We start from the raw sequence: 144,179 nt of genomic DNA on the forward strand, positions 1-144,179 counted from the left end.
ATTCCTCCTCCTTGGCGCGCCCCAAGGGGCCGGCCGGCCTCCCCCTTGCTCCTTTATATACGGGGGCGGGGGGCACCCCATAGACACACAAGTTGATCTTCGTGATCGTTCCTTAGCCGTGTGCGGTGCCCCCCTCCACGATATTACACCTCGGTCATATTGTAGCGGTGCTTAGGCGAAGCCTTGCGATGGTTGAACATCAAGATCGTCACCACACCGTCGTGCTGACGGAACTCCTCCCCGAAGCTTTGGTGGATCGGAGCTCGGGGTGCGTCATCGAGCTGTACGTGTGTCAAGAACTCGGAGGTGCCGGAGTAACGGTGCTTGGATCGGTTGGACCGGGAAGACGTACGACTACTTCCTCTATGTTGCGTCAATGCTTCCGCTTCGGTCTACGAGGGTACGTAGACAACACTCTCCCCTCTCGTTGCTATGCATCACCATGATCTTGCGTGTGCGTAGGAAATTTTTTGAAATTACTACGTTCCCCGACAGGGGGCACCCCAATACACACAAGTTGATCAGTTGATCTTTTAGCCGTGTGCGGTTCCCCCCTCCATCATAATCCACCTCGGTCATATCGTAGCGGTGCTTAGGCGAAGCCCTGCATCGGTAGCATCATCAACACCATCATCATGCCGTCGTTTTGACGGAACTCTCCCTGAAAGCTCTGCTGGATCGTGAGTTCGTGGGACGTCACCGAGCTGAACGTGTGCTGAACTCGGAGGTGCCGTGTGTTCGGTACTTGGATCGGTCGGATTGTGAAGACATACGACTACATCAACCGCGTTGTCATAACACTTCCGCTTACTTTCTACGAGGGTACGTGGACAACACTCTCCCCTCTCGTTGCTATGCATCACCATGATCTTGCGTGTACGTAGGATTTTTTTTTGAAATTACTACGTTCCCCAACAGTGGTATCAGAGCCAGGTTATGCGTAGATATTATATACACGAGTAGAACACAAGTGAGTTGTGGGCGATACTAGTCATACTGATGAAAGCACGACGTTGGACGTGCCGCTGATTTGGCCCGATCTTTTACCATGCAGTAACCTCCAAGATCCACCGATAAAAATTACTCCAAATTACACGAGCAATACGCGTAACCTGAAGTAGGGGTAACGACGGCCAACGGACAATCCCTTGACACACGAGCAACCTCCCGCCGAAGTAGACGTGACCAGCACGCAACCCGTCAAGAACGACGGACCTCGAGCCAAGTGCAACTTTCACGCAGAAAAATCACATAAAATAAATAACAACGACACTCAAAAAGGGCCGCTTAATATTCGATACACATGTTGTCTAACCTGTTGAAAATAGTCTCCTAAAACTCATCAAAAGTCGCGATAGCAGAAAATATATATAGCATGTGTACAACCGACTCGAGTACGGCCATAGACACGGCACGTAGGCCGGCGTGCGTGTATTTCTTTCCTCCTTGCTCGTAGGATTTTTTCCTAGTCGTTTTAACCACCTTTGATTTTCCTTCTCCAAACGTACACACCTGGCCTAGGGAATATATGTTCATGTACGTGCATGCTTCTTCTCTTCCTATTTTCTAGCCCAGGAAAATCGGGTCTTTCTATATTCCACGAAGCATGACTAACAAATTTGTGTGTAGGCTCTTTCCTTTTTATTCTCCAAGTCTTGTTATTTCTCCAAGTACATGCGTAATATTCTCTTGCAAATGGATTAGGAAACAAACCATCCCTCTTCGTGCGTGCATGCACTTGCATGGGCTCCTTCAATCTAGCAACGCTCCTGCACTTGACCCCTTCTTTACACACAAATGAAATGAAGGCGGGGCCACATAGTACACGTATGTGTCCATCTTTACCTTTGCTAAGTTGCATCATCTTTTGCATATTTGTTTCTTCCTTTTTCTGGTTAATTATATTTTCGACCAATGTTTCGTCAACTTGCACTGTTATCACCTCATCCACGATACCCTCCGTTTGCAAACCTTTGTTGACGACTGTTGCAGACGCCTGCGACCCCTTGTCAATGATCAGTGTATTCATCATTACCTGTGTACTAGACAAGTTTGTGGTTGGGTATGACGCATCACATACTGCTTACCAGCATGTCATACTTTGATTCGGCGATATTGTTGGATGAAGCGGCCCGGACCGACATTACGCGTACGCTTACGCGAGACTGGTTCTACGGACGTGCTTCGCACAGAGGTGGCTGGCGGGTGTCAGTTTCTCTAACTTTAGTTGAATCGAGTGTGGCTATGCCCGGTCCTTGTGAAGATTAAAACAACACTAACTTGATGAAATATCGTTGTGGTTTTGATGCGTAGGTAAGAACGGTTCTTGCTCAGCCCGTAACAGCCACGTAAAACTTGCAACAACAAAGTAGAGGACGTCTAACTTATTTTTGCAGGGCATGTTGTGATGTGATATGGTCAAGACATGATGCTAAATTTTATTATATGAGATGATCATGTTTTGTAACGGAGTTATCGGCAACTGGCAGGAGTCATATGGTTGTCGCTTTATTGTATGAAATGCAATCGCCATATAATTGCTTTACTTTATCACTAAGCGGTAGCGATAGTCGTAGAAGCAATAGTTGGCGAGACGGCAACAATGCTATGATGGAGATCAAGGTGTCGCGTCGATGACGATGATAATCATAACGGTGCTTTGGAGATGAAGATCAAATGCACAAGATGATGATGTCCATATCATATCACTTATATTGATTGCATGTGATGTTTATATTTTATGCATCTTATTTTGCTTAGTTCGACGGTAGCATTATAAGATGATCTCTTACTAAATTTCAAGGTACAAGTGTTCTCCCTGAGTATGCACCGTTGTGAAAGTTCGTCGTGCCGAGACACCATATGATGATCACGTGTGATAAGCTATACGTTCACATACAACGGGTGCAAGCTAGTTTTGCACACGCAGAATATTCGGGTTAAACTTGACGAGCCTAGCATATGCAGATATGGCCTCGGAACACTGGAGACCGAAAGATCGAGCGTGAATCATATAGTAGATATGATCAACATAGTGATGTTCACCATTGAAAACTACTCCATCTCACGTGATGATCGGACATGGTTTAGTTGATTTGGATCATGTGATCACTTAGATGATTAGAGGGATGTCTATCTAAGTGGGAGTTCTTAAGTAATATGATTAATTGAACTTTAATTTATCATGAACTTAGTCCTATTAGTATTAGCATATCTATGTTGTAGATCAATAGCTCGCGTTTAGCTCCCCTAATTTATTTTTCATATGTTCCTAGAGAAAACTAAGTTGAAAGATGTTAGTATCAATGATGCGGATTGGATCCGTGATCTGAGGATTATCCTCATTGCTGCACTGAAGAATTATGTCCTTGATGCGCCGCTAGGTGACAGACCGATTGCAGGAGCAAATGCGTACGTTATGAATGTTTGGCAAGCTCGATATGATGACTACTTGATAGTTTAGTGCACCATGCTTTATGGCTTAGAATCGGGGCTTCAAAGACGTTTTCAAATGCCACGGAGCATATGAGATGTTCCAAGAGTTGAAATTAGTATTTCAGACTCATGCCCATGTCGAAAGGTATGAGACCTTTTGACAAGTACTTTGCCTACAAAATGGAGGAGAATAGCTCAGCTAGTGAGCATGTGCTCAGAATGTCTGAGTACTACAATCACTTGAATCAAGTGGGAGTTAATCTTCCAGATAAGATAGTGATTGACAGAGTTCTCTAGTCACTATCACCAAGTTACTAGAACTTCGTGATGAACTATAATATGCAAGGGATAACGGAAACGATTCCCAAGCTCTTTGTGATGCTGAAATCGACGAAGGTAGAAATCAATAAAAGCATCAAGTGTTGATGGTTGAAAAGACCACTAGTTTTAAGAAAATGGCAAAGGGAAGAAGGGGAACTTCAAAAAGAATGGCAAGCAAATTGCTGCTCAAGTGAAGAAGCCCAAGTCTGTACCCAAGCCCGAGACTAAGTGCTTCTACTGCAAAGGGACTGGTCACTGGAAGCGGAACTGCCCCAAGTATTTGGCGGATAAGAAGGATGGCAAAGTGAACAAAGGTATATTTGATATACTTCTTATTGATGTGTACTTTACTAGTGTTTATAGCAACCCCTCAGTATTTGATACTAGTTCATTTGCTAAGATTAGTATCTCGAAACGGGAGTTGCAGAATGAACATAGACTAGTTAAGGGTAAAGTAACGATGTGTGTTGGAAGTGGTTCCAAGATTGATATGATCATCATCGCACACTCGCTGTACTTTCGGTATTAGTGTTGACCTAAATAAATGTTATTTGGTGTTTGCGTTGAGCATGAATATGATTTGATCATGTTTATTGCAATACGGTTATTCATTTAAGTCAAAGAATAATTGTTATTCTGTTTACGTGAATAAAACCTTCTGTGGTCACACACCCAAGGTGCATGGTTTATTTAATCTCAATCGTAGTGATACACATATTCATAATATTAATGCCAAAAGATGCAAAGTTGATAATGATAGTGTAACTTATTTGTGGCACTGCCATTTAGGTCATATTGGTGTAAAAAGCATAAAGAAACTCCATTCTGATGGACTTTTGGAATCACTTGATTATGAATCACTTGGTACTTGCGAACCATGCCTCATGGGCAAGATGACTAAAACGCCGTTCTCCGAAACAATGGAGTGAGCAACAGATTTGTTGGAAATCATACATACTGATGTATGTGATCCGTTGAATGTTGAGGCTCGCGGCGGGTATCGTTATTTTCTCACCTTCACAGATGATTTGAGCAGATATGGGTATATCTACTTAATGAAACATAAGTCTGAATCATTTGAAAAGTTCAAAGAAGTTCAGAGTGAAGTGGAAAATCATCATAACAAGAAAATAAAGTTTCTACGACCTGATCATGGAGGAGAATATTTGAGTTACGAGTTTGGTCTTCTTTTGAAACAATGCGGAATAGTTTCGCAACTCACGCCACCTGGAACACCACAGCGTAATGGTCTGTCTGAACGTCATAACCATACTTTATTAGATATGGTGCGATCTATGATGTCTCCTACCGATTTACCACTATCGTTTTGGGGTTATGCATTAGAGACAACTGCATTCACGTTAAATAGGGCACCATCTAAATCCGTTGAGACAACACCATATGAACTGTGGTTTGGCAAGAAACCTAAGTTGTCGTTTCTTAAACTTTGGGGCTGCGATCTTATGTGAAAAAGCTTCAACCTGGTAAGCTCGAACCCAAATCGGAGAAATGTGTCTTCATAGGATACCCAAAGGAGACTGTTGGGTACACCTTCTATCACATATCCGAAGGCAAGATATTCGTTGCTAAGAATGGATCCTTTCTAGAGAAGGAGTTTCTATCGAAAGAAGTGAGTGGGAGGAAAGTAAAACTTGATGAGGTAATTGTACCTTCTCCCAAATTGGAAAGTAGTTAATCACATAAATCAGTTCTAGTGATTCCTACACCAATTAGTGAGGAAGCTAATGATGATGATCATGAAACTTCTGATCAAGTTACTACCGAACCTCATAGGTCAACCAGAGTAAGATCTGCACCAGAGTAGTACGGTAATCCTGTCCTGGAGGTCATGTTACTTGACCATGACGAACCTACGAACTATGAGGAAGCGATGATGAGCCCAGATTCCACGAAATGGCTTAAGGCCATGGAATTTGAGATGGGATCCATGTATGAGAACAAAGTATGGACTTTGATTGACTTGCCCGATGATCGGCAAGCCATTGAGAATAAATGGATCTTCAAGAGGAAGACGGACGCTGATAGTAGTGTTTGTTGGGGAACATAGTAATTTCAAAAAAAATCCTACGCACACGCAAGATCATGGTGATGCATAGCAACGAGAGGGGAGAGTGTAATCTACGTACCCTCGTAGACCGAAAGCGGAAGCGTTAGAACAATGCGGTTGATGTAGTTGTACGTCTTCACAGCCCGACCGATCAAGCACCGAAACTACGACACCTCCGAGTTCTAGCACACGTTCAGCTCGATGACGTCCCTCGAACTCCAATCCAGCCGAGTGTCGAGGGAGAGTTCCGTCAGCACGACGGCGTCGTGATGATCTTAATGTTCTACCGTCGCAGGGCTTCGTCTAAGCACCGCTACAATATTATCGAGGAGGACTATGGTGGAGGGGGGCACCGCACACGGCTAAGAGATCAATCATCAATTGTTGTTGTCTCTAGAGGTGCCCCCCTACCCCCGTATATAAAGGAGCAAGGGGGAGGGGGCGGCAAGCCAGGAGGAGGCACGCCAAGGGGGGGAGTCCTACTCCCATCGGGAGTAGGACTCCTCCTTCCCTTGTTGGAGTAGGAGAGAAGGAAAGAGGAGGAGAGGGAGAAGGAAAAGGGGGCTGCACCCCTTGTCCAATTCGGACCAGAGGTGGGGCGCAGGCCTCCTTCCTTTTGGCCTCTCTCCTTTATTCCCGTATGGCCCAATAAGGCCCATATACTCCCCGACGAATTCCCGTAACTCTTTGGTACTCCAAAAAATACCCGAATCACTCGAAACCTTTCCGAAGTCCGAATATAGTCGTCCAATATATCGATCTTTACGTCTCGACCATTTCGAGACTCCTCGTCATGTCCCCGATCTCATCCGGGACTCCGAACTCCTTCGGTACATCAAAACTCATAAACTCATAATATAACTGTCATCGAAACCTTAAGCATGCGGACCCTATGGGTTCGAGAATTATGTAGACATGACCGAGATACGTCTCCGGTCAATAACCAATAGCGGAACCTGGATGTTCATATTGGCTCCTACATATTCTACGGAGATCTTTATCGGTCAAACCGCATAACAACATACGTTGTTCCCTTTGTCATCGGTATGTTACTTGCCGGAGATTCGATCGTCGGTATCCAATACCTAGTTCAATCTCGTTACCGGCAAGTCTCTTTACTCGTTACGTAATGCATCATTCCGTAACTAACTCATTAGCTACATTGCTTGCAAGGCTTATAGTGATGTGCATTATCGAGAGGGTCCGGAGATACCTCTCCGACTATCAGAGTGACAAATCCTAATCTTAAAATACGCCAACTCAACATGTACCTTCGGAGACACCTGCAGAGCTCCTTTATAATCACGCAGTTACATTGTGACGTTTGGTAGCACACAAAGTGTTCCTTCGGTAAACGGGAGTTGCATAATCTCATAGTTCTAGGAACATGTATAAGTCATGAAGAAAACAATAGCAACATACTAAACAATCAAGTGCTAAGCTAACGAAATGGGTCAAGTCAATCACATCATTCTCCTAATGATGTGATCCCGTTAATCAAATGACAACTAATGTCTATGGTTAGGAAACTTAACCATCTTTGGTTAACGAGCTAGTCAAGTAGAGGCATACTAGTGACACTATGTTTGTCTATGTATTCACACATGTATTATGTTTCCGGTTAATACAATTCTAGCATGAATAGTAAACATTTATCATGAAATAAGGAAATAAATAATAACTTTATTATTGCCTCTAGGGCATATTTCTTTCAGTCTCCCACTTGCACTAAAGTCAATAATCTAGTTCACATCGCCATGTGATTTAACACCAATATTCATATCTGTATATGATTAACACCCATAGTTCACATCGTCATGTGACCAACACCCAAAGGGTTTACTAGATTCAATAATCTAGTTCACATAGCTATGTGATTAACACCCAAAGAGTACTGAGGTGTGATCATGTTTTGCTCGTGAGAGAAGCTTAGTCAACGGGTCTATCACATTCAAAGCCGTATGTATTTTGCAAATATTCTATGTCTACAATGCTCTGCACGGAGCTACTCTAGCTAATTGCTCCCACATTCAATGTGTATCCAGATTGAGACTTAGAGTCATCTGGATTGGTGTAAAAGCTTGCATCATTGTAACTTTTTACGACGAGCTCTTTTATCACTTCCATTATTGAGAAATATTTCCTTAGTCCTCACTAAGGATATTATTGACCGCTGTCCAGTGATCTACTCTTAGATCAAAATTGTACTCCCTTGCCAAACTCAGAGCAAGGTATACAATAGGTCTGGTACACAACATAGCATACTTTATAGAACCTATGACTGAGGCATAGGGAATGACTTTTCATTCTCTTTCTATTTTCTGCCATAGTCGGGTTTTGAGTCTTACTCAACTTCACACCTTTGCAATACAGGCAAGAACTCTTTCTTTGACTGTTCCATTTTGAACTACTTCAAAAACTTGACAAGGTATGTACTTATTGAAAAACTTATCAAGCATCTTGATCTATCTCAATAGATCTTGATGCTCAATATGTAAGTAGCTTTACCGAGGTCTTTCATCGAAAAACTTCTATTCAAGTATCCCTTTATGCTATCCAGAAATTCTATATCATTTCCAATTAATAATATGCCATCTACATATAATATCAGAAATGCTACAGAGCTCCCACTCACTTTCTTGTAAATACAGGCTTCTCCAAAAGTCTGTATAAAACCATATGCTTTGATCACACTATCAAAGCGTTTATTCCAACTCTGAGATGCTTACAACAGTCCATAAATGGATCGCTGGAGCTTGCACACTTTGTTAGCACTTTTTGGATCGACAAAACCTTCCGGCTGCATCATATACAACTCTTCTTCCAGAAATCCATTCAGGAATGCAGTTTTGACATCCATTTGCCAAATTTCATAATCATAAAATGCGGCAATTGCTAACATGATTCGGACAGACTTAAGCATCGCTATGGGTGAGAAAGTCTCATTGTAGTCAACCCCTTGAACTTGTCAAAAACCTTTTGCAACAAGTCGAGCATTGTAGACAGTTACATTACCATCAGCGTCAGTCTTCTTCTTGAAAATCCATTTATTCTCGATGGCTTGCCGATCATCGGGAAGGTCAACCAAAGTTCATACTTTGTTCTCATACATGGATCCCATCTCAGATTTCATGGACTCAAGCCATTTTGCGGAATCTGGGCTCATCATCGCTTCCTCATAGTTCGTAGGTTCACCATGGTCAAGTAACATGACTTCCAGAATAGGATTACCGTACCACTCTGGTGCAGATCTTACTCTGGTTGACCTACGAGGTTCGGTAGTAACTTGATCTGAAGTTTCATGATCAATATCATTAGCTTCCTCACTAATTGGTGTAGGAATCACTGGAACTGATTTCTGTGATAAACTACTTTCCAATTCGGGAGAAGGTACAATTACCTTATCAAGCTCTACTTTCCTCCCACTCACTTCTTTCAAGAGAAACTCCTTCTCTAGAAAGGATCCATTTTAGCAACAAATATTTTGCCTTCGGATCTATGATAGAAGGTGTACCCAACAGTTTCCTTTGGGTATTCTATAAAGACGCACTTCTCCGATTTGGGTTCGAGCTTATCAGGTTGAAGCTTTTTCACATAAGCATCATAGCCCCAAACTTTAAGAAACAACAGCTTAGGTTTATTGCTAAACCATATTTCATACGGTGTCGTCTCAACGGATTTAGATGGTGCCCTATTTTAATGTGAATGCAGCTATCTCTAATGCATAACCCCAAAATGATATTGGTAAATCGGTAAGAGACATCATTGATCGCACCATATCAAATAAAGTGTGGTTATGACGTTCGGACACACCGTTACGCTGTGGTGTTCCAGGTGGCATGAGTTTGTGAAACTATTCCACATTATTTTAAATGAAGGCCAAACTCGTAACTCAAATATTCTCCTCCACGATCAGATCATAGAAACTTTATTTTCTTGTTACTATGATTCTCCACTTCACTCTGAAATTCTTTGAACTTTTCAAATGTTTCAGACTTGTGTTTCATTAAGTAGATATATGCATATCTGCTCAAATCATCTGTGAAGGTCAGGAAATAACGATACTTGCCACGAGCATCAACACTCATTGGATCGCATACATCGGTATGTATTATTTCCAACAAGTCAGTAGCTCGTTCCATTGTTCCGAAGAATGGAGTTTTAGTTAGCTTGCCCAAAAGGCACGGTTCACAAGCATCAAACGATTCATAACCAAGTGATTCCAAAAGTCCATCTTTATGGAGTTTCTTCATGCGCTTTACACCGATATGACCCAAACAACAGTGCCACAAATAAGTTGCACTATCATTATCAACTTTTCATCTTTTGGCATCAATATTATGAATATGTGTATTACTACGATCGAGATCCAACAAACTATTTTCATTGGGTGTATGACCATCGACGGTTTTATTCATATAAACAGAACAACAATTATTCTTTGACTTTAAATGAATAATCGTATCGCAATAAACATGATCAAATCCTATTCATGCTCAACGCAAACGCCAAATAACATTTATTTAGGTTTAACACTAATCCCGAAAGTATAGGGAGTGTGCGATGATGACCATATCAATCTTGGAACCACTTCCAATACACATCGTCACTTCACCCTCAACTAGTCTCTGTTTATTCTGTAACTCCTGTTTCGAGTCACTAATTTTTAGCAACCGAACAAGTATCAAATACTCAGGGGCTACTATAAACACTAGTAAGGTACACATCAATAACCTGTATATCAAATATACCCTTGTTCAGTCTGCCATCCTTCTTATCCACCAAATATTCAAGGTATTTCCGTTTCCAGTGACCATTTCCTTTGCAGTGTAAGCACTCAGTTTCAGGCTTTGGTTCAGCTTTGGGCTTCTTCGTGGGAGTGACAACTTGCTTGTCATTCTACTTGAAGTTCCCTTTCTTTCCCTTTGCCCTTTTCTTGAAACTAGTGATCTTGTCAACCATCGACACTTGATGCTCTTTCTTGATTTCTACCTTCGTCGATTTCAACATCACGAAGAGCTCGGGAATCGTTTTCGTCATCAATTGCATACTATAGTTCATCACAAAGTTCTACTAACTTGGTGATGGTGACTAGAGAACTCTGTCAATCACTATCTTATCTGGAAGATTAACTCCTACTTGTTTCAAGCGATTGTAGTACCCAGACAATCTGAGCACATGCTCACTAGTTGAGCGATTCTCCTCCATCTTTTAGCCATAGAACTTGTTGGAGACTTCATATCTCTCAACTCGGGTATTTGCTTGAAATATTAACTTCAACTCCTGGAACATCTCATATGGTCCATGATGTTCAAAACGTCTTTGAAGTCCCGATTCTAAGCCGTTAAGCATGGTGCACTAAACTATCAAGTAGTCATCATATTGAGCTAGCCAAACGTTCATAACGTCTGCATCTGCTCCTGCAATAGGTCTGTCACCTAGCGGTGTATTAAGGACATAATTCTTCTGTGCAGCAATGAGGATAATCCTCAGATCACGGATCCAATCCGCATCATTGCTACTAACATCTTTCAACATAATTTTCTCTAGGAACATATCAAAATAAACATATGAAAGCAACAACGCAAGCTATTGATCTACAACATAATTTGCAAAATACTACCAGGACTAAGTTCATGATAAATTTAAGTTCAATTAATCATATTACTTAAGAACTCCCACTTAGACAGACATCTCTCTAGTCATCTAAGTGATCACATGATCCAAATCAACTAAACCATGTCCGATCATCACGTGAGATGGAGTAGTTTTCAATGGTGAACATCACTATGTTGATCATATCTACTATATGATTCACGCTCGACCTTTCGGTCTCCGTGTTCCGAGGCCATATCTGTATATGCTAGGCTCGTCAAGTTTAACCTGAGTATTCCACGTGTGCAACTGTTTTGCACCCGTTGTATTTGAACGTAGAGCCTATCACACCCGATCATCACGTGGTGTCTCAGCACGAAGAATTTTTGCAACGGTGCATACTCAGGGAGAACACTTCTTGATAATTAGTGAGAGATCAGCTTAAAATGCTACCGTCAATCAAAGCAAGATAAGATGCATAAAGGATAAACATCACATGCAATCAATATAAGTGATATGATATGGCCATCATCATCTTGTGCTTGTGATCTCCATCTCCGAAGCACCGTGGTGATCACCATCATCACCGGCATGCTGATAGTAGTGTTTGTTGGGGAACGTAGTAATTTCAAAAAAAATCCTACATACATGCAAGATCATGGTGATGCATAGCAACGAGAGGGGAGAGTGTAATCTACGTACCCTCGTAGACCGAAAGCGGAAGCATTAGAACAACGCGGTTGATGTAGTCGTACGTCTTCACGGCCCGACCGATCAAGCACCGAAACTACGGCACCTCCGAGTTCTAGCACACGTTCAGCTCGATGACGTCGCTCGAACTCTGATCCAGCCGAGTGTCGAGGGAGAGTTCCGTCAGCACGACGGCGTGGTGACGATCTTGATGTTCTACCGTCGCAGGGCTTCGCCTAAGTACCGCTACAATATTATCGAGGAGGACTATGGTGGAGGGGGCACCGCACACGGCTAAGAGAATAATCGTCAATTGTTGTTGTCTCTAGAGGTGCCCCCTGCCCCGGTATATAAAGGAGCAAGGGGGAGGGGGCGGCAAGCCAGGAGGAGGCGCGCCAAGGGGGGGAGTCCTACTCCCATCGGGAGTAGGACTCCTCCTTCCCTTGTTGGAGTAGGAGAGAAGGAAAGAGGAGGAGAGGGAGAAGGAAAAGGGGGCTGCACCCCTTGTCCAATTCGGACCAGAGGTGGGGCGTAGGCCTCCTTCCTTTTTGACTCTCTCCTCTATTCCCGTATGGCCCAATAAGGCCCATATACTCCCCAGCGAATTCCCGTAACTCTCTGGTACTCTGAAAAATACCCGAATCACTCGGAACCTTTCCGAAGTACGAATATAGTCATCCAATATATCGATCTTTACGTCTCGACCATTTCGAGACTCCTCGTCATGTCCCCGATCTCATCCGGGACTCCGAACTCCTTCGGTACATCAAAACTCATAAACTCATAATATAACTGTCATCGAAACCTTAAGCATGCGGACCCTACGGGTTCGAGAACTATGTAGACATGACCGAGACACATCTTCGGTCAATAACCAATAGTGGAACCTGGATGCTCATATTGGCTCCTACATATTCTACGAAGATCTTTATCGGTCAAACCGCATAACAACATACATTGTTCCCTTTGTCATCTATGTTACTTGCCCGAGATTCGATCGTCGGTATCCAATACCTAGTTCAATCTCGTTACCGGCAAGTCTCTTTACTCATTACGTAATGCATCATTCCGTAACTAACTCATTAGCTACATTGCTTGCAAGGCTTATAGTGATGTGCATTACCGAGAGGGCCCGGAGATACCTCTCCGACTATCAGAGTGACAAATCCTAATCCCGAAATACGCCAACTCAACATGTACCTTCGGAGACACCTGTAGAGCTCCTTTATAATCACCCAGTTACGTTGTGACGTTTGGTAGCACACAAAGTGTTGCTTCGGTAAACGGGAGTTGCATAATCTCATAGTTCTAGGAACATGTATAAGTCATGAAGAAAACAATAGCAACATACTAAACGACCAAGTGCTAAGCTAACGGAATGGTTCAAGTCAATCACATAATTCTCCTAATGATGTGATCCCGTTAATCAAATGACAACTCATGTCTATGGTTAGGAAACTTAATCATATTTGATTAACGAGCCAGTCAAGTAGAGGCATACTAGTGACACTATGTTTGTCTATGTATTCACACATGTATTATGTTTCCGGTTAATACAATTCTAGCATGAATAATAAACATTTATCATGAAATAAGGAAATAAATAATGACTTTATTATTGCCTCTAGGGCATATTTCCTTTAGTGTTACTATCTACAAAGCTTGAATTGTCGAAAAAAGTTTTCGACAAGTTCAAGGTGTTGACTACGATAAGATTTTCTCACTCGTAGCGATGCTTAAGTATGTCCGAATAATGTTAGAAATTGCCACATGTTATGAAATCTGGCAAATGGATGTGAAAACTACATTCCTTAATGGATATCTTAAAGAAGAATTGTATATGATACAACAAGAAGGTTTTGTCGATCCAAAAGGTGCTAACAAAGTGTGCAAGCTCCAGTAATCCATTTATGGATTGGTGCAAGCCTCTCGAAGTTGGAACATACGCTTTGTTAGTGTGATCAAAGCATATGGTTTTATACCGACTTTTGGAGAAGTCTATATTTATAAGAAAGTGAGTGGGAGCACTACAGCCTTTCTGATAAGTATATGTAAATGACATATTGTCAATCGAAAATGATGTAGAATTTTCTGGAAAGCATAAATGAGTGTTTGAAAGGAGTTTTTCAAAGAAAGACCTCAGTGAAGCTGCTTACATATTGAGCATCAAGATCTATAGAGATAGATCAAGACATTTGATAAGTTTTTTCAATGAGTACATACCTTGACAAGATTTTGAAGTAGTTCAAAATGGAACAGTCAAAGAAAGAGTTCTTGCCTGTGTTAGAAGGTGTGAAATTGAGTAAGACTCAAAGTCCGACCACGACAGAAGATAGAAAGAGAATGAAATCATTCCCTATGCCTCAGCCATAGGTTCTATGAAGTATGCCATGCTGTGTACCAGATTTATTATATACCCTACACTGAGTTTGGCAAGGGAGTACAATAGTGATCTAGGAGTAGATCACTGAACAACGGTCAAAATTTTCCTTAGTGGAATAAGGATATGTTTCTCGATTATGGAGGTGACAAAAGGTTCATTGTAAAGGGTTACGTCGATGCAAGTTTTGACACTGATCCAGATGACTCTAAGTCTCAATCTGGATACACATTGAAAGTGGTAGCAATTAGCTAAAGTAGCTCCGTGCAGATCATTGTAGACATATAAATTTTTAAAATACATACGGATCTGAATTTGGCAGACCCGTTGACTAAACTTCTCTCACAAGTAAATATGATCACACCTTGGTACTCTTTGGGTGTTAATCACATGGCGATGTGAAATAGATTACTGGCTCTAGTAAACCCTTTGAGTGTTGGCCGCTGATGTCTACTACACAACCTTCTTCTTGTAGACATTATTGGGCCTGCAAGTGCACAGGTTTGTAGGACAGTAGCAAATTTCCCTCAAGTGGATGACCTACGGTTTATCAATCCGTAGGAGGCGTAGCATGAAGATGGTCTCTCTCAAACAACCCTGCAACCAAATAACAAAGAGTCTCTTGTGTCCCCAACACACCCAATACAATGGTAAATTGTATAGGTGCACTAGTTCGGCAAAGAGATGAAGATACAAGTGCAAAATAGATAGTAGATAAAGGTTTTTGTAATCTGAAATAATAAAAACAGCAAGGTAACAAGTGGTAAAAGTGAGCGTAAACGGTATTGCAATGATAGGAAACAAGGCCTAGGGTTCATACTTTCACTAGTGCAAGTTCTCTCAGCAATAATAACATAGATAGATCATATAGCAATCCCTCAACATGCAACAAAGAGTCACTCCGAAGCCACTAATAGCGGAGAACAAACATAGAGATTATGGTAGGGTACGAAACCACCTCAAAGTTATTCTTTCGGATCAATCTATAAAAGAGTTCGTACTAGAGTAACACCTTAAGACACAAATCAACCAAAACCCTAATGTCACCTAGATACTCCATTGTCACCTCAATTATCCGTGGGCATGATTATACGATATGCATGACACAATCTCATATTCATCCAACCAACATAAAAGTACTTCAAAGAGTGCCCCAAAGTTTCTACCGAAGAGTCAAAAACGTGTGCCAACCCCTATGCATAGGTTCCCAATGTCACGAAACCCGCAAGTTGATCACCAAAACATACATCAAGTGGAACATGATTTCCCATTGTCACCACAGATAATCACGGCAAGACATACATCAAGTGTTCTCATCAAAGACTCAATCCGATAAGATAACTTCAAAGGGGAAACCCAATTCATCACAAGAGAGTAGAGGGGGAGAAACATCATAAGATCCAACTACAATAGCAAAGCTCGGGATACATCAAGATCGTGCCATAGAGGAACACGAGAGAGAACACGAGAGAGAGAGAGATCAAACACATAGGTACTGGTACATACCCTCAGCCCCGAGGGTGAACTACTCCCTCCTCGTCATGGATAGCGCCGGGATGATGAAGATGGCCACCGGTGATGGGATCCCCCTCCGGCAGGGCGCCGGAATGGGCTCCCGAGAGGTTTTTGGTGGCTACAGAGGCTTGCGGTGGCGAAACTCCTGATCTATCTTCCGTTCTAGAAGTTTTAGGGTACAAGAGTATATATGGGTGCAGGGGGTACGTCCAAGGAGCTACGGGGCCCCACGAGGCAGGGGGCGCGCCGGGGGGGGGGGGGGGGCGCCCCCACCCTCGTGGGCAGCCCGTATCTCCCCTGACGTGCACTCCAAGTTCCCTAGGTTGCTTTCCTTCCAAAAATAACTTCTCCAGTTGATTTCGTTCCGTTTTGACTCCGTCTGATATTCCTTTTCCTCGAAACACTGAAATAGGCATAAAACAGCAAATCTGGGCTGGGCCTCCGGTTAATAGGTTAGTCCCAAAAATAATATAAAAGTGGATAATAAAGCCCAAAATTGCCTAAAATAGTAGATAAAGTAGCATGGAGCAATAAAAAATTAAAGATACGTTGGAGACGTATCAAGCATCCCCAAGCTTAATTCCTGCTCGTCCTCGAGTAGGTAAATGATAAAAAAGAAATTTTGATGCGGAGTGATACTTTGGCATAATTTCAATGTAATTCTTCTTAATTGTGACATGAATATTCAGATCCGAAAGATTCAAGACAAAAGTTCATATTGACACAAAAATAATAATACTTCAAGCATACTAATCAAAGCAATCATGTCTTCTCAAAATAACATGGCAAAAGAAGGTTCATCCCTACAAAATCATATAGTTAGGCTATGCTTCATTTTCGTCACACAAAGATGTTCCCAACTTCTATACCCTCGATGACAAGCCAAGCAATTGTTTCATACTTTAATAATCTCAAACTTTTTCAACTTCCACGCAATACATGAGCATGAGCCATGGACATCGCACTATAGGTGGAATAGAATATGATGGTGGGGGTTATATGGAGAAGACAAAAAAGGAGAAAGTCTCACATCAACTAGGCGTATCAACGGGCTATGGAGATGCCCATCAATAGATATCAATGTGAGTGAGTAGGGATTGCCATACAACGGATGCACTAGAGCTATAAGTGTATGAAAGCTCAAACTAAAACTAAGTGGGTGTGCATCCAACTTGCTTGCTCATGAAGACCTCGGGCATTTGAGGAAGCCCATCATCGGAATATACAAGCCAAGTTCTATAATGAAAATTCCCACCAGTATATGAAAGTGATAGCATAGGAGGCCCTCTCTATGAAGAACATGGTGCTACTTTGAAGCACAAGCGTGGCAAAAGGGTAGTAACATTGCCCCTTCTCTCTTTTTCTCTCATTTTTTTGGTGGGCTTCTTTGGCCTTTTTTTTATTTGGGCTTCTTTGGCCTCTTTTATTTTTCATGAAGTCTGGAGTCTCATCCCGACTTGTGGGGGAATCATAGTCTCCATCATCCTTTCCTCACTGGGGCAATGCTCTAATAATGATGATCATCACACTTCTATTTACTTACAACTCAATATCTAGAACAAAGATATGACTCTATATGAATGCCTCCGGCGGTGTACCGGGATGTGCAATGATCTAGCATAGCAATGACATCAAAAAACGGACAAGCCATGAAAACATCATGCTAGCTATCTTATGATCATGCAAAGCAATATGACAATGAATGCTCAAGTCATGTATATGATGATGATGATGAAAGTTGCATGGCAATGTATCTCGGAATGGCTATGGAAATGCCATGATAGGTAGGTATGGTGGCTGTTTTGAGGAAGATATAAGGAGGTTTATGGGTGATAGAGCGTATCGTATCACGGGGTTTGGATGCACCGGCGAAGTTTGCACCAACTCTCAAGGTGAGAAAGGGCAATGCACGGTACCGAAGAGGCTAGCAAAAGGCGGAAAGGTGAGAGTGCGTATAATCCATGGACTCAACATTAGTCAAAAGAACTCATATACTTATTGCAAATATTTAGAAGTCATCAAAAATCAAGCACTACGCGCATGCTCCTAGGGGGATAGATTGGTAGGAAAAGACCATCGCTCATCCCCGACCGCCACTCATAAGGATGCACAAGCCAGGTACACTTCATGTTTCAAATTTGTTACACAACTTTAACCATACGTGCATGCTACGGGACTTGCAAACTTCAACACAAGCATTTCTCAAATTCACAATTACCCAACTTGTCGGGGAAACTGATCCACGAACACCTATGGGACCGGCAGACCGAGCCCCTTTCGGTTCGGTGGGGGGCGGAGGTCACACAGAGAGCAGACCGAGGCGATGCACACGAGCAGTTTACCCAGCTTCGGAGCTCTCCGGAGAGATAATACTCCTACTGCTGCATGTATGTGCATATTCAGTTCTAGCTCAGGAGCGATGAGAGCTACCAGACCGAGCGAGGGAGTGTTTCTGGTGTTTCGAATGAGCTGAACCCCTTCTACATTGCGCATGGGCCTCTTTTTATATGCTCAAGGGGTCACCGACAGGTGGCAACGCAGATCAAAGGGCAAAAACGGAAAAAGAATGCGGTAGGTACAACTACCTATACTGTAGATACAGTGTATCACACCTAACTCTGACGGCAGGGGACAAAGGCACTAAATGCCCGTCTGTGTCGCCCAAACAGTGCAGAAAGAGACCGTCAGGGACGCCACCGATCGCCATGATGGCCTTCTTGTCAGCGCCGCTTGCCACCGTGCACCCCTGGCTGCACAGCCTCTCGCCACGCGCGCCTGGAAGGGCCCCAGGGCGACACGTGGGTGGATGTGCTGGAGCGTGGGTGCGGAGTGGCCGCTTGCCGCGACAAGTGTCTTGCCGCGGTTGTTGTCTTGTCGGGCCTGGGAGCTTGTCATTCACCGAGCCTTGCCGGGACACATGGCGCGTCGCGGCAAGATTTCTTGAGACGCCTTGGCTGGCCTTCTCGGCAAGCTCCTCTTGCCTGAGCCTTGTCTTCTTGGCTTGAATACTTTGTTCTTGAATGGCTTCCCGGCAAGCTCCTCTTGCCGGGCTCTTGTCTCCTAAGGGGCCACGGAGGATCTTGGCGGTCGCCTGGCAAGCCTTGCCGCGGGGTGCTACGACTGCCCGTGCACGAGTTCGGGATATTAGGGTATCCCTACTCTAGCACACCGACAGGAGCCCCCGGGCCTGGGCCACACACGGTGCCGAGCGCTGTTGGGCCAGGCCCAAAACAGGGCACGGGCACTCGCGGCCTGGGTCGTGCCGTTTCCTACTCCGTATCCACCGCGCCCTCCCGAACGACAATCGTCGAATGCGGCATCATGGGAGAGATCGTGGGTGGTTTCTTTATTCGGAAAAGCATAACATTCGCCCCCTCCCTCTTTATAAGCAGAGGAAAACAGAGGCAGTCGCCCATCTCGCCGGTTACTACTCCAAAATCTCCGCCGCTCCCCCCTCTGAGAGAGAGCAGCGCTCCGCCCCTCACCTCCGTCGTTGCCACCAACGCTGTCGATCTCCTCCACCACCTTCGCCATGGCTCCGAAGACCGGGAAGGTCGCGAAGTCGGCCGAGGCGCTGCGGCTCGAGGCGCTGCGAAAGGAGCGGGCCACTTTCCCCTCCGAGCTCGACGCGGCGGGGCTGAGGGAGTGGTTCTACCTCTTCTGGTCGACGGAGACGCGAGCGCATCCGCGCATGAAGGTACTCTCCGCCGCCGCTTCGAAACGGGCCCCATACGGGTAGCCCTTCTTCCCACTATTCTTCTACTGCGGGCTCTACCCGCCCTTCTCGTAGTTTTTCTGTGATATCATGAACACCTACGGGTTTCACCTCCTTGACTTCACCCCCAACGCCGTCCTGACCATGGCAGTTTTCGCACACCTTTGCGAAAACTTTGTCGGAGTCCACCCAAATGTAGCCCTTTTCCGCCACTACGTCATGCCCCGGGTCGAGAGAGGAGATCCCCTATCCGGCGGGATCGCCTGGATCTCGAGGGCCGGCAAGAAGGAGGCGTATCTGGAGGGGGAGCTCCGCAGCAAATGGGAGGAGTGGAGAGCTGATTGGTGTTGGATCATGGAGGAGAACCCGCAGCCATTCACCACCCTGCGCCAAGTCCCAGTAGTGTGCGGCAACGATTGGAGCAGCTTGGCCCTGGAGGACGCTAGGCTGAAGATTGCCGTCACCAGAATCCTGCGTCTCAGGCTTGCCGGGCTGACTGTGGGCGCCGTAGGCGCAGACTTTCTCCGCCGCCGCATCGCCCCCCTGCAAGAGAGGAGGAGGCCCGCTTGGGAGTTCGGCGGTCAGGCGGATATCATGAGGCTGCGCCCGGGCCTCAATTTTAACTTCACCGTGCTGGAATTGGATGCGATGCTCAAGGAGCTGTTCAAGCACGACTCCAAACATCCAGAGTGGTTCAGGCTGCCGGCGGGGGTCGTCCCGCTATGCAACAATTCCTCGCTCGACCGCATCCGCGCGATGATGCCGCTGTGCGACTCGCATGGTGTTGTCCCAACGTGGCAAGAGCCAGCGGACGACGTCGTGCAGCAGTTCTTCGACAGCCTGGTGGAGGTGGCGATCCGCGCCGACGAGCAGAGGAGCCTCACCCGCGACACCACTGAGGAGGAGATGCAGCGCATCGCTACCAGGGCGGAAGAGGCGGCGGCAGCCGCTGCCGCGGGCGAGTTCGGGTTCACCGTGGAGGAGGCAGAGGCAGAAGCGGCGGCAAGCCTTGCCGAGCAAGAGTGGCTTGACGGCGAGGAAGAGCTTGCCGCGCCTGACGCCGAGTCCAGCGAGCCCGCCGAGGGTGCGAGTGGCCCGCCATCTCCAGGTCGCTTGCCGCAGGCGGAGCCCCTAGCGCAGCCCCCAGCTCCACCAAGAAGAAGTCTTCGCAAGGCTGGGGACGCAGCGGGGCGGCAAAGGGGCCAGCAGCCATCACGCCGTGCGACACGCTCCACCGCGACAAGCGACGTTGCCGCGGGAGCGCCTCGCACCGCTGCGGCAACTGGAGCAGGGTCTTCCCGGGCCACCGCCACTGCGCCCGCCAAGCGGTCGAGGGATCCTACTCCTCCGGCTCGTCGCGCCGAGGGTGGGCCGGACTTCGACCTCTCCGCGCTCAGCTCCGACGAGGAGGAAGAAGAGTAAGACTTCTCTGCTGTACTTGTAGTTCTTTAATTTTTTTGCTTTGTCTTGTATCTGACTTGCTTCGATCTGAACCTATTCCTCTTTAGGACGTTGGCTCAAAGAGCGGTGAAGAGATCCAAGGTGCCGGTGTTTATCATCGAGGACGAGCCCGCCACGACGGCAGGGGGTGCGCCCGAGACCACCTTGCCGGACCCGGCAACTACTCCGCGAAGCAGCTCCCAACGCAGCCCCCAGCGTAAGTATACAGCTTATTTCCCGCTGTTGGGCACGCATGGGTGTTCTTTTCTTTGCTGACATCCGATTGTTGGTTTGTTTGTGTAGGAGCAGGACAGCTTCACCAGGAGGGCTCGGAAACCGCCTCCGACGTGCCATCTGCTTCCTCTACACCACCAAGGGAGGATTCCCTGGCAAGGGAGCGTTCTCCGGCAAGGGAGAAATCTCCGGCAAGGGAGAAGTCTCCGGTAAGGGGCAGCACCAGCGACCCCTCGGTGGTGGAGACCATGACCATGGATCCTAGTACAGGTAATCCCTTGCCTGAAACTTCCCTTGTGCTCTTCTTCTGATTTTTCTTTTTGGATACTTGCCTGACCTCTCTTCCTTCTCCGGTCGTCAGATCCACCTTCCACGGAGCCGATGGAGACCAAGGCGGGCGGCAAGGAGAACGCGCGCGGCGACACTAATGATGCCGCGGCCACCAAAGAAGGAGCCGGCGCTGGCGAGCCCGCCGGCGAAGAGGCCGCCAAGGCTGCCGCCGCAGAAGCTGGCGAGGGATCCGGCGATCGCACTGACGGCCCTGAGGCCGCAGGAGCGCCAGGCGCTACACCGACCGCCGACCCCTCTGCCGCTGCCGCAGCGCTAGGCTCTGAGGAGCCCCAGCCCGGCGCCTACCTGAAGGCTGGCGACGGTGTCTTCATCAAGCTCCCCTGGGCTTCAAGCTCCAGGGCGCCGGTTGAAGGAGAAGCTTTTGACGGGGAGGTGCTCGCCTCCGCTGGGCTGACACTGGTTGACGCGCCAAGCAGCAGCAGCGGCGAGTCTGAGGAGGAGCAGCTGCTCCGAAAGCTGGTGTCGCTCTACTGCGCCCGACAATCCAAGGTGGAGTCCCGGGAAGCGCTTGTCGCGTAGGCGGGAGCAGACATTGAGAAGCGCGCGGAGGAGCCCCAGGAGCGCAATCGGGAAGCTCTCCGGTCCATTGCAGAGGAGCGGGCACAGCTCGTCGAGGCGCGGAAGGCATTCGTTCTTGAGAAAGCCGAAGCCGAAGAGCAGCAGCGGCTTGCCGGCGAGAAGCTATTTGCGCAAGAAGGCGAGCTGGCGCAGCGGAAAGTTAACCTCGACAGCTATGAGGAAGATCTTGCCGCGCACGAGCAAGCACTTGGCGGGGCCCTCAAGGAAGCAAAGGACACTGCCGCGGCTGCTGAGGCCGCCAAGAAGGAGCTGGAGACGAAGGTGGCGCAGCTGGAGGCTGATCTGAAGGCGAGCGGCGAGGAGCTTGCCGCGCTCAAGCTTGAGCGCGAGAAGGACGCCGCCGCTCACGGCGAGCTGCAGGGTCTCCTTGCCGAGAGGAGCAAGGAGCTAAGCGCCGCCAAGGACTCCAATGCTGACCTTGAGCTGAAGCTGGCCACTTTGATTCAGACGCTAGACGGTGCCAAGGAGCGGGAGGTGGCCTTGAAGGAGGAGATCAAGGGCAACAAAGCGCTGTTGACGAGGGCCGCCGAAACCCAGAACACCTTCAAGGAGACGGTGGAGCTCTGGACGGAGGGCCTCGTGAACATCGTTGCAGTCATTGACGGGGAGCTGGCGCAACTGGGAGTGGAGGACTTTGGGTACTCCTCCGATGAGAACCTCCAACCCAGCGCCAAGCTCACCCTGTTCTTTAAAGGCGTGGCGACAGCCCTCCAGCAGCTCCGAGAGAAGATCCCAAAGCAGCTGGCCAACGAGTCGCGCACGATCTGCGCCAGAGTTCTGGAGAAGGTGTTGGTGAAAGTGGCCTTCCGCAATCCAGGCCTCAACTTCACAAATGTCCTCAAGAAGCTGCCGGCAGATGCTGATCTGGAAGCGCTCAAGGCCCTTGTCGCACCCATTGTGGACAAGGTGAATGAGGTCAAGAGGGTCAACTGTGGCCGCGTAGATTAGGCCGCCCATTTTCTTCTTTTCTTGCCGCTGCTAGTCATGTTATGATAACAATCCATTAGTGCTGCGACAAGCTATCTTGTAATATAACTTTATTTTGGGCATTGACTGCTATGTTATTTCCTTTACTTGATTCCTTCCTTTGTATGTTTTTGCCCTACGCTTTTAGGGAACTTGCCGGCGCAGGCACCCTTGCCGCGAGCGCTGAGTGCGGAATGTCAGCAGCCTGCTGGCGGTGCTGCTACCGACAAGAAACCTTGTCGCAGCTAGTCGTAGCTCACTTAAGTTGTTGAGCGGACTCGAAACAAAGTAAGGGCGCAACTAGATACAAGTTGGTTCCTCCGCGCACAGGTTTTCCATACAAAGCACAGTCGTTCAAGGAATATAACTTAAAAATTTAAAAACTGATTGCTCAAACTTTGGCAACTTAGCTTTTTTGTCGTTTGCCTCCCGGCAAGGCGAAACTTTTCTTGAACGACGCCTGGTCCACACCATTATCTTTTCCTTTCCCCCCGGCAAACTTGGTTGCGAGGGAACCTTTCCTTCTTTTAAGAAAGAGAAAGAAGAGAACATAAAGATATGGAGCCTTACGGCTCGTTATTGCTTACCGGAGGCAGGTGCTGCACAAAGTGTCAGAAAATACATGCGAAAAGAAAGAAAGCATGAAATTGACAGGATGTGCGGAGCATATGAGCTTTATTCATGCACGGGGTCTGCGCCCGGCTTTGTACAAAGGATTACATGCAACAACGGCAAGACTTGTACAAAAGGTGGTTGCCGGAACAGGTTCCGGCAACCACGCCCTATGGGTAAAACTTACAAAGATGTTCAATGTTCCAGGAGTTGCTCACCGGAACTCCATCTTCGGTCTCAAGGCGGACAACGCCAGGCCTAGTGACTCGTTTCACCCGATAAGGGCCTTCCCACTTTGGCGTCAACTTGTTGGAATTCTTGGCGGACTGAACGCGCCGAAGAACAAGGTCGCCTTCCTCGAAACTTCTGGCACAAACTTTGCGGCTATGGTAGCGGCGCAAAGCTTGCTGATATCGAGCAGCTCGTACAGCGGCCTGAAGACGGTCTTCCTCAAGGAGCAGCGCGTCATCTTGTCGCAGCTGCTCTTGCTCAAGCTCATCATAAGCGAGCACTCGAGGTGACCCGTATACGAGTTCCGTGGGGAGAACTGCCTCTGCTCCATAGACTAGAGCGAAAGGTGTCTGGCCAGTGGCTCGATTTGGCGTCGTCCTGATCGACCAAAGAACCACCGGCAGCTCCTCGATCCAGTTCTTCCGCACTTGCGCAGCCTGTCGAAAGTTCTGGTCTTGAGCCTCGCAGCACTTCAGCATTTGCCCTCTCCGCTTGACCGTTGCTTCTCGGATGAGCAACAGAAGCGAAGCAGACCTTGGCGCCAAGATCTTGGACGTACTGCATGAAGGTGCGGCTCGTGAATTGCGTGCCGTTGTCGGTGATGATCCTGTTAGGGATCCCGAAACGGCAAACAATCGACCTGAAGAACTTGACTGCTGACTGTGCTGTCACCTTCCTCACTGGTTCCACTTCCGGCCACTTTGTGAACTTGTCGATTGCAACGTACAAGTACTCAAAGCCCCCGACAGCTCGGGGGAAGGGGCCGAGGATGTCGAGCCCCCAGACCAAAAATGGCCAGGATAAAGGGATCGTTTGGAGAGCTTGAGCTGGCTGGTGTATCCGTTTGGAATGGAACTGGCACGCTTCACACTTGGTTACTTGTGCAGTTGCATCCTGGAGGGCTGTCGGCCAAAAGAAACCTTGCCGGAACGCTTTGCCGGCAAGTGCTCTTGCGCCAATGTGGTGACCACATATGCCTCGATGTATCTCTGCCAACAGCTTCTGTCCGTCTTCCCGGCAAATACACTTCAATTTCACACCGTTGAGTCTTATTCTGTACAGTGTGTTGTCAACAAACTTGTACATACTTGACTGCCGGGCTACTCTTTCCGCTTCTTCTTGCTCTTCGGGAAGTTCTCCTGTCTGAAGAAAACGGACAATCTGCTGTGCCCATGCTGGAGCTTGCGGCTCGACAACAAGGACTAAAGGCAAATCTGCTGATGCGGGAACATCCGCTTCTACAGCAAGGGCCTGCGGCTCAGCCGGAGCTTGACGTTCCCTGGCAAGCTTGCCGGAGCAAAACTTGTCGGGAGCGTCTGCTTCAATGGAACAAACCCTAGGGTTCGCCGGAGCAGACTGCTCCTCAGCACTCTCGGCGTTGATCTTGGGGACCTTCTTGGCGACGGCTTCGGGAAGCTCGGCTGGAAAGTAGTCACCAGAAATCAACTTCCTCTTCTTGCTCTGTCCAGTTGATGGTGTCAGGGATGGTTGGGTCAGTTTGAGCATAAAGATCCCTGGTTCCACAGGTAACTTTAGTGCGGCTCACTTTGACAGGCCATCAGCAATGTTGTTCTGAGCTCTTGGAACATGTTCCATCTGTAGGCCGTCAAAGTGCTCTTCTAGCTTTCTCACTTCCTCAACGTAAGCTTCCATCAACGTACTCTGATAGTTCTTGTTCATTTGGAGGACGACAAGCTGTGAGTCACCTCTGACAATGAGCTTCTTGATCCCAAGGTCTACTGCGATCCTGAGACCGGCAAGCAAACCTTCATACTCTGCAGTATTGTTTGTTGCTTGCTCCTTGGGAAAGTGCATCTGGACTACGTACTTGAGGTGCTCTCCGGTGGGTGCGACAAGTAGCACGCCTGCACCGGCGCCTTGCAGCGAGAAGGCACCATCAAAGTACATTAGCCACCCTTTGCTTTTCTCCTTGACGGGGATGCTCGTTTCTGGAATTTCTTCATCTGGTGTAGGCGTCCATTCTGCTATGAACTCTGCCAATGCCCTGCTTTGGATAGTTGTTGTGCTCTCAAACTTGAGGCCAAAGCTTGACAGTTCCAGTGCCCACTCAACAATCCTGCCTGTTGCTTCTGGATTCTGCAGTATCCTCTTCAGCGGAAAACGAGTTACAACTGTGATCTCATGTGCTTGGAAGTAATGGCGCAGCTTTCTCGAGGCCATGAGAAGGCCGAAAAGCAGCTTCTGCACACCAGAGTACCTTGACCTAGCCCCCTGCAGAAGGGAGCTGACAAAGTAAACTGGGCGCTGCACCATTTTCTTCTGCACCTCCTCGTGCACCTGCGCAGATCCATCCTTGTCAGGACCAGAGCTTGTTGGCGAAGCCCCCTGCTTGTCACTGGACGCACTTGCCGTGGTTGCTGGCTCATCATCCGCCTCCCTCTCCGCCACTAACGCAGCACTAACCACTTGATTGGTTGCCGCTAGATACAACAACAACTTCTCTTGTGGCTTAGGTGCGACAAGTATTGGGGTGGAGGACAGGTACCTCTTCAAGTCCTGCAACGCAGCCTCCGCTTCCGGAGTCCATTTCATTGGACCTGCCTTTTTCAATATTTTGAAAAATGGCAGGGCGCGCTCAGCAGAGCGAGAGATAAACCTGCTGAGAGCAGCCACGCAACCGGCAAGCCTTCGTACATCCTTGACGCGCTTCGGTGCTTCAATCTGCTCGATGGCCTTGATCTTGTCGGGATTGGCTTCAATTCCCCGCTGAGACACAAAGAACCCGAGAAGCTTGCCGGAAGGGACTCCAAACACGCATTTCTCGGGGTTAAGCTTGAGATTGATCTTGCACAGATTTGCAAAGGTTTCATCTAAATCTTGAATCAGGGTCGCCTTGTCCTTGCTCTTGACCACTATATCATCCATGTAGGCTTCTACATTTCTGTGTATCTGTGGCTCAAAAGCGACATGGACTACTCTTGCAAATGTGGAACCAGCATTCTTTAAACCAAAAGGCATCCGCACAAAGCAGTATGTGCCACATGGGGTGATAAATGCGGTTTTCTCCTCATCCTCTTCTGCCATGAAGATCTGATGGTATCCTGAGTATGCATCAAGAAATGAAAGCAAATCACATCCGGCTGTGGAGTCAACAATCTGGTCTATGCGCGGCAAGGGACTAGCTTTATTGACATCGGTGAAATTGATACAAAGCCTCCATTTTCCGTTAGCCTTGCGCACGACTACAGGATTGGCCAACCACGTGGGATGGAGCACTCCTCTGACAAGGCCTGCTGCTTCCAACTTCTTGATTTCTTCTGCAATGAACTCTTGGTGCTCCACTGCCTGTTTCCTGGCTTTCTGCTTGACGGGCCGCGTGTGAGGACAAACGGCAAGGTGGTGCTCAATTACTTTCCTAGGAACACCGGGGATGTCAGACGGTTGCCACGCAAATACGTCGACATTCGCCCGCAGGAAAGCAACAAGCGCGCTTTCCTATTTAGGGTCGAGAGTGGCACTGATGGTGAAGGTACCACCAGTGCCGTCCTCCTTGGCGGACACCTTCTTGGTCTTTGGTGGAGCTACCATCATCTTCCTACACTTGCCGGTGGAGCTTGATGGTGCGTCCTCGACGGTAGCACAGCACTCCGAGGAGGTGCGCTTGCTGGAGTGGGCATCAGAGCTTTTGCCGGACTTGGTCTTCTTCTTCCCCCCGGGAGCTTCAGCGGCAAGTGACTTGTGATCTGCTGCGGCTGCTGCTTCCCGGTAGATCTTGTCGGTGCAGATAAGAGCATCCTTCTTGTCGCCAGGGACAGAGATGACACTTATCGGGTCTGGCATCTTGAGCATGTTGTATGCATAGTGAGAGGCTGCCATGAACTTGGCGAGCGCAGGACGGTCGAGTATCCCATTGTAGGGCAATGGAAAGTCAGCAACGTCAAAAGTGACCCTCTCAGTTCTGAAGTTCAGCTCGCTGCCAAATGTCACCGGCAACGTGATTTTTCCCTTCGGCTTGCTCCTTCCCGGGTTGATTCCTTGGAATGTGCCGGTCTCTTCGAGCTCGCTGTCAGGGATCTAGAGTTTCTGGAGCACCGCGGAGGAGATCAAGTTTAAGCCGGCCCCGCCGTCAACTAGCATCTTTGTGACTTTGAGGTTGCGGATAGTTGGCGAAACCAACATCGGCAAGCACCCGACCGCAGTTATGCGATCAGGGTGATCCTCAATATCAAAGATGATAGGCGTGCTGGACCATTTTAGAGGCCTGCCTGACTCCATGGATGGTTCCGCCGCATTGACTTCCCGCATCCACTGCTTGAGCTGGCGGTGTGAAGTATGCAGAGAAGCACCGCCGTCAACGCACATGACCTCTGTGGCTTTCTGGAACTCCTGCTCATCAGTCTCATCATCATCCATATCTTCGTCGTCATCGTCATCTTCGTCCTTGTCGCGGCCGCGGGGAGGTCTGTCTCCTTGCCGCTGCTTGGCCTTGCCGCCGCGTCCTCCCCTGCCGGGGCGTTTCTTGCCGGCTCCTCCAGCACCTTCCTGGGCCTTCTCCTTGTCGCGTCGCTCGTGCTTAGCTTTCTGCTGCTCGACAAGCTGTTCAACCTTCTTGCAGCTCTGGAGATCATGGCCCTTGGTGTGGTGGATCTTGCAGTACTGCTTGCCGGAGCTGTCCTGCTTGTCGGCGGCCGCCACAGTCTGGCTCTCCTTGCCGGAGCTATCAGCTTTAGCTTTCTTGGTGCCACCTCCATTGTCGGACTGCTCGACAACTAGCACTTCTTTGCCCTTCTTCTTTCTGTTGTTCCACCGCTGGCCTTTCTTTGCCGGGGCAGCATCCTCACTGTCAGATCCTTCTGCTCCTGTATTCTCTCCGGGGAGCCTCCTCCCCTCTTCAGCATGTGCGCACTTGTCGGCCAGGGCATATAGCTCGCTGACATCTCTGATCTTGCACATCGCCATCTCCTCTCGCATCCTGCGGTTTCGCACGTTCTGATGAAACGCGCTGATGACCGCGGCAGGGTGGACGTCTGGGATGTTGTGCTGTACACGGCTGAATCTCTGAATATACTTGCGCAAGGACTCTCCTTCCTTCTGGGCGAGCAGATGAAGATCACTCTCTTGGCCATGAGGCTTGTGGCCGCCTGTAAAGGCGCCGACAAACTGATGGCATAGATCTGCCCAAGAGGAAATAGAGTTGTCCGGCAAGTGCATGAGCCAGGATCTGACGTTAGGCTTGAGCACCAGCGGGAAGTAGTTGGCAAGGATCTTGTCGTCTCGTCCCCCGGCAGCTTGCACCGCAATGGTGTAGATGCTGAGGAACTCCGACGGATGCGACTTGCCGTCGTACTTCTCTGGTACGTCTGGTTTGAAATTCTTCTTGCTGGGCCACTGGACTTGCCGCAGCTCACGAGTGAACACAGGGCAACCTACCGTGTACGGCAAGTCGCCTGGTTCCCCTGGCGCATGCACGTCAATAGAGGGCCCAGCGCGCTGGTCTGATTGACACCGCGCTTCTCTTTGGCGCTCGATGCGAGTACGAGTGTCCTCTTGCTGTCGTTCATGAAGAACTTGGCGCTGATCGCGACGAGCTCGTGGATCCGATGACGCGGTGGAGTCGCTGTCGAGGTGGATCCGGCGAGTCGGCGATCTTGGCCTTCGGGGGGGAGAGTGCATGGTGGTTGCACCTCCATCGGTCTTGTCGCCATCGGTTCGCGTCCGGCAATCTTGCCGCGGCAGCGAGGTGCTTGGTTGCCGCGCAGTGTCGCCGTTGGCGAAGCCAATGAGACTCTGAATGGTGGCCCTCCATTCGTCGATCTTGTCCACCGTCGGAGGGTAATCCAGGAGTAGTTGAGCTCGCGCCAAGGCTTCTGCTGGAGTGGTGGGCGGCAGTGGTGAACGGTGCGAGGAGCGGGATATGCTTGGACTTCTAACTATGTTAGAAGGAGCAGTACCCCGTCCAGGCGACCGTGCTTCGCTCGGGCCAGCACGTTGGCGTGCATGCTGGTCTTGAGCAACCCGAGATCCACCAGCTCGGTCTTGTTCCAATGAGCGCATGGTACTGCGAATACCATGACGCTGTTGGTCTCGCGTTTCCTGAGATGGGCGCGGTGCGCGTACGGACGCCGAGGTCTGTGCGGCCTTGTCCTTGGACTTGGCGGCACTATGAGCACCCTCGTCGACGCCCGTTCTTCCGCCGGCGTCTACCCCACCGCCCGCTTGCTCCGGTGGTGGTGGGATCGATGCGGACGGAACTGCTGCCTCCGAAGCCTTCTTCTTCGGTGGCATGTCGGTGAAGATGATGAAGATCTAGCTCGTGTGAACGCCGGATCATGTCCACACGATCTCGACACCCCCTACCTGGCGTGCCAAAGATGTCGGGGAAACTGATCCACGAACACCTATGGGACCGGCGGACCGAGCCCCTTTCGGTTCGGTGGGGGGCGGAGGTCGCACAGAGAGCAAATCGAGGCGATGCACACGAGCAGTTTACCCAGCTTCGGAGCTCTCCGGAGAGATAATACTCCTACTGCTGCATGTATGTGTATATTCAGTTCTAGCTCAGGAGCGATGAGAGCTACCAGACCGAGCGGGGGAGTGTTTCTGGTGTTTCAAATGAGCCGAACCCCTTCTACGTTGCGGATGGGCCTCTTTTTATATGCTCAAGGGGTCACCAACAGGTGGCAACGCAGATGAAAGGGCAAAAACAGAAAAAGAATGCGGTAGGTACAACTACCTATACTGTAGATACAGTGTATCACACCTAACTCTGACGGCAGGGGACAAAGTCACTAAATGCCCGTCTGTGTCGCCCAAACAGTGCAGAAAGAGACCGTTAGGGACACCACCGATCGCCACGATGGCCTTCTTGTCAGCGCCGCTTGCCACCGTGCACCCCTGGCTGCACAGCCTCTCGCCACGCGCGCCTGGAAGGGCCCCAGGGCGACACGTGGGTGGATGTGCTGGAGCGTGGGTGCGGAGTGGCCGCTTGCCGCGGCAAGTGTCTTGCCGCGGTTGTTGTCTTGTCGGGCCCGGGAACTTGTCGTTCACCGAGCCTTGCCGGGACGCATGGCGCGTCGCGGCAAGCTTTCTTGAGACGCCTTGGGTCTTGTCGGGGTCTTGTCTCCTAAGGGGCCACGGAGGATCTTGGCGGTCGCCTGGCAAGCCTTGCCGCGGGGTGCTACGACTGCCCGTGCATGAGTTCGGGATACTAGGGTACCCCTACTCTAGCACACCGACACAACTAGCACGACTTTGATATTATCACCTCCATATCTCAAAACAATCATCAAGCATCAAACTTATCTTAGTATTCAATTCACTCAAAAGAAAGTTTCACATATCTTGAACACCAAGTATATTAACATTAAGCAAATTACCATGCTATTTAAGACTCTCAAAATAATCTAAGTGAAGTATGAGAGTTCATCTATTTCTTCAAAATAAAACTACCACCATGCTCTAAAAGGTATAAGTGAAGCACTAGAGCAAAAATTATAACGCTCAAAAGATATAAGTGAAGCACATAGAGTATTCTAGCAAATTCCAATTTGTGTAAGGCTCTCTCTCATTAAAGAATTCAGATCTTGATACTTCATTCAAACAGCAAGCAAAGCTAAATAAAACTACATTGCAAGGATATCACAACTCATGTGAAGAAGCAAAAACTTAGGCTCAACCGATACTAACCGATAGTTGTTGAAGAAGAAAGGTGGGATGCCTACCGGGGCATCCCCAAGCTTAGATGCTTGAGAATTCTTGAAATATTATCTTGGGGTGCCTTGGGCATCCCCAAGCTTGTACTTTTGTGTCTCCTTAATTCATCTCATATCATGGTTTCTCTTTTTATCAAAAGCTTCATTCACAACCAACTCAACAAGAACTCGTGAGATAGGTTAGTATAAACAAATGCAAAACCTTATCATTTTCTACTATAACAAATCACTAAAATTATTATTCAACATTGCATACTAAATGCCTCTGCATATTTAATACTCCTATCCTCAAATAGAATCATTAATCAAGCAGACATATGCAAACAATGCAACCATAACAGCAATCTGCCAAAATAGTATAGTCTATAAAGAATGCAAGAGTATCAATACTTCCCTGACTCGAAAAATTACGAACTAAAATTCCCACTGTAATAAATTTATCAGAGCTCAATATTCAAAAATATTCAACATTATACCACTCTCTGACTTTTCTAGGGAATTTTTGCAACAGCGGTAAACTTTCTGTTTTTCAAACAGCAACATGTATACTAGCAAAATAAGCATGGCAAAGGCTATCCTTGACTTCTTTATTGAAACTAAAGATGCAAAACACTATTCTAAATAACAGCAAGCAAATACTAACAAAATAAAATGACGCTCCAATCAAAACACATTCATGTGGCGAATAAAAATATAGCTCCAAGTAAAGTTTACCGATGAACGACGAAAGAGGGGATGCCTTCCGGGGCATCCCCAAGCTTAGGCTTTTGGCTATTCTTGAATATTAACTTGGGGTGCCTTGGGCATCCCCAAGCTTAGGCTCTTGCCACTCCTTGTTCCATAGTCCATTGAATCCTTACCCAAAACTTGAAAACTTCACAACGCAAAACTCAACAGAAAACTCGTAAGCTCCGTTAGTATAAGAAAATAAAACAACCACTTAGGTACTGTAATGAACTCATTCTAAATTCATATTGGTGTAATATATGTTGGAAATATGAGCAATTTTCCGAATGATTTTATTAACAGAAATACTAGATAAAGCATGACTAGTATAGCAAATATAAAGCAAGTCATGCAATCTGACAGAGAGAAGGTAAACATCGTTCGCATATATGAACTTGAGGTAAACACATCTAGAACAGACACTAGATGAAGTTGCTTGTACGACATAGAACCTAACATACGTAGGGAAGAAACTAGAGCCAAGAACTATAGCAGGACTTCTAATAGAAAGGATAAGAACACGTACGGCACAGCAGCAGCAGAAGCGCTGGACTTGGGGTCAATGTCCTCGCCTGCCATGTCGTCGAGGAGGTCGTGGACGTTGGGGAAGAAGTCGTCGTCGGGGAAGTAGTCGTCGGCGACCGGATCATCCCTGATGAAGCAGCCAGTAGTCACGCTGAGCGCTCCCCAAAAACCTTATCACCCTTCTCCCGTATAGGACTCAAAAGGTGCGGTCTCAAAGGCCTACTATCCCGACGTGCGGTGCACGCCGCAAGCCGGGATGAGGAAGACAGCAGCAGCTCAGAGATGGAACCGATGGCGAGGGAAGGAGTAGTTGTGGTGCATCTTGCTGAGAGGAGCGACCTCCCTTTTATAGGCGCAAGAGAAGGAGGCGAGAGGGCAGCGCCGGGAGCTGAAGGGAACGAGGGAGACGAAACGACCAGACAGCAGCCGAAGGGTGCAGTGTTCGTATTCAATGTCCACTACAGCAAAAACTTTACAGCTCCCGAGTGACCTTTCGTATACCCGTAGTGCGTGGCAAAAATTTAGACATCAGCTCGGCTCATTCCCGCAAGCCGCGGCGCGTCGCGACGAGGCGTGGCGTGGCGTGGCGAGGCGGGCGGCGGAGGAGGAGTGCGCATGGATGTCCCTCTTGTTCTCATGCTCATACAAGTGGGGAAGGAGCCTCCCTTATAAAGAGGTCCAACCCCCTCTAAACTAGCAATGTGGGACTAAACTTTAGTAGTATCCCTTGCCTTGCACAAATGGGCTAAGTGGGCCTCTAGGATTTATTAGGAATTTCTGAAATAGCTATTGGGCTGTCCAAATAGACTAAATTCCAGCAATCCCCCACCAGATCCTAGAGGCACACAGAAATTTGCCTTTGGTTCCAAAACACTGTTTTATATACCGGTACTGTAGTGGAGACTATTAAGTTGAACTTCCACCTAGAACTCTATGCTACACTAGTAAGCAACTTGAACAGTGGACTGGGCCTTGAACTGCAAGTTTTCTGCGAATCTAGCTTCACATAAAGCCTTGACCGATACGTGGCTACCGTGGGTCTTCCCCGCGGGTGGAGCTTATGCATCATACTCCATGATCTTTCATGAGTTTACTAGAGAGAACCCTACTCTCACAGATTGCGATGTTTGACAATCGGACTCATATATGTGTGTTCTTCAAAAGATGTTCTGCAGGATAACATCTCTGCTTAAATTAGCCACTTAGAACACATTAAGATATACATCAACCTGCCATGCAGATTAGGAGAGTATTGCATCTTCATGGAGTGGTATTGTGAATAGTAAGAATACTCTCCTCTCAGTTGACCAATAGCTTGTCTTCCACATCTAATTCACGGGATCTCCGATCACAAAGAATAGGTTACCATTGTGAACAACTCATATTGTGGGTCTCATTCCCATCTCCCTCGATGCATTATCTATCACATTACATGATAGACCCTTAGTAAAAGGATCTACCAGATTTTTAGACGTTTGGATATAATCCAATGCAATAACTCCGGAGTTTTTCATTTTCCTGACAGACTTTAACCTTCTCTGAACGTGTCTTGATGACTTCATGTTATCCTTTGAGCTGCTCACTTTAGTGATCACAGTTTGATTGTCACAGTTTATAAGGATACCCGGTACAGGTTTCTCAACTACCGGCAAGTCATTCAAGAGCTGACGAAGCCAATCTGCTTCGACCTAGCTGTATCTAGTGCTGTGAGTTCTGCTTCCATTGTTGACCTCGTTAAGATGGTCTGCTTGCAAGACTTCCAAGAAACAGCGCCACCTCCATGAGTGAATACATATCCGCTCGTGGCCTTTATCTCATCAGCATCTGAGATCCAGTTTGAGTCACTATACCCTTCAAGCACCTTTGGGTGCCCGGTGTAGTGAATTCCATAATTTGCAGTGCCTTTCAAATAACACAAAACTCTCTCTAGAGCTTTCCAATGCACATCTCCTGGTTTTCAGACAAACCGGCTCAGTTTGCTAACAGCAAAAGAGATGTCAGGTCTTGTAGCACTGGCTAAGTACATAAGCGAGCCAATGATCTGTGAATATTTCAATTGGTATCTAGCAATTCTTCGATTCTTTCGAAGCAGCACGCTAGCATCATATGGTGTTGGAGAGGGCTTGCAGTCACTATAGCCAAAGCGACTCAAGATCTTTTCCACATAGTGAGATCGAAGCAATGTAATCCCACCATCATCATCTCTCAACAACTTGATGTTCAGAATGACATGAGCCACTCCTAAATCCTTCATCTCAAAACAGCGAGATAGGAAATCCTTGACCTCCTTAATAACATTCAGATTTGTTCCGAAAATTAGTATGTCATCAACATACAAGCAAAGCATAACTCCCTCGCCCCCACCATGGCGATAGTACACACATTTGTCAGCTTCGTTCACAACAAAGCCTGCAGCTGTTAAAGTTCTTTCGAACTTCTCATGCCACAGTTTGGGTGCTTGCTTGAGTCCATACAAAGACTTCAGCAACTTGCACACTTTCCCTTCCTGACCATCTATTACAAACCCATATGGTTGTTCCATATAAATTTCCTCATCCAACTCTCCATTTAGGAAAGCAGTCTTAACATCCATTTGATGAACGAGAAGACCATGTGAGGCAGCTAGTGAAAGTAGAACTCGAATAGTGGTCAGTCGAGCCACAGGTGAGTAAGTATCAAAGAAGTCTTCACCTTCCTTTTGGGTATAACCCTTAGCCACGAGCCGAGCCTTGTACTTTTCGATAGTACCATCAGGCCTAAGCTTCTTCTTGAATACCCATTTGCATCCTATAGGTTTGCACCCATAAGGACGATCAGTTATCTCCCAGGTTTCATTCGCCAAGATGGAATCCATCTCGCTACGAACGCTTCCTTCCAGTAGTCAGCATCTTCAGATGCATAGGCCTCTGAAATAGAACTGGGAGTGTCATCTATGAGATACACAAGAAAATCATCACCAAAGGACTTTGTAGTCCTTTGTCTCTTGCTCCTAATAGGAACTTCATTGTTCTCCTCCACAGGACTTTCAAAGTGTTCCATCGAAATGGCAGGTTCGGTAATTGTAACTGGTTCCTGATTCGATGAACCAGGCATCTCCTGATTAGATGAGGTAGCCATATCCTTCATGGGAAAGATATCTTCAAAGAAAGTCGCATCATTCGACTCCATGATCGTACCGACATGCATGTCAGGTACCTCAGATTTTACAACCAAGAATCTATAGCCAATGCTATGAAAAGCATATCCCAGGAAAACACAATCCACAGTCTTTGGTCCAAGCTTCCGCTTCTTTGGAATTGGAACATTGACTTTCGCCAAACAACCCCATGTTCGCAGATAAGAGAGTTTTAACCTTTTCTTCTCCCATTCCTCGAATGGAGTTATCTCTTTGTTCTTTGTGGGGACTCGATTTAGGACATGACATGCTGTCAATATCGCCTCCCCCCACCATGCCTTGGAGAGACCCGATGTGTCTAACATGGCGTTAACCAAATCAGTTAGAGTACGGTTCTTTCTTTCGGCCACCCCATTTGACTGAGGTGAGTAGGGAGGCGTCCTCTCATGGATTATACCATGTTCCGCACAAAAAGCATCAAATTCATTGGAAAAATACTCTCCACCACGGTCGGACCTAAGCCTCTTGATTTTTCGATCAAGTTGGTTTTCCACTTCAGCTTTATAGATCTTGAAAAAGTTCAAAGCCTCATCCTTAGATTTCAGAAGATACACACGGCAGTATCTAGTGGAGTCGTCAATTAACGTCATGAAATATTTCTTTCCACCTTTTGTCAAAACACCATTCATTTCACATAGATCTGAATGTATAAGTTCTAGTGGTGCAAGATTTCTCTTCTCCGCAGTCACGTGAGACTTACGAGGTTGCTTAGCTTGCACACACACTTGACACTTAGATCCCTTGACAGTGGTGAAACTAGGGATTAAGTTCAACTTCGCTAGTCGCGACATGCAACCAAAGTTAACATGACAAAGACGTGAATGCCACACATTTGATTCACTATTGTTGCAAATATGATTAATAACTTTATTGCAAACGTCTGATAAGGATAAACGAAACAGGCCTCCTCACTCATAGACTTTACCAACAAAGGTTCCATACTTGGATATTACAAATGTATTCGACTCAAAGACAAGCTTATAGCCATCTCTACACAGAAGAGATCCACTAGCAAGATTTTTAATGACAAAGGGGACATAATGCACGTTCTTCAGCCACATGATCTTCCCCGAAGTAAACTTCAGATCGACCGTGCCAACACCACGAACAGAAGCACTTGAACCATTGCCCATCAGCACGGTTGAAGTGCCTGCGGTCTGATAAGACGAAAACATGGAAATATCACCGCATACATGCACATTAGCACCCGTGTCAATCAACCAATCAGGAGAATGACATACTGAAAGAATAGTGAGAAATATACCATACCCAGCATCCTTCATGTCAATGTCTCCGATGACAACATTAGCGGTCTTGCCGCCTTTCCCAGGATGACGCTTGTCATGGCGATTAGGATAACTAGGAGCCCAATGATCAGGATCTCCACACACATGACAAGCACCTTTCTTCTTGTCGCTCTTCTTCTTGAAGTTTGTGTGTTGTACAGCCTTGTTCTTCCCATCAAACTTTGCTTTACCATCAAGCTTGCCCTTGTTCTTGAACTTGTGGGACTGGTAGTTTTTCTTCTGTACCAGATTGGCACTAGATCCTCCCTCAATACCTCGAGCATGTGTGTCCTTTGCTCTCGCCTTTCTTCCACATCAAGAGTACCAATGAGATCCGGGACGGAAAACTCCTGTCTCTTATGCTTTAGTAAGGTAGCAAAGTTCCTCCACGAAGAAGGAAGCTTAGTGATGATACCCCCGGCAACAAACTTGTCTGGTAGGATACAATTGAAGTTCTCAAGTTCTCTAGCAAATGACTGTATCTCATGAGCCTGCTCAACCACGGAGCGCTCTTCAGTCATCCTGTAATCATAGAATTGCTCCATGATGTACAGCTCAGTGCCGGCATCCGAGACCCCAAACTTGGCCTCGAGCGCGTCCCACATATCTTTTCCATTGTCAATTGACTCATAAGCATCAACTATGTTCTCACCAAGAACACTCAAGAGAGCAGCCTTAAACAAGGTATCCATTTTCTAAAAAGCTTGTGCCTGTTGGGCATCTTGCTCTCCTTCAGGTTTGCCAAGAGTGGCGTCATAGCAACTCATGGGTTGAAACCATAAGACTGCTCTCACGCGCCACCTCTTATAGTGGATACCCTCAAACATAGGAGGTCTCATGGAAGCAGCAAAACCATTCGAGGTAAATTGCCTATAATAAGGTTTTTGGATTGTTGGAAATATGAGCAATTTTCTGAATGATTTTATTAACAGAAATACTAGATAAAGCATGACTAGTATAGCAAATATAAAGCAAGCCATGCAATCTGACAGACAGAAGGTAAACATCGTCTGCATATATGAACTTGAGGTAAACACATCTAGAACAGACACTAGATGAAGTTGCTTATACGGCATAGAACCTAACATACGTAGGGCAGAAACTAGAGCCAAGAACTGTAGCAAGACTTCTAACAGAAAGGATAAGAACACGTACGACACAACAGCAGCAGAAGCGCTGGACTTGGGGTCAGTGTCCTCGCCTGCCATGTCGTCGAGGAGGTCGTGGACGTCGGGGAAGAAGTCATTGTCGGGGAAGTAGTCGTCGGTGACCGGATCGTCCGTGATGAAGCAGCCAGTAGTCGCGCTGAGCGCTCCCCAAAAACCTTATCACCCTTCTCCCGTACAGGACTCAAAAGGTGCGGTCTCGAAGGCCTACTGTCCCGACGTGCGGTGCACGCCGCAAGCCGGGATGAGGAAGACAGCAGCAGCTCAGAGATGGAACTGATGGCGAGGGAAGGAGTAGTTTTGGTGCATCTTGCTGAGAGGAGCGACCTCCCTTTTATAGGCGCAAGAGAAGGAGGCGAGAGGGCAGCGCCGGGAGCTAAAGGGAACGAGGGAGACGAAATGAACAGACAGCAACCGAAGGGTGCAGCGTTCGTATTCAATGTCCACTACAACAAAAACTTTACAGCTCCCGAGTGACCTTTCGCATACCCGTAGTGCGTGGCAAAAATTTAGACATCGGCTCATTCCCGCAACCCGCGGCGCGTCGTGACGAGGCGATGCGAGGCGAGGCGAGGCGTGGCGTGGCGTGGCGTGGCGTGGCGAGGCGGGCGGCGGAGGAGGAGCACGCGTGGATGTCCCTCTTGTTCTCATGCTCATACAAGTGGGGAAGGAGCCTCCCTTATAAAGAGGTCCAACCCCCTCTAAACTAGCAATGTGGGACTAAACTTTTAGTAGTATCCCTTGCCTTGCACAAATGGGCTAAGTGGGCCTCTAGGATTTATTAGGAATTTCTGAAATAGCTATTGGGCTGTCCAAATAGACTAAATTCCAGCAATATCTACTATACTCCAACTTATCTATGGCTCATACCCTCCGATACTACTCATAGATTCATCAAAATAAGCAAACAACACAAAGAAAACAGAATTTGTCAAAAACAGAACAGTCTGTAGTAATCTGTATCAAACGTATACTTCTGGAACTCCAAAAATTCTACCAAATTAGGAAGTCCTAAGCAATTTGTGTACCAATCCAGAGCAAAAAGAATCAGATCATAAGCACGTTTCTGTGAATTAACAAAACTAATTTACTCTATGCAAAAGTTTCTGATTTTCAGCAGGATCAACACAACTATCACCGTAAGCTATCCTAAAGGTCTTACTTGGCACTTTATTGAAACAAAAGCTATAAAACATGATTAATACAGTAGCATAATCACGTGAACACACAAAAACAGTAAGTATAAATATTGGGTTGTCTCCCAACAAGCGCTTTTCTTTAATGCCTTTTAGCTAGGCATGATGATGACAATGATGCTCACATAAAAGATAAGAATTGAAACATAACGGGAGCATCATGAAGCATATGACTAGCACATTTAAGTCTAACCCACTTCCTATGCATAGGGATTTTGTGAGCAAACAACTTATGGGAACAAGAATCAACTTGCATAGGAAGGTAACACAAGCATAGCTTCAAGAATTTAAGAACATAGGGAGGAAACTTGACATTATTGCAATTCCTACAAGCATATATTCCTCCCTCATAATAAATTTCAGTAGCATCATGAATGAATTCAACAATATAACCAGCACCTAAAACATTCTTTTCATGATCTACAAGCATAGAATTTTTAATACTCTCCACATAAGCAAAATTGTTCTCATTCGGAATAGTAGGAGTATCATAAGAGACTTGAACACTAAAAATTGTTTCCACATCAAAATAGTAATGTTCAGAAAAAGGATAATCATAATCATGACAAGATTTGTAAATATAATCATCGCTACTTTTTATAGCATAAGTTTCATCACAATAATCATCATAAGTAGCAACTTTGTTCTCATCATAATTTATTGAAACCTCTCCCAAGATAGTGGAATCACTAGATAAAGTTGACACTCTTCCAAATCCACTTTCATGTGAATCACAATAAGATTCAACATTCTCCAAAATAGTGGGATCACTACTTCCTAAAGTTGACACTCTTCCGAACCCACTTTCATCAATATAATCATCATAGGTAGGAGGCATGCTATCATCATAACAACTTTGCATATCAAAACTTGGGATGCTAAAAATATCATCTTCATTAAACATAGCATCCCCAATCTTGGTACAAACAATAATTCCAGCAAATATATTCTCAAATATTTCTTCCTCATCAAACATAGCTTCCCCAAGCTTGGGCCCTTTCATATGATAAGCATAATCACTCCCATCATTAAAAATATTGATAGCACCAATAGTATAGCAATTATCATCATCACAATGAGTGGTAGGAGCAACATCATTTGGGAGGGATACCTTTCTACCTTTGTTGCTCCTTCTTTTCTTTTTCTTCTTCACATTATGTGTGGGTTCAACCTTCCTCTTTGAGCTCCTTATTGACGAGATTGGTTGAATAGAAAGCTCCTCCTCGTTACCTGATTCATCATAAGAAATAATAGGAGGATATTGGGAAGTCTCTTCCCTTTCATTAGTATTCTCATCATCTTCTATTTGCTTTCTTTTCTTTAGGTAATTGGCAATATAAGGATTTTCAATGCAATTCTCCGCACAATACATATAATTTTTCTCTAGATCAAAATCAAGAATTTTATCAAGATCAAAATTTTGGAATACCCTCAGCTATACGTTTCATTTCTTCATAACCCAAAAGAAGGCTAAGCTCTTTATGATGCTCATGGTAAGCAAATTATCACAATATTTGGACACGACTTGATCATGAAACAAATAGCATTGGAGCTTTAAATGACCATGTTCATTGCAAAGTTCACAAGGAGCGCAAAAAATATTGAATCTTTCAGCACATTCATCTAGCTCTTCTTGCAACAATTTGGTTTCTAAGTAGCCTCTTGCAATAAATATCTTCTCTATTTGGTGTGTTCATGCAAACATGCACTCCACAAAAGTTGACATGCTCATAAGAGATATTTTTATCATAACTAGTGCAATCATCATTAGCATCATGGATATTCAAAGAATTCGTACTAACAACATTGCAATCATGCTCATCATTCAAAGATTTAGTGCCAAACAATTTAGAGATTTCTTCTTCTAGCACTTGAGCACAATTATCCTTTCCATCATACTCACGAAAGCTATTAAAAAGGTGAAGCGTATGAGACAAACTTAATTCCATTTTTTTGTAATTTTCTTTTATAAAATAAACTAGTGCTAAAACAAGAAACAAAAAGATTCGATTGCAAGATCTAAAGATATACCTTCAAGCACTCACCCCCCCCGGCAACGGCGCCAGAAAAGAGCTTAGTTGACGGGGTGTGAGTGAGTGTCCTTTTACCTAGCCTCCCCGGCAACGGCGCCAGAAAAGAGCTTGATGTCTACTACACAACCTTCTTCTTCTAGACGTTGTTGGGCCTGCAAGTGCACAGGTTTGTAGGACAGTAGCAAATTTCCCTCAAGTGGATGACCTAAGGTTTATCAATCCGTAGGAGGCGTAGGATGAAGATGGTCTCTCTCAAACAACCCTGCAACCAAATAACAAAGAGTCTCTTGTGTCCCCAACACACCCAATACAATGGTAAATTGTATAGGTGCACTAGTTCGGCGAAGAGATGAAGATACAAGTGCAAAATAGATAGTAGATAAAGGTTTTTGTAATCTGAAATAATAAAAACAGCAAGGTAACAAGTGGTAAAAGTGAGCGTAAACGGTATTGCAATGATAGGAAACAAGGCCTAGGGTTTATACTTTCACTAGTATCCGTGGGCATGATTATACGATATACATCACGCAATCTCATTGTCACCTCAAGTATCAATTAACCAAAACCCTAAACCCTAATGTCACCTAATGTCACCTAGATACTCCATTGTCACACAAGGCCTAGGATTTCAGAAATTAACCAAAACCCTAATGTCACCTAGATACTCCATTGTCACCTCAAGTATCCGTGGGCATGATTATACGATATACATCACACAATCTCAGATTCATCCAACCAACATAAAAGTACTTCAAAGAGTGCCCCAAAGTTTCTACCGAAGAGTCAAGAACGTGTGCCAACCCCTATGCATAGGTTCCCAATGTCACGAAACCCGCAAGTTGATCACCAAAACATACATCAAGTGGCACATGGTATCCCATTGTCACCACAGATAATCACGGCAAGACATACATCAAGTGTTCTCATAAAAGACTCAATCCGATAAGATAACTTCAAAGGGGAAACTCAATTCATCACAAGAGAGTAGAGGGGGAGAAACATCATAAGATCCAACTACAATAGCAAAGCTCGGGATACATCAAGATCGTGCCATAGAGGAACACGAGAGAGAACATGAGAGAGAGAGAGAGAGATCAAACACATAACTACTGGTACATACCCTCAGCCCCGAGGGTGAACTACTCCCTCCTCATCATGGATAGTGCCGGGATGATGAAGATGGCCACCGGTGATGGGATCCCCCTCCGGCAGGGCGCTGGAACAGGCTCCCGAGAGGTTTTTGGTGGCTACAGAGGCTTGCGGCGGCGGAACTCCCGATCTATCTTTTGTTCTGGAAGTTTTAGGGTACAAGAGTATATATGGGTGCAGGGGGTACATCGAAGGAGCTACGGGAGCCCCACGAGGCAGGGGGCCCGCCCCCACCCTCGTGGGCAGCCCGTATCTCCCCCGACGTGCACTCCAAGTTCCCTGGGTTGCTTTCCTTCCAAAAATAACTTCTCTAGTTGATTTCGTTCCGTTTTGACTCCGTCTGATATTCCTTTTCCTCGAAACACTGAAATAGGCATAAAACAGCAAATCTGGGCTGGGCCTCCGGTTAATAGGTTAGTCCCAAAAATAATATAAAAGTGGATAATAAAGCCCAAAATTGCCTAAAACAGTAGATAAAGTAGCATGGAGCAATCAAAAATTATAGATACGTTGGAGACGTATCAGCCACATGGCGATGTGAACTATGGATATTAATCACATGGTGATGTCAACTACTGGTGTTAAATCACATGGCGATGTGAACTAGATTATTGACTCTAGTGCAAGTGGGAGACTGAAGGAAATATGCCCTAGAGGCAATAATAAAGTTGTTATTTATATTTCTTTATATCATAATAAATGTTTATTATTCATGCTAGAATTGTATTAACCGGAAACTTAGTACATGTGTGAATACATAGACAAACAGAGTGTCACTAGTATGCCTCTACTTGACTAGCTCGTTGAATCAAAGATGGTTAAGTTTCCTAGCCATAGACATGAGTTGTCATTTGATTAATGGGATCACATCATTAGAGAATGATGTGATTGACTTGACCCAGTCCGTTAGCTTAGCACTTGATCGTTTAGTATGTTGCTATTGCTTTCTTCATGACTTATACATTTTCCTATGACTATGAGATTATGCAACTCCCGAATACCGGAGGAACACCTTGTGTGCTATCAAACATCACAATGTAACTGGGTGATTATAAAGATTCTCTACAGGTGTCTCCGAAGGTGTTTGTTGGGTTGGCATAGATCGAGATTAGGATTTGTCACTCAGAGTATCAGAGAGGTATCTCTGGGCCCACTTGGTAATGCACATCACTATAAGCCTTGCAAGCGATGTAACTAATGAGTTAGTTGCGGGATGATGCATTACGGAACGAGTAAAGAGACTTGCCGGTAACGAGATTGAACTAGGTATTGAGATACCGGCGATCGAATCTCGGGCAAGTAACATACCGATGACAAAGGGAACAATGTATGTTGTTATGCGGTTTGACCGATAAAGATCTTCGTAGAATATGTGGGAGTCAATATGAGCATCCAGGTTCCACTATTGGTTATTGACCGGAAACGTGTCTCGGTCATGTCTACATAGTTCTCGAACCCGTAGGGTCCGCACACTTAATGTTCAGTGACGATCGATATTATGAGTTTATGTGTTTTGATGTACCGAAGGTAGTTCGGAGTACCGGATGAGATCTTGGACATGACGAGGAGTCTCTAAATGGTCAAGACGTAAAGATCGATATATTGAACGACTATATTCAGACATCGGAAAGGTTCCGAGTGATCGGGGTATTTTTCGGAGTACCGGGGTAGTTACGGGAATACGGGACTACATATGGGCCTTAGCGAGCATTAGGGGAAAAGAGGAGAAGCCACGAGGGCTGGCTGCGTGCCCCCATGGGCCTAGTCCGAATTGGACTAGGGGAGGGGCTGCACCCCCTCTTTCCTTCTCCTCCCCCTCTCCTTCCTTCCCCCTCCTAGTAGGACTAGGAAAGGAGGAATCCTACTCCTACTAGGAGGAGGATTCCTCCTCCCCTTGGCGTGCCTAGAGAGGCCGGCCGGCCTCCCCTCCCTCCTTTATATACGGGGGCAGGGGGACACCCCAATACACACAAGTTGATTAGTTGATCTTTTAGCCGTGTGCGGTGCCCCCCTCCACCATAATCCACCTCAGTCATATCGTAGCGGTGCTTAGGCGAAGCCCTGTGACGGTGTCCTAGACTAGGGGGTACTCACCATGTCGTCTCCCGACCAGTTGGATTGGGCCGAGGATCCCCATGGCCGTATACTCATGGGTTAGTCCAGACAGTTGCTGCATACAAGGAAGATTCCACAAGACTTGGCGATCAAGACAAGGACTCCTCCCCCACTGGCATATTCGGCTAGGACTCTTGTTATCCTAGGCCTCTGGTGCATTATATAAACCGAGGCCAGGCTAGTCGATAGATATACAACAACAATCATACCATAGGCAAGCTTCTAGGGTTTAGCCTCCTTGATCTCGTGGTAGATCCACTCTTGTAACACACATCATCAATATTAATCAAGCAGGACGTAGGGTTTTACCTCCATCAAGAGGGCCCGAACCTGGGTAAAACATCGTGTCCCTTATCTCCTGTTACCATTGATCCTAAGACGCACTGCTTGGGACCCCCTACCCGAGATCCGCCAGTTTTGACACCGACATTGGTGCTTTCATTGAGAGTTCCGCTATGTGATCGGTGAAAGGATCAATGGCTCGACTGCAGGTCAACTGCGACGTCGGCTTCTTCGTCACCAGCTCAACTGGTCACCTTGGCTTGACCGAGGACTGCGTCCTACCTCCGATCGTCATGTTCGGATGAAGGCCTTCATCAACACCAACTCCGATCTCTATCAAGATCATGGAGGAGTCATCCATGGAGCTCGGGGGCTCAACGTCAACATTGCCCTCAGGCGACCGTGCTGTTTTTCTGGACAGCAAACTTGTATCCTCCGCCACCACCTCCGCGAGTGTCGCTTAAACGATTACTTCGGTGGAATTATGCGGAATTAAGTCTACAAAAACACTACAAAATTTTTGTCGAGTTCCGATGGAGGAATCTCCGGCAATCTCTGATATACCGGAGCCCTGTTGAATCTGGACGAGAATCCGGACGAGTTTAGGGCGTGGTATCCAGCGTCTAGCTCGGATGTCCTTTGGAGGATCCAACCGTTTATTTGATGATTAATTCCCTTATCTACCACCTGCCAAAAATTCAGCTCGATCCGACAGTCCAAACTCCGGGAAACTTCCGATTAGTGCATCACTTTTTGGATCCGTTTTCTGCGCGAAAACGAATCCGACCCGAGTTCGTCTTTTTTATGAACGGGATTTCGGACATCCTTTTTGAAGGAAGTTTTGTATGGAGTATTGTGTTTTGTTTCCGAACACATCCCACTAACTTTAAGATCTTTTGAACATGATCTTCAACATCATGCTGGTGTCAAACTAGTCCAGCAATATTGCTCCACGGCTGCCGACCTGCGCTAGACACGTCGTCACTTTGTTGAGCCAAGCTCAACTTTTTCGGATCATCATCTTGGCAAGCCGAACAAGAGTCCGGCATCGTGAAGGATAAATCATCACCAACATCTCCGCCCCATGGATTACACGGAGCAGGCATACCGGCATCACCGCACGGTCGCTTCATCAAGCCGGCATCGACCACGTCACGACCTGCATCGGCAGGGCCGCACCATTGCTTCTTCAAGTTGGTGTCCATCACGCCGACCTACTTCGACATCTCGGCTGGACCGGGGGCTTCGCCATCTCTTCATCAACCTACTCCGGACACTTCGGCGTCACTAGACGACCAGGCATGGGTGCGCGGATGGAGTCCCAATTTTGGGAATCACCTTCCTTTGGATTGCTACAACAAATAAACCAGGTGCTATTAATCCTAGTATTTCTTTTTGCTCGTTTGGGTTAAATTTTTCCCAAGGAATTATTACTCTGGTTAGTCCTGCATATGTACACAGGTCTATCAAATGGTGGCCGCATTATCGACGGTCGCATGATGGTTCGGTCAGTTTCCATACACAGTTCGGCGAACGCCGCATCCGGAACTCGGACCGACCTGTGAATCCAGGCTTTGCCACGCCTTTATTGCATTACGCCGACGACCTGCATCGACATCGACTTCCGGCGCCAGGCCATATTTCTTTTACTACTCACTTTGCATAAATTATTTATTATGCAACATTTTTTTAATTCCTATTATTACTATTATCCCGGTCTGCACTATTTTTTGTGCACAGGAAAATGATCCAGCCGGACTATATCCTTTGACGTCACCTCGGCTGGACGGGGGGCTTCGTCAACACTTCATTACCCCATGCCAGGGACTTCGGCATCACTCTGCCGTCCTGCATTGACCATGCTATGTCACCACTTCACAGTGCCGAGCTCTTTGCTACGCCACCTCGGGACCGGCTTGGGGGATGGAACCTTGTCCCGCATCAAGCTCGGACCGCATCGTCAATACCGAACACATTAACCAGCTAAGTTGCCTTCATGCTCAAAGTTTTAAAATTTCTAACTTGTGTTCGGTTCGACCAAGCATTATACTTTCTCGGAAAAAAGTTGCTTGTAAAATCTTCCTTGTCGAAACTTTGTTCGCACACACTTGACGCGCTACCCGCGCTCATTATACCTGGGGGCTTCTTTAACAGAAGCTTATTAATTCGGGCTTTATGCCCAACACATGTGTCACACTTCCGCATGTACCTTTTATTCACCATTATATGCATCGATATGACTTAAGTTTTGGCCAAGCTGGGTTGCCTGGCTCCTGTGCTTACCCCTACGTTCCCGATTGTTCGGCTAGGTGGTAAAGGGAGCACCTCTGCGATTGTTACTGCCGGGTCAGCCGGATGTGTACCTCAGACTGGGTGAAGCCGAAAGCTAGCGTTCTTAAGGGAATACTCGGTCGGTGAACTAAAAGATGATTTCTTACCTATTTATTTACCTGCCCCCAGATGTTTTTCTGCTCTTTTCGCAGTCCGGACATGCACTTTAGGGCATGCCTCCCAGGGAAAGGAACCCCTAACGGAACTATTCTCCCTGGAAGATGTTTCTTACTAACCATGTAATATAACATAACTAGTTGGGCACTTGTCTGATAAAGCACTAATGACCCCTACGCCTGGTCTCCACGCATGCCCCGGTTTTTATAACCGCGAGGGTATTCGGACACACTCCGGACTATTGGGTCCAGAGGTTGAAGCGAAAAGGTCCGCTACGACAAACGATCTACAATCCGGCTAGAAGGCATTCTACATGTCACCTTACATTATATAGTCAACTTTTACCCAAGTCACTTGGGGGCTCTTATGTTTATTTGAGCCGTTTCATACTAAGTGTTTCTCTTCCTAGCCGTTGCAAAGTTTTTATTATTATTTATCACTCCTTTTTTCGACACAAGTGTGCGGTCACTAGCCGGGGAGCCTAATTTCTCTCTCAAAGCCGCTAGAGTTTAGTTTGCTAAACTGGCCTAGTAAGAAGTACTCCGCCTTCGGGATAGGAGGTTGAAGCCGTAGGCTGACCTGCTTGAAGTTTTGAGATAGGATGTGTCATGTTAAAGCACGGCAGAAGCACCTTTTTTTCTAAAGTCCAATTTTCGGATTGGCACCGAACACTTGATCTAGTTCGGACATTAATCTTTTGAATAAGTTTTTTGGCTTTTCGAGCCCATGGCACTTTTAAACTATTTGTGTGTTTTCAGCACAAGTCTCGCAGTGCAACGCCGGACACCTTTTGAGATTCGGCAAAAACATTCTCGGATATTGCTATATATGCATCAGTTTCGAATTGTGTCTTCGGTCAATAGTTGGGTTGCCCGGCTCCCGCGCTTGCCTCCTACGTTCCGCTTTGTTCGGCTAGGTGTGCAAAGGGAGAACCACTGCGATTGTGCTTCCAGCTCGCATGGTCAAGCACCTCAGTGGAGAAAGCCGAAAACTGACTGTCACAATAGGTGTAAACTGGTCAGCGATCCGATGACTATATTAAATGACGGGCCATTCATTGGCCGAAGTGTTTCCGGCTTGACCTCGACTGTCGCCGAACACTATCGGGGGCTATTAACTGGCCTCCCAAACTAAATCCTCGATATTTTGCTCTTACATTGGAGCAGAGGTTTCATGATCATGCTTAGCATGACAACCCAAAGAAAGGAACCGATAGCGGGACTATTTTCTCTGGAAGACATTTCTTCTGTTAAACAGTAATATAACATGTCTCTCCGCGTACCTTTGTTTATAAAACCGTATGGCCAGATTGCCTTGTTTGTTGTAAATCTTTGCCCTCATAAAGGCTTTATAAAGTAGGACAAACACTCCTCAGCTATTGGCCGAGGAGGTGGAAGCCGATGGTCAGTCAACAAAGTTTTGTACAATGCGGATCCAAGCATTAATGACGTAAAGTACTTGGATACATAGAGTCATTACACATAATTTGTGATTTTACTATGGATATCGATCCTTAATTCGGCCTCCCGTGCCCGCATTAAGGCTCGGGGGCTACTGGGCTTCAGGCTTATTATTTACAAATATTAAAGGGGCACATCAATCCCCTGATCTGGTGTTGCCACCCGACCAGTGTCTCGGGGGCTACTGCATTGCCTGTTCTATGCAGAAAATTTTAAGTGCAATACAGTTTCCGAGGAGATTTTGATCCTCAGGTTGGTCGGCCGCACCCAACCCGAGTCTCGAGGACTGAGCACGCCGCTTTTTGTGTCCCGAAGTATTCTGCCGAGCTAGGACTTGATCCTCAGACCGATTTTGCAAATCAACCTGAGTCTCAACGACTACGGGGATAAGCGGTCTTATGTCATCCTTCATGTGCATCTTGGGTTTTAGACCGATACCCACCTTGAGGGCTACTGGCTATATTTCTCGTCAGAGAATAAATTGCATCAATAAAAAAACATTGACAAAAAATCAGCCCATGACCAAGGTGCTTAACCACCTCGGAAGCAGTCCGGCATAAAGCTCGGGCGCTAGTGGCTGGCTCCATAGAGGGCATTTCCGGCATTAAGCTCGGCTAAACTCCTTCAAACTTCTTTGAACCAAGGTGATCTACGACACCTCGGATACAGTCCGGCGCTGGAGCTCGGATACATAGTCCGGCGTTAGAGCTGGGAAGTAGTCCGACATTGGTGCTCGGCTGCAAAAGATACCTCGAATGCAGTCCGGCGTTGGAGCTCGGACGCAAGAGGACGTTGCCGCCCGGGAACAACTTCAAACCCGAGGTGTGGCATAAAAATAACAAGGCATTGATAAAGGCCGGAAACTTAAAGGGGCTCCTCGGATACCCGACGTATAAACTCGTCGAATGCATTTCGGCGATCCTCAAGATCGAAGATGAGAAGATTTGTTAAACCAATTTTCAAGACCGACGACCGAAGATGAAGAACACTTCGGAAGAATCGAGGAGTGTCCCCAAGTTGAAGACCGGTTCAGGGGGCTACTGACGGTGTCCTGGACTAGGGGGTACTCACCACGTCGTCTCCCGATCAGTTGGATTGGGCCGAGGATCCCCATGGCCGTATACTCATGGGCCAGTCCGGACAGTTGCCGCATACAAGGAAGATTCCACAAGACTTGGCGATCAAGACAAGGACTCCTCCCCCACCGGCGTATTCGGCTAGGACTCTTGTTATCCTAGGCCTCTGGTGCATTATATAAACCGAGGCCAGGCTAGTCGATAGATATACAACAACAATCATACCATAGGCTAGCTTCTAGGGTTTAACCTCCTTGATCTCGTGGTAGATCCACTCTTGTAACACCACATCATCAATATTAATCAAGCAGGACATAGGGTTTACCTCCATCAAGAGGGCCCGAACCTGGGGAAAACATCGTGTCCCTTGTCTCCTGTTACCATTGATCCTAAGACGCACTGCTTGGGACCCCCAACCCGAGATCCACCGGTTTTGACACCGACACCCTGCGTCGGTAGCATCATCAACACCGTCATCACGCTGTCGTGCTGATGGAACTCTCCCTCGAAGCTCTGCTAGATCGTGAGTTCGTGGGACGTCACCGAGCTGAATGTGTGCTGAACTCGGAGGTGCCGTGTGTTCGGTACTTGGATTGGTCGGATCGTGAAGACGTACGACTACAACCGCGTTGTCATAACGCTTCCGCTTACGGTCTACGAGGGTACGTGGACGACACTCTCCCCTCTCGTTGCTATGCATCACCATGATCTTGCGTGTGCGTAGGATTTTTTTTGAAATTACTACGTTCCCCAACAATCATGTTCCTCACTTGTAGGCAATCCGCACTAGCGAATTCCTAACTCCTCAGTCAGAACAAATTTCTCAGAGACCAGAAGAACTTCATCTCTATCACTGAAGAAATTGACTGAGTTGTATGAGATTTTCATCGGCTTCACTCGAAGGGATTGGTAGGTGTAGGATTTTGAGATGAGCATCACTTGGAAATGTTTCCTTGGTATTTCCTCGACCCTCTTTAACAGTACGGTGTTTTCTATGACTCGATAAAGAGAAAAATGAAACCGCGAAATTAAAAGTCTTCACGCTTCATGTTCCTCGTATGAATACCAAGTCTTCATGGTCACACAAATTTCTTCACTTTCAAAGTCTTCAGAAATCCAAAGTCTTTAGTCGAAGACATTCAATTTTAGGGGCCGACTTTCTCTGTAAATATCAAAGCCCTCATAGACTTATAGACATGTGTACACTCACAAACGCATCAGCCCCTTAACGTATAAGTCTTCAATACACCAAAATCACTAAGGGGCACTAGATGCACTTACAATCTCCCCCTTTTTGGTGATTGATGACAATATAGGTTAAGTTTTCAACGGGGATAAAACATATGAAGTGTAAATACTGATATTGAGGAATTTGATTGCAAGATATAGAAGAACTCCCCCTGAAGTTGTGCATAGTAAGGAATTTGCTTTTGAAGCAATGCACACTTGAAGAGTAGAATCATGGAGATCTCCCCCTATATCTTGTAATTCATACACGCATTTAACATATAATATGAAGAATTTGAAACGCATGATGAAATATGGTGACTGGTGTAATTCAGCATGCATGCATTAACATATATGAGGAATAAGCATGTAGAAGAACACAACAAAAGTATCAGACCACCATCGGGTTTAAGTTTACAACTTGATCCAACAAAGTCTTCAAAAGAACGAGAGTTGTAACTTAGCAAAAAAAAACGCCCATATATAGACCCGCTTGAAGACTAACTCAAATTTCTCTCCCTTTGTCATCGAATGACCAAAAGGGTCAAAAAAATGAGGACTAACGCCCCTGAAGAATATCATATTGATGGAGGAGCACCAGCGTTGTTGGGGTCGGTTGTTGTAGTAGGGCCTGCCGCAGTGTCGTCCAAATCTTCATGCTCATCCGTGTCGCGCGATGAAGAATATGAGCTGGCCACCAAGGAAGGAACTTTGACTTTCTTGAATTTCTTCGCTCGTGGTTCAGACCAGTCAAAGTCCTGCTTGAGACCCATTTGCTTCAGATCTTTTTTACCATATAGATGAGATAGAACAACCCAGGTGCGACCGAAGACTTCATGGAGGTAGTAGTGGTTCTTCTTCACTGCATTGTGTGTAGTAGTCATGTTGTGAAGAATTGAACCAAGCTGACGCTTAACCCATTTGTGGTTGTGATCGACCTTCTGCTGAAGACTGAGGAGAACCTCACAATCAGTCATCACCCTGGGAGCTCTGCCTTGAGGATTTTGCTTTGAGGCATTGGCGGTAGAGTCGTGAGTGGCAGAGTCATCATTGGTGTAATAAGATGCAGCTTTGCGGAACTGACCATCCAATGAACGAATGCCGTCATCAATAACAGCAGTGGCATTGCCCTTTTCATCAGCTGAGGAAAATGTCCGCTTGAGGACTTCAATGGGGGGCAAGTAGCTGCCATGGTTGAGTGTGTCAGCCTTGTAGTTGAGTAAAGACCTTATTCTGAGGAATCTCATAATCCAGGGAGCATAAGGCTTCAACTCAAATGGAGATAATGCAACATTTGCCAGAGTCCTCATGAAGAAAACATGGTAGTTGACACGAATGCCATGCATGATATTGAATAGCAGATTCTTCATGATGCCAACAACTTCTTCATCATTCGAGTCGTGGCCTTTGATTGGACTCAATGTCTTCGTCAGAATGTGATAGACTGTCCGAGGCACATACAACAATTCCTTCATGAGGAATTTGGTCCTTGGGGCTTGACTGGGCTTCAATGGCTTCATCAACACTTGCATGTAGTGATCTGTAAGCTCAGGTTCATGGTATATACAACGAGCACCGTCAAGGGGAGGACTAACAGGTAGGGCATGAAGCAATTCAGAGGCTAGTGCTTTGAAATGAGTATTATCTGTCATCCAATCCAACACCAAAGAGTTCACATCTATAGCATCTCCTGTGATGTGCAGCGTTGCATAGAATTGAAGAATTAGCTCTTCATTCCAATCGCAAATGTCAGTGCAAAAGTTGAGCAGTCCAGCATCGTGAAGAACACTGAGAACTGGGGCGAAGCATGACAGCTATTCCATGTCTACATGAGGAATATGCTCATGGTCGAAGACTTTGTCCTTGTTGAAGAGCGGCGAAGAATAGAAGTTGGCTTGGCTGGCAGTCCAGAAACGCTTCCTTCTAAGACGAGTAGAGTCATATGGTTTGTAATCCGTGAAGAATACATGCTCGTGAAAGAAGTCATCAGCATTGAATTTTTGCTTCTTTGAGAAAGGATCCTTTGGCTAGGGCTGAGGAGTGTCAGTCAATTGCATCACAACCTCAGGAATCGCAATCTCAGGATCCACGGGCTGAGGAATTTCAGTTCCTTCTTCAGTTGCAGCCTGGGTCTTCCATTCTTCAGCAGCTTGTTGATACATCTCCATTGTATCTACTTTTCCAAACACTGTTGCCCTTGTTTTGGACTCTAACTTGCATGATTTGAATGGAACTAACCCAGACTGATGCTGTTTTTAGCAGAATTACCATGGTGTTATTTTTGTGCAGAAATAAAAGTTCTCGGGATGACCAGAAACTTCACGAAAAATATTTTTGGAATATATAAAAAATACTGGCGAAAGAATCAAGACCAGGGGCCCACACCCTGTCCACGAGGATGGAGGGCGCACCCCCTGCCTCGTGGCCCCCCTGAGGCTCCACCGACCTCAACTCCAACTCCATATATTCACGTTCGGGGAGAAAAAAATCAGAAGAAGGATTCATCGCGTTTTATGATACGGAGCCTCCGCCAAGCCCTAAACTCTCTCATGAGGGCTGATCTGGAGTCCGTTCGGGGCTCTGGAGAGGGGAATCCGTCGCCCTCATCATCATCAACCTTCCTCCATCACCAATTTCATGATGCTCACCGCCGTACATGAGTAATTCCATTGTAGGCTTGTTGGACGGTGATGGGTTGGATGAGATCTATCATGTAATCGAGTTAGTTTTGTTAGGGTTTGATCCCTAGTATCCATTATGTTCTAAGATTGATGTTGCTATGACTTTGCTATGCTTAATGCTTGTCACTAGGGTCCGAGTGCCATGAGTTCAGATCTGAACCTATTATGTTTTCATAAATATATATGAGTTCTTGATTGAAAGATCATGGATGTCGCCTAGAGGGGGGGGGGTGAATAGGCGCTTTAAAATAATTACGGTTTAGGCTAGAACAAATGCGGAATAAACCTAGCAGTTAATTTGTCAAGCACAAAACCTACAACAACTAGGCTTACCTAAGTGCACCAACAACTTATGCTAAGCAGATAAGCAACTATGTGATAGCAAGATATATGACAAAGAACAATGTGGCTATCACAAAGTAAAGTGCATAAGTAAAGGGCTCGGGTAAGAGATAACCGAGGCACGCGGAGACGATGATGTATCCCGAAGTTCACACCCTTGCGGATGCTAATCTCCGTTTGAAGCGGTGTGGAGGCACAATGCTCCCCAAGAACCCACTAGGGCCACCGTAATCTCCTCACGCCCTCGCATAATGCAAGATGCCGTGAATCCACTAAGGGACCCTTGAGGGCGGTCATCGAACCCGTACAAATGGCAAACCTTGGGGGCGGTCACCGAACCCGTAAAATTGCTCGGGGCGATCTCCACAACCTAATTGGAGACCCCGACGCTTGCCCGGAGCTTTACACCACAATGATTGAGCTCCGAACACCACAAACCATCTAGGGCGCCCAAGCACCCAAGAGGAACAAGCTCAAGGGTACCAAGCACCCAAGAGTAATAAGCTTCTCAACTTGTAACTTCCATGTATCACCGTGGAGAACTCAAACCGATGCACCAAATGCAATGGCAAGGGCACACAGAGTGCCCAAGTCCTTCACTCCCAAATCCCACCGAAGCAACTAATGCTAGGGAGGAAAATGAGAGGAAGAACGAAGAAGAGAACACAAAGAACTCCAAGATCTAGATCCAAAGGGTTCCCCTCACATAGAGGAGAAAGTGATCGGTGGAAATTTGGATCTAGATCTCCTCTCTCTATTCCCCCCAAAACTAGCAAGAATCCATGGAGGGATTGAGAGTTAGCAAGCTCGAAGAAGGTCAACAATGGGGGAAGAACATGAGCTCAAAAGATAAGTCTCAATGGGGAAGAAGACCCCCTTTTATAGGTGGGGAGAAATCCAACCGTTATCCACTTACTCAGCCCGCGACCTGCGGTACTACCACTCCGGAAAAGCGGTACTACCGCAGGGGCTCACGGTACTACCGCGACGGACGCGGTACTACCGCTGCAACGGCAGTGGCTAGTCCAGGCCAGAGCCGCCAGGGCTGAGAGCGGTACTACCGCTGACGCGGTACTACCGCTCCCCCTTGCGGTACTACCGCAAGGCCAGAATGGACAAGGCTGGGAAGGGCACGGGTGAATAAAAATACATCGTGCCTACTTCCGCTAAAAATCGAACAGTGCAAAAATCCGACACGGTACTACCGCGCTAGGCGTGCGGTACTATCGTGCAGGGAGCAGATGTAAAAAATTACATCCGCCCCTACTTCCACTCGTGTTACTGAGCCGGACCAGGACTCACGGTACTACCGCGCGCATGGGGCGGTACTACCGCATAGGGCGAGGATGTAAAAAATTACATCTGCCCCTACGACCGCAAGAGAGGCTGAGCCTGGCCTGAGGCCACGGTACTACAGCTCCATAGGAGCGGTACTACCGTGTGCTCCTACGGTACTACCGCAAGGGCTTGCGATACTACTGCAGGGGCCTGCGGTATTACCGCTCCTAGGAGCAGTACTACCGCATGCCTCAGAAGCAACACCAGGAATTCTTCTTTTTGCACAAAGAAGACAACAATGGGAAACAATAAAACCAGAACTACCATAACTTCTGCAAATGAGCTCCGAATTGAGCAAACTCAAGCTTGTTGGATAGAGGAAGATGAGTAGCATCAAAACAACCATAACTTTTTCATATGATTATAGTAAGAAGAGGTAGGGGAGGTATGCCTAACAAACAAAGGAGTGAAACCTCCAACAGAGAAGAACCGACATACCCTCCAACATCGAAAACATCATAGAAGATGCATGTGAACTCTGTTTTCGATGAACTCGAGCTTGTCATACAAATGACCATAAGCTCCAAATCTCACAAGGAGAAGAACCAATAAAGATGATGCAAGGATGCAATGGTTTGAGCTCCCTACGAATGATACGATCAAGCAACTCATCGAGATCCCCCCTTGATAGTACGGCAATCGATCCTATAACCCGGTCTCCCACAACTACCATGAGACCGGTAAAACAGAAAACCTATCAAGGGCAAACCTTTGCCTTGCACAAAGTCCACTTGAGCTAGATGATGACGATCTTCTCCTCCTCAAGATGGACCACCTTTCTTGATTGCGTTGGCTCGATGAAGACTAGTTGATTGCTCCCCCATACTCCACTATGGGTGAGCCACTCCTCCGCACACCTTCACAAATCCATTGTCACCACAATGGACGACAAGCTTCAAGCATTTGATCTCTTCGTGATGCTCCACTTGAACTTGCACACCGCAACCTATCCCCACAAAGAACTCTCACGAAGACCATGGGTTAGCACACAAAGCGTAATGGACAATGCTTACCATACCATGGGATCACTTGATCCCTTGGTACATATTGTGCCTTTGTGTGTTGAATCTTTCCAACTCTCTTCATTTGGATGATGTCTTGAAGGTAGACATGAATGATCACACAACCTTCTTCTTCAAGACATGCTTGCAATAATCCTAACACTCACAAGACCAATCTTTGGATAATTCCTTAATAGCACCTTGGTCATCACAAACTCTCCTTGAAACCAACAAATGGACTCCAAGAAAAGCCTATGGATAAAACCCTTCAAATATAACTCAAGGCAACCATTAGTCCATAGAGATTGCCATCAATTACCAAAACCAAACATGGGGGCACTGCATGTTATTTCATTGATCCTATCTTGCAAGTCATTAGTCACCTATTATGTGTTATAATCTGGTAACCCCGAAGTGACAATAATCGGGACCACTCCCGGTGATGACCATAGTTTGAGGAGTTCATGTATTCCCTAAGTGTTAATGCTTTGGTCTGGTACTCTATTAAAAGGAGGCCTTAATATCCCTTAGTTTCCAATAGGACCCCGCTGCCACGGGAGGGTAGGACAAAAGTTGTCATGCAAGTGCTTTTCCATAAGCACGTATGACTATATTCGGAATACATGCCTATATTACATTGATGAACTGGAGCTAGTTCTGTGTCACCCTATGTTATAATTATTGCATGAAGAATCGCATCTGACATAATTATCCATCACTGATCCAATGCCTACGAGCTTTTCACATATTGATCTTTGCTTAGTTACTTTTCCATGCCACTGTTACAATTACTACAAGGCTGCTACTATTACTTTTGCCACTCTTACCGTTACTTCTATACTACTTTGCTACTAAATACTTTGCTGCAGATACTAAGTCTTCCAGGTGTGATTGAATTGACAACTCAGCTGCTAATACTTGAGAATATTCTTTGGCTCCCCTTGCGTCGAATCCATAAATTTGGGTTGAATACTCTACCCTAAAAAACTGTTGCGATCCCCTATACTTGTGGGTTATCAAGACTATTTTCTGGTGCCGTCGCCAGGGAGCTTAGCTCTATTATTTGAGTCACTTGGGATTTATATCTGCTGGTCACTATGAGGAACTTGAAAGACAAAAAAACCAAGATTTATCCCTCAACTATGAGGGGAGGTAAGGAACTGACATCTAGCTCTGCACTTGATTCTCTTCCTGTTTTGAGTAAACTCGCGACACCTAAACCTGCTTCTGCTATTAATTCTGATATGTCGCATGTTATTGATGATGTCACTTCTGCTATGTATGATGCTTATGATGAAACTACTTCTATGCTTGATAATATTGTTCCACTAGGTGAATTTCTTGATGAACAACTTGCTAGGGCTAGAGAGAATGAAATTATTGAAACTGATAATATTGATGAAAGTGATGATGAAGATTCTCCCCCTAGATATGAATTTCCTGCTGTGCCTGAGGGTTATGTTATGGATGAAGAAACTGCTAGAGACTTTCTTGCTTGCAATGATAGATATGATCTTAAGAAATTATTAGCCAAGCTGAAAGAAAAGTCTTTGAATGCTAGAATGAAATATGACCCTGCTTTTGCTACTTCACCTATCTATATTTCCGATAAGGATTATGATTTCTCTATCGATCCTGAGATAATTACTTTGGTTGAATCTGATCCTTTCTATGGCTATGATTCTGAAACTGCTGTGGCACATCTTACTAAATTAAATGATATAGCCACCCTATTCACTCATGAGGAAAAAATTCGTTACTACTATATCCATAAGTTATTTCCGTTTTCATTAAAGGGTGATGCTAAAACATGGTTTACTTCTCTTGATCCTGGTTGTGTGCGTAGTCCCTAGGATATGATTTATTACTTCTTTGCTAAATATTTCCCCGCTCATAAGAAACAAGCTGCTTTAAGTGAAATATATAATTTTGTGCAAATTGAAGAAGAGAGTCTCCCACAAGCTTGGGGGAGGCTGTCGGATTTCGGGTTCCGGCAGACCCTCAAGGTTCGAACTCTAGGGTGCGCGCGGAGATCACACCTCCCACCTACCCACGTCTCGTCGCCTCGCAAGGATCTAAACTACACGAAGAACAACACAAGGGACACGAGGTTTATACTAGTTCGGGCCACCATTGTGGTGTAATACCCTACTCTAGTTTGTGGTGTGGTAGATTGCCTCAGGGGCTGGTGATGAACAATACAAAGGAAGAACTGCCTCGCGAGGGGAGGAGTTCTTGTGGAGGTGATGCTCTTGGGAAGGATTGAATCCGGATCCCCTTTCTTCTGTGGTGGCTAGCCCTATTTATAGAGCGAGGCCTTGGTCCTCTTCCCAAATATTGAGCGGGAAGGGCGCCAACAATTGGCCATTTTGAAGGGGAACATCTAGTACACTTATCCTGGCTAAAGTCGGTCCTCGCCTGCCAAAGACTCTGACGGTGACGCCGGCTTGGGCTCCACGATGACCTCCATCCTGCCGTTCTGCTGGTCTTGGTCTTGTTGCACCGAAATGGTTGCCTTTGCTTGATACTCTTGCCTGCGCTTGCCCCCTTTGCACCAAAGAGGAAACAAGGACTCTGCGCAGGCCGGCGCCCGCCTGGCTTCGGTCGTCATGGCTTGCGTCATGGGCACCTCGTGAGGTACCCTGCCTTGATCTCTCCGCCTCCTCGCGAGCCAGCCTGACGAGGCTGTGCCCGAGGAAGCTTCCTGTCGTCCGCCCCGCGAGGCTTGGCCCCTCGCGAGGGTCTTGAGCATGTGTTGATGAAGATGGGCCGTACTGGGCCACTCCTTGAGCCACGCCGCAGGCCGCAGGCAGGCAAGTCTGGGTACCCCCGTTCCCAGAACACCGACAGTAGCCCCCGGGCCCAAGGCGCGCCTGGACTTGGCTTAGCAGAGAAGCGAAGGGGCAAGTGCGAAGCGCCGCGGGCCCCATCAGCCTGCGGCCTTGGGCGCCGCGTGGCGGTTGATTGGACGTGGGCGTCCCTGCTTCCCCATGACGCCTCGGCAACTGCACGAATTGACAAGAGAGCGGTACCCGGCCAGGCTTACCTTCTTTGCCTTCTCCAGTCATTGCCCAGATCCCCTTTTCTCGCTCTCATCCTTCTTGCTTCCGAAATCCCCAGATCTACTCCAACCCTGCATCTTAGCAAGGCATGGCGCCTCGCCAGACCCCGCCGGAGCTTGGTACTCGCTCGGTTTGGATCCTCCGAACGTGTCGGATAAGAACCTTGCCCGGACACGCCAGATGATGGCGGCGCAAGGCAATGACGGGGCGGCCGCGCTCAAGGTTGGTTCCGCCCTTCCCGAGGACAAAGGAAGCACCTTCTACCCGCTCTTTGTGAGCGCCATCGCCGCCGGTCTGGTGCCTCCCTTTTCCGAGTTCTTCTTTTCTGTTCTCCGCCATTACAACCTGCAAGCTCTGCATCTCCATCCCAACTATGTTCTTCTCCTGGCGATTTTCGCCTACTACTGCAAGGCTCATGTTGGGGTAAGGCCCTTAGTGGCCTTGCTGCGCCATTACTTTTACCTCCGGGTTTCTCGCGGCCCCATCACTGCGTGCGCGAGCTTTATTGCGTACTCCAGCTCCAATGCTATCTCGAAGCCCGGGAAGAGGATCGAAGGCTTCCGGAGCAAGTGGGTCATGGTGGATGCTGGGCGCATCCACCCCCGGCCGATCCTGCCTACGAGGCAGCCCAAGGCCGTCGATGCTTGATCCCACACGGAGCTCGTCGATCCCCGCACGAAGCCAGTGCTGGAGAGGATGGACGTGGACCTGTGGCCGGGCAACATGGCGACGGCAAAGCTTACCGGGGCGTCGCTCCTGAGGGAGTTCCTGGAGCACCGGGTAGCTCCGCTTCGGGAATACTCGCTCCTGCTGTGGAGGCTCGGGGGCCAATGCCGCCATTCACCTGAGCTCCGTAGTCTTGGCCGACGGAGATCTGGCCGCAGTCCTCCAATCCTTGGTTGGGGGAGACGTGGCGAGATTGGAGGGTGCTCCTGTACCCCTGTTCCTTCGGGATGATTGGGAGCAGGTGGTGAACTCCATGCCCGCTTTCAACGGGGACGGGCCTGTGCCCGCGGAGGTTCCTGAGGACCTGGCGGCCCTGGCGATGGTGAACGTATCCTCCAGCGACTCCGGCAAAGAGGAGGAAGAAGAGGGGCAGGAAGAGGAGCCCGATTCCGAGGCGACCGACTAGGAGTCGAGAGAGCCCCTCCCTTGGCGCAGGTCCCGCACTCTTCGCCTCATGCCGGACGACGATGAGGATGGCGATGAGCGAGGCAGTGAGTGCTCGCCCCTGATCCCGAAGAAGGACAGGACAGGCTGGTTCTCCGCGGGCCTGCTCCGGCTCCAAGGCGATCTGCAGACGTGCCTCCTGCTCCCGAGTCTCCTGAGGTCGACCCCAGTAGCCGGCTCTAGGGCTTCAAGTTCGGCCGGACGTTGCTTGAGCCCGCGGACGATGACCAGTAAGTGCTTGATTCTCGTTTTGCTTCTTGCTTTGTTGCTGAGGCTTGACGTCCATATTCCTTGGCTAGGCCGGTGCCTGCGGCGAAAAGGCTCAAGGGGCCCCCTGAGGCTTCGTCCGGGGCAGCACTTCCACCCGCGGGAGAAGGGGGCGACAAGGACCGGGCCTCTCCTGCCTGGTCATCCTCGCGAGGCCAGGCAGGGTGTGCTGGGGCGAGCTCAGCCCCCGTGGCCCAAGCAACTCCCGAGGCGTCCTCGCCTGACGCCACTACCGCAGTCATTGGGGCGCAGAAGGTCCCAAGTCATGGTGCTGTGATTACGCTGTCGTCTTATCCTCCTACTCCACCAATTGCCATTTCTCCGACTCCTTCTACTGTCCTGGATCGTGCTGCTGCTGAGCTAGACCGGCTGCGAGAAGATCTTCAGGGTGTCGACCCTCGCTTGGTGGCCGGGCGCCTGGAGCTGGCCTCTGGCTGGGTCCGCTCTGATGCTTCAGTTCAAGCGGCGCTGGTTCAGGCCGCGACGGCTTGCGACGAGGAGAAGCAGGCCATCCTTCAGGCCAAGGCCGCTCGCGACGCTGCCTTGGGTGAGGTTGCGGATGTCCGAGGTTGCTGCAAGGAGCTGGAGAGCGAGCTGCAGGGCCTCCACGACCAGCTCGCCAAGGAGGCTCGTGACCGCCAGGAGAGGGAGGAAGAGATGAAGGCTCGCGAGACTGCCGCCAAGGACCGGGATGCCAAGCTTGATGAACGCCATGGCCGCTTAGATACGCTGGAGCAGGCGTTGGAGGCAAAGAGGATCGAGCTGGATGGCAAGGCGCGGGTCCTAGCCGAGGACCGCATGGCCTTCGCGAAGCTAGAGGAGAAGGCTCGCGCCTCGCTGAAGACGCTTTATGATGACGGCCTGGAGAGCCCGCTGGCCAGCGCCAAGGACGGCCCCACCAAGTTGCTTCCCTTCCTGGTCCGCGCCCTTGAAGATGTCGCCATCGGCCTTGGCCCCACGGCTGAGGCTGAGGTGCGTGTCCTTTCTTCTGCAGCGCTGACGCGCGTCTTCACCCACATCTACCTTCATGACCCCAATGTTGACCTTGACAGCCTGCTGGAGCCTACGAGCGGCAAGCTTGCCGCTGCCGCTGCTAAGGCAATAAAGGGTCGAGCGGAGGCTCTGCTGGCGAGGTTCTGTGCCTTCAGCACCAAGCCAAGGTGAGATGCTGCCGATCCTGAGTCTCCACGAGGCAAAGCCGCCCAGCGCAGCTCCGTCACCAGCGATGGCACTGCCGGAAAGTGACCCCTGCGTGGCTCATGTCCTGTTTTTAGCTCCTGCAACATGCATCATGCCTCGTGGAGGCGTTTAAACTTGTGTTTGCCGTTGTGAAAACAATCTATGGACTATAATATTTGGTTTTGAATTCCTTGAGATTTGCGTTTTTCCTTCCTACTTGCTTGTGTTCTACGTCGGCAGAGCCCGGCCCCGCGCATACCTCAGCCGCCGTTAGCCCCGACCGGAAACCAGGACGGGACCAAGGAGTGAGGGGCTACGTGACCAGTTAGGCTCCTGAGTCGGCGATGCTCAGGAGTCCCCCTTGACGCGCGAATAGCAAGTAGGGAGGGGAGATGTATGAGTAAATCTACCGTTCTATGTCGGCAGAGCCCGGCCCCGCGCATACCTCAACCGCCGTTAGCCTTTCGGAACTAAGGGGTGAGGGGCTACGTGACCAGTTAGGCTCCTGAGTCGCGATGCTCAGGAGTCTCCCTTGATGTTCAAATGGCCTTGGTACCTTGGCTCCGCTCGGGGACAGACGTGCGGCGAACCAAACCAGGGGCCTGGCTAGGTGGTGTGCGTCTGGGCGTGACCCAGGCATAGCCCCCGTGCCCAGCCCCCTCACGCGGCACTCCTAAGGGGAGGCGTTATGATGGGGTTGGACACTGAGCTCTGGGCTCCCTGAGGATGATGCGGCCGGGGGCCACCCTCAGTTGTTTATCACCAGCGCGGAGCATAGCGCTTCCGTATATGTACAGGCATAGCCGCTCCTTGGTAGTGTCGTTAGCCAGCGCAGAGCATGGTGCTTCCACTAGTGCGTGGGAGGGGGCTCCCCTCCGAGAGGAGCCCCCGGGGCGTGTACAGCCCCGCCCTAACACGTGGCTGGCACGGTAGGGCCTGACGAGGTGTATCTGGGCACCCGTGAGCCAGCACGGGACTCACGGGGCCCTACCTCAAGGCGGGTTGTGCCTGGCTCTCGACCTTTACTTGTAATGTGCTCCTGCAAATTTGGTTAGATGCCGACGCTCTACGTCCTCAGGTCCCGGCCCTCGAGCGAGCTCAGCCGTCGGTGGTATGCTAGGTCGCGTTGCCGTGGACAAGGCCAGGAGGTGACGGCTGGAGAGCCAGTAAGAGTCCATGAGTCGCGATGCTCAGGTACCCCCCCTTTAACATGCAAGCAGCCGGCATGAAGGAAGAAGGGTGCCGCCACAGGCATCAAGTAATGATCATGGTGGGTCAAACGCACGACCCGAATAAACGCGAGAGGGATACATGCCACTGGGTCGGGCCCGAGTGGCTTGGGGATAATGCAGCCCGAGGGGCGCCCCTAATAAAGTAAGCTAAAAACATGAACCAAAGGGATACATGCCACAGGGACGGACCCACGTGGCCTGGGAATGATGCAGCCCTGGGGGGCGCTCCCAGCTAAAAATGAAACTCGAAGTATGTCACCTGATGATGTTGAAGATGAAGGGATGCTGAAGTAGCGGACGGCGTGCGCTGCGGAAGCTGATCTTTACGAGCCCCCAGGCCCAGGAGCCTCGGGAGGCTCCGGAGGAGCTGGCGGCTCCTCGCGGACCATCTCCATCTCTGCTAGGACTGTGGAATGCCTAGCTGCTTGAGCCTCCAGGATGGTCGTCATGAGGCGGCGACGCACAGCAGCCGCGTTCGGCAAGCCGTAAGGCATGTGAACATAGCTGTGGGGTGGACCTTCGCAGCGTCCCACGCGTGAGGGCCAGAGGCGCTCCTGAGAGGCGGCTCGGTTGAGTCCTGGTATGTCGATGCAGATGCGCAGCCCACCATCCTCGCCTGGATGGGGAGCTACAGCGGGTAAGCGGTGGCTGCCACTCATGGCTCTTGACTCTTGCAGCTCTTGAATGATCTTGCTGACAAACTCCTGAGGGTTTGGCCCTCCTTGCCTCGCTCCTTCCTGAGGGAAACGTGCTTTGAAACACACCTCCAAGTGGTGCCCGAGCGCCTCCCTTGTGATCTTAGCAAAGTCGATGGCCCTCCAGGAGAGAGCCCCCGAGCCTTGCTCGAGGAGGGCGCCGGGCGCGCCTTCCTATGCGACAGAAGGAGGCCCCCCTGAACGGGCGCGAACCCTGAGGGGCCTGCCTCCCAGGGTTCGGACCAGGCAATGTCTTCTTCTTCTTAGGGACTGCCTTGGGAAGCCTTCCGCTCCTGTGATCTGGGTCTTCAATTAACGCGACTTGAAAAGCACGCTCAAGAGAACACACAACATCCCTCTCTTCACAGGGCACCGTGATGACTCCACCGCTTCCTGGCATCTTGAGGACATTGTAGCCGTGATGAGTCACGACCATGAACTTGGCCAGAGCTGGGTACCCAAGGATGGCATTGTACGACATGCGAATGTGCGCGACGTCAAAGTCAATGAGCTCGGTGCGGTAGTTGTCACGCTTCCCGGAGGTAACAGGAAGGCGGACCTGCCCTATCGGAACCGTGGAACCATAAGTGACTCCTGAGAAAGGCTTGGTTGGCTGAAGATGATTGTATGGCACTTGGAGATTGTTGAATGTCTCGACGGACATGACATTGAGCCCTGCTCCGCCATCGATGAGGTTCCTGGTGACTTGCACGTTGCTGATGATTGGGGAACAAAGCATCGGGAGGACTCCGGCTGTGGCTGCGCACTTGAGCTGATCTGCTGAGCTGAACGTGATGGCGCACGCTAACCACCTGAGAGGGTGTGTGACCTCGAGATTGGGGAGGACTGCATTCACTTCGCGAGCAAACTGCTTGAAGATGCGCTGAGAGGTCGGGGCCTGAGCGCCGCCCAAGATGCAAGCGATTGCACGCGGCTCCTGGAAGCCTCCAGCCCCCTCGTCCTGATGATGGTCTTCATTCCTCCTCGGCTGTGGTGGCAGAGGAGGGAGGCCCGCGTTGCCTTGTGGGCGATCCTCGCGAGGCTGATCCCTCCAACCTCCCTCGCGAGGCTGGTCCTGCCAGCGGTCCTCGCGAGGTCGGTCACGCCACCCTTGGCGAGGGCCACGGTCTTCCCATCGTCCTCCTCCTCTTCCTCCTCCTCGGCCATAGCCCCGGTCGTTGCGCTCGGGGCGTCGGCCGGCACGCACGTCCCGCACGGCCCTGAGCTCTTGGCATTCGTTGGTGTTGTGGGTGTGGAGGTCGTGGTACACGCAGTACCGGCTGCCCTTGGATGACTCAGGCTGATCCCTGCCTCGCTTGGTGTCCGGTTCTGCTGCAAGCACGGCAGCCCCCTTGCGCTTCACGTCCTTGACCTTGGGCTTCTTCTCTTCTGGGTCGGTAGCCGATAGCTCAAGGAGGGAAAGGCGTCCTTCCCCAGCCCTGGAGCCCTTGGTCGCCAAATTGAACAGCTCCAGGGAGGTGCACGGGTCTTCATGGATCGCAAGCTCCTCTTTCATCTTGACGTCACGCACGCCGTCGGAGAAGCCTGAGATGATGGCCTCCTCAGACACCCTGGGGATCTTAAGGCGAGCGTTGTTGAAACACTGGATGAACTTTTGCAGGGTCTCTCCTGGCTGTTGCTTGATGCGGCAGAAGTCGCTCATGGTCGGGGGCCGGTCGCGGGTGCCTTGGAAGTTGGCGATGAATTGGGTGCGCATCTCGTCCCAGGAGGAAATCGTGCCAGGAGCCAGGTTCGGGAGCCAGGTGCGGGCACCGTCCTTGAGTGCCATGGGGAACCAGTTCGTCATGACCTTCTCGTCCCCGTTGGTGGCTTCAATGCCCAGCTCATAGAGCTGGAGGAACTCCGCAAGGTCAGCCGTGCCATCATAGCGCGGGGGCAGATCTGGCTTGAACTTGCCCGGCCAGGCCACACTGCGTAGCTCGGCGGTGAAGGCACGACAGCCTGCAGTGGCCACGGGAGGCCTTTGGTGACGGAGAGCTCGATCTCGGAAGTCTCCGTGCGCTGCCACCAGAAGCAGCGCGGGGTCTTGGCGCACTGGAGCAGGAGCGCGGTTGTGACGGGCCAGTGCGGGGAGCACACGGGAAGCTTCTTGGGGACGAGGGATCTCTTGGCAGCTCATCTCTTGCTGTGCTGGCGCCGGATGGAGTGGGTTCTGTCCAGGGGCCACACGCTTTGGGGCCAAGGCGCCTTCTTGAGGGGGAGGCGGCTGAGGCACCCCCGGAGCTTCGTTGCCCGCACAGGGCGGGGCGCGGTGCAGCGAGAGGGATGGCGTAGAGGAGCCCCCAGCGGCGCTAACGAGCTCGGTGATGCGGGCGAGACACTCGTCGTAGAGGTCGTCGACGGGACGGTAGTGTAGGAGCTCCCGCGCCAGGAGCAGCGCGGCGTGCGCGTCCGCAGGAGCGCGATGGGCGTGGGACGAGGAACCGGCTGGAGTCAGCGATGCGGTGGCGGTGCGGCCTTCTCGCCGCACTGAAGGATGCAGGGACGACGCCTGCTGCTCGTTCCCCGCCGGGACGATGGCGGCGTTGATGGCAGGCGACGGGGAACAGCGGGGGCATCCGCCGGCGGCGGCCGTCTGGGCGACGTGAGTGGCGAGAGTGGCCCGGCGCTCGGCGCGGGCTCGACGAGCGTCTCACATGGACGCGACAGGCGGTGAAACACAGGGCGGCGGAAGGCAGATTTTGGTGCACCCCTACTTGGCAGGCCAAATGTTGGATTTCGGGTTCCGGCAGACCCTCAAGATTTGAACTCCGGGGTGCGCATGGAGATCACACCTCCCACCTACCCACGTCTCGTCGCCTTGCAAGGATCTAAACTACATGAAGAGCAACACAAGGGACACGAGGTTTATACTAGTTCGGGCCACCATTGTGGTGTAATACCCTACTCTAGTTTGTGGTGTGGTAGATTGCCTCAGGGGCTGGTGATGAACAATACAAATGAAGAACTGCCTCGCGAGGGGAAGAGTTCTTGTGGAGGTGATGCCTCTTGGGAAGGATCCAATCCGGATCCGGGGTCCCTTTCTTCTGTGGTGGCTAGCCCTATTTATAGAGTGAGGCCTTGGTCCTCTTCCCAAATATTGAGCGGGAAGGGCGCCAACAATTGGCCATTTTGAAGGGGAACATCTAGTACACTTATCCTAGCTAAAGTTGGTCCTCGCCTGCCAAAGACTCTGACGATGACACCGGCTTGGGCTCCACGATGACCTCCATCCTGCCGTTCTGCTGGTCTTGGTCTTGTTGCACCGAAATGGTTGCCTTTGCTTGATACTCTTGCCTGCGCTTGCCCCCTTTGCACCAAAGAGGAAACAAGGACTCTGCGCAGGCCGGCGCCCGCCTGGCTTCGGTCGTCATGGCTTGCGTCATGGGCACCTCGTGAGGTGCCCTGCCTTGATCTCTCCGCCTCCTCGCGAGCCAGCCTGATGAGGCTGTGCCCGAGGAAGCTTCCTGTCGTCTGCCCCGCGAGGCTTGGCCCCTCGCGAGGGTCTTGAGAATGTGTTGATGAAGATGGGCCATACTGGGCCACTCCTTGAGCCACGCTGCAGGCCGCAGACAGGCAAGTCTAGGTACCCCCGTTCCCAGAACGCCGACAGAGGCTTCTCCAATTACTTAATGCTTTGCTTGATCATCCTTTCAAGAAAAATGAAATACTTGATATCTTTTATAATGGACTAACCGATGCTTCCAGAGACCACCTGGATAGTTGTGCTGGCTGTGTTTTCAGGGAAAGAACTGTTGATCAAGCTGTAGTGCTATTTAATAATATGTTGACTAATGTAAATAATTGGACACTTTCTGAACCAACTCCTAAGCCCACTCCGAAGAAAAGGGGTACTCTATTTCTCAATCCCGAAGATATGCAAGAGGCAAAGAAATCTATGCAAGAAAAGGGTATTAAAGCTGAAGATGTTAAGAATTTACCACCTATGGAAGAAATACATGGTCTTGATAACCCGACACATGTAGTAAAGGTAAATTCTCTCTATATATTTGATGAAGGTGATATTCCTCGCTATAAGTCTTCTAGCCAATGCTTGGATGAGTTATGTTGGTAGACAATTGAAATGCAATGCCTATATAATTGAACACTTGAGTGACTATATGTGTAGAGTTAAAGGTGAACTTAAACTTATTAGTAAACATGCTTCTATGGTTACCACTCAAGTAGAACAAGTGCTTAAAGCTCAAAATGATTTGCTTAATGAATTAAATAACAAGAAAAATGGCACTGTTGTTAGAGTTATGCCTAAAGGGGGTAAAATGACTCAGGAACCTTTGTATCCTGAGGGCCACCCTAAGAGAATTGAGCAAGATTCTCAGAGAACTAATGTTGATGCACCTAGTCCTTCTAAGAGGAAGAAAAAGAAAAATGATTTTGCATGCTTCTAGTGAACCTGTTGTTGACACACCTGAGAATCCCAATGATATTTGTATTTCTGATGCTGAAACACAATCTGGTGATGAACATGAACCTAGTGATAATGTTAATGATGATGTTCATGTTGATGCTCAACCTAGCAATGACAATGATGTAGAGATTGAACCTGTTGTTGATCTTGATAACCCACAATCAAAGAATCAACGTTATGATAAGAGAGACTTCGTTGCTAGGAAGCACAGTAAAGAAAGAGAACCATGGGTTCAGAAACCCATGCCTTTTCCTCCTAAACCATCCAAGAAAAAGGATGATGAGGATTTTGAGCGCTTTGCTGAAATGATTAGACCTATGTTTTTGCGTATGCGTTTGACTGATATGCTTAAAATGAACCCTTATGCTAAATACATGAAGGATATTGCTACTAATAAAAGAAGGTTATCGGAAGCTGAAATTTCCACCATGCTTGCTAATTATACTTTTAAAGGTGGAATACCTAAGAAACTAGGAGATCCAGGAGTACCAACTATACCATGCTCCATTAAAAGAAATTATGTTAAAACTGCTTTATGTGATCTTGGAGCCGGTGTTAGTGTTATGCCTCTCTCTTTATATCGTAGACTTGATTTGAATAAGTTGACACCTACTAAAATATCTTTGCAAATGCCCGATAAATCAACTGCTATACCTGTCGGTATTTGTGAGGATGTGCCCGTTGTGGTTGCAAATGTTACTATCTTAACGGACTTTGTTATTCTTGATATTCCGGAGGACGATAGTATGTCGATTATCCTTGGCAGACCCTTTTTGAATACTGCAGGGGCTATTATTGATTGCAACAAAGGCAATGTCACTTTTCATGTTAATGGTAACGAGCATACGGTACACTTTCCGAGGAAACAACCTCAAGTCCACAGTATCAATTCTATTGGAAAAATTCCATCGATTATTATTGGAGGTTTTGAATTTCCTCTTCCTACTATTAATAAGAAATATGATATTCTTATTATTGGGGACGTGCATATCCCCATTGAGGTAACATAGCGCTATTAAAAAATTCTCCGGTTTCATGCAATTTGGAATGAGTTTGTTAACGAGACTTGATCAACCTTGTTAGTGGATTCCTTTTGATGAGCATGAGATGGATAAAGTTAGAAAGTGCAACTCTCTGTACCCTCCTTTTACTTTCTGTTATTTAGATGAAATAAAGCAAAAATAGTATTTTCTGTCAGTTTTCTGAATTATCCTTGCAATAAAAAAGTACCCCGAAAATAGAAGTTCTCCAAATACCCTGAAATTGAAATATGATTTTTTAGAATATTTAAGAATATCTCGCACTGGGAACACATCAGGGGGAGCCACCACTTGGCCACGAGGGTGCAGGGAACGCCCAGCCCCCTGGGCGTGCCCCCTGCCTCATGGGCCCCACGTGCCCCCCTCCACTTATTCCAGCACCCACACACTTCGTCTTCCTCCAAAAAAAATCACCACATAGCTCAAACTCGTGTTCTAGCTTGTTTTGCCACAATTTTCGATCTCCTTGCTCAAAGCTCCACTCACAAAACTGCTTTGGGGGATTGTTCTTCGGTATGTGACTCCTCCAATGGTCAAATTAGTTCTTGTTCTAGTGCTTTATTCATTGCAAATTTTTGCTGCTTAGGTGACCCTGTTCTTGAGCTTGCATGTCAAATCTATTTGGTCCCAAGTAGCTCTAATGCATGATATAGTCTCTAGGCACTTGAGGGAGTAGTTGCTATCAATTTTGTTGAGTTTGGTTGACTTTTGTTTTGAGTTACTAAAAATTTCAGAAATTTTTAGAAAATGATGAAGAGATTGTTGAGAGGCTCTTCGAGCCTAAGCTTGAAGGATAAGCAAAGTGAGGAGGATAAGAAGCCCAAATATAATCTCCCTCGCACTGTGGAGATTCAACCGTGTGAATGGCCTTGTGATGAGTTCTTGAAGGCAGCTGGGATTCATGATGATTTTTATTATTTGGCTGAGAATGCAGGCCTCACCGACTTCCTCCACGACCAGCTCGAATAGTATCTCCTACTCACTAATATTGTTGTGCAAAATTTTCATTTCCATGCTAGAAGTTCACCACCTTCGGTATATTTTTATTTATATGACGAGTTTAAGGAGATGTCACTGTATGATTTTTGTCAGGTATGCAAGATACCTTTTGAGGGCAGCATAGAGGAACCACACCGTAATGATGTGGAGGGATTTATTAATGAAATTGTTGTAGGGGAAACAAGGAAAAGTCTCCGATGCAAGGATCACTAGCATACATTTTCCTGTTCTACGTTACTTTGCAATATTTGCTAGTAGATATTTAATTGGTCGCGGGAATAGTGGGGGCCTCAGTGCCCCTGACCTCGCCATTTTGCGCCATACTTTACTCCGTGATAGAACCTTCAGTTTAGGCGCTATGGTTGCTAAGCGGTTGAGTCTAAACCATACAAAGGGCCCCATTTTTGGAGGTATCTTTGCTTCGCGCCTTGCTGCACACTTTAATATACCTATTAGGCATTATGAGAAAGAAGATAAATTGCTGCCCCCTGTCTTTCTAGTTTATAAGAGTATGGTAGCACATGATTTTATTGTGAAAAATAAGAATAAACTGCTTGAGTATAATTTGATATTCGATAAAAAATATTGTGAGTTTATTACCTTGCATGCGCCCTCTTTGTTTAACATATTTTCAGGCACGCACCTCATTTTGCCGGAGGCTATTCATGCATACTTGAGCGCGACACCTACTCCAGAGGCTGAGCCGGAGCCGCCACTTGACCCTTATCGATAGTCTGTTTATCAGTGGGATCCGGAGGAGATCGCCAACCAGTGGCACCCCGAGGATCCTCCTCAGTACACTGGAGAGGACCACTTTGATCCATGGGCATAGACCAACTTAGGCCAAAAGCCTAAACTTGGGGGAGTACGTATCTCTCACCGACATTACATTCATGTTCACACACTCATGCCAGTTGTCGGTACACATACTTTTTCATTGTACTATCCATGCTAGTTTATTTTCCTTTTTTCTCACTTTCTTCTTGTCTGTTTGAAAAACCTTAAGAAAAACCAAAAAAAATGAGTTGTAGTTTTAGCTAGTTTACTTTCCATGCCTATAGTAGTAATTAAAAGAAAGCCCAAAAATATTTCTCGTTCTTCTTTTGCTTGTTGGGAGCTGTCCCATGCAAATAGTTTTATTTCTTTTCTTTTCTTTGGGGGTCGAGAGGAGAAGACCATGATGAAAATGTTGAAGTGGCTCTTATATGCACTATTGTTGATTTAATCAAGAGCCCATATTACCTTGTCTTCTCCCTTGAATTAAATGCTTGCAGATTCCAGCTTAGTAAAATGCACATGCACTATTATTATTATCCACACCGTTCGGTCGTGCGAGTGAAAGGCAACAATGACGATATATGATGGACTGATTGAGATGAGAAAAGCTAGTATGAACTCAACCTCTTTTGTTTTTGTAAATGTGATTAGTTCATCATTCCTGATTCAGCCTATTATGAATGAAACATGTTTGCAATGACAATTAGAGATTATAGTTGCTTATGCCATTCTTAATTAGCTAGGAGTTTCTAATGGTTTACCTTGCGTGCCAACATGCTATTAAAATGGTTGTGATATGGTATGATAGGATGGTATCCTCCTTTGAATGATTCGAGTGGCTTGACTGGGAACATGTTCACACATGTAGTTGAAACAAAATCAACATAGCCTCCACGATATTTATGTTCATGGTGAATTATGTCCTACTCATGCTTGCACTCAGTGTTGATTAATTTTAATGCATGTTCATGACTGTTGTCGCTCTCTAGTTGGTCGCTTCCCAGTCTTTTTCTAGTCTTCACTTGTACTAAGCGGGAATACTGCTTGTGCATCCACTTCAATAAACCCCAAAGTTATTCCATATGAGTCCACCATACCTTCCTATATGCGGTATCTACCTGCCATTCCAAGTAAATTTCTATGTGCCAAACTCTAAACCTTCAAATGAAATTTTGTTTTGTATGCTCGAATAGCTCATGTATCAACTAGGGCTGTCTGTATCTTCCATGCTAGGTGGGTTATTCTCAAGAGGAGTGGACTCCGCTCCTCACTCACGAGAAAATGGTTGGTCAGCGGGATGCCCAGTCTCATGCTCAAATCAAAATAATTGCAAACAAAACTCCCCTAGGACTGTTGTTAGTTGGAGGAACCCGTTGTTTCGGGCAAGCCATGGATTGATGCTTGTTGGTGGTGGGGGAGTATAAACTTTACCATTCTTCTTGGGAACTGCCTATAATGTGTGTAGCATGGAAGATATTGAAATATCTCGGTTGTTATGTTAGGTTTAAGCTTGGGGGAGTTGATATGTCTCCGTCATATCTACTTTTCCAAACACTTTTGCCCTTGTTTTGGACTCTAACTTGTATGCTTTGAATGGAACTAACTCGGACTGACGTTGTTTTCAGCAGAATTGCCATGTTGTTATTTTTGTGCAAAAATAAAAGTTCTCGGAATGACCAGAAACTTCACGTAGAATATTTTTGGAATATATAAAAAATACTGGCGAAAGAATGAAGACCAGGGGGCCCACACCATGTCCACGAGGGTGGGGGGCGTGCCTACCCCCTGGACGCGCCCCCCTGCCTCATGGGCCCCTTGAGGCTCCACCGACCTCAACTCCAACTCCATCTATTCACGTTCGGGGAGAGAAAAAAATAAGAAGAAGGATTCATCACGTTTTACGATACGGAGCCACCGCCAAGCCCTAAACTCTCTTGGGAGGGCTGATCTGGAGTCCGTTCGGGGCTCCGGAGAGGGGAATCCATCGTTTTCGTCATCATCAACCTTCCTCCATCACCAATTTCATGATGCTCACCGCCGTACGTGAGTAATTCCATCGTAGGCTTGCTGGACGGTGATGGGTTGGATGAGATCTATCATATAATCGAGTTAGTTTTGTTAGGGTTTGATCCCTAGTATCCATTATGTTCTGAGATTGATGTTGCTATGACTTTGCTATGCTTAATGCTTGTCACTAGGGCCCGAGTGCCATGAGTTCAGATCTGAACCTATTATGTTTTCATGAATATATGTGAGTTCTTGATCCTATCTTGCAAGTCATTAGACACCTATTATGTGTTATGATCCGGTAATCCCAAAGTGACAATAATCGGGACCACTCCCGGTGATGACCGTAGTTTGAGGAGTTCATGTATTCACTAAGTGTTAATGCTTTGGTCCGGTACTATATTAAAAGGATACCTTAATATCCCTTAGTTTCCAATAGGACCCCGCTTCCACAGGAGGGTAGGACAAAAGATGTCATGCAAGTTCTTTTCCATAAGCATGTATGACTATATTCGGAATACATGCCTACATTACATTGATGAACTAGAGCTAGTTCTGTGTCACCCTATGTTATAACTGTTGCATGAAGAATCGCATCCGACATAATTATCCATCACTGATCCAATGCCTACGAGCTTTTCACATATTGATCTTTGCTTAGTTACTTTTCCGTTGCCACTGTTACAATTACTACAAAGCTGCTACTGTTTGTTTTGCCACTGTTACCGTTACTTCCATACTACTTTGCTACTAAATACTTTGCTACTAAATACTTTGCTGTCGATACTAATCTTCCAGGTGTGGTTGAATTGACTACTCAGCTGCGAATACTTGAGAATATTCTTTGGCTCCCCTTGTGTCGAATCAATAAATTTGGGTCGAATACTCTACCCTCGAAAACTATTGCGATCCCCTATACTTGTGGGTTATCACTTGTTCATCAGCACTAGTGGCTGGAATTTCTTCATGAATGGATGGAGTGGAGCGAGGTTCTTCAGAGCCCATTTGAACTTCAATATGTACTAGGGACTGAGGAATTTGTTGCAGTGGAGTGAACAAAGGAGAATTGGGGTGCTGACTTTCCCAAAAGTCATCATTCATCACAGGTGTTGTGCTCCCAATGTCCACATCCTCATCTTCTTCACTCATTTCTTCAACGCCGGCCTCTTCAGCTGTGAACTGAGGCATGGGCGATGAGACAACTGGGGTTGAAGGGATTGTATCCACTTCAATTTCTTCATCCAACTGCTCTGAAGAAGCAGCAGCAGGAATATCTTCATCTGATCCGCTTGGGATCACATATTGTTCACCAAAAGGAACAAGTTCCTTTGATGGTATGCTTGAGATTGGAACAACATCAATAGGATGCTCAAAAGAGCTTGTCAATTTCTTCATCTTCTTCGGAGCTGAAGATTCTGATGAAGTTGATGCTTTCCTCTTCTTCGCTGCTGCACGCTCCGCAGCCTTGGTCTTCTTAGCTTCTGATGCAGAAGGAAGAATTGGACTTGGTGTAGGTGCAGGAGGAGCAGAGGGAATAGGTTCGGTTTCTTCAGGCACAACTGATGCATTTACCCTGGGATGGTCAGTTTCTTCAGGCTCAGTGGTTGAAGCTTCAGCTGGCCTGGCTTGTTCTTCAGGCGCAACATTAGTGGTTGCCCTGACAGATTCATCAGCAACTGGAATGCAATCATCAGCCCTGGTACTTTCAGTTTCAGCAGCAGCTTGATTTTCATCAGCGGTGCTGTCATGCTCTTCAGTAGGCTGAGCAGATGCCTCAGCCTGAGAAATTTCTTGTTGCGATGGAGCTGCAAATTTGGTAGTGAATTCTTCAGCTAACTTCACAAATCTGACTTTGGCTCCAAGCCAGTCAGCATAGTAGTGATCAAATTCATCACTCAGGTTCTTGATCTCTGATTGCAGAGCTACAAGTTCTTCAGGTGAAAGCTTCAAGACGTTTTGCTTCAGAAAGTGCTCTTTCTTGTATTGTGATTTGTTCACCATCCTCCCCTGTTCATTTATCCTCACCAATGAAGGCAGTCAACATATGACTTTGACCAGGAGTGAGGTTCATCTCAGGCAAAGTTGTGTTGGGGTCCTTGTGACACACACTACTGGAATCAGCTACTTTGCCATCTGCCAGATCTTTGCCGTCCACTAGCGGACAGCAAAGAAGCTCTTTGCCATCAGCTACCGAAAAGCAGACGGCAAAGAAAGAGCTGACGGTAAAGAAGGTCTTTGCCATCAGCCATCTCTTTGCCGTCAGCTAGCAGACGGCAAAGAATCTTTGCCGTCCGCTAGCTGACGGCAAAGAGTTAGCTTCTTCTCCTCCAAAATGTCCCATCTTACCTAGATTAGCTCATAAACGATCCATTTCACCTAGGTTAGCTCCGAAATGACCCATCTTACCTAGGCTAGCTCCAAAATGACCCATTTTACCTAGATTAGCTCATAAATGATCCATTTCACCTAAATTAGCTCTTAAATGATCCATTTCACCTTAGTTAGGTAAAAAACGATCCATTTCACCTTAATTAGCTAAAAACGATCCATTTCACCTTACTTAGCTCATAAACGACCCATTTCAACTTAGTTAGCTCATATATGATCCATTTCACCTAAGTTAGCTCATAAATGACATATACTTCTTGTTCTAGTCTTGTTCTTCTAGTAACCTATTTCTAACTTTCTTATTTGCCATTTTGCAGATTTCATTCACTTCATGAAAGCTAGCTTGCTATGATGGAGTGCTTGTTTTTTCTTTGCTGAAACTTTGCATTGTATCTAACTTGCTATGATGGAACTTGCTATATTGATCAAACTTTGCATTGAATATGTATATGGATGGAACAATGTGTATGGATGGAACTTGCTTATGTATGAATGGATGAAACTTAATTATGTGCTGGATATATATGTGATATGTTTGCTGTTAAATAGCCCTGTGAAATATATCTATATATGTCATATATATTTGCTGCGAAAATCGTTGGATTCAGAAAAAACAAAAAAGCCAATATACATGCTCTTTGCCATCTGCCACCGATGGCAACGGCCTCTTTGTCGTCCGCCGCGGACGGCAAACAGGACACATGGCAGCCAATTGTGCTTCCTGGGAGCTGACCCATTTGGCCAGTTTGCCTACAGTGGCAGACGGCAAAGAGTGGTGACGTCATGCTGACACCATGCGGCGGACGACAAAGGGCTGCCGTTAGCCACCTAACGGACTAACAGAGAAATTTATGCCGCCTGCTTTCTTTGCCGTCCGCTGCAGATGGCAAAGGACCCTTTGCCGTCAGCCGCATAAAGCGGACGACAAAGTAGCTGTTTGCCGGATCTTACTTTGCCGTCCATGTTTGCCGTCCGCGGTGAACGACAAAGACCTTTGCCGTCTGCCATTCATGCCTTTGCCGTCCGCCGTGGCAGACGGCAAAGTAGCTGATTCCTGTAGTGACAAGTCAATGAAGTTAAGGATCAACTTTGGATCCAGCATCAATGGCACATTACTGCCTTTGGCTCTAGCCTCTAGCGGCCCTTTGCTGTCTATCTCTGATGATTTCGGCAAGTTTCTCATCATCAGCTTCGTCTTCATCAGACGGCACTTGGAAGGCAACCTGCTTCTTGTGAGGACTTGGTCGAGAACCTCGTCCAGCAGTGGCCTTAGTCTTCAGCAGAGTGGGGCCGGTTGAAGAATGCGGAGGAGCTGAAGAACTTGCAGAGGCTCCTGAGGCAATGGAAATGCCTGTTGTCCTTTGGCACGAGGTGAGATGCACAGGTGCTGAGGATTTGGAAGCAGGAGCTGAGAACTTTGGAGGAGCTGGTTGCTACCTCTTGAGCACTGCGTTGGATTTCCCCGAAGAGGAGAGGATGATGCAGCAAAGTAGCGTAAGTATTTCCCTCAGTTTTTGAGAACCAAGGTATCAATCCAGTAGGAGACCACGCACAAGTCCCTCGTACCTACACAAAACGATAGCTACTCGCAACCAATGCGATTAGGGGTTGTCAATCCCTTCACGGTCACTTACGAGAGTGAGATCTGATATAGATGATAAATAATATTTTTGGTATTTTTGATAGATAGATGCAAAGTGAAAAGTAAAAGGCAAAGTAAAAACAAAGCAAGTAAATAAAGCGATAGAGATTGATATAATGAGAATAGACCCGGGGGCCATAGGTTTCACTAGTGGCTTCTCTCAAGAGCATAGATATTCTACGGTGGGTGAACAAATTACTGTTGAGCAATTGACAGAATTGAGCATAGTTATGAGTATATCTAGGTAATGATCATGTATATAGGCATCACGTCCGTAGATCGAAACGATTCTGCATCTACTACTATTACTCCACTCATCGACCGCTATCCAGCATGCATCTAGAGTATTAAGTTAAAAACAGAGTAACGCCTTAAGCAAGATGACATGATGTAGAGGGATAAATTCATGCAATATGATAAAAACCCCATCTTGTTATCCTCGATGGCAACAATACAATACATGCCTTGCAACCCTTTCTGTCACTGGGTAAGGACACTACAAGATTGAACCCGAAGCTAAGCACTTCTCCCATTGCAAGAACTACCAATCTAGTTGGCCAAACCAAAAAGGATAATTCGAAGAGACTTGCGAAGATAACTCAACCATACATAAAAGAATTCAGAGAAGATTCAAATATTTCCATAGATAATACTGGATCATAAACCCACAATTCATCGATCTCAACAAACACACCGCAAAAAGAAGATTACATCGAATAGATCTCCACGAGAGAGGGGGAGAACATTGTATTGAGATCCAAAAAGAGAGAAGAAGCCATCTAGCTACTCGCTATGGACGCGAAGGTCTGAAGTAAACTACTCACACTTCATCAGAGGGGCTATGGTGTTGATGTAGAAGCCCTCCATGGTGGATGCCCCTTCCGGCGGAGCTCCGGAACAGGCCCCAAGATGGGATCTCGTGGATACAGAAGGTTGCGGCGGTGGAACTAGGTTTTTGGCTCCTGTTCTGATCGTTCGGGGATACGTAGGTATATATAGGAGGAAGGAGTACGTCGGTGGAGCAACAGGGGGCCCACGAGGTAGGGGGCGCGCCCAGGAGGGCAACCTCCACCCTCGTGACCGCCTCTAGCACTTCTTGGAGTAGGGTCCAAGTCTCCTGGATCACGTTCGGTGAGAAAATCACGTTCCCGAAGGTTTCATTCCGTTTGGACTCCATTTGATATTCTGTTTCTTCGAAACACTGAGATAGGCAAAAAACAGCAATTCTGGGCTGGGCCTTTGGTTAATAGGTTAGTCCCAAAAATAATATAAAAGTGGAAAATAAAGCCCAATATAGTCCAAAACAGTAGATAAAGTAGCATGGAGCAATCAAAAATTATAGATACATTGGAGACGTATCAGGCATCCCCAAGCTTAATTCCTGCTCGTCCTCGAGTAGGTAAATGATAAAAAAGAATTTTTGATGCAGAGTGATACTTTGGCATAATTTCAATGTAAATCTTCTTAATTGTGATATGAATATTCAGATCTGAAAGATTCAAGACAAAAGTTCATATTGACATAAAAAATAATAATACTTCAAGCATACTAATCAAAGCAATCATGTATTCTCAAAATAACATGGCCAAAGAAAGTTATCCCAACAAAATCATATAGTCTATCTATGCTCCATCTCCCCCACACAAAATATTTAAATCATGCACAACCCCGATGACAAGCCAAGCAATTGTTTCATACTTATGACATTCTCAAAACTTTTTCAATCTTCACGCAATACATGAGCGTGAGCCATGGATATAGCACTATGTGGAATAGAATGGTGGTTGTGGAGAAGACAAAAAGGAGGGAAGATAGTCTCACATCAACTAGGCATATCAAAGGGCTATGGAGATGCCCATCAATAGATATCAATGTGAGTGGGTAGGGATTGCCATGCAACGGATGCACTAGAGCTATAAGTAGATGAAAGCTCTACAAAAGAAACTAAGTGGGTGTGCATCCAACTTGCTTGCTCATGAAGACCTAGGGCATTTTGAGGAAGCCCATCATTGGAATATACAAGCCAAGTTCTATAATGAAAAATTCCCACTAGTATATGAAAGTGACAGAATGAGAGACTCTCTATCATGAAGATCTTGGTGCTACTTTCAAGCACAAGTGTGGTAAAAGGATAGTAGCATTGTCCCTTCTCTCTTTTTCTCTCATTTTTTTGTTTGGGCCTTTCTCTTTTTTTTGGCCCCCTTTTTTTTCTTCTGGAGTCTCATCCCGACTTATGGGGGAATCATGGTCTCCATCATCCTTTCCTCACTTGGGACAATGCTCTAATAATGATGATCATCACACTTTTATTTTTTTACAACTCGATACTTAGAACAAAGTATGACTCTATATGAATCATGAGTGACATGTATGCAAGAATTATGAACGGTGGCCTTGCCACAAATACGATGTCAACTACATGATCATGCTAGCAATATGACAATGATGGAGCGTGTCATAATAAATGGAACGGTGGAAAGTTGCATGGCAATGTATCTCGGAATGGCTATGGAAATGCCATGATAGGTAGGTATGGTGGCTGTTTTGAGGAAGGTATATGGTGGGTGTATGATACCGGCGAAAAGTGCGCGGTATTAGAGAGGCTAGCAAAGTTGGAAGGATGGGAAAAAGTGCGTATAATCCATGGACTCAACATTAGTCATAAAGAACTCATATACTTGTTGCAAAAATCTAGAAGTTATCAAAGCAAAGTGTCGGTGTCAAAACCGGCGGATCTTGGGTAGGGGGTCCCAAGCAGTGCGTCTTAGGATCAATGGTAACAGGAGACAAGGGACACAATGTTTTACCCAGGTTCGGGCCCTCTTGATGGAGGTAAAACCCTACGTCCTGCTTGATTGATATTGATGATGTGGGTATTACAAGAGTAGATCTACCACGAGATCAAGGAGGCTAAACCCTAGAAGCTAGCCTATGGTATGATTGTTGTTGTATATATCTATTGACTAGCCTGGCCCCGGTTTATATAATGCACCAGAGGCACAGGATAACAAGAGTCCTAGCCAAATACGCCGGTGGGGGAGGAGTCCTTGTCTTGATCGCCAAGTCTTGTGGATTCTTCCTTGTATGCGGCAGCTGTCCGGACTGGCCCGTGAGTATTCGGCCATGGGGATCCTCGGCCCAATCCACCTGATCGGGAGACGACGTGGTGAGTACCCCCTAGTCCAGGACACCGTCAGTAGCCCCCTGAACCGGTCTTCAAGTTAGGGACACTCCTCAATTCTTCCGAACTGTTCTTCATCTTTGGTTGTCGGTCTTGAAAACTGGTTCAACAAATCTTCTCATCTTCGATCTTGAGGATCGCCGAAATGCATTCGACAAGTTTATACGTCGGGTATCCGAGGAGCCCCTTTAAGTTTATGGCCTTTATCAATGCCTTGTTATTTTTATGCCATGCCTCGGGTTTGAAGTTGTTCCCGGGCGGCAACATCCTTTTGCGTCCGAGCTCCAACGCCGGACTGCATTCGAGGTATCTTTTGCAGCCGAGCACCAATGTCGGACTGCTTCCCAGCTCTAACACCGGACTATGTATCCGAGCTCCAACGCCGGACGGTATCCGAGCTCCAACGCCGGACTATGTATCCGAGCTCCAACGCCGGACTGTATCCGAGGTGTCGTAAATCACCTTGGTTCAAAGAAGTTTGAAGGAGTTTAGCCGAGCTTAATGCCGGAAGTGCCCTCTATGGAGCCAGCCACTAGCGCCCGAGCTTTACGCCGGACTGCTTCTAAGGTGGTGCACCACCCCGGAATGTGGGCCGATTTTTGTCAATATTTTTTGACTGGTGCAATTTATTCTCTGCCGAGATACATAGCCAGTAGCCCTCAAGGTGGGTATCGGTCTAAAACCCGAGATGCCCATGAAGGATGACATAAGAACGTTGATCCCCGTAGCTGCTGAGACTCAAGTTGATTTGTAAAATCGGTCTGAGGATCAAGTCCTAGCTTGGCAGAATACTTCGGGACACAAAAAGCGGCATGCTCAGTCCTCAAGACTCAGGTTGGGTGCGGCCGATCAACCTGAGGATCAAAATCTCCTCGGAAACTGTATTGCACTTAAAATTTTCTGCATAGAACAGGCAATGCAGTAGCCCCCGAGGCACTGGTCGGGTGGCAACACTAGATCAGGGTATTGATGTGCCCCTTTAATGTTTGTAAACAATAAACCCGAAGCCCAGTATCCCCCGAGCCTTAATGCGGGCACGGGAGGCCGAATTAAGGATCGATATCCATAGTAAAATCACAAATTATGTGTAATGACTCTATGTATCTAAGTACTTTACATCATTAATGCTCGGATCCGTATTGTACAAAACTTTGTTGACCGACCATCAGCTTCCACCTCCTCAGCCAATAGCCGAGGAGTGTTTGTCCTACTTTATAAAGCCTTTATGAGGGCAAAGATTGACAACAAACAAGGCAATCTGGCCATACGGTTTTATAAACAAAGGTACGCAGAGAGATATGTTATATTACTATTTAACAGAAGAAATGTCTTCCAAAGAAAATAGTCCCCCTATCGGTTCCTTTCTTTGGGTTGTCATGCTAGGCATGATCATGAAACCTCAGCTCCAATGTAAGAGCAAAATATCGAGGATTTAGTTGGGAGGCCAGTTAATAGCCCCCGGTAGTGTTCGGCGACAATCGAGGTCAAGACGGAAACACTTCGGCCAATGTTATGAATGGCCCGTCATTTAATATAGTCATCGGATCGCTGACCAGTTTACACCTATTGTGACAGTCAGTTTTGGCTTTCTCCACTGAGGTGCTTGACCATGCGAGCTGGAAGCACAATCGCAGTGGTTCTCCCTTTGCACACCTAGCCGAACAAAGCGGAACGTAGGAGGCAAGCGCGGGAGCCGGGCAACCCAACTATTGACCGAAGACACAATTCGAAACTAATGCATATATAGCAATATTCGAGAATGCTTTTGCCGAATCTCTAAAGGTGTCCGGAGTTGCACTGCGAGACTTGTGCTGAAAAAACACAAATAGTTTAAAAGTGCCAAAAGCTTGGAAAACCAAAAAACGTTAGTAAAAACATGATGTCCGAACAAGATCAAGTGTTCGGTGCCAATCCGAAAATTGGACTTTAGAAAAAGAGAAAAAAAAGTGCTTCTGCCGTGCTTTGACATGACACATCCTATCTCAAGACTTCAAGCGGGTCAGCCTACGGCTTCAGTCTCCCATCCCGAAGGCGGAGTACTTCTCATTAGACCAGTTTAGAAAACTAAACTCTAGCGGTTTTGAGAGAGAAATTAGGCTCCCCGGCTAGTGACCGCACACTCGTGTCGAGAAAAGGAGTGATAAATAATAAAAACTCTGCAACGACTAAGAAGAAAAACACTTATCATAAAACTGCTCATATAAATTTAAGAGCCCCCAAGTGACTTGGGTAAAAGAATGATTGCATGTATCGAAGTATTTATATCATATCTATGTTCAACCGAACTTTAAACGCGTCTTAACCGACCGTCGGCTTCTCCCTCTTCGGTTAAGGACCAAAAAGTGTTATGTACTCCATCTGTCGAGAATATCGATGGTGTTTCCAATAACCAGGCAATCAGGCCATAAGGCTGTAACAGACAAAGCGCGCTCAGGGAACTTATGCTATATTACTGCAAAGAGTAAAAAGCATCTTCGAAGAAAATAGTACCCCCACCGATACCTTTCTTCGGTGCTCATTGTTATTATGAGACTTGTGCAATAGATTTTTTGTACTCATGAGTTCCGTTGTGTGCCGACCATGATTGAAAACAATAAGAGCACTAGCTTTCGGCTTCACCCAGTCTGAGGTCCGGCTCGGGTGACCCGATCGTGACAATCGCAGAGGTGCTCCCTTTACTCCCTAGCCGAACAATCGGGAACGTAGGGGTAAGCACAGGAGCCAGGCAACCCAGCTTGCAAATTGCTTAAGTCAATATGGTGCATATTGTGGCGTAATACACGAACAAGGAACGAAGCCGTACAAGTATAACCATATGCAAGAGGAAAAAGCTTCATGAAGGAAGCCCCCAAGTAAAAGGGGTATTTGAATTTGCACGTCACAAACAACGTTTGGACAAGGAAATTTTTACAGGCAACTTTTTCCAAAAAAGTATAATGCTTGGACAAGCCGAACACAAGTTAAAAATTTAAAAGTTTGAGCATGAAGACAACTTAGCTGGTTAATGTGTTCGGTATTGATGACGCGGTCCGAGCTTGATGTGGGACAAGGTTCCATCCCCAAGCCGGTCCCGAGGTGGCGGAGCAAAGAGCTCGGCACTCCGAAGTGGTGACATAGCACGGTCAATGCAGGACAGCAGGGTGATGCCGAAGTCCCCGGCATGGGGTAATGAAGTGTTGACGAAGCCCCCCGTCCAGCCGAGGTGTTGCCAAAGGATATAGTCCGGCTGGATCATTTTCCTGTGCACAAAAAATAGTGCAAACCGGAGGTAATAGTAATAATAATAAAAAAATAAAAAAAATTCGTTGCATAACAAATAATTTATGCAAAGTGAGTAGTAAAAGAAATATAGCCTGGCGCCGAAGTCAATGTCGATGCAGGGCGGCGGCGTGATGCGGTAAAGGCATGGCAAGGCCTGAATTCACAGGTCGGTTCGAGTTCCGGATGCGGTGTTCACCGGACTGTGTACGGAAACTGACCGAACCACCATGCGACCGTCGTTAATGCGGCCAACATTTGATAGACCTGCGTACATATGACGGACAAACCAGAGTAATAATTCATTGGGAAAAATGAACCCTAACAAGCAAAAAATACTAGGATTAATAGCACCTGGCTTATTTGTTGTAGCAATCCGAAGAAAGGTGATTCCCAAAATTGGGGCTCGATCCGCACACCTATCGCCTGATGGGCGATAAAGCAACGGTATGGCGATGCTGGCAAATGTTGGCTCGCCGAGGCAAAGACCTCGGTACAGCTAACGTGACGGAGCTGGTCGGCCAGCGACGCCGAAGTCTCCGGAGTAGGTTGATGAAGAGATGATGAAGCCCCCGGTCCAGCGATGCAGGTCATGACGTGGTCGATGCCGGCTTGATGAAGTTACCGTGTGGCGATGCAGGTGTGCCCGCTCCGTGTAATCCGTGGGGCGGCGATGTTAGTGACAAAGCGACGACGTGTCTAACGCAGGTCGGCCGCCGCGGAGTGATGTTGTCGGGCTGGTTTGACACCGGCGCGATGGTGAAGTTCGTATTGCAAGAATACTTTTAATACTACTGGGATGTGTTTGAGAATAAAACACAACACCCCATATGAAAACTTCCTTCAAAGAGGATGTCCGAGATCCCGTTCATAAAGAAGATGAATTCGGGTCGGATTCGTTCTCGCGCAGAAAACAGATCCAAAAAGTGATGCACTAATCGGAAGTTTCCTGGAGTTTGGACGGTCGGATCGAGCTGAATTTTTGGCAGGTGGTAGATATGGTAATTCCTCAGCAAATCAACGGTTGGATCCTCCAAAGGACGTCCGACCTAGATGCTGGATGCCACGCCCTAAACTCGTCCGGATTCTCATCCAGATTCAACAGGGCTCCGGTATATCAGAGATTGTCGGAGATTCCTCCATCAGAACTCGACGAAATTTTTGCAGGGTTGTTGTAGACTTAATTCCGCATAATTCCACTGAAGTAATCATTTAAGCGACACTCGAGGAGGCGGTGGCGGTGGATACAAGTTTGCTGTCTAGAAAAACAGCACAGTCGTGTGAGGGCAATGTTGATGTTGAGCCCCCGAGCTCCATGGATGACTCCTCCATGATCTTGATAGAGATCGGAGTTGGTGTTGATGAAGGGCCTCATCCGAACATGATGATCGGAGGTAGCGCACAGTCCTTGGTCGAACCAAGGTGACCAGTCGAGCTGGTGACGAAGAAGCCGACGTCGCAGTTGACCTGCAGTCGAGCCATTGATCCTTTCGCCGATCACACAGCAGAACTCTCAATGAAAGCACCAATGTCGGTGTCAAAAACGGCGGATCTCGAGTAGGGGTCCCAAGCAGTGCGTCTTAGGATCAATGGTAACAAGAGACAAGGGACATGATGTTTTGCCCAGGTTCGGGCCCTCTTGATGGAGGTAAAACCCTACGTCCTGCTTGATTGATATTAATGATGTGGGTATTACAAGAATAGATCTACCACGAGATCAAGGAGGCTAAACCCTAGAAGCTAACCTATGGTATGATTGTTGTTGTATATATCTATCGACTAGCCTGGCCCCGGTTTATATAATGCACCAGAGGCCCAGGATAACAAGAGTCCTAGCCGAATACGCCGGTGGGGGAGGAGTCCTTATCTTGATTGCCAAGTCTTGTGGATTCTTCCTTGTATGCGACAGCTGTCCGGACTGACCCGTGAGTATTCGGCCATGGGGATCCTCGGCCCAATCCACCTGATCGGGAGACGACATGGTGAGTACCCCCTAGTCCAGGACACCGTCACAAAGTATTACGCACATGCTCCTAGGGGGATAGATTGGTAGGAAAAGACCATCGCTCGTCCCCGACCGCCACTCATAAGGAAGACAATCAATAAATAAAATCATGCTCCGAGTTCATCACATAATGGTTCACCATACGTGCATGCTACGGGAATCACAAACTTCAACATAAGTATTCTTTGAATTCACGACTACTTAACTAGTATGACTCTAATATCACCATCTTTATATCTCAAAACAATTATCAAGCATCAAACTTATCTTAGTATTCAACGCACTCAAAAGAAAGTTTCACATATCTTGAACACCAAGTATATTAACATTAAGTGAATTACCATGCTATTAATGACTCTCAAAATAATCTAAGTGAAGCATGAGAGATCAATAGTTTCTTTAAAACAAATCCACCACTGTGCTCTAAAAGTTATAAGTGAAGCACTAGAGCAAAAATTATCATGCTCAAAAGATATAAGTGAAGCACATAGAGTATTCTAACAAATTCCAATTCATGTATGGATCTCTCAAAAGGTGTGTACAGCAAGGATGATTATGGTAAACTAACAAGCAAAGACGCAAATAATACAAGACGCTCCAAGCAAACACATATCATGTGGTGAATAAAAATATAGCTCCAAGTAAATTACCGATGGAAGTGGACGAAAGAGGGGATGCCTTCCGGGGCATCCCCGAGCTTTGACTTTTTGGTGTCCTTGGATTATCTTGGGGGTGCCATGGGCATCCCCAATCTTAGTCTCTTGCCACTCCTTGTTCCATAATCCATCAAAAGAATTCACCCAAAACTTGAAAACTTCACAACACAAAACTCAACAGAAATCTCGTGAGCTCCGTTAGAGAAAGAAAACAAAGAACTACTTAAGGTACTGTAATGAACTCATTCTTTATTTATATTGGTGTTAAACCTAATGTATTCCAACTTCTCTATGAATTATAAACTATTTTACTAGCCATAGATTCATCAAAATAAGCAAACAACACCCGTAAAACAGAATCTGTCAAAAACAGAACAGTCTGAAGCAATCTGTAACTAACACAAACTTCTGGAACTATAAAAATTCTACCAAAATAGAAAGTCCTGTACAATTTGTTTATTGAACAGCATAAAAAAGAATCAACGCAAAATCACGTTCCTGTGATTTAACAAAATTATATTCGTGCGTGCAAAGTTTCTGTTTTCAGCAGAATCAAATCAACTATCATCGTAGGTTATCCTATAGGTTCTACTTGGCACAAACACTAATTAAAAGATAAAACCACATCCAAACAGAGTCTAGATGGATTATTTATTCCTAAACAGAAGCAAAAACAAAAAACACAAAAATAAAATTGGGTTGCCTCCCAACAAGCGCTATCGTTTAATGCCCCTAGCTAGGCATAAAAGCAAGGATAGATCTAGGTATTGCCATCTTTGGTAGGCAATCCATAAGTGGCTCTCATGATAGATTCATAAGGTAATTTTATTTTATTTCTAGGAAAGTGTTCCATGCCCTTATTTAAGGGAAATTGGAATCGAATATTCCCTTCCTTCATATCAATAATTGCACCAATCGTTCTAAGGAAGGGTCTACCAAGAATAATAGGACATGAAGGATTGCAATCTATATCAAGAACGATAAAATCTACGGGCACATAATTCCTATTTTCAACAATAAGAACATCATTAATTCTTCCCATAGGCTTTTTAATAGTGCAATCTGCAAGATGCAAGTTTAGAGAGCAATCATCAAAGTCACGGAAATCTAGCAAATCACATAAAGTTTTGGAAATAGTAGAGACACTAGCTCCCAAATCACACAAAGCATGAAACTCATAATCTTTGATTTTAATTTTAATAGTAGGTTCCCACTCATCATAGAGTTTTCTAGGGATAGAAACTTTCAACTCAAGTTTTTCTTCATAAGATTGCATCAAGGCATCAACAATGTGTTCGGTAAAGGCCTTATTTTGACTATAAGCATGAGGAGAATCTAGCACGGATTGCAACAAGGAAATACAACCAATCAAAGAGCAATTTTAATAATTAAATTCCTTGAGATCCAAAATAGTGGGTTTAGCAACATCTCGGTTTTTATTTATTTCAATCCCACTTTCATCAATTTCATCATCCAGATCTAGAAACTCCGAATTCTTAAAACGCCTTCTAGGTAAAGGAAGATCATAATCAGTTTCATCAAGATTCATATTGCAAAACAAAGATTTGATATGGGACACATCAATAACTTTTAGATCTTCATCTTGATTTTCATAGGAAATGGAAGAACACGCTTTAATGAAGGCATCTTTGGAAGCACGCATCCTAGCGGTTCTTTCCTTGCACTCATTAATGGAAATTCTCATGGCTTTGAGAGACTCATTGATATCATGCTTAGGAGGAATAGATCTAAGCTTTAAATAATCAATCTCAACAGAAATTCTATCAACGTTCCTAGCCAAATCATCAACTTTAAGTAATTTCTCTTCAAGCAAAGTATTAAAATTCTTTTGTGAATTCATAAACTCTTTAACACTACTCTCAAATTCAGAGGGCATCTTATTAAAATTTCCATAAGAGTTGTTGTAGGAGTTTCCATAATTATTAGAAGGATTACTAGGATAAGGCCTAGGATTAAAATTCCCTCTATACACGTTGTTTCCAAAACTATTCCTACCAACAAAATTCACATCCATAGATTCATTATTATTCTCAAGCAAGGTAGACAAAGGCATATCATTGGGATCAAGAGGAGTATTTTTAGGAGCAAACATCTTCACAAGTTCATCCATCTTTTCACTCAAAACATTGATTTCTTCTATAGCATGCACTTTTTTACTAGAAGATCTTTCGGTGTGCCATTGAGAATAATTAGCCATAATATTATCAAGCAATTTGGTAGCATCTCCTAACGTAATTTCCATAAACGTGCCTCCCGCGGCCGAATCTAAAAGATTTCTAGAAGCAAAATTAAATCCGGCATAAAAATTTCGTATGATCATCCATAAATTCAAACCATGAGTAGGGCAATTGCGAAGCATCAATTTCATTCTTTCCAAAGATTGGGCAACATGCTCATGATCAAGTTGTTTAAAATTCATGATATCGTTCCTAAGAGTGATGATCTTAGCGGGAGGAAAATACTTAGAGATAAAATCATCTTTGCACTTGTTCCAAGAATCAATACTATTTTTAGGCAAAGACAAAAACCAAACTTTAGCACGATCTCTAAGTGAAAACGGAAATAACTTCAATTTGACAATATTGTTATCCGTATCTTTCTTCTTTTGCATATCACACAAATCAAACACACAAGCAAACAGAAAGGCAACGGGAAAAAGGCAAACGGGAAAGAGAGGAGGAGATTGGGAAATAGAGGCAAATGGCAAATAATGTAATGCGAGAGATAGGGATTGTGATGGGTACTTGGTATGGTTGACTTGCTTGCGTGAGCCTCCCTGGCAACGGCACCAGAAATTCTTCTTGCTACCTCTTGAGCACTGCGTTGGATTTCCCCGAAGAGGAGAGGATGATGCAGCAAAGTAGCATAAGTATTTCCCTCAGTTTTTTAGAACCAAGGTATCAATCCAGTAGGAGACCACGCACAAGTCCCTCGTACCTACACAAAACGATAGCTACTCGCAACCAACGTGATTAGGGGTTGTCAATCCCTTCACGGTCACTTACGAGAGTGAGATCTGATAGAGATGATAAATAATATTTTTGGTATTTTTGATAGATAGATGCAAAGTGAAAAGTAAAAGCCAAAGTAAAAACAAAGCAAGTAAATAAAGCGATAGAGATTGATATAATGAGAAGAGACCCGGGGGCCATAGGTTTCACTAGTGGCTTCTCTCAAGAGCATAGATATTCTACGATGGGTGAACAAATTACTGTTGAGCAATTGACAGAATTGAGCATAGGTATGAGTATATCTAGGTAATGATCATGTATATAGGCATCACGTCCGTAGATCGAAACGATTCTGCATCTACTACTATTACTCCACTCATCGACCGCTATCCAGCATGCATCTAGAGTATTAAGTTAAAAACAGAGTAATGCCTTAAGCAAGATGACATGATGTAGAGGGATAAATTCATGCAATATGATAAAAAACCCATCTTGTTATCCTTGATGGCAACAATACAATACGTGCCTTGCAACCCTTTCTGTCACTAGGTAAGGACACCGCAAGATTGAACCCAAAGCTAAGCACTTCTCCCATTGCAAGAACTACCAATCTAGTTGGCCAAACCAAAAAGGATAATTCAAAGAGACTTGCAAAGATAACTCAATCATACATAAAAGAATTCAGAGAAGATTCAAATATTTCTATAGATAATACTGGATCATAAACCCACAATTCATCGGTCTCAACAAACACACCGCAAAAAGAAGATTACATCGAATAGATCTCCACGAGAGAGGAGGAGAACATTGTATTGAGATCCAAAAAGAGAGAAGAAGCCATCTAGCTACTAGCTATGGACCCGAAGGTCTGAAGTAAACTACTCACACTTCATCGGAGGGGCTATGGTGTTGATGTAGAAGCCCTCCATGGTGGATGCCCCCTCCGGCGGACCTCCGGAACAGGCCCCAAGATGGGATCTCATGGATATAGAAGGTTGCGGCGGTGGAATTAGGTTTTTGGCTCCTGTTCTGATCGTTTGAGGATACGTAGGTATATATAGGAGGAAGGAGTACATCGGTGGAGCAACAGGGGGCCCACGAGGTAGGGGGGCGCGCCCAGGGGGGCGACCTACACCCTCGTGACCGCCTCTGGCACTTCTTGGAGTAGGGTCCAAGTCTCCTGGATCACGTTCGGTGAGAAAATCACGTTCTCGAAGGTTTCATTCCGTTTGGACTCCGTTTGATATTCGGTTTCTTCAAATCACTGAAATAGGCAAAAAAATAACAATCCTAGGCTGGGCCTCTGGTTAATAGGTTAGTCCCAAAAATAATATAAAAGTGGAAAATAAGCCCAATATAGTCCAAAACAGTAGATAAAGTAGCATGGAGCAATCAAAAATTATAGATACGTTGGAGATGTATCACTAGTGCAGCTCTTGGAATTGGCCGTGAGGGCTTTGCTGAGCTAGGCTGTGAGGGCATTGCAGATGAGCTTGGTTGTGAGGACATTGGTGCAGAAGGCTTGGGCTTGTGTGCGGGTGACGGTGTCCTGGACTAGGGGGTACTCACCATGTCATCTCCCGATCTGTTAGATTGGGCCGAGGACCCCCATGGCCGTATACTCATGGGCCAGTCCGGACAGCTGCCGCATACAAGGAAGATTCCGCAAGACTTGGCGATCAAGACAAGGACTCCTCCCCCACCGGCGTATTCGGCCAGGACTCTTGTTATCCTAGGCCTCTGGTGCATTATATAAACCGAGGCCAGGCTAGTCGATAGAGATATACAACAATCATACCATAGGCTAGCTTCTAGGGTTTAGCCTCTCTGATCTCGTGGTAGATCTACTCTTGTACTACCCATATCATCAATATTAATCAAGCAGGAGTAGGGTTTTACCTCCATCGAGAGGGTCCGAACCTGGGTAAAAACATCGTGTCCCTTGTCTCTTGTTACCATCCACCTAGATGCACAGTTTGGGACCCCCTACCCGAGATCCGCCGGTTTTGACACCGACATTGGTGCTTTCATTGAGAGCTCCGCTGTGTGTTCGGCAAAAGGTCGATGGCTCGCCTGTAGATCAACTGCAACTTCGGCATCTTTGTCACCAGCTCGACTGGTCACCTTGGTTCGACCAAGGACTGCGCCCTACCTCCGATCGTCATGTTCGGATGAGGGCCTTCATCAACATCAGCTCCGATCTCTATTAAGATCATGGAGGAATCATCCAGGGAGCCCGAGGGCTCAACGTCAACATTGCCCTCGGGTGACCGTGCTGTTTTTCTGGACAGCGAACTGGTATCCGATGTCACCGCCTCCTCGAACGTCGGTTTTATGATTGCTTCAGTGGAATAGTGCAGAATTACGTCTACAACTGCCATGCTAAATCTCGTCGAGTTCCGATAGAGGAATCTCCGATAATCTACGATATACTGGAGCCCTGTCAAATCTAGACGAGAATCTAGACGAGTTTAGGGCGTGGTGTCCAGCTTCTAGCTCGGACCTCCTTTGGAAGATCCAACCGTTGATCGGCTGCGGAATTCTTGTATCTACCACCCCTCAAATTTTCAGCTCGATCCGACCGTCCGAACTCCGGGAACCTTCCGATTAGTGCATCACTTTTTGGATCTGTTTTCTGCGCGAAAACGACTCCGACCCGAGTCCGTCTTTTTTATGAACGGGATTTCGGACATCCTTTTGGAAGGAAGTTTTGTATGGGGTATTGTGTTTTGCGAACACATCCCACTAACTTTAAAATCTTTTGAACATGATCTTCAACATCATGCTGGTGTCAAACCAGTCCGGCAATATTGCTCCATGGCGGCCGACCTGCGCTAGACACGTCGTCACTTTGTTAAGCGGCGCTCAACTTCTTTGGATCATCATCTCGGCAAGCCGAACAAGAGTCCGGCATCGCGAAGGATAAATCATCACCGACATCGCCACCCCACGGATTACACGAAGCGGGCACACCTGCATCACCGCATGGTCACTTCTTCAAGCCGGCATTGACCACGTCACGACCTGCATCGGCAGGGCCGCACTGTTGCTTTTTCAAGCTGGTGTCCATCACGCCGACCTACTTCGACTTATCGACTAACACCGAGGCTTCATCATGTTAGCTGGACCGGGGGCTTCATCATCTCTTCATCAACCTACTCTGAAGACTTCGGCGTCGCTGGCCGACCAGCTCCGTCACGTTAGCTGGACCGAGGGCTTTGCCTCGGCGAGCCAACCTTTGCCAACATCGCCATGCCGTTGCTTTATCCCCCATCAGGCGATAGGTGTGCGGATCGAGTCCCAATTTTGGGAATCACCTTTCTTCGGATTGCTACAACAAATAAGCCAGGTGCTATTAATCCTAGTTTTTTTTGCTTGTTTGGGTTCATTTTTTCCAACGAATTATTACTCTGGTTTGTCCATCATATGTACGCAGGTCTATCAAATGGTGGCCGCATTAACGACGGTCGCATGGTGGTCCGGTCAGTTTCCGTACATAGTCCAGCGAACGCCGCATTCGGAACTGGAACCGACCTGTGAATTCAGACCTTGCCATGCCCTTACCGCATCACGCCGCCGCCCTGCATCGACATTGACTTCGGCGCCAGGCCATACTTCTTTTATTACTCACTTTGCATAAATTATTTGTTATGCAATGCATTTTTTATTATTATTATTACTATTATCTCCGGTTTGCACTATTGTTTGTGCATAGGAAAATGATCTAGCCGGACTATATCTTTGGCGTCACCTCGGCTGGACGGGGGGCTTCGTCAACACGCCATTACCCCATGCCGGGGACTTCAGCATCAGCCTGCCGTCCTGCATCGGAGTGCCGAGCTCTTTGCTCCGCCACCTCGGGACCGGCTTGGGGGATGGAACCTTGTCCCGCATCAAGCTCGGACCGCGTCATCAATACCGAACACATTAACCAGCTAAGCTGCCTTCATGATCAAAGTTTTAAACTTTTAACTTGTGTTCAGCTCGACCAAGCATTATACTTTTTTGGAAAAAAGTTGCTTGTAAAAATTTCCTTGTCCAAACTTTGTTTGTGACGCGCAAATTCAAATACCTCGTATACTTGGGGGCTTCCTTCATGAAGCTTTTTCCTCTTGCATATGATTATACTTGTACGACTTCGTTCCTTGTTCGTGTATCACGCCACAATATGCACCATATTGACTTAAGCGATTTGCAAATTGGGTTGCCTGGCTCCTGTGCTTACCCCTACGTTCCCGATTGTTCGACTAGGGAGTAAAGGGAGCACCTCTGCGATTGTCACGATCGGGTCACCCGAGCCGTCCTCAGACTGGGTGAAGCCAAAAGCTAGCACTCTTATTGTTTTCAATCATGGTCGACACACAACGGAACTCATGAGTACAAAAAATCTATTGCACAAAGTCTCATAGTAATAATTAGCACCGAAGAAAGGTATCGGTGGGGGTACTATTTTCTTCGAAGATGCCTCTTACACTTTGTTAGTAATATAGCATAAGTTCCCTGAGTGTGCTTTGTCTGTTACAGCCTTATGGCCTAATTGTCTGGTTATCGGAAACACCGTCGATATTCTCGACAGGTGGAGTACATAACACTTTTCGGCCCTTGCCGAAGAGGGAGAAGCCGACAGTCGGTTAAGATGCGTATAAAGTTCGGGTGAACATAGATATGATACAAGTACTTCGGTACATACAATCATTCTTTTACCCAATTCACTTGGGGGCTCTTATGTTTATTTGAGCCGTTTTATAATAAGTGTTTTTCTTCTTAGTCGTTGCAAAGTTTTTATTATTATTTATCACTCCTTTTTTCGACACAAGTGTGCGGTCACTAGCCGGGGAGTCTAATTTCTCTCTCAAAGCCGCTAGAGTTTAGTTTGCTAAACTGGCCTAGTAAGAAGTACTCCTCCTTCGGGATAGGAGGTTGAAGCCATAGGCTGACCCGCTTGAAGTTTTGAGACAGGATGTGTCATGTTAAAGCACGGCAGAAGCACCTTTCTTTTTCTAAAGTCCAATTTTTGGATTGGCACCGAACACTTGATCTAGTTCGGACATTAACCTTTTGAATAAGTTTTTTAGCTTTTCAAGCCCATGGCACTTTTAAACTATATGTGTGTTTTCAACACAAGTCTCGCAGTGCAACGCCGGACACCTTTAGAGATTCGGCAAAAACATTCTCGGATATTGCTATATATGCATCGGTTTCGAATTGTGTCTTTGGTCAATAGTTGGGTTGCCCGACTCCTGCGCTTGCCTCCTACGTTCCGCTTTGTTTGGCTAGGTGTGCAAAGGGAGAACCACTGTGATTGTGCTTCCAGCTCACATGGTTAAGCACCTCAGTGGAGAAAGCCGAAAAATGACTGTCACAATAAGCGAAAACTGGTCAGCGATCCGATGACGGTGTTAAACGACGGGCCATTCATAACAATGGCCGAAGTGTTTACGACTTTGACCTGGACTGTCACCGAACACTACTGCAGGCTATTAACTGGCCTCCCAAACTAAATCCTCGATATTTTGCTCTTACATTGGAGCTGAGGTTTCATGATCATGCTTAGCATGACAACCCAAAGAAAGGAACTGATAGCGGGACTATTTTCTTTGGAAGACATTTCTTGTGTTAAACAGTAATGTAACATATCTCTCTGCGTACCTTTGTTTATAAAACCGTATGACCAGATTGCCTTGTAAATCTTTGCCCTCATAAAGGCTTTATAAAGTAGGACAAACACTCCTCGGCTATTGGCCGAGGAGGTGGAAGCATATGGTCGGTCAACAAAGTTTTGTACAATGCGGATCCGAGCATTAATGACGTAAAGTACTTGGATACATAGAGTCATTACACATAATTTGTGATTTTACTATGGATATCAATCCTTAATTCGGACACTCGTGCACGCATTAAGGCTCAGGGGCTACTGGGCTTCGGGCTTATTATTTACAAATATTAAAGGGGCACATCGATCCCCTGATCTGGTGTTGCCACCCGACCAGTGTCTCGGGGGCTACTGCATTGCCTGTTCTATGCAGAAAATTTTAAGTGCAATATAGTTTTCGAGGAGATTTTGATCCTCAGGTTGGTCAGCCGCACCCAACCTGAGTCTTGAGGACTGAGCACGCCTCTTTTTGTGTCCCGAAGTATTCTGCTGAGCTAGGACTTGATCCTTCGACCGATTTTGCAAATCAACCTGAGTCTCAGCAGCTACGGGGATCAGCGGTCTTATGTCATCCTTCATGGGCATCTCGGGTTTTAGACCGATACCCACCTTGAGGGCTACTGGCTATGTATCTCGGCAGAGAATAAATTGCACCAATCAAAAATATTGACAAAAATCGGCCCACATTCGGGATGGTGCACCACCTCAGAAGCAGTCTGGCATAAAGCTCGGGCGCTAGTGGCTGGCTCCATAGAGGGCATTTCCAGCATTCAGCTCGGCTAAACTCCTTCAAACTTCTTTGAACCAAGGTGATTTACGACACCTTGGATACATAGTCGGGTGTTGGAGCTCGGATACAGTCCGGCGTTGGAGCTCGGATACATAGTCCGGCGTTAGAGCTGGGAAGCAGTCCGACATTGGTGCTCGGCTGCAAAAGATACCTCGAATGCAGCCTGGTGTTGGAGCTCGGACGCAAGAGGACGTTGCCGCCCGGGAACAACTTCAAACCCGAGGTGTGGCATAAAAATAACAAGGCATTGATAAAGGCCGGAAACTTAAAGGGGCTCCTCGGATACCCGACATGTAAACTCGAATGCTTTTTGGCAATCCTCAAGATCGAAGATGAGAAGATTTGTTGAACCAGTTTTCAAGACCGACGACTGAAGATGAAGAACGGTTCGGAAGAATCGAGGAGCGTCCCTATACTTGAAGACCGGTTCAGGGGGCTACTGACGGTGTCCTGGACTAGGGGGTACTCACCACGTCATCTCCCGATCTGTTAGATTGGGCCGAGGACCCCCATGGCCGTATACTCACGAGCCAGTCCGGACAGCTGCCGCATACAAGGTAGATTCTGCAAGACTTGGCGATCAAGACAAGGACTCCTCCCACACCGGCGTATTCGGCTAGGACTCTTGTTATCCTAGGCCTCTAGTGCATTATATAAACCGAGGCCAGGCTAGTCGATAGAGATATACAACAATCATACCATAGGCTAGCTTCTAGGGTTTAGCCTCTCTGATCTCGTGGTAGATCTACTCTTGTACTACCCATATCATCAATATTAATCAAGCAGGAGTAGGGTTTTACCTCCATCGAGAGGGCCCGAACCTGGGTAAAAACATCGTGTCCCTTGTCTCCTGTTACCATCCGCCTAGATGCACAGTTCGGGACCCCCTACCCGAGATCCGCCGGTTTTGACACCGACAGCAGGCTTCTTGGGCATAGCCTTCTTAGGCTTGCTAGCAGAGGCCTCAACAGCATCAGCAGCAGAATCTTCATTGAATTTCTTCACTGCTTCTTTTGCCACTTTGGCCAGCTTGGCTTGACGCTTAGCCCATTCCTTCGGAAATTCCTCACCTCTTCTGATGCTAGAGGGATCAGCTTCATGGCCAGGTGCCAATGGAGGTCATGGGCATGGAGGGTGTACTGCAAATTTCTTCATGTACTTTGGAGTCACATATTTGTACTCCCTCCACTCTCTGGCCCATCTTCTTTCAATCTTCTGAATGCACACTTTGCGCTCATTCTTTGTTTCCTCAGGGGGTGTGGAGTACCCTGCATAGATATCATCAGGGATTTCAAATGCAGTGTTGACTTCAGGTTTCTTTCCTCCCTTCTGAGGTTTCTTGCCGTCAGCCATTTTCTTCAGCTGAGGATTTTAAACTATTGAGTCCTCAGATGAGGTGTGCAACTTTTCTTCGAGGAACGCTGCAAATGAGTTAAGTTGATGAGAACCTAGTGATTCAGCAGCGGACATGTGTACCTGTGAACAAAATATAGTTGTGAAGAATTTGGAGAGGTCATATGCGTTCTCAGAAGTTTTTGCAAAAAGAACAAGTTTGAGGAATTTGACCACATGAGTCTTGAGGAATTTCACTAAGCGTTCTTTGACTTAGGTTCCAGAGTTGTACAGATTGAAAATCCACACAATTGAGGAATCTTTAAGAAAAAATGTTGCATAGGGAAACAAATCAAGAACAGATGTTATGTGAGGTGTCCAGTGTGTGAAGATTTGAAGAATAAACACATTTTGAAGATTTTGTAGAAAACATCAGAATCAACAAGGGCAGTAAAAGGAACTTTAATTTTACCCTTGACGAAGAACACTACGAACTGTGAAGTGTAGATTTAGAAGCTTGTCAGTTCAGATCTTCCACGCCCTATCTTGGCATAGAAAGACTGCTACGACGGCGGCGGCAGAGTGAAGAAATCCGCGGCCGACGCGAGTACGATGGCTACGAGGTCGAGGCAGTGAAGCTCATCCTCACCGGCGACGATGGAAGTAGCGGCGGCGCTAGGTTTTGGGAGAGCTCGAGCGAAGGAGTGAGCTCGAGCGGAGTAAAAACAAAGTGAGGAGGGGAGGGGTATTTATAGCCGAGGTGAAAAACCGCTCATCCGAAGAAATTGGACGAACGTGCCCCTGACCCTTCTCATTCGCGTGACATGTGTCACCCACGTACGGAGAGGTGGAGATCATGTGAGATCGTGGTGAATAGATAAATCCATCATGGAATGTGGAACGGTTTGAGCGGCAAAACTGAAAATTCAGATAAGATAATTTTAATGTTTCGTTCGCAACTTCTTCAGCTGACAAGGACACAGTGAAGATTTTGAACGAGTTTCAAATAGAACGCATATGAAGAATTTGTGAATAGACTGGGTTGAGTTTAGCATAGAGGGGTAAGGGTCCGATCACATTCAATTAGCAGAAAAGGCAACATGAAGAATTAGCAATAAGTGGATGATGTAGAGGACTGATAACCCGCATGTATACATGATCAATTGTAGCCTCTTTCGATAAGTAAGAGTGTCGAACCCAATGAGGAGCTAAAGGTAGAACAAATATTCCCTCAAGTTCTATCAACCACCGATACAACTCTACACACGTTTGACGTTCGCTTTACCTAGAACTAGTATGAAACTAGAAGTACTTTGTAGGTGTTGTTGGATAGGTTTGCAAGATAATAAAGAACACGTAAATAAAAAGTAGGGGCTGTTTAGACAAAGAAGCAATAAAGTTAGTATAGCGAGTGTGGAAAAGTGGTGGTAGGAGTTGTGAAATTTCCCTAAGCAATTGACTACTTTACTAGACTGATAGCAAGTTTTATGTGGGAGAGGCCACTTCTAGCATGTCATCCCTAACTTGGAATTCTATGCACTTATGATTGGAACTATTAGCAAACATCCGCAACTTGACTTGGAATTCTATGCACTTATGATTGGAACTATTAGCAAGAATCAGCAACTACTAACATTCATTAAGGTAAAACTCAACCATAGCATTAAGATATATTGGTCCCCCTTCAATCCCGTATGCATCAATTTCTATGCTAGGTTGAAGCTTCTGTCACTCTTGCCCTCCAATACATAGTCCTATCAACATACAACTAACCCTATGGTGTGATCCATGCGCGCGCTCATATGATGGGCACCAAAGGACAGCAACATAACCACAAGCAAATTAAATGAATCATAGCAATTCATCAACCACCAATAGGACAATGAAAATCTACTCAGACATCATCGGATGGCAACACATCATTGGATAATAATATGAAGCATAAAGCACCATGTTCAAGTAGAGGGTACAGTGGGTTGAGGGAGAGTGGACCACTGAAGATAGAGGGGGGAAGGTGATGTTGGTGAAGATGGCAGATGTGTTGGTGTAGATCGCGGTGATGATGATGGCCCCCGGCGGCATTCCGGCGCCACCTGGAGCAAGGGGGAGAGAGCCCCCTTCTTCTTCTTCTTTTTTGACCTTCTCCCTAGATGGGAGAAGGGTTTCCCCTCTGGTCCTTGGCTCCCATGGTGTGGGAGGGGTGAGAGCCCCTCCGAGATTGGATCTGTCTCTCTATCTCTCTCTCTCTGTTTCTGCGTTCTGGTATTCTGCCCTTTCGCTATTTCTTATATATCCGGAGATCCGTAACTCCGATTGGATTGAAACCTTCGCCAAGATTTTTTTTTGAAAATTAGCTTTCTTGCGGCCGAAAAGAGCAGCAACCGCATTACGGGTGGCCCACGAGGGTGGCAGGCGCGCCCAGGGGGGCAGACGCGCCCCCCTGTCTCGTGGCCACCTCGGGCACCGTCTCGCGTTGATTCTTCTTCCCATATTCTCCAAACATTCCAAAAATATTCTCCGTCCGTTTTTATCCCATTTGGATTCCATTTGATATGGGATTTCTGCGAAACATAAAACATGCAACAAACAGGAACTGGCGCTGGGCACTAAATCAATATGTTAGTCCCAAAAATAATAATAAAAGTTGCCAAAAGTATATGAAAGTTGAAGAATATTGGCATGGAACAATAAAAAATTATAGATACGAGGGAGACGTATCAGCATCCCCAAGCTTAATTCCTGCTCGTCCTCGAGTAGGTAAATGATAAAAAGATAATTTTTGATGTGGAATGCTACCTAGCATAATCTTGATCATGTAATCTAATCATGGCATGAATATTAAGACACGAGTGATTCAAAGCAATAGTCTATCATTTGACATAAAAACAATAATACTTCAAGCACACTAATAAAGCAATCATGTCTTTTCAAAATAACATGGCTAAAGAAAGTTATCCCTACGAAATCATATAGTCTGGCTATGCTCCATCTTCACCACACAAAATATTCACATCATGCACAACCCCGATGACAAGCCAAGCAATTGGTTCATACTTTTTAACGCGCTTCAGCCTTTTCAACCCTCACGCAATACATGAGCGCAAGCCATGGACATAGCACTTTAGGTGGAATAGAATATGATGATGGGGGTTATGTGCAGAAGACAAAAAAGGAGAAAGTCTCACATCGACACGGCTAATCAACGGGCTATGGAGATGCCCATCAATTGATGTGAATGCGAGGAGTAGGTATTGTCATGCAACAGATGCACTAGAGCTATAAGTGTATGAAAGCTCAACAAAAGAAACTAAGTGGGTGTGCATCCAACTTGCTTGTTCACGAAGACCTAGGGCATTTTGAGGAAGCCCATCGTTAGAATATACAAGCCAAGTTCTATAATCAAAAATTCCCACTAGTATATGAAAGTGACAACATAAGAGACTCTCTATATGAAGAACATGGTGCTACTTTGAAGCACACGTGTGGAAAAAGAGGATAGTAGCATTGTCCCTTTATATATATATATATTTTTTCTTTTTTTTGTGGGCTTCTTTGGCCCCCTTTTTTATTTAGGCTTCTTTGGCCTCTCTTTTTTTATTTTTTATTTTTTGGGGACAATGCTCTATTAATGATGGACATCACACTTCTATTTACTTACAACTCAATATTACAACTCGATATTAGAACAAAGATATGACTCTATATGAATGCCTCCGGCGGTGTACCGGGATGTGCAATGATCTAGCATAGCAATGACATAAAAAAGGGGCAAGCCATGAACACATCATGCTAGCTATCTTACGATCATGCAAAGCAATATGACAATGAATGCTCAAGTCATGTATATGATGATGATGGAAGTTGCATCACAATATATCTCGGAATGGCTATGGAAATGCCATGATAGGTAGGTATGGTGGCTGTTTTGAGGAAGATATAAGGAGGCTTATGTGTGATAGAGTGTATCCTATCACGGGGTTTGGATGCACCGGCGAAGTTTAACCAACTCTCGAGGTGAGAAAGGGCAATGCACGGTACCAAAGAGGCTAGCAATGATGGAAGGGTGAGAGTGCGGATAATCCATGGACTCACATTAGTCATAAAGAACACATATACTTATTGCAAAAGTTTATTAGCCCTCGAATCAAAGTACTACTACGCATGCTCCTAGGGGGATAGATTAGTAGGAAAATACCATCGCTCGTCCCCGACCGCCACTCATAAGGAAGACGATCAATAAATACCTCATGCTCCGACTTCGTTACATAAGGTTCACCATACGTGCATGCTACGGGAATCACAAACTCCAACACAAGTATTTCTACAATCCACAACTACCCACTAGCATGACTCTAGTATCACCATCTTTATATCGCAAAACTATTGCAAGGAATCAAACATATCATATTCAGCGATCTACAAGTTTATGTAGGATTTTATGACTAACCATGTGAATGACCAATTCCTGTCATCTCTCTAAATAGATATAAGTGAAGAAAGAAAGTTTAACTCTGTCTACAAAAGATATGCCCACGCTCTAACAAATATAAGTGAAGCAAAAGATCATTCTACAAATGGCGGTTTTCTATGTGAAGAGAAACAGGCAATCCAAACTTCAAATGATATAAGTGAAGCACATGAAGCATTCTATAAAGCCATACTCAAAAGATTTAAGTGAAGTGCAATGAGCATTCTATAAATAAACCAAGGACTATCTCATACCAGCATGGTGCACAAAACAAAACTGAAAACTAAATTCAAAAGACGCTCCAAGACTTGCACATATCGCATGAACGAAACGAATACGAAAACATACCGATACTTATTGAAGAAACAGGGGATGCCTTCCGGGGCATCCCCAAGCTTAGACGCTTGAGTCTCCTTGAATATTTACTTAGGGTGCCTTGGGAATCCCCAAGCTTGAGCTCTTGCCTCTCTTCCTTTTCCTTATATCGAGACCTCCTCGATCAAACACTTCATCCACACAAAACTTCAACAGAAAACTCGACAAGATCCGTTAGTATAATAAAGCAAATCACTACTCTAAGTACTGTTGCAAACCACTTCATATTTTGTTTTTGCATTGTGTCTACTGTAATATAACTTTCTAATGGCTTAATCCACTGATAGAAATTTATAGTTTCATCAAAACAAGCAAACTATGCATCAAAAACAGAATCTGTCAAAAACAGAACAGTCTGTAGCAATCTGAACATTCACCATACTTCTGGTACCCCAAAAATTCTACCAAAATTTGAAAAAAATAAACCATTTGTACAGAAATACCGTCCAAAATGAATCAGAACCATTTGCCGTTCCAGGTAAAAATGTAAAATCGCGCACTACAGACAAAGTTTTTGTCCTGCACCGTACAGACCAACAAGCATTGTAAACATCCTAAAGGCAAACCTTGGCACATTATTTTTATTTTAAAACTTTATAAAAGCACACAACAGAAATAAGTGACTCTCTAAAACTTTCGGGTTGTCTCCCTGGCAGCACTTTCTTTAAAGTCATTAAGCTAGGCATATAGTGCTCAAGTAATGGATCCACCCGGATCCCAAGGTATATCAAAGCCAATTTTAATTAACAATGATTTGTGATTTATTAATGAGCACAAAGTAACATATATCATTCAACAACGAAGTCTAACTTTCTTCCTATGCATCGGCATGTCATAAAATAACAATTCATGCACACCAAGTAAAGGCCAATGCATAGTATAAACAGTTTCTTGCAATTTTATCGTATTGGAAACATAGAGAGGTGGAGATATAGTTCCTCTCTCATAATAATTGCAAGTAGGAGCAGCAAGCACATGCATATTACATTCATCAAAATTATCATGCGCAATGGTAAAAGTCAACCCATCAATATAATCCTTAATAAGCACAAACTTCTCTGATATAGTGTAGTTTGGAGAATTCAAAAAGATAACAGGACTATCATGCGTGGGTGCAATAGCAACAATTTCATGTTTAACATAAGGAACTATAGCAAGTTCATCTCCATAAGCATAAATCATATTGGCATCTTGGCCACAAACATAGCAAGCATCATCAAAAAGGGATATTTCAAGAGAATCAACGGGATCATAACAATCATCATAGCAATCATCCTTCGGTAAGCACGAAGGGGAATTAAACAACGTTTCAGTTGAAGAGTTACTCTCATTAGAAGGTGGGCACGGGTAGCTAATCCACTCTTCCTCCTTTTGTTCTTCGCTCTCCTCATCATCTTTTTCATCCAATGAGCTCACAGTTTCATCAATTTATTCTTCCGTAGCTTCCTGCAAAATATTAGTCTCTTCTTGGACAGTGGAGACTTTCTCAATATATGGTTTAACATAGGCATTAGAAGCATAATTATCATAACAATATTCAAGTATGGCAAAAATTTCAGATTTGTAAAGAGTGGCATCATACTTTTCAATAAAAGAAGCAATTTCATAAGCACCCTTAAAAGCAACAAATTCTTCAATTTGTTGAACATCATAGTAATTATAAACACCCTTAGCATACAAAGATACGATCCCATTATCAATAAACTCACATTGGTAGGGAAGGTGTTTCTTAGGGTTTTCAGAATAACAAGTAACATCATATATTTCACATAAATTCTAAGCATAGCATTGCAAACGATGAACTTGATCCAGTAAAAGTTTCCCTTTTTCAGATATACGGTGTCGCACAAGACAAGCATGCTCATCTAAAGATTTGCCCTCAACTAAGCTAGTGGGGGTGTCAGCACGAGCATAAAGGGATCGAAGATGATCCAAGTAAAAAGCTTCAGGAGTGTGATAGATTTTGAGTGGTTCTTCAACCATTGGTGTAGTAGGTACAACTATTTTTTTGGTATTTTGTGTTTCCTACCCATAACTAAAGATAGAAAGCAACTAAGAACAGCAAATAAAAATTACTTAGTGATAAAGCAAACAAGCACACACGAGAATATTCACCCCACGCTATGACTCCTCGGCAACGGCACCGGAAAAAGGTCTTGATAACCCGCAAGTATACGAGATCAATTGTAGCATCTTTCGATAAGTAAGAGTGTCGAACCCAACGAGGAGCTAAAGGTAGAACAAATATTCCCTCAAGTTCTATCGACCACCGATACAACTCTACGCACGCTTGACGTTTGCTTTACCTAGAACAAGTATGAAACTAGAAGTACTTTGTAGGTGTTGTTGGATAGGTTTGCAAGATAATAAAGAACACGTAAATAAAAAGTAGGGGCTGTTTAGATAAAGAAGCAATAAAGTTAGTATAGCGAGTGTGGAAAAGTGGTGGTAGGAGTTGTGAAATTGTCCATAAGCAATTGACTACTTTACTAGACCGATAACAAGTTTTATGTGGGAGAGGCCACTTCTAGCATGTCATCCCTGACTTGGAATTCTATGCACTTATGATTGGAACTATTAGCAAGCATCTGCAACTACTAACGTTCATTAAGGTAAAACCCAACCATAGCATTAAGACATATTGGCCCCCCTTCAATCCCGTATGCATCAATTTCTATGCTAGGTTGAAACTTCTGTCACTCTTGCCCTCCAATACATAGTCCTATCAACATACAGCTAACTCTATAGTGTGATCCACGCGCACGCTCATATGATGGGCACCAAAGGACAACAACATAACCACAAGCAAATTAAATCAATCATAGCAATTCATCAACCACCAATAGGACAATGAAAATCTACTCAGACATCATAGGATGGCAACACATCATTGGATAATAATATGAAGCATAAAGCACCATGTTCAAGTAGAGGGTACAACGGGTTGCGGGAGAGTGGACCGCTGTAGATAGATGGGGGAAGGTGATGGAGATGTTGGTGAAGATGGCGGAGGTGTTGGTGTAGATCGCGATGATGATGATGGCCCCCGGTAGCGTTCCGGCGCCACCGAAAGCAAGGGCGAGAGAGCCCCCCTTCTTCTTCTTCTTCTTCCTTGACATTCTCCCTAGATGGGAGAAGGGTTTCCCCTCTGGTCCTTGGCTCCCATGGCGTGGGAGGGGCGAGAGCCCCTCCGATATTGGATCTATCTCTCTGTCTCTCTCGTTTTCTGCGTTCTGGTATTTTGCCCTTTCGCCGTTTCTTATATATCCGGAGATCCGTAACTTCGATTGGATTGAAACCTTCGCCAAGATTTTTCCCCCCAAAAATTAGCTTTCTTGCGGCCGAAGAAGAGCAGCAACCACCTTACGGGTAGCCCACGAGGGTGGCAGGCGCGCCCCCTGTCTCGTGGCCACCTCGGGCACCGTCTCGCGTTGATTCTTCCTCCCATATTCTCCAAATATTCCAAAAATATTCTCCGTCCATTTTTATCCCATTTGGATTCCGTTTGATATGGGGTTTCTGCGAAACATAAAACATGCAACAAACAGGAACTGGCGCTAGGCACTGAATCAATATGTTAGTCCCAAAAATAATATAAAAAGTTTCCAAAAGTATATGAAAGTTGAAGAATATTGGCATGGAACAATAAAAAATTATAGATACGACAGAGACGTATCAAGGACATAAACTTATATATATATATATAGTTATGAAGAACTACAATGGAAAGAGCGAAGACATTGAAAAGTTGAAGACATTGAACAACTGAGGAATTTCAAAAAGGAGGAAAAACTCAAATTGAAGATTTTCAACTTTTGGTGGTGTCCTGACTCACCATATAAGAATGATGATTCCAGACACCACGTACAATTGTCGTAGGGCTCTAAGAATCAAATTCTTCGCTGATTTCTTCACACTTAGAGTGTTAGTTCATGTGTTGCACATCTAAGTCATCAATTTTGCATAAGTGTTAGTAGGTGTGTCCTTTTCAAAGGACATTCGAAGATTCTAGGATATTTAGCTCACACCGCAACTTGCTAAATCTCTTTTCATCCAAGGGCTTTGTGAAGATATCGGCTAGTTGTTCTTCAGTCGTCACAAGCTCAATAGAAATGTCGCCCTTACCCACATGATCACGAAGAAAATGATGACGAATCTGAATGTGCTTTGTCTTCAAGTGCTGAACTGGGTTATGGGCAATCTTGATGGCACTCTCATTGTCACAGTAGAGAGGCACATTCTTCATGTTGACGCCGTAGTACTTCAGGGTTTGCTTCATCCATAGCAATTGAGCATAGCAAGAACCAGCAGCAATGTACTCAGCTTCAGCAGTAGACAGTGATACACAGTTCTTTTTCTTCGAGGACCAACGGACCAAGGATCGTCCGAGGAAATGGCATGTGCCTGATGTTGACTTGCTGTCCACACGATCACCAGCATAATCAGAGTCTGAATATCCAATGAGATCAAAAGCCGATCCCTTGGGATACCATAATCCAAGTGTTGGTGTGTGAGCTAGATATCAAAGAATATGCTTCACAGCCTTATGGTGTGATTCCTTCGGTGTAGCTTGAAATCGGGCACACATGCAAACACTAAGCATAATATCTAGCCTAGATGCACATATATACAATAAAGAACCAATCATGGAGCGATATACCTTTTGATCGAAGTCAATACCATTTTCATTAGTGCATAGATGGCCATTTGTGGGCATAGGGATTTTGGCGCCTTTGCAATCTTGCATGCCGAGTTTCCTCAATACATCCTTGAGGTATTTCTCCTGAGATATGAATATGCCATTGCACTGTTGACGAATTTGAAGACCTAAGAAGAATTTCAGTTCTCCCATCATAGACATTTCATATTCCTCCCTCATCATATAACCAAATTCGTCAGTGTAACGTTCGTCAGTACAACCAAAGATGATATCATCAACATATATTTGGCACACAAACAATTCACCATCATAAGATTTAGTGAAAAGAGTTGGGTCAAGTGAACCGGGTTTGAAGCCTTTCTTCATGAGGAATTCCTTCAAAGTATCATACCACGCCCGGGGGGCCTGCTTGAGGCCATAGAGGGCCTTATTGAGTCTGAAGACTTTGTCAGGATGCTTTGGATCTTCAAAACCTGGGGCTTGAGCAACATATACTTCTTCCTCAAGCTTACCATTGAGGAATGCACTTTTCACATCCATTTGATATAAAGTGATATCATGATGGTTAGCATAAGCAAGTAATATGCGGATAGCCTCAAGTCTAGCAAGAGGTGCAAAAGTTTAATCAAAATCAATTCCTTCAACCTGTGTGTAGCCTGGAGCTACAAGCCGTGCCTTATTCCCCACCACAAGGCCACTTTCATCTTGCTTGTTGCGGTAGATTCACTTTGTGCCGATGATATTGTGCTTGCAAGGATCTGGACATTTAACTAGTTCCCAGACGTTGTTGAGCTCGAATTGATGTAGTTCCTCTTGCATAGCTAGAATCCACTCAGGCTTCAGAAATGCTTCATCTACCTTAGTGGGCTCTATGATAGAGACAAAAGCAAAGTGCCCACAAAAGTTAGACAGATGTGAATCTTTTGAGCGTGTGAGAGGACCTGGTGTGTTGATGTCGCTGATGATTTTCTCAATCTGCACTTCATTTGCAACGCGAGGATGAGCGGGTTGTCGTCGAGGAATTTGATCAGCATTTTCTTCAGCACCATTTTCCTTGGGTGCATTAGCATGACGCTCTTCACGTTCTGGAATGACTTCTTCAGCAGATTCTTTGGTAGGAATGACATCCTCAGTAGCATTGAACTTGATGGTTTCCTCAGGTGACTTTTCATCTAGCACAGGAGGTAGGTGCTCTCTTTGCGAGCCACTAGTTTCATCAAACCGCACATCTACAAATTCAACAACTTTGTGGTGGACGTTGTTGAAGACTCTGTAGGTGTGCGAGTCCTTTCCGTAACCAAGCATAAAATCTTCATGTGCTTTCGGTGCAAATTTAGAATTGTGATGAGGATCTCTAATCCAACATTTAGCACCGAAGACTTTGAAATAACTCACATTGGGTTTCTTGTCAGTGAGGACTTCATATGCAGTCTTCTTGAAGAATTTGTGAAGATATACCTTGTTGATGATATGGTATGCAGTATCAATTGCCTCAGTCCAGAAATGACAAGGCGTCTTGTATTCATCAAGCATAGTGCATGCCATCTCAACAAGAGTCCTATTCTTGCGCTCCATGATGCCATTCTACTGAGGAGTATAATGAGCGGACAACTCATGAGTAATACCAAGTTCATCAAGATAGTCATCAAGACCAGTATTCTTGAACTCAGTCCCATTGTCACTTCTGGTGTGCTTTATCTTCACACTAAAGTTGGTTGAAGCCCTCGAGGAAAATCGTTTGAAGACTTCCTTCACTTCACATTTGTAAGTGACAATATGCACCCATGTGTAACGAGAGTAATCATCAACAATAACAAAGCCATATAGAGATGCTTCATTAGTGAATGCAGAATAATGATTAGACCAAAGAGATCCATGTGAAGCAATTCAAATGGTCGAGTGGTTGTCATGATGGTCTTCGCTGGATGCTTGGCCTTGGTCATCTTTCCAGCTTCACAGGCTCCGCACAAGTGATCCTTGAGGAACTTGACATTCTCAATGCCAATGACATGCTTCTTCTTCGCGAGCGTGTGCAAGTTCCTCATGCCATCATGACCTAGTCATCAATGCCATAGCCAGCCTTCTAAAGATCTTGCAAGTAGACATGTAGCTGGTTGTGGTCCTGTAGGGAAATCAACAATATACAGAGGTCCTCTCCTAAAGCCTTCGAAGACTTTGGAATGGTCAGCTTCCATGATCACAACACAACGATGCTTGCCAAAGATAACAACCATATCAAGATCACAAAGCATTGCGACTGACATCAGGTTGAATCCTAATTAAGGACTCGACAAGCATGACTTTGTCCATGTGTCAATCCTTTGAGATTGCAACCTTACCAAGACCCAATACCTTGCTTTTTTCCTTTGTTAGTGTAGGTGATATGCTTCAGATGTGATGGAGATAAGGGAGCATACATCAGTAGATTCTTGTCACTAGTCATGTGATTTGTACATCCACTATCGAGGACCCACTCAGTGGCTTTGGGTTGATCATCCTGCAGATGAATTAGTGCAGCTTACGAACTCATATACTTCATTAGTGAAGAATATGGCATCAAATTCATCAGATCAATTTCATCAAGCAATGGAACAGATAAAACAGAATGAGGACATGAGAAATGAAAGTTCATTTCTTCATGATTAGTCTGCATCCTTTCAAGCATATTTAGGTCTCCAGCAAATTCTTCAGACGTTTAAGTTTGTCTGGAGACCTGTCCCTGCATAAGAGATTAGTTCCTTTTCTTCACCACCCACATCTGAAGGGGTGGCAAAGAGTTCATCATTCTGCGAGCTCCATAAGAGAAAGGTGGCATAGAAGCCAGTCCACTTTGTTTCACATAAGAGGAGTTACGGTAAGCATATGAATAAGCGGAGAAATTCTTCGAGGACTTATGAACATAATGGTTAGAAGAATAATGCTCATATTCATAGCCCTTAGTTCTTCCCTGCGAAACAGAAGTGTTAGTACGATGATGTTCATATGAGGACTTTGCCTTTTGAGGAATTTGATACATGTGAGGAATTTGGTCCATTAGAGGACTTGGATCCATATGAAGAATTTGGTCCATATGAAGAATTTGATCTGGGGTTCCTATTCTTCACAGGTGGTGTCATGAGGACATTCACCTGAAGACTTTCAAGGCACCTTTTGGGAACCCAGATTTTCTTCATAGGAGAACCATCCATGCAGTTAGTGCCAACATATCTAGCAAATACTTCACCATTCCAATTTTTGAACAGTTTATAGTTGGGGTCAAATGACTCATCAGTAGAATGAGGAGATTCACATGAAAAGCCAGATAGAGTAGATGGATATACTGGAGGTCCCTTAGCAGCAACCCATGAGGTTTTGGGGTACTACTTAGGCTTCCAGTATGTTCCATCAGCGTTGAGTTTCCTCTCAAAGGCAATACCCTCTTTCCTAGGGTTCCCATTGAGGATCTGCTTTTTAAGGACATCACAAAGAGCCTGATGCACTTTGAGGCTTTTGTACATGCCTGCCATATACAATTCCTTCATCCCTGCATCGTCAGTGATACTAGCAATATCCTTAGATGAGGAGTTAGTGATAGCAGAGACAGGTAAAGAATTTGTAGCAGTAGAAGCATTTGAACATTCAGGTGAAGAATTAGCAGATTCACGTTCAATGCACTTCAAACATGGAGGAATAAATTCTTCCTGAGCAGCGCTAATTTGTTGAGCAAGTAATGAATCATGCTCCTTCAGAAGATCTTCATAACTCTCCCTTAGCTTCTCAAGATCTTGCTTTCTTTGAAGAAATTCATAAGAAAGCTTCTCATGATCAGATAAAGAGTGTTATGATGACTTTGAAGATTGCCAAACTTGGACTGAAGTCTCTGAAGATTTTCAGTCAAGGTTTTAGTGCGATCCATTTCTTCACCCAACATATCACTTTTGTCTAGCATGTTTTGAACCTTTTCAAAAGCCTTTTGTTGTTTCACAACAATCTTACCAAGTTTAGAGTAGCTAGGCTTGAGGTTTTCATCAGATTCATCCTCACTTGATGCAGAGGAGGAATATTTGAGTACCTTGGCACCCTTTGCCATGAAGTAATAGGTGGGAGCATAGTCATCATCGCCTTCGCCAACCTTGTTGGTGAAGCCATTTTCTTCAGAGTTGAAGATGGACTTGCTGACGAACGCAGTAGCAAAGGCTAGTGTAACACCCCAGATTCGATGCGCCAGGTGTCTTCCAGCTATTCGCCATTGTTGTCATGTCATTTGCTTGCGTGTTGCATTTTGTCATGTCATCATGTGTGTCAGTGTCAAAACCGGTGGATCTCGGCTAGGGGGTCCCAAACTGTGCGTCTAGGCGGATGGTAACAGCAGACAAGGGACACGATGTTTTTACCCAGGTTCGGGCCCACTCGATGGAGGTAAAACCCTACTCCTGCTTGATTAATATTGATGATATGGGTAGTACAAGAGTAGATCTACCACGAGATCAAAGAGGCTAAACCCTAGAAGCTAGCCTATGGTATGATTGTTGTTCGTCCTACGGACTAAAACCCTCCGGTTTATATAGGCACCGAAGAGGGTTAGGGTTACTCAGAGTCAGTTACAATGGTAGGAAATCTACATATTCGTATCGCTAAGATTGCCTTCCATGCCAAGGAAAGTCCCATCCGGACATGGGACGAAGTCTTCAATCTTGTATCTTCGTAGTCCTTGAGTCCGGTCGAAGGTGATAGTTCGGCTATCCGGACACCCCTTAATCCAGGACTCCCTCAGTAGCCCCTGAGCCAGGTGTCGGTGTCAAAACCGGAGGATCTCGGGTAGGGGGTCCCGAACTGTGCGTCTAGGCGGATGGTAACAGGAGACAAGGGACACGATGTTTTACCCAGGTTCGGGCCCTCTTGATGGAGGTAAAACCCTACGTCCTGCTTGATTGATATTGATGATGTGGGTATTACAAGAGTAGATCTACCACGAGATCAAGGAGGCTAAACCTTAGAAGCTAGCCTACGGTATGATTGTTGTTATTGTTGTTGTGCCCTACAGACTAAAACCATCCGGTTTATATAGACATCGGAGAGGGCTAGGGTTACACAGAGTCGGTTACAATGGTAGGAGATCTACATATCCGTATCGCCAAGCTTGCCTTCCACGCTAAGGAAAGTCCCATCAGGACACGGGACAAAGTCTTCAATCTTGTATCTTCGTAGTCCTGGAGTCCGGCCAATGATGATAGTTCGGCTATCCGGACACCCCCTAGTCCAGGACTCCCTCAGTAGCCCCTGAACCAGGCTTCAATGATGATGAGTCCGGCGCGCATATTGTCTTCGGCATTGCAAGACGGGTTCCTCCTCCGAATAATTTATAGAAGATTGTGAACACCAGGATAGTGTCCGGCTCTGCAAAACAATTTCCACATTCCACCGTCGAGAGAATAATATTAACACAAGTTCAATCTGCTGACGTATTCCGTGGCGTGACGTCACACCACAACCAAGCCTTTACTTGAATCATTTTTATTATACCACCTCAGCGCGTTTAGCGAAGCGGTTTCCTTGGCACGTCTTGTCGAAGCAGAGATCGTGTTCCCCTTATTCCGGTATTCCCATCAATATGGACGTGGGTAACCCAACCGCGCCATTGATTGCGGCGCTTGGGAGAAAAGCGAGTTTTACCAGGCCGGTGGGGACGCATAGTTTCGTCCGCCCATATATAAGGGGATAAGGATCCACCCTTTTACCTACGCCTTCTTCCTCCTTTGCTTTATCCATCTTCGCGCACTCGAGCTCCAGCGCCCAAGTCCGCACATCTCACCTCAACCTTCTCCAACTATGTCCGGAGCGGGAGGCAAGTGGATGGCCTCCTCCATTACGGAGGGGCACATCGAGAGGCTGCGCGGCGCCGGATACCTGTCCAGCGACATCGCGCACCGGCTCCCCAACAAGGGGCAGCTCATCCCCACCCCCAGGCCCCATGAGAGGGTGGTATTCCTTCCCCATTTCCTCCGCGGACTGGGCTTCCCACTTCACCCCTTTGTCCGGGGGCTCATGTTCTACTACGGCCTGGATTTCCATGATCTAGCCCCGAATTTCATCCTCAACATCTCGGCGTTTATCGTCGTGTGCGAGGCTTTCCTCTGCATCCAGCCCCACTTCGGCTTGTGGCTCAAGGCCTTCAATGTCAAGCGAAGGTTGTGAAGGGGAATCAAGCGGAGTGCGGAGGCGCCATGGTGGGAAAGATACCCAATGTTACTTGGCTCGAGGGCGCCTTCATGGAAACCATCAAGGGGTGGCAATCGGGGTGGTTCTATATCACCGAGCCGCGTGACCCTAAATGGGCAGCGGCCCCCGAATTCAGATCTGGCATCCCCACACGGCTCACCTCTCGGAAAGAGAGTGTCCTGACTTGGGGCAATTCGTAGGAGCTGACCGGACTCCAAGCCTGCATCCAGAAGCTGGTGAACAAGAAGCTCAAGCTTGTCAACATGGTCCAGGTCATGCTCATCCGCCGGATTCTCCCGTGCCAACAACGAGCCTTTAAATTGTGGGAGTTCAATCCGGCTCAGCACCAAACCTTGAGCGGGCTCTTCGACACTAGGGACGAAGATGCCTAGAAGGTGTTGTTTAAGGGCGCCGAGGCTCCCGCATCCGCTACTGAAGATCACGGATTCAGCTCGCAGCGCTAGGCTAGCGAGGTAAGCGATTCTACCCTTTACGGGACACTTGTCTTTCATAGTTTGACTCTATGCGGGATCTAAACTCCCTTTCCTTTGACAGGACTGGCTGAAGAAGGCCGAGTAGACTAACTGTCCGGCCACTTTGCCAGAAGATCCAGAGGATGCCCGTTTAATTGGGCTGCTGGTTCCGGCACTCCACGTGGTGCCGGAGAAGAAGGCCAAGAAGGAGGCCACGGGCACTCGAAAGACTTCCCGTTTTCAGGTGTCCGATGACTCCGAGGCGGACTCCTCCCACAAGGACGAGCAAGAGAAGAAAAAGGCCTCTCCCCTAGCGGGGGGAGGGAAGAAAAGGAAGGCTTCCCCAACGAGGGAGGCCGAAGGGTCCAAGAAGGGAAGGACTCTTCCCCCGAACTGTTCCGCCCACGCCGGTGACGACAACGAGGATTGGCCTCCAAGGACCAAGCCCCTGGCGAGATCATAAGTATCTGGACTCCCGAATGACTTCATGATTTTTCTTTCTGCCACATGGTGTCTTTCTAACGCCGCATACAACCCTGCAGTCCGCCCAAGGACGATCTTCCCGCTCCGTCGAGCGGGTCCTTGGGCACGTCGGATGTGAACAGTACTTCACTTCCAACCGCCTTCTCCCCCTGTGACGCTGACTACGCCGAGGTGGGATCCCAGAGAAGGACCCACCCGGAGGAGGAGGACCCGGAGGTGCCACAGGGCGACCTCCCAGACTTCATACCGGACTCCATACCGGAACCTGCAGTGGTTCCGGAGTCCGGCCGGCGGCCCCTTCGTAAGAAGGGCAAGACCATGACGCTGGCGGCCTCCGTCCAACCGGAGGCACCGGATAACTTGTTGGAGGCGCTCAACGGTGCTTCCATCAAGGAGGAACACCGCACTGTTATGAGTGCGGTGATTCAGAAGGTCCAGCTCGCCAAAAGCGGGCTGACCGAAGCCTGCAGTAGCCTTCTAACAGGCTTTGAGGTAAGAAATTTATTATATGTAAAATAGTACCGCATAGACAGTAGCCCCTGATGCTCAGTTCGGTGTTCGGAAAGAAAAGCCGGACTGAGGATCTAAAAATATATACGCGGGAGTCATAAAAAATATGCCAATATGGGATTGCAGGCTGCGCTGCTGACCTCTGTCGCACTGACTGCGGAGGTCGATGCTTTGAAGCGAAACCTCAAGCGGTCCGAGAATGAGCTCGGCCGTTCCAAGAAGCAGCTCGAGGACAAAGAAGGTGAGTAGCACCTTATTAAAGTTGTACCTTACAGAAAAGGATTTGGTTGCAAGAAGAATGACAAGGATAACGTGGGTATTGCAGGGGCCACAAACAAGGTGGCGACCCTGAAGGAGGCGGTGTCCGCAGCCAAACACAATGCGGCCGCGGAGTGCACCGAGCGAGAGAAGCAGGAGGCGCGGGTGGCGGAGGTACAACAAGAGCTCCAGGCTCTCGTGGAAAAACATGAGAGTTTGGAGTGCGACTCGAAGAATCGAGAGTCCGAGCTTGCATCGGCTCTTGAGAGTGCCAAAGCCGCTAAGGCCGAAGCCTACAAGGCCCTCCAGGAAATCGAGGCGTTGAAGAAAATAGCGTCGGGTAAGGCATTTTTCATGCAAAGTAAGCATGTGGATGTGGATTACGTGTTACTAACCTGTCACGACCAGTTTTTCCGGGTATCAATTTCCAGAAAAAGACCGTCGTGCTCATCAGCCCCAGGATTACTGTTAGCTGATGAGGCTCCAACTTGATACAGAAATTCCAAGCAAGATACAAAATATGTAGTACAAGACCATTCTGGCCTGTGAGTACAACAAATGGTTTCCAGTGGTTGAGGGCGGAAGCGGTTTGTGGATCATCAGTGTCTATAGGACTCCATTTCCCAACAGGAACAGCCGACCAGGTTAACTCCTATCTTCACGGGGATGCTATCACCGTTGCTTAGGTTCCAGGGCTGTCATCTCGTTGCTCCTCTCCGTGCAAGAAATCTGGCCAAGACAATAGCCAGGGACAAGCCAGTGAGTACTTTGAATGTACTCGCAAACATTATGAACACGGGTATAATATAATTGATAACCATGCGCTGAAATATTCTATGATCACATCGTCAGTCATAAATAAAATCTTTTGTGCATGCAAGCAGGTTATTTATATGCAACACGAATAAGTAATAAGGTAATGGAAAATGAAATGCCGCAGTCGGGTGTCTGTGCGACACCACATAAAGGGCTTGTAAGGTAAATAAATAACAAGCAATGCCACAGTCGGGCGTCTCATCGACACCACATAAAGGGCTTATAAAGTAAATAATAACAAGCAATGCCACAGTCGGGCGTCTGTGCGACGCCACATAAAGGGCTTATAAAGTAAATAATAACAAGCAATGCCACAGTCGGGCGTCTCAGCGACACCACATAAAGGGCTTATAAGGTAAATAATAACAAGCAATGCCACAGTCGGGCGTCTCAGCGACGCCACATAAAGGGCTTATAAAATAAACAAACACAATGAATATCCAGGAGGTAGAACCATCCCAGGGATACTCAATGATATAAAGGGTTAGTCCGTAATAAGCATAAACATAATTATCACAATTCACAAGTCACAATCCAAGTTCTGGTTTAACAATTTCTCCTCCGAAGACCGACACTAAGACCGACACTTGACCCAACCCAGACTGTAGTCCTTAACCATGGACACGGCTATTCGAAGAGATTTAATCTCTGCATAGGTTGTACTCTTTACCCATGAGCAACGGATTCCATTAGTCCATCGGGACTAATTCCGTCTATGGCCTTTTAGTTGAAAACGCACCTGACTTGCACACACCAGCTTAACTCACCGGTGTCTGGAATCACCCACGACACTTGTCAAGAAAAACTCTAAGTGGGGAGGCTACAACCTCGCGTAGCATGGGATCAAATTTATATCGCGCGCTCTAAGGGGTGGCCTTCCCTCTCGGTCCAAACCGGAAACACCCATGCCCCCGGACCAGGTGGCCTGCCTACCGGCTACAATCGATATCTTCCACCATGGCCTCTCTGTACGGTGTGTGCTAGAAAGGGGTTGACGACTTACTGAACCGTACCCTACCTGCGGTAGACACAAGTGGTAGTACGATACAAGTATGGGGGTTACTGGAACAAGACTCGATCTATGGTCAACTCAGGAGGTTTATAATTTCCCTGCATGACATGTATAACAAAAATATTTCAACCAATACAATCAACACGCATTCTATCTTACTATGCCATACCGGACATAACCGTCCCGACGGAGACCGGCGACAAGCTCACGCCTACCCAAGGCAGAGGCTTTCCCGGATTCCTTTCCGGCATGCATGCAAGATACATGAGGATGATTACCATCACAAGTATACTTATTTCCAACAGCATGGAAATCACTAATATGCATCCATGCAAATGATCATATCACATGAAATAACAAGTCCTTCAAAATGAGGTGGTGTTATAAACGTGTCAACGAACACACCAAAAATATTATGCCAAGGTTCAGAATGCTTGCCTTCAAGTTGTGGGGTGGTGAGGTGCATCCTAAAACTTTTGAAAGTCTTTCTCCTCTCTCCAAAATCCTATTTAAAAATATTTTTGAATCAATATATAGTTTCAAGAACAGTACCAAAAAGTTGTCTGAAATTTTTGAAATAAATCTTAAAATAAACTAGACAAAATTTTAAAGAGGACAGAAAAAGAATCAATCAAAAATACCTTCCTGTTTAAAAGTTATAAGGGTTTTAATCCAGGGACCTTTCTGTAATGAAACAGAAAACTCTCAGGGGGCAGAACAGAAAAGTGCAGAAAACGATTCAGATTAGAAAGCGCATTTGCCAGAATACGCTTTCAGAAAACGGTTCAAAAAAGAACAAGAGAGGCTGACGGGCGGGTCCCACCCGTCAGGTTTGAATATTCAAAAGAGGCGAGCGGAGCTCGTCGGCGCCCGAGAGCTGCGGAGGTCGCCGGCGGCGATCCACGGCGAGGCAGGGGGATCGGGAGGTACCTCCGTGTTCAGGGCGTCATTCCGCGTCGGTTGGTACTGGTGGTGGTCGCCAGTGAGCACCGCGTCAACGGCGGCTCCTGCTCCGGCGGACGGCGGTTCGGGTGGTCGTGGGTCTCGTCGGAGAGTGCTGCGGAGATGCAATTGAGGAGGGGGTTAGACTTGCGGTAGCATGAGAGGGTAGCTGACGTGATTAGGGCGCCGGAGATGGCCTCACCGAAGTGAATCGTGGTGGAGGCCGAGGCGGAACGGGGCGGCCGGAGCTGGGCGAGAAGACCTCCTCGAGGTCCCCCTGGTGGACTGGTAGGGTGCTGGTGAGGTGCAGAGGGGGTGTGTGCTCGAGGGCGAGCTCGGGGTCCCTTTTTATAGGCGATCCGGGGCGGTGGCCGTGAACGGAGTTTCCCGGCGAAGGTTACGGCGGCGCAGAGCTTGGTCGGGGAGGTTTAGGGAGTTGGGCGTCGTCGTGGAGGTCCACTGGTTCCATTTAGATGCTAAACGAGTTCGTGATAAGTGCTTTGGGGAGATATCGACGGAACGGGGCGGCGCGGGCCCGTCGGCGGCAGGGAGCACGTTCTGTGCTTGCCGGGCCACGACGATGGTGCCACGGGCATGCGCTGGCATGGCAGGGCCACGCGGAGAGCTAGGAGGCGATGGGCGGCGCCGAGTGGCGCGGCGAACGGGCTCGGGCCCTCTGTGGCTGCCACGGGTGGCGCGGCCACCGTAGAAACTTCCAACACCGGCGAGGCTCGTCGCCACCGACGCCAGGAATCGGCCAAGCACGCGTGCGGGGTGCTGGCCAGGGGGGAGGGGCCATGCGCAACGTGCCAGGGCGCACTGTGAGCGCGTTACTGAACTCTGACGAGAGAAAAACGACACTAAAACTCTGAACTTTCTGAATCTCTCTGAAAGTGTAAGTGAACTATGCAGGCCAGGTGTTCGACAGAATGGTTTTGGTATGTGGGAGGCTCTGCTTGAGCTAATTTTCGGTGGAGTGGCTTCCCAAAGCAACAGGGGGTTGCCTGAATTTTTGTGGAATTTTTGGAGAAGAGGAGACATGAATTTCACCAAATTTAACAAATCTGGTCCAAACTTGCAGAGACTATAATTGGAAATATTTGAAAAGGAGAGGAGTGAAACATGATGGTTCTAGGTTGTGGGTACCAAGGACTATCTAGGAGAGTTGGTTTGAGGTCAAAACTCAAATGCATTTAGGTACTTGCTTTGCAAATCACCTAGGTTCAAAATAATGGACATAATTGTTTTGGGGAAAGAAAAAATGAAATAAAATCCAAAAATGAGTTGGACTTGTTGGGACCGAATATATGGATTGCCCCAAAGTGGGAGGAGGGTTTTTGGGAGGTTTTACCATATGAGGCATCGTAAAATCATGGGTGGTTTCAATATAAGATAAATCCCAAAACTCCTAGGGTTTTTCTCTTAAAGAAAATAAATCCCAAAATTTAATTTGAGAAGGGGACAAACAGAAGAAAGGTTTTTAATAACCAAACACCAGTGTTGATGAAGATACCAAAATAAAATCCTTGCCAAGGGAAAAAAGTTTTGAGAGGGAAGAGAGTCCAATAAATTTGGGAAGTATTTTACTTGAGGTAAAAACCCCATGATAGTAAGAAAGGAAATGTTTCAAAAATCAAAAGTGAGTCCAGAAAATAAAAGTTTTAATTTCCTGGTAAAATTTTAGTTAACAAAACAAGGTTAAAAATTTTGGGGTGTCACAACACTACCCCCCTTAAGAAAAATCTCGTCCTCGAGATTTGCTAAAAGTTGTTTACAATATATATATATATATATATATATATATATATATATATATATATATATATACATTGAAACAAAAATGGCTACAGTGAGAGGGCAATAAGTGGTGCAAAAATACAGTGCGGGGCACTGGCGCTGCGTGGAAAAATCTAAGGTTTTGGGAAGAAAACGAGGGATTTCTATACTGGATATAAATTTAGAGTAAATTCTAAATTTAATAATACGTTGGTCGTACCCGAGAGCACAGTGCTCTTTCTGGCTGACAGGTGGATCCGGGGCCCACTATCGGCCTCTTCTTCTTCCTCTGGCTCTTTCTTCTCCCTCTCTCCCGCGTGCTTTCCCGCGCTTTCTCACCGGCGACGCCTAGCGCGTAGGGCATCTAGGCCGCACCATGATAGTGCGCGGCGTGCTAGCTGCCGGTGCAGCGTGCACTCACCTCGCGGGCCAGTGCACTGTCGGCACTGCTCGAGGATTCGCCTCCGAACACCGGCGATCGGGCGACGAGCGGCGCTGGTGGACCTCGTCCACCGTACACCGAGCTTGGGCTATAAAATGGCCGAGGTGTTCTTCTCTTCTCCTCACACCTGGCCTTGCTTTTCCTCCTCCTTTTCCTCTGTTTCCGTTTGCCGAAGCTCGAGGCAAGGCTGTAATGGCGGCGGTGGTGCCGGACTGGTACGTGATCCTGTTGTGCGGAGGGCTGGCAGCGGTGCTGTTGCTCTCCGTGCTCCTGTGCGTGATGATCCTCGATGATCGTCGCGATGCTGCTGCTCGGGTGTTGGCTCTCCGCAGTGGTGGTGATCACGAGGAGTAGGTGGGGTGTGTCGGGCGCTGACTGTTTTCGAGAGGTGCTCAGTTAGATGCAACACCGTTGCAAGGTTTTGCAAGCAGTGTATGTACTCGAATGATTATGGTTGTGAGTCTGCTGCCGTGGTGCTGCGTGAATAAAAATAATCCATGTAGTGAGGGGATAAACGATGCAGCAACTCAGGGAAAAGAAATCTCATTCTAGGATTTTTCACGGTTACACAAGTTAATCATGAAGAAAATTACTCATACTAGTAGAAACTAAATACTCGACTCGTCGCACAAATTCGAGGTACCATGCATAAGTTACAACATAATAATAAATGCTGCAATAACAAACACAGCAGTGACGTCTAAAATGAAAACGGTAACTGGACGGGGTCCCGAAAAAAGGTCTCTGGCAATGGGATACACTCCTCTTCTATCGGAGGAAGTGGATTGACCAATCGATGTATGCGTCTCTCTGGGTCGGGCCTCAGTAGTCTGCCGATTGCAATCTGAGGATTCGAATTGGTGAGACTCTGGAGGTAATCCATCACTCGCTGGTTCAAATGCTCTTGAGCGATGATGTACTGGATAAGGTTGGCTAGTACTGGGTCTCTCTCAATCTGTCCACCGGGAAAAGATGTTACTCCTCCGGGTGTTGCACGGCTCGGAAAATAATAATATCCTCATTCGCGGGCATAGGGTACTGCGGATCGAAGGCGAGCAATTGCTTCCTTCACATCAGCTTCTATGGCCAGGCGTGGGGTTGGCATAGATTTCCCCATGAAGGAAACCTCTGTAGGATCTTGGTTGGAGTCTACGGGAGGGATGTGTACTGCTGCCCAATATTCCGAGGTGGAAGGGGTGATTCTCGATTTGAACAGCTCGTACTGGGGTGGCTGGGTAGCGCCCATGGTGCTGCAGGTAAAATCCCACAATATTTTGACAAAACTACCCGGGGTTGCATCTGGAGTTCTCAGATAAATACTAGGGCTCGGCATGGCAAGAAATGGTTGTGAGGGTGGTGCACACTGTGAGGGGTGCTTGGCAAGGTCACGCAGTGGCTTTTTTATAGCACCGGAGCTGGATCACTTTACCGTGGTGAAAAGTAAAGAATTTTGTCAGTTCCGCTCCAAGGGTCAGGGTCGAAGCCACAGATACACATCTCACCAAAGTGACGTATCACTGTGGGGGTTGTCGAGGTGGTTTTGGTAGCTGTGCCTGGGATAGAAAAATCACACTGCATGCTAAAATATCCATGCAAGGCTACTATTTAAAACAGAGGCACGACGATAGGCTGCGTTTGTTTACGAGATCACACGTTTACAAAGCAAGGATACACTGGGACTTGGCACTACTCGGGTGACTTAGTATACCTCGTTTATATCCAAATGGGCGTGCCTTGTGGATGTCGAGGCTTCTCCATGTGTCTCACTGTCGGGATAAGCCGGAGATGGTGGAGGGACTGCAGGGTTTGGGTAGCGATGATGACCATCATGGGGATTGTTGGCCACAACCCCGTTGGAGTGTGCTCCCAAAAGGCGACGAAGCACTTCTGGGGTCATCAAAGCATCTCGGTCGGTGGCTGGAGCTGATCTCAGGGTCTCGATCGGTTGTCCGTATAGCACGACTGGGTTGTCGGTGTCGGGCTCGTCTTCTCTTCTTGCTGGGGCTCAACGAACCAGCTCTCCTCGAGCTGCGATCAGATCAATTGTGATCTGGTCGAACAGTACCTCTAGTGCACTTACATAGCGCACTAGGTGCAACAATGCGGGATCTGTCTCGTGATCTCCGTTGGCAACTTGGGGTGGTCTTCCATACCCTTCACGCCTGGGGTAGTAGTAGAACGAGCGACAGTTAACTCTGGGCAACAACTGCCGAAGTTGAACTATAGCCTCTGGAGCAGCTAGCTGGATGGCTTGTGGCTCGAAGGAAGTTGTTCTTCCGGTGAACCTGTAGGGGCGTTCGGGCGCTAGACCCCTACCGTAGATGTGTACAGTGGCCCAGAATTGACGGTCCTCACCGCTCATGGCTCCTTGGTACACAACATATTCTGGTGGCTCCTCTAACGCATAGGCACGACGGGTGAGGTTTGCGAGTATGGTCACAAAGCCTCCAAGGTTGGTTGTTGTGGTCTTGTTGTGCACGACGGGTCCAGGCATTGTGGCTCGGTTTGGGGTAGAGGCTATGCTGTGCTGGTTTGGGGCTAGCGTGCCCTTTTTATAGTAAAAGGGAACGGAGTCTTCCTTCGTATGCTTGCGACTGAGACACCTTGGGTGCTGGCCACTAGTGCATGATTGACAGGCTAGGTTGATAGGTTGGGCACCGACTGCCAAAAGTGTCGGGGTCACTGTGTGGCTATCTTGCACGAGAAGCTTGGATGGGGTTCTGGTTATGGTCTGGTGGGTTGGTTTGCCTAAGTTTATTGACCTGGCTAAGATAGGATTAGCCAATGGTCAGCCTGGCTCTGATACCAAGTCTGTCACGACCGGTTTTTCCGGGTATCAATTTCCAGAAAAAGACCGTCGTGCTCATCAGCCCCAGGATTACTGTTAGCTGATGAGGTATCAACTTGATACAAAAATCCAAGCAAGATACAAAATATGTAGTACAAGACCGTTCTGGCCTGTGAGTACAACAAATGGTTTCCAATGGTTGAGGGCAGAAGCGGTTTGTGGATCATCAGTGTCTATAGGACTCCATTTCCCAACAGGAACAGCTGACCAGGTTAACTCCTATCTTCATGGGGCTGCTATAACCGTTGCTTAGGTTCCGGGGCTGTCATCGCGTTGCTCCTCTCCGTGCAAGAAATCTGGCCAAGACAATAGCCAGGGACAAGCCAGTGAGTACTTTGAATGTACTCGCAAACATTATGAACACGGGTATAATATAATTGATAACCATGCGCTGAAATATTCTATGATCACATCGCCAGTCATAAATAAAATCTTTTGTGCGTGCAAGCAGGTTATTTATATGCAACACGAATAAGTAATAAGGGAATGGAAAATAAAATGCCGCAGTCGGGCGTCTATGCGACACCACATAAAGGGCTTGTAAGGTAAATAAATAACAAGCAATGCCACAGTCGGGCGTCTCAGCGACACCACATAAAGGGCTTATAAAGTAAATAATAACAAGCAATGCCACAGTCGGGCGTCTGTGCGACGCCACATAAAGGGCTTATAAAGTAAATAATAACAAGCAATACCGCAGTCGGGCGTCTCAGCGACACCACATAAAGGGCTTATAAGGTAAATAATAACAAGCAATGCCACAGTCGGGCGTCTCAGCGATGCCACATAAAGGGCTTATAAAATAAACAAACACAATGAATATCCAGGAGGTAGAACCATCCCAGGGATACTCAATGATATAAAGGGTTAATCCATAATAAGCATAAACATAATTATCACAATTCACAAGTCACAATCCAAGTTCTGGTTTAACAATTTCTCCTCCGAAGACCGACACTAAGACCGACATTTGACCCAACCCAGACTATAGTCCTTAACCATGGACATGGCTATTCGAATAGATTTAATCTCTGCATAGGGTGTACTCTTTACCCGCGAGCAACGGATTCCATTAGTCCATCGGGACTGATTCTGTCTATGGCCTTTTAGTTGAAAACGCACCTGACTTGCACACACCAGCTTAACTCGCCGGTGTCTGGAATCACCCACGACACCTGTCAAGCAAAACTCTAAGTGGGGAGGCTACAACCTCGCATAGCATGGGATCAAATTTATATCACGCGCTCTATGGGGTGGCCTCCCCTCTCGGCCCCAACAGGAAACACCCATACCCCCGGACCAGGTGGCCTGCCTACCGGCTACAACCGATATCTTCCACCATGGCCTCTCTGTACGGTGTGTGCTAGAAAGGGGTTGACGACTTACTGAACTGTACCCTACCTGCGGTAGAGACAAGTGGTAGTATGATACAAGCATGGGGGTTACTGGAACAAGACTCGATCTACGGTCGACTCAGGAGGTTTATAATTTCCCTGCATGACATGTATAACAAAAATATTTCAACCAATACAATCAACACTCATTCTATCTTACTATGCCATACCGGACATAACCGTCCCGATGGAGACCGGCGACAAGCTCACGCCTACCCAAGGCAGAGGCTTTCCCGGATTCCTTTCCGGCATGCATGCAAGATACATGAGGATGATTACCATCACAAGTATACTCATTTCCAACAGCATGGAAATCACTAATATGCATCCATGCAAATGATCATATCACATGAAACAACAAGTCCTTCAAAATGAGGTGGTGTTATAAACGTGTCAACGAACACACCAAAAATATTATGTCGAGGTTTAGAATGCTTGCCTTCAAGTTGTGGGGTGGTGAGGTGCATCCTAAAACTTTTGAAGGCTTTCTCCTCTCTCCAAAATCCTACTTAACAATATTTTTGAATCAATATATAGTTTCAAAACCAGTACCAAAAAGTTGTCTGAAATATTTTGAAATAAAACTTAAAATAAACTAGACAAAATTTTAAAGAGAACAGAAAAAGAATCAATCAAAAATCCTTCACTGTTTAAAATTTATAAGGGTTTTAATCCAGGGACCTTTCTGTAATGAAACAGAAAACTCTCAGGGGGCAGAACAGAAAAGTGCAGAAAACGATTCAGTTTAGAAAGCGCATTTGCCAGAATACGCTTTCAAAAAACGGTTTGTTTAAAAGAAAAAGAGAGGCTGACAAGCGGGTCCTACCCGTCAGGTTTGAAAATTCAAACGGGGAAGACAGAGCTCGTCGGCGCCCGAGAGTTGCGGAGGTCGCCGGCGGCGATCCACGGCGAGGCAGGAGGATCGGAGGGTACCTCCGTGTTCAGGGCGTCATTCCGCGTCGGTTGGTAGTGGTGGTGGTCGCCGGTGAGCACCGCGTCGACGGCGGCTCCTGCTCCGGCGGACGGCGGTTCGGGTGGTCGTGGGTCTCGTCGGAAAGTGTTGCAGAGATGCAATTGAGGAGGGGGTTAGACTTGCGGTAGCATGAGAGGGTAGCTGACGTGATTAGGGCACCAGAGATGGCCTCACCGGAGTGAATCGTGGTGGAGGCCGAGGCGGAATGGGGCGGCCGGAGCTGGGGGAGAAGACCTCCTCAAGGTCCCCCTGGTGGCCTGGCAGGGTGCTGGTGAGGTGCAGAGGGGGTGTGTGCTCGAGGGCGAGCTCGGGGTCCCTTTTTATAGGCGATCCGGGGCGGTGGCCGTGAAGGGAGTTTCTCGGCGAAGGTTACGGCGGCGCAGAGCTTGGTCGGGGAGGTTTAGGGAGTTGGGCGTCGTCGTGGAGGTCCACTGGTTCCATTTAGATGCTAAACGAGTTCGTGATAGGTGCTTTGGGGAGAGATCGACGGAACGGGGCGGTGCGGGCCCGTCGGCGGCAGGGAGCACGTTCTGTGCTTGCCGGGCCACAACGACGGTGCCACGGGCGTGCGCTGGCATGGCAGGGCCACGCGGAGAGCTTGGAGGCGATGGGCGGCACCGGGTGGCGCAGCGAACGGGCGCGGGCCCTCTGTGGCTGCCACGGGTGGCACGGCCACCGCAGAAACTTCCAACACCGGCGAGGCTCGTCACCACCGACGCCGGGAATTGGCCAAGCGCGCGTGCGGGGTGCTGGCCAGGGGGGAGGGGCCATGCGCAACGTGCCAGGGCGCACTGTGATCGCGTGACTGAACTCTGACGAGAGAAAAACGACACTGAAACTCTGAACTTTCTGAATCTCTCTGAAAGTGTAAGTGAACTGTGCAGGCCAGGTGTTCGACAGAATGGTTTTGGTATGTGGGAGGCTCTGCTTGAGCTGATTTTTGGTGGAGTGGCTTCCCAAAGCAAGAGGGGGTTGCCTGGATTTTTGTGGAATTTTTGGAGAAGAGGAGACATGAATTTCACCAAATTTAACAAATCTGGTCCAAACTTGCAGAGACTGTAATTTGAAATATTTGAAAAGGAGAGGAGTGAAACATGATGGTTCTAGGTTGTGGGTACCAAGGACTATCTAGGAGAGTTGGTTTGAGGTCAAAACTCAAATGCATTTAGGTATTTGCTTTGCAAATCACCTAGGTTCAAAATAATGGACAGAATTGTTTTGGGGAAAGAAAAAAAATGAAATAAAATCCAAAAATGAGTTGGACTTGCTGGGACAGAATATATGGACTGCCCCAAAGTGGGAGGAGGGTTTTTGGGACGTTTTACCATATGAGGCATGGTAAAATCATGGGTGGTTTCAATATAAGATAAGTCCCAAAACTCCTAGGGTTTTTCTCTTAAAGAAAATAAATCCCAAAATTTAATTTGAGTAGGGGACAAACAGAAGAAAGTTTTTAATAACCAAACACCAGTGTTGATGAAGATACCAAAATAAAATCCTTGCCAAGGGAAAAAAGTTTTGAGAGGGAAGAGAGTCCAATAAATTTGGGAAGTATTTTACTTGAGGTAAAAACCCCATGATAATAAGAAAGGAAATGTTTCAAAAATCAAAAGTGAGTCCAAAAAATAAAAGTTTTAATTTCCTGGTAAAATTTTAGTTAACAAAACAAGGTTAAAATTTTGGGGTGTCACATTACTGTGACACTCCAAAATTTTTATTTGGTTTTGAGGAGAGCCTTTTTAAAAAATTTCTTTTTCAGAAAAACCTTCCTCTTAAAAACTTTCTTTGCTTTGGCAAGGATTTTATTTCTTTTCAAACCTTAGTGTTTGATCTTTTGGAACTTCTTCTCTGCTGGTTCTCTCTCAAATTTATTTTTGGGAGTTTAAATTTGTTTTTTTAAGTGAAGCTCTATGAAAATTTGGGGATTTTCATATCTTTGAAGCCACCCATGGCTTTGTATTTTTGCCCATGTGATAAAACCCCTCCAAAACCTCCCCTACACCTTGTGATCAACCTAAGTCTTCTGTCCCAACAAATCCAAACTAGTTTTGGATTTTATTCTAATTATTCTTCCTCTCATTTCAATTCTGAAAATTATTTGGAGCCTGAGGGATTTTCAAAGCAAGTACACTTTTTCATTTGAGTTTTGACCTCAAACCAATTCTCCTGGATTGTCCTTTGAACCCACAACCCAGAACCATCTTGATCCACTCCTCCTCTTTTCAAATTTTTCAAAATACAGTCTCTGCAAGTTTGGACCAGATTTGCCAAATTTGATGAAACTCATATCTACATTGCTCCAAAAATTCCACCAAAAATCATGCAGCCTACTTGAGCAAGGAGAAGCCACTCCACCAAAAATCAGCTCAAGGAAAAATCTGCAGAGGCCAAAAGCATTCTGTCGAACACCTGAACTGCACTGTTCCTTTGCAAATTCAGAAATTCAGTTTACAGTGTCGTTTTTCGTCCGTCAGTTTCAGTCACGCGGCCACAGTGCGCTTGGCACGTTGCACGCGGCTCTTTCTCCCTGGCCAGCACCCCCGCACGCGCGCTTGGCGTCTTCCCGGCGTCGGTGGCGCCCTGGCCGCCCACGCCGGCGTGTCTTGCGGCGGCCGAAACCCCGTTACAGCCGTCAGGGGACAAGAACGGCGGCTCAACGCCGTTCCGCGCCGCCCATCGCTCCCTGGCCCTCCGCGTGGCCTCATGCACGCCAGCGCACCCCCGCTGCACCGTCGCCGTGGCCCGACAGCAACGGACGCGCTCTCTGCCGCCAACGGACCCGCGCCGTCCCGTTCCGACCAACGCCTGTCCTAAGCACCAATCTCCAGCCCGATTAGCACCAAAACGGACCCAATAGACTCCCACGACGGTGCTTGACTCCCTAATCACCCCCGACCGAGCACTGCGCTGCCATAATCGCTCGCCGGAGACCCCGTTCTCGGCAACCGCCTCGGGCCGCCTCTATAAAGGGCCCCGAGCTCAACCTCATGCATGCCTCATCCCCACTCCGCACCAACGCCACGCCAGGCCACCAGGGGGACCCCGAGGAGGTCTCCTCCCCCAGCTCCGGCCGCCTCGCCCCGCCTCGGCCTCCAGCACGATTCGCTCCGGTGAGGCCATCTCCGGCGCTCAGACCCCGTCAGTTACTCTCTATAGCTACCAGGAGCTTAACCCCCTCTTCAATTTAACCTTTGCAGCCCTCTCCGACGAGCCCCTCGACCACCCGAGCCGCCGTCCGCCGGAGCAAAGCTCGTCGTCGACGTGGTGCTCACCGACCGCCTCCACCACCATCAACCGACGCGGAAGGGTGCCCTGAGCACGGAGGTACCCTCCGATCTCTCTGCCTCGCCGTGGATCGCCGCCGGCGACCACCGCGGCTCTCGGGCACCAGCGAACTCTGCCGCCCCGTTTGAACATTTGAACCTGACGGGTGGGACCCCACCGTCAGCCTCTCTACCCTTTCTATCGAACCGTTTTCTGGAAGCGCCTTCGGGCAAATACGTTTTTCCTCTGGGCTGGCGTAGCCGCTACCGAAGCGTTTTCTGTTTTTATAAGCTAGCCCCTGGAAATCTTCTGTTTCATTACAAATGAGTCCCTGGACAAAAACCCTTATAACTTTTAAACAGAAAAGTATTTTTGATTGATTCTTTTTCTGTTCTCTTTAGAATTTTGTCTAGTTTTTTATCAGATTTATTTGAAAAATATTTGGTATACTTTCTGTGCACTCCTTGGTACTTACGATAGTGCATATATTCTCTTTATACCGTAGATACCGAAGGAGGTGACGGAGCCGCGAACTTCACCGAGCTAGGCTCCGACTACTCTGAACCAGGCAAACATGTTTGAACTTTTGATATGATGAGTGTCTTGGCATGTTTTGCATTTAGTTAGTTTCATGGCATGTTGAGAAGCATATCGATGAACGTTATTTTATGTGATAATGAGGTAAGTGAGTTCGATGATCCATACGTGGATGAATGTGAATATAAATGGCCATGTGTTGGCATGAGGATGGGTAAGATGGCAGTGTTGTAGCATGCCAGTCTTACGCCAGACTATGTGACTTCAGTGTCAAACCGTATCAGTCGAGTACCTCTCATTTCCTTCCATGTACTACCACATGTTTTCCGCAAGGAATATGGTTTAGTAAGTTGCAAACCGCTTTCATGGTACACACCAAAGAGGAGAGGCCGTGATGATGGTTCCATGGCCCTGGATTAAAGCCAGTCATCCGGTCAGGGGGCATGGGTGATTCCGGTTGGGACCGAGAGGGGGGCACCCCTTAGAGCGCGCGTATATAAATTTGATCCCATGCTATTCGAGATTGTGATCTCCCCGTCTCAAAAGTTTTTCTTGGACGATGTTTAGGGTGATTCCTAGCATCGAGAGGTAGGATGGGTGTGTACTGGTTAGCTGTGTTTTCTTCCGAAATACCGTAAACGGAACTAGTCCTTCGTGACTACGGAAATCCGTTGGCTGTGGGAAAAATTTTGTACAAACTCTGCAGAGTCGTATATTCCTCCAAATCATCTATTCCATGTCCAAATTCGTTTAATCTTATCCTAATCAATTGTCAGTTGTGATGACAGAGACTCCGGTGAATCGCATGAGTGCTAAGTCCAGTTAAATGATTATTCCTGTGGATGGACTAACCCATTTATTCTCATGGTTTAAATGTTTATTATGAGTATTATTTACTTGTGAATAAAAGCCCTTTCTGCGATGTCGCTCAGACGTCCGACTGTGGCATTTCTCTTAAAGCCCCTTCTGTGATGTCGCTCAGACGTCCGACTATGGCATTTCTCTTAAAGCCCTTTCTGTGATGTCGCTCAGACGTCCGACTGTGGCATTTCTTTTAAAGCCCTTTCTGCGATGTCGCTCAGACGTCCGACTGTGGCATTTCTTTTAAAGCCCTTTATGAGGCGTCGCTCAGACGCCCGACTGTGGTATTCCTTTTAAAGCCCTTTATGTGGTGTCGCTAAGACGCCCGACTGTGGCATCATTTCCTTATTTTTATTTGTTCACCTTTCGAGGCGTCGCTTCAGACACCCGATCGGTCTTCATTTATGTTCGGTGTGATTTCAGGCGGACTACCGCCGTTTCCCTTTTTACTTACCCCGTTATGCCAATTTTATTTATTATGCATTGATGAATTAATCATGTCGCATCCATGCATGCATTTGTTATATCTTACGTCCGAACTATCTTGCGAGTACTTTCAAAGTACTCACTGGCTTGTTGATTTGGCCAGATGCTGACGAAGGCGACCTCATGGATGAAGAGTTTGATAGCGAGTCCGACACTTAGAGGAGTCCCAGTCAGTCTCGTGCGACCCTGGACTTGGTCACTGTTTTACATCCGCTTCCGCTACCAAATAAATTCATCGAGCCTCACCTCGACGCTCGATGAAATGATAGACTTAGAGTCTTGTATTTCCCTCCCCGCTGTGTTTTTCCACCACCGCCCTATCCTCGAGTCAGTAGTATGTCTCCACACCACTGTGTCATGTCCGCCATTATGTATAATTATTGGCGTGCTTGTAATAATTTGGTTGAGCAACCGCAGTTCGACCCTGTAATATATTTTATGCTACTGGCTTATTGTATCAAGAAATTGTCTACCAGTGAGGAGGATTTCTCTCATACTGTACTCAAAAGACTGGTTTATCAATAAATAATTTTATTGGAAAACCGGTCGTGACAAGCTTGGTCCAGAGCCAGGCTGACTGTAGAAAGCCACTAGGTGCGATCGCTAATTAGTTATTAGCATGATAGAGCTAATTTATATTTTTGCAATTGTAGTCATTTTCTGTCAGTCAGCATAAATTTATGATCTGACCCTGCAGAATTTTTGCCTACTTTTGTAGATGGCCACAACAGCTGCGAGTCTCAGACCTTCGCCAACGTGCCCGATGGGTTCGTCAAGCTTCTTTCTTTCATCGTTCAGGTCGCGATGGGGCCATCCGTGCGCCCAGTCTTCACACTATGCCGGCACCGAGTCAACGACAGTCTGACCATGCACCAGGCCGCGGTGCAGTTCAAGGGAGGGCGTGGTGAGTTACGCCGCTTCCGGTTCGTGGGTAGAGCCATGCCTACGGAGAGGCATGCTATGCAGATGGCAGCCCGCGAGGTGATAGCTCGTCTCAGGGATGTCCTTCCCGTGATGAAGACTCGTCGTTACCGATATCTTCCGTGCCATGTGCCTTACACCTGTCACTACGCATACTCCTGCCCCAGAGGAGAACGAGATGAGGCTTTTGAGATGCTCATTGAGTATCTCCGAGCCCTGGAGGCAGCCTTCGACAACTTGATGGACGACTTCGTGGCTACCCGCATGGACTCAGTCCATGGCTGTGCTGCCAACAGGAGGAAGCTCCTACCCATCGCTCCGCCACTGACTTTGGTCTCGTCCTTAGCATCTTTTACGCCTACTCGTCGCCTGCCTTCTACCGAAGAATTCAACCAAGTCATTGCACCCAGTTCAGCGCGCACAGCACTACCCTTCGCGCCCGCTCCTATACGTGTTGCTCCGCCCCTGGCAACCGCTCCGTCCACTCTGCGCAACACTACACGTATGGAGCCCATTAGCGAGGAGGAAGTCGAGTCCCCAACCTCGCTACGCCTCGCCCTCGGCAGGGCAAAGGAGGTTGTCAACATCTCTGCCTGAGTACGCTTAGCTGCCGTGTATTGTACCGCTTTGTAAGATATGTACATAGGTTGTGAGGAGTAGCCTGTTTGCGCATCATGTAGGATCTGGAGAAGTGCACTAGCCTAAATAACATGTCAGGATTATGTACGCATATCCTGAGTGATGTATTGTATAATTACCGCCCGCGTGTAAGATATGTTATGAGCAGTCCTTCTCCGTGCGCAAGTCGATTTGTTTTTCTTGTATAAGCCGAGTTATTTAATTCTATCTGCCAGCTTTATGCATTTATGGTTTTGAATTGCGACCCTTTCCGCTTATCTTATGAGTTTTACAAAAAATATCCCCAGAGTGAAAAATGTCTCATCCTTGGACACGTTCCATGCCAACTCCACCAGAGGAAAATTATGATACACAACCCAACAACGAGTTCACTCAGGGACAGTCAAGCCAATAGGGCAGTGAATCGGCACTTTCACAAATGTGCCGCCTTTATGAGCAAAGTCAGCAACAACATCGTGAGATGATGAACCAAGTCATCAACATGGGGAATCATCATGGACAGTATCAGCAGCATTCCAAGTTATCTGAGCTACAGAAGACACGTCCTCAAACATTTTCTCACACTGACAAGCCTCTTGAAGCCGAGGACTGGCTTCGAGATATGGAGAGGAAATTAATTATTGCAAAATGTTCAGATCTCGAGAAAGTACTATATGCTCCACACCATCTCACAGGAGCAGCCGCATCGTGGTGGGAGAATTTTCTGCACATGCATCCCAACGAAAATGACATAACCTGGGATGATTTCAAGGAAGGTTTCCGTGGTGCACATATTCCTAAGAGTATTATGAAAATCAAGAAGAGAGAATTCGATGACCTCAAACAAAGGAACATGACAGTGTCAGATTACAACAGTCAATTTACCCTATTATCCCGCTACGCCAATGAGGAGTGTATGACTGAAATCAAGAAGATGGAGAAATTCCTTGATGGTCTGGCGCCCGCGCTTAAATGCCAACTGGTCATGCACACTTTTCCTGATTTTAAAACACTGGTGGACAAAGCCATTACTCTAGAAAATGAGAGACGTAGTCTGGAAGATATCCGCAAGCGAAAAAGGGACCAGACTAATCACGCTCGCAATCACCGAAGCAAGACAGATTTTCAAAAGGGTGGGACACCCAAATTCTCATCCAATGTCTCATGCCCAATCAAGAATTTTCATGCAAGGGACAAGGAATTCACCTATCGCCCCGGCGTTACTTGTTACGCTTGTGGAGAAGAAGGGCATTATGCCAAACAGTGCCCCAAGCCAAGGAACTCAACCCCAAAGCCGAACAACGGCAGCAATAATTCAGCGCCCAAGCGAAACAATTTCAATCCCAACAATAACCACAGGAAGGGTCATCTGAACCACGTAACCAAAGAGGAGGCACAAAATGCTCCGAATATCGTACTCGGTACGTTTCCTGTCAACACAATACCTGCAATGGTTTTGTTTGATTCTGGAGCTTCTCACTCTTTCATTTCGAAAAGTTTTGCTTTGCAAAATAATTTTTCGATGCTTCCGTTGGAGAAATCCATAATCATCAAGTCCCCCGGGATTCAGCAAGTTTCTCAGAACTACTGTCAGAATGTGGTCATTGAGTTTGAAGGATTGGAGTTTTACGCAAATCTTATTGTATTGGAAAATAAAGGACAGATGTCATCCTAGGGATGGATTGGCTAACCACCAATAAAGGTTTTATCGACTGTTTCAACAGGACCGTGATTCTCACAGACCACCAAGGGAAGACAATAAGAGTATCAGCCAAGGAAGGAAAAAGACCCCGGCAACCAAGGTTAAATAAGGTGGACATTTCTGAGCTAAACAAGGTTCCAGTAGTGTGTGAATTTCCAGATGTATTCCCTGAAGAGCTGCCAGGCATGCCACCAGACCGAGAAATAGAATTCCGCATTGATCTAGCACCAGGAACCACTCCCATATACAAGAAACCATACAGAATGGCACCATCCGAGTTGATCGAGTTGAAGAAGCAAATAAAGGAATTACTGGAAAAAGGATACATTCGAGCCAGCTCCTCCCCTTGGGGATCACCAATTTTATTTGCCAAAAAGAAGGATGGAACGCTGAGATTGTGTATTGACTATCGAGCACTTAACATGGTCACAGTCAAAAACAAATACCCGATGCCAAGGATAAACGATTTGTTTGATCAACTTGCTCAGGCCAAGGTATTCTCAAAAATTGACTTAAGGTCAGGATACCATCAATTGAAGGTACGAACGGAAGATACCCCCAAAACAGCCTTCACCTCCAGATATGGACTGTACGAGTTCACAGTGATGCCATTCGGATTAACTAACGCCCCAGCATATTTTGTTCACCTCATGAACAAAGTATTTATGAAGTTTATGGACAAATTCGTCGTGGTATTCATCGACGATATTCTGGTATACTCCAAAACACCAGAAGAGCACGCAGAACATCTCAGGATTGTGCTAGGAGAGCTAAGGAAACACCAATTGTATGCCATGTTCAGCAAGTGCGAATTTTGGCTAAGACAAGTAGGTTTTCTAGGCCACGTGCTGACTCAAGACAGTATCGCAGTGGACCCAGAGAAAGTCAAGGCCGTACTTGACTGGAAATCACCAGCCAGCGTAACGGACATCCGGAGTTTCTTGGGAATGGCAGGATATTACCGCAGATTTATTGAAGGATTTTCCACCATATCCAAGCCTATGACACAGTTGCTCAAGAAAGATAAGAAATTTGAGTGGACAGAAGCCTGCGAGAAAAGTTTTCAAGAGCTAAAGCGGAAATTAACAACAGCACCAATATTAATTGTACCCGATATACACAAGAATTTTGAAGTATATTGTGACGCGTCCAGAAAGGGTCTCGGATGCGTGTTGATGCAAGAAGGCAAGGTTGTCGCCTACGCTTCAAGGCAACTTCGCAAGCACGAGGAAAATTATCCCACTCATGACTTAGAAATGGCAGCAGTTATTCATGCACTCAAGGAATGGAGGCATTTCCTACTTGGGAATCGATGTGAAATATATACGGATCACAAAAGTCTCAAATATATTTTCACGCAGCCAGAACTAAATTTACGGCAACGATGCTGGTTGGAATTGGTAAAGGATTATGATGTTGGTATCCATTACCATCCAGGGAAGGCAAATGTAGTGGCCGATGCCCTGAGTCGGAACCCCAGCTCCGACGGAAACTATCTGCACAGCTTGAGGCCCGAATTCCATCAACAATTTGCCAAGCTCAACTTGATAATGGTAGCAGAAGGCACCATATCAAACTTGGAAATACAACCCCACCTTGTGGAGAAAATTAAAGAGGCTCAGTCCGGTCACGCCAGCATTGAAGGAATTAAAAGAAAGTTGAGTATGGACAAGGCCTCGGAATTCGTCATAGATAATGAAGGAATATTATGGTACGGAGAAAGGCTATGCGTGCCAAACATAGAAGACCTTAAACAGCAAATTTTAGCTGAAGCACACACCACTCCATATTCGCTCCACCCTGGAGGAACCAAAATGTATAAGGATATTCAGGAAAGATTTTGGTGGCACGGTATGAAGAGGGACATAGCCGCCTTCATTGCATGCTGCGACTCATGTCAACGCATAAAAGCTGAACATCAGAGACCAGCCGGACTACTGCAACCTAACAAAATACCTGAGTGGAAATGGGATGAAATAGGGATGGATTTTATTGTCGGACTACCTCGGTCACGACACGGGAATGATGCCATATGGGTCATCACTGACAGGTTGACCAAAGTGGCACACTTTATTCCAGTGAAGACAACCTACACCACTCAGAGACTTGCCAGGATTTATCTTTCCCGCATAGTTTGTCTGCACGGTGTCCCGAAGACTATAATATCCGACAGAGGCACTCAGTTTGTCTCAAGATTTGGGGAGCATTTACAACAGGCTCTGGGAACCCAACTAGCCTTCAGTACCGCATACCATCCACAGACCGATGGACAAACAGAACGCGTAAACCAGGTTTTAGAAGACATGCTAAGAGCATGTGTCCTCACGTATGGAACCAGTTGGGAAGAAAGCCTGCCATACGCCGAGTTCGCGTATAACAATAGCTACCAGGCCAGCCTACAAATGGCACTATTTGAGGCTTTGTACGGACGAAGATGTCGTACCCCGTTAAATTGGTCAGAGACCGGAGACAGCCGCATCTTCGGACCAGATATTCTCAGAGAAGCCGAGGAAAAAGTCAAGCTAATCAGGGACCGACTTAAGACCGCTCAAAGTCGACAGAAAAGTTATTATGATCAGAAACATCGTAGGGTCGGCTTCGAACCCGGTGAGTTCGTATACTTGAGAGTATCCCCGATGAGAGGATTGCAACGGTTTAAGATTAAAGGAAAATTAGCACCAAGATTCATTGGACCATTTTGCATAGTGGCACGAAGAGGCATTGTAGCCTACCAGCTAGACTTACCAGAAGACTTGTCCGACATTCACGACGTGTTCCACGTCTCTCAATTAAGGAAGTGCGTAAGCAACCCAGAGAAACAAGTATCCCATGAGAACATTGACGTACAGCCAGACCTCACTTATCGAGAACGTCCCATAAGAATATTAGAGGAGTCTGAAAGGAGGACCCGACAGAAGATCATCAAGTTTTTCAAAGTCCAGAGGAGCAATCACACCGACAGTGAAGCAACTTGGGAAAGCAAGGATTTTCTTCGGACTGAGCATCCACACCTATTTAAGGATCAGCTGAAATCTCGGGGACGAGATTTTTCCTAAGGGGGTAGGTGTTGTGACACTCCAAAATTTTTATTTGGTTTTTATCAAAAACTTTGTGGTTTTGAGGAGAGCCTTTTTAAAAATTTTCTTTTTCAGAAAAACCTTCCTCTTAAAAACTTTCTTTGCTTTGGCAAGGATTTTATTTCTTTTCAAACCTTAGTGTTTGATCTTTTGGAACTTCTTCTCTGCTGGTTCTCTCTCAAATTTATTTTTGGGAGTTTTAATTTGTTTTTTTTAAGTGAAGCTCTATGAAAATTTGGGGATTTTCATATCTTTGAAGCCACCCATGGCTTTGTATTTTTGCCCATGTGATAAAACCCCTCCAAAACCTCCCCTACACCTTGTGATCAACCTAAGTCTTCTGTCCCAACAAATCCAAACTAGTTTTGGATTTTATTCTAATTATTCTTCCTCTCATTTCAATTCTGAAAATTATTTGGAGCCTGAGGGATTTTCAAAGCAAGTACACTTTTTCATTTGAGTTTTGACCTCAAACCAATTCTCCTGGATTGTCCTTTGAACCCACAACCCAGAACCATCTTGATCCACTCCTCCTCTTTTCAAATTTTTCAAAATACAGTCTCTGCAAGTTTGGACCAGATTTGCCAAATTTGACGAAACTCATATCTACACTGCTCCAAAAATTCCACCAAAAATCATGCAGCCTACTTGAGCAAGGAGAAGCCACTCCACCAAAAATCAGCTCAAGGAAAAATCTGCAGAGGCCAAAAGCATTCTGTCGAACACCTGAACTGCACTGTTCCTTTGCAAATTCTGAAATTCAGTTTACAGTGTCGTTTTTCGTCCGTCAGTTTCAGTCACGCGGCCATAGTGCGCTTGGCACGTTGCACGCGGCTCTTTCTCCCTGGCTAGCACCCCCGCACGCGCGCTTGGCGTCTTCCCGGCGTCGGTGGCGCCCTGGCCGCCCATGCCGGCGTGTCTTGCGGCGGCCGAAACCCCGTTACAGCCGTCAAGGGACAAGAACGGCGGCTCAACGCCGTTCCGCGCCGCCCATCGCTCCCTGGCCCTCCGCGTGGCCTCATGCACGCCAGCGCACCCCCGCTGCACCGTCGTCGTGGCCCGACAGCAACGGACGCGCTCTCTGCCGCCAACGGACCCGCGCCGTCCCGTTCCGACCAACGCCTGTCCTAAGCACCAATCTCCAGCCCGATTAGCACCAAAACGGACCCAGTAGACTCCCACGACGGTGCTCGACTCCCTAATCACCCCCGACCGAGCACTGCGCCGCCGTAATCGCTCGCCGGAGACCCCGTTCTCGGCAACCGCCTCGGGCCGCCTATATAAAGGGCCCCGAGCTCAACCTCGTGCACGCCTCATCCCCACTCCGCACCAACGCCACGCCAGGCCACCAGGGGGACCCCGAGGAGGTCTCCTCCCCCAGCTCCGGCCGCCTCGCCCCGCCTCGGCCTCCAGCACGATTCGCTCCGGTGAGGCCATCTCCGGCGCTTAGACCCCGTCAGTTACTCTCTATAGCTACCAGGAGCTTAACCCCCTCTTCAATTTAACCTTTGCAGCCCTCTCCGACGAGCCCCTCGACCACCCAAGCCGCCGTCCGCCGGAGCAAAGCTCGCCGTCGACGTGGTGCTCGCCGACCGCCTCCACCACCATCAACCGACGCGAAAGGGTGCCCTGAGCATGGAGGTACCCTCCGATCTCTCTGCCTCGTCGTGGATCGCCGCCGGCGACCACCGCGGCTCTCGGGCACCGGCGAACTCTGCCGCCCCGTTTGAACATTTGAACCTGACGGGTGGGACCCCACCGTCAGCCTCTCTGCCCTTTCTATTGAACCGTTTTCTGGAAGCGCCTTCGGGCAAATACGTTTTTCCTCTGGGCTGGCGTAGCCGCTACCGAAGCGTTTTCTGTTTTTATAAGCTAGCCCCTGGAAATCTTCTGTTTCATTACAGATGAGTCCCTGGACAAAAACCCTTATAACTTTTAAACAGAAAAGTATTTTTGATTGATTCTTTTTCTGTTCTCTTTAGAATTTTGTCTAGTTTTTTATCAGATTTATTTGAAAAATATTTGGTATACTTTCTGTGCACTCCTTGGTATTTACGATAGCGCATATATTCTCTTTATACCGTAGATACCGAAGGAGGTGACGGAGCCGCGAACTTCACCGAGCTAGGCTCCGACTACTCTGAACCATGCAAGCATGTTTGAACTTTTGATATGATGAGTGTCTTGGCATGTTTTGCATTTAGTTAGTTTCATGGCATGTTGAGAAGCATATCGATGAACGTTATTTTATGTGATAATGAGGTAAGTGAGTTCGATGATCCATACGTGGATGAATGTGAATATAAATGGCCATGTGTTGGCATGAGGATGGGTAAGATGGCAGTGTTGTAGCATGCCAGTCTTACGCCAGACTATGTGACTTCAGTGTCAAACCGTATCGGTCCAGTACCTCTCATTTCCTTCCATGTACTACCACATGTTTTCCGCAAGGAATATGGTTTAGTAAGTTGCAAACCGCTTTCATGGTACACACCAAAGAGGAGAGGCCGTGATGATGGTTCCATGGCCCTGGATTAAAGCCAGTCATCCGGTCAGGGGGCATGGGTGTTTCCGGTTGGGACCGAGAGGGGGGCACCCCTTAGAGCGCGCGTATATAAATTTGATCCCATGCTATTCGAGATTGTGATCTCCCCGTCTCAAAAGTTTTTCTTGGATGATGTTTAGGGTGATTCCTAGCATCGAGAGGTAGGATGGGTGTGTACTGGTTAGTTGTGTTTTCTTCCGAAATACCGTAAACGGAACTAGTCCTTCGTGACTACGGAAATCCGTTGGCTGTGGGAAAAATTTTGTACAAACTCTGCAGAGTCGTATATTCCTCCAAATCATCTATTCCATGTCCAAATTCGTTTCATCTTATCCTAATCAATTGTCAGTTGTGATGACAGAGACTCCGGTGAATCGCATGAGTGCTAAGTCCAGTTAAATGATTATTCCTGTGGATGGACTAACCCATTTATTCTCATGGTTTAAATGTTTATTATGAGTATTATTTACTTGTGAATAAAAGCCCTTTCTGCGATGTCGCTCAGACGTCCGACTGTGGCATTTCTCTTAAAGCCCCTTCTGTGATGTCGCTCAGACGTCCGACTGTGGCATTTCTCTTAAAGCCCTTTCTGTGATGTCGCTCAGACGTCTGACTGTGGCATTTCTTTTAAAGCCCTTTCTGCGATGTCACTCAGACGTCCGACTGTGGCATTTCTTTTAAAGCCCTTTATGAGGCGTCGCTCAGACGCCCGACTGTGGTATTCCTTTTAAAGCCCTTTATGTGGTGTCGCTAAGACGCCCGACTGTGGCATCATTTCCTTATTTTTATTTGTTCACCTTTCAAGGCGTCGCTTCAGACACCCGATCTGTCTTCATTTATGTTCGGTGGGATTTCAGGCGGACTACCGCCGTTTCCCTTTTTACTTACCCCGTTATGCCAATTTTATTTATTATGCATTGATGAATTAATCATGTCGCATCCATGCATGCATTTGTTATATCTTACGTCCGAACTGTCTTGCGAGTACTTTCAAAGTACTCACTGGCTTGTTGATTTGGCCAGATGCTGACGAAGGCGACCTCATGGATGAAGAGTTTGATAGCGAGTCCGACACTTAGAGGAGTCCCAGTCAGTCTCGTGCGACCCTGGACTTGGTCACTGTTTTACATCCGCTTCCGCTACCAAATAAATTCATCGAGCCTCACCTCGACGCTCGATGAAATGATAGAATTAGAGTCTTGTATTTCCCTCCCCGCTGTGTTTTTCCACCACCGCCCTATCCTCGAGTCAGTAGTATGTCTCCACACCACTGTGTCATGTCCGCCATTATGTATAATTATTGGTGTGCTTGTAATAATTTGGTTGAGCAACCGCAGTTCGACCCTGTAATATATTTTATGCTACTGGCTTATTGTATCAAGAAATTGTCTACCAGTGAGGAGGATTTCTCTCATACTGGACTCAAAATACTGGTTTATCAATAAATAATTTTATTGGAAAACCGGTCGTGACAATTACCCGAATTCGGAGCTCGCCAGGAGCGTTCGCAGATCTGCCCCGCAGCGTGTCCGATGTTGCCGCGTTCTATAGGGCCGAGGAGGGGAGCTCGATGGAGAAGGTCTTCTGGTCTCAGTATGCTGAGGCCGGACATCCGGTGCCCCTTAGCGACCAGCTGAAGCAGCTGGTCGAGCTCCACAAGGTGGCCGAACAGGCCATGAAGGGCCTCATAGTTCGGCTGTGGCCCAATGAGGCCATGCCTGGGAGCTACTTCGGCCTGGTGCGGCGGCTGGTGGATGCGTGTCCATGGGTTGAGGTCATCAAGCGATCCGCCTGTATTGAAGGTGCCCGTCGGGCCCTTGCCCGTGCTAAGGTGCACTGGGGCAAGATGGATGCTGAGAAGCTTGTGATGGACGCGCCACCACCGGGCAAGGAGTATCGCACGCCCGAAATGTATTATAAGGGTGTCCTGAAGGGTGCCCGCATTATTGCGGGTGAGTGCTCCAATGATGTAATATTTGAGTAGACTCGCATTTTGTTATCCTGTGCGCTAAAAACTTTGTTCATATGCGCTAAGCAACGCTTGTTAATTTAAAATATTACCTTCTGTGCGGCCGTTTATCAAATCTAAGAGATGGCAAGTCATCGGCTTCAGCCCCCATGCCACGAGTGCTGGGGTGTTCAGGATAAATTTGAGCACTCTTGTTCCCATTTTTGGGTCCATCTAGGGAGGCGCTCAACTCAACGAAGTAGGCAACTGGACTTATAATGCTTGAACACTCTCACTTAGCCATAGAATTCTATAATTTTAAATTTCGGCGAAGCTCCTAGTGTTCTGAAGGCCGAATTCGGGGCGCTATCCACGCCTGGGCCGGACAAAGCCGGTTCCTCGCTCTAAGCGGCATAAGTCTTTAGGGACTCGAAAAAACCTCTCAAACAGCGACCGATTCTCGCCTCATCATGACGGTCAGTTTTAGCTTTCTCCACTGAGGCGCTCGCCCAGCTCAACTGGGGCGCAATCGCAGTGGTTCTCCCAGTGCTACCTTAGCCGATAGAACGGAACGTAAGGTACCAAAACGTGGGAGCCGGGCAAACCCAACTATTGACCCAAGACATGATTCGGAGCCGATGCATATAATGCTATAAGTTCGGGGTGCCGCACTTGTGAAAGTATTTGGACTTATCACACCATAATGTGGGGAACTTAAGCCCCTGGTGTATTTAGCCGTACCAAAGTGTACGGATGCGGCATGTCATAAATGAACATATGTATAAGAAAGGAATGCAATTATAAGCAAAAAGGTGCTGCATTGTTTTTTTCAAGGAATACTGCTATGAATGCAGAATGATACAAATAGTGCGATAAGCATGGGATGGGACTATTAAACATGTCCCCCTCCATGGGTAGGCTGCGGAATGGTGTATAAAACAGATTTAATGCTCGTAAGGGAGACCACCTGGATATTCGTCGTAGCCTTTCTCCTTCCTTGGCTGTTGCATCGTGAGTTCGGCCGGTCTACTGCCGGACAGGGCCTCTGGTGAACGGAGTCCTGTAGGTAAGAAAGAAAAAGAAAAAAAAGGAATGACACACTTGGCAGCCCCTGATGTGGTTAAGACGCATTCTGGGCCTGTTGTGGTCGTGCCCCTCCCCCTATGCCCATGGTATCTCCAGAGCGTAATGATGTACGTGAAGGACCCGTCTTGCAATCTTGCGAGGGCTGGGGTTGGGGCCGCATTGCTACGCGTGCTCGGAACGTGCCAGGTGGTCTTGTTGTAGGTTACTCCGGGCGCGTTTAGCCGTGTCCAGTTGCTTAATGGCCGGACTCGAGAATTGCCTTAAGAGGCTACATTGTACTTCTGCCGCGAGAGCCGCTGTATGTTCCTCCGTTCGGAGGGAGTGTTCGTTGTTTCCGTTGACCGTGATGACTCCTCGAGGGCCTGGCATCTTGAGCTTGAGGTATGCGTAGTGCGGCACCGCGTTGAACTTTGCAAACGCGGTCCGTCCGAGCAGAGCATGATAGCCGCTACGGAACGAAACTATGTCGAAGATTAACTCCTCGCTTCGGAAGTTATCCGGGGATCCGAAGACCACTTCTAGTGTAACTGAGCCTGTACAATTGGCCTCTACACCTGGTATGATGCCTTTGAAGGTCGTCTTTGTGGGTTTAATCCTTGAGGGGTCTATGCCCATCTTGCGCACTGTGTCCTGATAAAGTAGGTTCAGGTTGCTGCCGCCGTCCATCAGGACTCTGGTGAGGTGAAATCCATCGATGATTGGGTCTAAAACCAATGCGGCGAATCTGTCGTGGCAGATGCTGGTGGGGTGGTCCCTTCGATCAAAAGTGATCGGGCAGGAGGACCATGGGTTGAACTTCGGGGCGACTGGCTCCATCGCGTATACGTCCCTGAGTGCATGCTTCCGCTCCCTCTTGGGTATGTGGGTTGCGTATATCATATTCACCGTCCGCACTTGTGGGGGGAAACCCTTCTGTCCTCTATTGTTCGGCGGTCGGGTCTCTTCTTCGTCATCGCTATGCAGCCCCTTGCCATTATTTTCGGCAATTAGCTTGCCTGCCTGCTTGAATACCCAACAGTCCTTGTTGGTGTGGTTGGGGCTTTTCGGGGGTGCCGTGTATCTGGCACGAGCGATCGAGTATTCGGTCCAAATTGGATGGACCCGTAGTAGTTCTTTTGAATGGATTTTTCCGCTGGCCGGGTTTGGAGCCTCTGAATCCGGCATTGACTGCCGTATCCTCATTATTGTCGCCGTTAATGCGGCGTTTGTTCTTGTTGTGACGCGACCTGCCATTGCGGTCCTTTGTATCCGGACTGCCAGAATTTTTGCTGAGGTTGTTGCTGCGGGCTAGCCAGCTGTCCTCTCCCGCGCAGAAGCGGGTCATTAGTGATGTGAGGGCTGCCATGGATTTAGGCTTTTCCTGTCCCAGGTGCCGGGCAAGCCACTTGTCGCGGCTGTTATGTTTGAAGGCCGCGAGGGCCTCCGCATCGGACAGTCGACGATTTGATTTTTCTTAGTTAAGAACCGTCTCCAGAATTGTCTGGCCGATTCATCTGGCTGCTGAATTATATGGCTTAGGTCATCAGCGTCTGGTGGTCGCACATACGTGCCCTAGAAGTTATCAAGGAATGCGGCTTCCAGGTCCTCCCAACACCCAATTGATTCTGCTGGCAAGCTGTTAAGCCAATGCCGACCTGGTCCTTTAAGCTTGAGTGGGAGGTATTTGATGGCGTGAAGATCATCACCGCGGGCCATATGGATATGAAGAAGATAGTCTTCGATCCAAACCGCGGGGTCTGTT

The sequence above is a fragment of the Triticum aestivum genome, chromosome 2B (genome assembly GCF_018294505.1).
Source record: "Triticum aestivum cultivar Chinese Spring chromosome 2B, IWGSC CS RefSeq v2.1, whole genome shotgun sequence".
NCBI lineage: Eukaryota > Viridiplantae > Streptophyta > Magnoliopsida > Poales > Poaceae > Triticum > Triticum aestivum.